Source organism: Ochlerotatus camptorhynchus, unplaced genomic scaffold (assembly GCF_037179485.1).
Source record: "Ochlerotatus camptorhynchus isolate MF236.1 unplaced genomic scaffold, CSIRO-AGI_Acam_v1.1 ptg000086l, whole genome shotgun sequence".
NCBI classification, from domain to species: domain Eukaryota; kingdom Metazoa; phylum Arthropoda; class Insecta; order Diptera; family Culicidae; genus Ochlerotatus; species Ochlerotatus camptorhynchus.
The window spans coordinates 2,192,914-2,337,092 of NW_027040576.1; the positions used below are offsets into that span (position 1 = coordinate 2,192,914).

General features: G+C 40.2%; 1 protein-coding gene and 1 long non-coding RNA gene across 2 annotated transcripts in view; one reads left to right on the top strand and one right to left on the bottom strand.

Moving 5' to 3' along the window:
• Positions 1 to 9,329: 9,329 nt before the first annotated feature.
• Positions 9,330 to 111,889, top strand: LOC135698464 (uncharacterized). The gene is made up of 5 exons (XR_010517489.1): positions 9,330 to 10,113; positions 31,306 to 31,963; positions 58,708 to 58,750; positions 83,581 to 83,611; positions 110,901 to 111,889. It is a non-coding gene; the product is annotated as an uncharacterized LOC135698464 (long non-coding RNA).
• A 31,570-nt stretch (positions 111,890 to 143,459) lies between these two features.
• The window catches only part of LOC135698443 (putative autophagy-related protein 11), a 1,105-nt gene continuing 385 nt past the window's right edge, over positions 143,460 to 144,179 (bottom strand). The window contains exon 2 of the mRNA XM_065218420.1: positions 143,460 to 144,179. This exon is cut by the window's right edge and continues 39 nt beyond it. Coding sequence (XP_065074492.1) covers positions 143,460 to 144,179 — 720 coding nt within the window.

The following is a 144,179-nucleotide window of genomic DNA, read 5'->3' on the forward strand; positions in this document are numbered from 1 at the left end:
GAATAAAATGGCCAAGAAGTCGTTTCTTCAAAAGACGATTGTTTTTTGGGTGGTTTTTAGCGAACACACTTTTTGATGTGTTTTTAGAATTAATTTCACATTGTGGCCAGAATATGGACCCTGGGAATCACAGACTGGTCCTCTGAAAGATCCGGAACATCCGTAAAAGAGGTAAATTAATTAAACTGGCCTATAGCCAAATGATTTTTTGTGCATTCATTTGTGGCCAAAATATGCAGCACATTGATCTTCTTTGAGATCCCGAACATCCGTAAAAGTGGACACGCACATATAAGATTAGTTACAATACCTTGTACAAAAATGATGTTTAACATTGTTTCCTGAGTAATCCTTCAATGAAAACAACAATGAAAGCTTGTCACGCAAATAAAAGGAGCACCGTTGGACACTTTCTGAAATATTTCAATAGTATAATTCCCTTGCAAACCCAAATAAATCTATCTGCGTAAAAAATAAAAATAAAATAAGAGTGATTTGCGGCAAAACCCGCCAGTATTGCACCCAACGTCAGTGCCTAAACGTAAGCGTACTACGACGCGGCTCTCAATCAAAGGAGTAACAAGTGGGATACTATCACTGCTAGACTAGATCTTTGGTTCTCTCATGCAGTGGTTTATCAGAGAGGGGAAGCTTAGTAATCCCCATTGCCTGCCCATGGCGCCATTCTATCGCGGCATGAGCCAGTAACGCCGACCATAAACCCACCGTCTCCAACACTCCACTATAAAGCATGAAATTAAGCCCGCCCACCAACAACAAGGTGCAAAAACTAGCCAAGGGGAGGGAATAAAGGAACTGCTTTTCTTACTTCAATTATTGAATCTTAATTCTAGGATTTATTCAATAACCACCCAATTTCAAAAAAATAATAATAATGAATTGTTGATATAGGAGTTTCTGGACTATCTATTTTGTTATTAAAATTTTAGTGAATGGAGCAACAAAATTAATTTCTATATGGGGGTACACTTTGTGAAAACCGAAAATAGAACATGTAACGAATTAAGAAAGATTTTGAACGTTAATAACTCAGCTGCCCCTGGTCCAATTTCAATAATTTTATCACCAATCGATCAGATATATTTCTATGCATTGGAAGCAATTAAATCATCACCAACTTTGGCAACAAAACGGCTCTTTTCAGGGCCACCAAGCTTATTACAGGAAAGAGTAGGAATAGAATTCATCTGCCTGTTTGTCCATATTCAGAACCAACGAACACACAAAATGCTCATGTAATCAAACTGGAAGCAGGGGTACAATTTATTTTGATCAACCTTGATCAACCTTGATCAACTTTGAATCGTCACGGCCGGATATTTTCGATGGAAGAAGCAACAATCTAGCATCTAATTCGACGAAGACGGCAGGAAAGATTTGTGAAGCCGAGTTATTTACGAAAGAGAGTGTCGATGAAGAGAATCGATCAATGTAGATAGGACCTATTGAAAAGTGACGCGAGATTTGTTTTCCGTACTGAGCTCTAATGCTACCGACGCCAGGGAGGCAGCTCCCACACCTGGACCCTACCAATCGACCCATCAACTCAACCGGGGACCACCGGCTTTACTTCCCATCCGAAGGAAGGCGTAATCAGAGATTTTTTTTCCTTTGGTTTGTTTTTTCCGTCGATCTTGTTTTCCGTGCTGAGCACCAATGCTACCGACGTGCCAGGAAGGCAGCTCCCACACCTGGACCCTACCTATCGACCCATCAACTCATGAACCGGGGACCAACGGCTTTACTTCCCATCCGAAGGAAGGCGTGATCAGAGATGTTATGCCTCAGAACATCCCGGCGGCGCCGACTGGGATTGAACCCAGGCCTGCTGGGGTGAGAGGTAATCACGCTAACCACCGGCGCCGATATCTTTCCAGGTGATATCACGGCGAATGAGAACAACCCAAATTTGAGTTTAGTTATCTCAGAAATAAGAAATAATGTGCAGGAACTCAGCGATGAGTAAATTTGCCTCAGGTTTTCCTAGGTTTTTCCAGGATTTTTCAGGGAAAAATTCCAGAATTTTAGAAAAATAAAGATTGGTTTCACTCAGTCTATTGGTACTTCTTCGAGACTGAATAAAATTTTTCGTCAATTTCCTCATTTTTTGGCAGAATTTTTAGGTTTTCCACAGGAAACCATGAGACAAATTTACTCATCGCTGAGTTCCTGAACTTTTGGCGATTATGAGTGAACTAATCTCAAATTTGGGTCGTTCTCATTCACCGTGTTCGCAAAAGGAAAAGAGCCAGTGTCGCTACTTGATAGCAAACTACTCATAATGGGAGGAGTCTTTGTAGCTTTTATACCACTTGGTTGCACATCATTCTGCTTTAACCTGAAAAGATATAAAAGAGCGCTGCTGTATGGCATTAGCCCGATCATTCTCTGCTTGATCGTCAAGCAGTATAGTTCGGTCTTTGCTCGCTTTGTCGAGTTGTTCGATAAATCTATAGTTTGTTACAAACGTTTGCAGATATACTGCACGTCGCGTCGTCAGTAGTGTCGGTCGCATCGCGTGATGGGAAGACAGCGCTCTCGGAGCCGACTTCGTGAACAAGCGGAGAAGAAGAACAGTGGTGAGGGTAGCTCGGTACCTACCTCAAATAGGTACGCTACTCTGCCCACCGATGTTGGAAATACCAACCCAGTCCCTGTGAAGCGGACGAAAAAGAGGAAGAAGAACCAAGGTCAGTCCGATGGTACGAGCGGACGCGACGATGTTACCGCGACGAACGCCAGCGACATCGGTGATTTCGGCGACGCCGTCGAAACCGAGAATTCTGCCGGCCCGAGTGCGGCGAAAATCAAGCTTCCTCCACTGGTGGTGAAGGTAGTGCCACTCAAGACGCTCATTGGCGATTTCGCATCGCTGGGCATCGCAGCTGAGTACAAGATCAGCAGGATCGGCACTAAGGTGATGCTCCGGACGAAAGCGGAATACGAAATCGCAGTCAAATTCCTGAAGGATTCCAATGCGGAATACTTCACGCACGACATCCCCGGTGAAAAGCCCTTCAAGGTAGTCATCAGGGGTCTACCGGATGTTGATCCCAAGGCGATCGAAGAAGAACTCAAGGACCGGTACAAGCTGGCCCCAATCGCTGTCTTTCGGATGACGAGGCGAGACGAAAACGTGAAGACGTACCCGGATTGTCTTTTCCTGGTGCACTTCCAGAAGGGAACGGTGACGCTGAATGCGCTGCAGGCTATCCGCTCAATCTACTCCATAATCGTACGATGGGAGCCATACCGTGGAGGCCATCGCGATGTGACCCAGTGCCAACGATGTCTAAACTTTGGACACGGCACTCGCAACTGCAACATCAAGCCACGCTGTAGCAACTGCGCTCAAGAACACGCCACTTCCAACTGCCCTGCGGATGGAGCCGTGGCGTTAAAATGCGCCAACTGTGGTGGTGCTCATCAAGGTTCCGACAGACAGTGCTCCAAACGCGAGGACTTCAAACGCATCCGAAAACAGGCGGCAACTAACAACCAACCAGGACGCAAGAAGGACAAAGTCCCGGCATTTCGGACGGAGGATTTCCCGCCCCTTCGTGCTCCTCAGCAAAGGCAAGTGAATTCACGGGTGCATTCCGCTCAAGCAACTTCCGGTGATTCTGCTGGCCAAAGCTCTCCATCCCCCCCTGGATTCTGGAGACAACCAACAGCGCAAAACAACAACCCCGATCTGTTCTCAGCGGATGAACTGATGGAAATCTTCGTCAACATGTCCGGTGCTCTTCGTAAGTGCCGCAATAAGCCCGAACAGATCCAAGTGCTCGGTAAGTTCATCATCCAGTATGGCGTCTAAACCGCTAACTATCGTCACCTGGAATGCTTGCTCTGTAAGAGCAAAAAAGATTGAGCTTGCCGACTTCCTCCGCAAGCACAGCATCGACGTGGGCCTTCTAACCGAGACCCATCTAAAGTCCGGTGACAGCTTCTGGTTGCCTGACCACAACATTATCCGGCTTGATCGCACCAGCTCCAGGGGGGATGGTGTTGCGGTCGTCGTCAAGAAAGGAATAAAATACCACACTCTGTCCCATATCCGCACCACTATCATCGAGGCCCTTGGTGTGGAGGTGGAGTCGTCGACTGGATACGTCCAGTTCATCGCCGTCTACTGCCCTCGACAGTGTGCCGCCAGCAGTGGACTAGCGGCTAAATTCAAGAAGGACCTGTCCACCATCACCCGTACCGGTTCCCGCTTCGTAGTTGGAGGAGATCTGAATGCTCGCCATGAGGCCTGGCGGAACTACCAGCAGAACCAGAACGGTCGTCTCCTGTTCGACCACTCACAGCATGGGCTGTACTCCGTTTGGTTTTCGGATGAGCCAACATTTATCTCACCGGCGGGCAACCCATCGACACTAGACCTGTTCCTGACAAATATCGGCTTGTCCAAGCCGGTAGCCTTCAACGAACTCAGTTCCGACCACCAACCGGTGGTGTCTGAGCTGGGCTGCAACGTGGCTCCTGCTTCAAGCCTGCGCAAGGACTATCATCGCGTAAACTGGGCCCAGTTTGGACGCGTGGTAGACAGGCACATCATCGACAACCCGCCGCTTGACACCGTGGAGGACATCGACCGAGCGTTGGAGGGACTCCACCAAGCCATAACCGTGGCTGACGAGGCGTGCGTCCGACGAGTTCCTGTGAGGGGTAAGTTTATTGCTATTGATTCCCACACCCAACTCTTAATTCGCCTGAGAAATGTTCGTAGACGCCAGTTTCAGAGGACTGGAGATCAAGCGATGAAACGTGAAATGGCCGATCTGAACAAGGAGATTGCTTCCAGAATGGTCTCACTCCGGAACGAAAGCTTCGGGCGGCTTGTACAGAATCTGGACGACCGCTCCAGACCATTCTGGAAAGTTGCCAAGGTCTTAAAGACGCACCCTAAACCCATTCCGCTACTAAAAGATGAAAATGATGACGATCGGCTCATAATCACCCCTCAGGAGAAAGCAAATGCGATTGGTGAGCATATTGCCAAATCGCACATGCTTGGCTCCAACATCCAAAGTCCGCTCGAAGTTCAGGTTGAGCAATGCGTACTCAACTTTGATTCCTCCCCTTGTGCCATCCCTCCGGAGGATAGAATCACAGTTGAACAGATTTGCTCAGCGCTGAAATGCACCAAAAACATGAAGGCCCCCGGGTTTGACGGAATATTCAACCTAGTGTTGAAAAATCTCAGCATGAAGGTTCACTCTCTGCTGGCTGCTGTCTTCAACAGATGCTTGGAACTGCACTACTTTCCAAGCATCTGGAAGACAGCGAAAATCATACCTATCCGCAAACCCGGGAAGGACCCAACGCTAGCTTCAAGCTACAGACCAATCAGCCTCCTTTCAGCGCTGAGCAAATTGTTCGAGAAACTCATTCTCAATCGTTTGCTCAAGTTTGTCGAGGAAAATAACATTCTCCTTCCGGAACAGTTTGGGTTCAGAAAGGGGCACTCCACAAATCACCAGCTAGTGCGGGTGATGAATAACATCCGAAGTAACAAGGCTGTATCCAAGTCTACAGCCATGGCATTGTTAGACGTTGAGAAAGCGTTTGATAATGTCTGGCACAATGGGCTTGTATACAAGCTCTGTAACTTCAACTTTCCATTACATCTGGTTAAAATCACCCGTAGCTACCTCCAGCAAAGGTCGTTTAAGGTATCGTTGAATGGTTGTCTTTCAGACACGTTTTCCATCCCAGCAGGAGTCCCGCAAGGCAGTCTGCTGGGCCCCTTGCTTTACAGCATTTACACTTCCGACATTCCTCCCCTCGGTGACGGTTGCGTGTTTTTCCTGTTCGCAGATGATACCGCAATAGCCGTCAAAGGAAGGATGCCTCGCGAAATAACGAACAAACTTCAACGATGCCTTAACGCCTTTGCTGATTATGCCACCACGTGGAAAATCAAAATCAATGCTTCCAAAACACAAACAATCATGTTCCTCCATCGACAATCACCCAAACTAAAACCGGCTCCCTCTTGTACTGTAATCATGGATGGCACAAGGGTTGAGTGGTCCGCCGAAGTAACCTATCTCGGGATGTTGTTTGACGAAAAGCTTCTATTCCGCTCGCATGTGGAGAAAACCGTAGTCAAGTGTTCCGCCTTGGTTAGGTGTCTGTATCCGCTGATTTGCCGCAGATCCCGCCTCTCAAGGGTGAACAAACTGGCCGTCTACAAACAAATCATAGCACCTGCGATCCTCTACGCAGCTCCGGTGTGGGAATCATGTGCACAGACTCACAGGAACAAAATTCAGGTCGCTCAGAATAGAGTGCTGAGGATGGTTCTTGATCGTCCTTTCGACACTAGAATAACAAATTTACATGAAGAGGTAGGCATTGCCAAAATAGATTCCAAAATTAACGAAATTAAGACTAAATTTGCACAAAAATGTAATTTATCAGAACATGCTTTGATAAGCAATTTGTATATAGTAGGTTAGGTGTACATAGTAGTTGTAGGTTAGTTGTAGTTGTAAATAGTAGTTATAAGTAGTCTCCCTTTTCCAATTCAAATCAAACCAATCCCACCAAGGTGGTCATACTTTAAAATAGGCCTGATAGGACTAGGAACTGTAAATAATAATTAAAATCTCAAATGTACCAAAGTTGAAAAGACGCATCTGTGTCACTTAACAAATTCATACATGTAAACCACACAATCACAAGAAATAAAGATCATTTAAATGGCAAAAAAAATGGCATTAGCTCAATTTGGCTTCGGACAGTAGGAAGGTGGTGGCTAGTCCACTCATTCACACCTAACAAGCAACAATTGACTGGTCGTGGCAAAGGAGGAAAAGGTCTGGTAAGGCCGTGGTGGTGTCAAACGTATCTCCGGTCTGATCCACGAGGTGTCCTGAAGGTGTTCCTGGAAAATGGGGTCCGTGATGCTGTCACCTACACTAAACACGCCAAGCGTAAGTGGCCATGGATGTCCTCCTCAATAAAACGGCCCTTTTCAGGGCCATCAAGCTTACATCAGTAAAGAGTTGAAATAGAATTTATCTGTGCTTGTTTGTCCATATTCAGAACCACAAGCCCCCAACGACCACAGTTGTAATCTTGTAACCAAACTTGGATGCAGGGGTGCAAGTGATTTTGATTTATTCTCTTAATCAGCTCCTAATCAACTCTCTTTGTAAAAGATTACTACAAATTTGGTACGCCTACAATTCAAAAACGAAAAGAGTTGAGATAATAGATAATTGATCAATTAAAACAACTAAATGCTCATGCTTTTCTAGCTTCCGTTTGTGCCCCTAGGCACAGACCCTTCTTATTTATTTTTTTTTTAAATAAAGCTCATGGAAAATGCAATTTTTTTATATTGAAACCATGAATATTTGAAAATAAACAAAAATCATAAAACAAACAGTGTTTTTGTTTTAATTTTAATAAATTAGGCTTTGTTATATAATTTTTTCACAGGAAACAATATTTTAGACATTTTAAACTGTTACCCGCGTAAAAATTGTTTCTAAAAGCGTACTACAAAAAAGTTCAAACATTTTACCAAAAGTTCTTGTTCCACAATTTTGGTAAATCAGCCAAAAGTTTGCATCTTTTTGGATCTGTTACGACAGTTTTACATTTCAAAATTTGGTATGGTTCACCAAATCATAAGTGCATTCAGCAATAATTTCATCTGATTTTCTGAATATTCATTTTAGAGACCTTCGTTGGAATTTAAATATGGGATATTTGACCCTTATTTCGCTATAGCTGGATAAATTTAGCTTTTCAGAACGGAAATGAAATGACTTTACATGACAACATTTTCAAGACTCTGAAACCAACATTATCAAGGTCTGAACATTAATTACAAGATTTTTGTTTTAATAAAATAAATTAATATCTAACATTCTTGATCGACGATAAAACCTTGCAATCTTTTATAGTAGGGCTGTGTTGAACCCAAAATTTATAATCTAACGAAGCAAGGACACAAGTTGGCTTGTACTGCTTGCACATTAGAATTATTTAATTTTCCATAGCAAGAACCTATTCCCACTATAATGTTCACCCTCATTCACTTCATTCTCAAACAAGGACATTAAAAGTACCTCACTGTCTGAGTCAATGTACCCACCTTCAATTTTTTTCCATCACAATTTTAATCACTTTCTTCAAAAGTTGTTTTTTCTCACAGCTGTAAGTAAATCAACTTTTGACGAAAGTGAGTAAAATTTTAATGGGAAAAACAAAAAGTTAGCAAACTTGGCTCAGCCAGTGAGTATCATTTTACGTCCGTGAATATTTCAAATGCAAAATAGTACCAATTCCGTCCGCTATCTCGAACAGCAGCACATTACAGCTGAGAACTCGCTTTCATGGGCTATAAACTACGATCCGCAGTTTTCCTATCATCCACCAGAGCACACAAAAAATCAACCCGTTCCCATCGTTCAGTTTCATTCCTACTCCTCTGCGCATGTTGTTTCCACATTCCCCTCAAATGTAATGCTTCAAGCATAACCCCGCTCACGTCCTCCTTCCACGACATGACACGCTGCTGAACAAGCAGTCGCACATTTTTGTCACCATTGTCGTCGTTGCAATTGCAATAGCATAGCACACGACGGGGTAAAAGTGGGCGTGGTCACTCACACCGTGCACCAAAAGCCCCTTGCTCTTTGCAGAAGATTGGAAAGTGTGCACTCAGAGAAGAGGACACACGTGTGCGTGTGTAGCTATGTTCGCCCGGTGCAGTGTAGTTGTTTGTTGTGCTGTGCTTGACAGTGCGGAACACATGAGGAGCCAAGAAGACCGCCACCGCCGCTCGTTCGTGGAGTTTCAGGTTTCCAAAGCTAGTGAACGTCGTCACCGTAGTGTGGGAAGGGATGGACGGGGGTGAGAGTTTGCCAGCGCTGCCGTGATCACGCGGCTCTTTGCTCGCGGCTGTATTTGTGTGAGTGTATTCTGGTGTGCTGAGTGTGGCACGGTGGTGAGCGCGCGCGGTGTAGTGTGACTAGAAAAATAAGAACGAAGTAGCGTGTCGTGAGTGAGTGCTTGGGTCTGTTCTTTTTTTTATAGCCAGTAATCATGCTGATTCCTGGCAAGATATCGCGCGCCGGGCTTGGTGGAATGGGCATAAAGTGGAAGTGGTTGCAAGAACGACAGGGTAAAAAAAAACTTGGTTACGAAATAACATGCGCGATGCGCGGGCAGTTTCCGGGGGGTGGTGGGGAGAATCCTGCAGCAGCAAGAAGAGACAACGGAATCGGCGGTGAGGGTGGTGTCGGTGGCCGCTGCAACCGCACAGCTAGATGACAAATACAGTGCCAAAGCGGGTGCCAGTTCATCACCAGAAGTCCTTGCGAAACGAATCGTGCGGGAGCTGCCCGCCGGTACCGGGAACGCTGTAAACTGTAGTGGTGCAGGGAGTTCCGCGAGGAAGCGAACGCAAACCGCGAAGGAAGCAAAATTAGTGACAATTATGGCGGCATCTTTTTTCGCCGACTCCGCTGGCAAAAAGTGGCAAATTCCGCGAGGGCCTTGACAGTGGCGCCACTTGTGCCTACACGTCGCCGGAGAAACTGTGCCGCCATCCGGTGGAGAAAGCTGGAAGCTTCTTCGGGAAGAAGGACCGACCTAGTAAAGAACGAGAGGGACAGAGAAAGTGTCTGTTATCTGTTGCGCTGCCAGCAGAACGAGAAGGCCGCGATGTCGGGCTGCTGTGATAACGAGGAACTGTTGTGCCAAGTGAAAGCGAGTCTTTTTAATTGTTGATATGATTCATGACGCTTGTGCCGCCATACTCTCTTTCTCTCTGCCCTCGGCCTCTTCACCCGCGAGGGACGAGGACCAGAGGAAGGCACGTGTGAGTGCGGTTTTCCAGCGAAATGATAAGGGACCCGAGCAGACTGTGCGCTGAGTGGTGGTCAGCATTTGATAACAACGGAACGGTCCGTTCTGACAAGTGAATGACTTGTTGATGTGACAACATAGTGAGTGAGTACAGTTGTTCGGCTGTTGACGGTAGATCGCATTGTTGGTGGACGGCGTCGTTTGACGAGCAGATCAAATAAACATCGGCGGGGGTGCAAGGAGGAGGTGCATGACCAGGTTGGTTGAGATTTTTTTTTTTTTTTTTATGACGAAGATGGTTTTTGTTTACGGTTGAGAAGGTTCTGTTTGGCAGAGTGAGTGTTTGTCGAGCGGGGCGTCCGGATTCGGTTGGGTATCATCGGTATCATTTTTGATAAGGGCGCGAACGCGGAGCATCTCGCAAAGGTCGTTTGAGGTGTCAAGTGAATTGTGGTTTGTGATTAGCCCACTAGATGAGGAGCAATGACAAAATGGACTACACAATCAGCTGATAAGATTTGTTGTTTGATATTCAATTCAAAACAATCATGGTGTCGGTTTGTTTTGTTAAATCGTTGTTTGACAACAGTGGTTTCTAAACTACTCTTGCATTTCTAGCGTTCACAATCATAAGGGCCTAACTGCGATGGTCGATTCTCTTCATCAAAGTTCACTTTTGTTAATAATTCAGCTGGAGTAAAATTTCTAATCCGGTCACTTCACTGTATTGTAATAATTTCGGAAAATTTGTTCACTCAACTGTGGTAATGAGAAGAGAAAATCGATGCTGAGAATCGACCATCGCAGTTAGGTCTTTATGATTCTAAATGCTAGACTTGAATCTTCCTTCACCGAATTTGGTTTTAAAATTTTGAAATGTATAAAAATAAAACAAAACTAATTTCCAACGCATGGGAGCCATCATTTTTTTTTTATCGCCTAGCGAACGTTAGTTGAGCTTGGATCTAACATTGGGATCGATCGACTTGTATATTTTATTTGCTCGCCCGGGTGAACAAGTAAGCACCATGCCCGCTAACTGCCCGATAATCGCCCTTTTTGCGTTATAAAGTTATTACAGGGCTTCCAAACTTTATTTTAGCCGTTCAATCAGCCTTATGGCGATGCAAAAAGGGCGATTAGCGGGCTTGTTGGTTACTCGGATGATGATCCAAAAATTTTGTCCTAAGGCAGAAGAAAGTGTGACAAATATTTGGATTTGAGTGAACACCATCAAGTAATTCATCATACTCTTTGTCTTGTTGTTGTTGTTGTTAAGACCACGTTTCGGATGTGAATAATCAAAGATGTGTTTTCAAACAGACGAACCTGCTGCCTCCTACTTGGTAATACCGTGCCTTTACTGACTAGGCTATCTGAGACCCGTTTCTGATAATAACTAGGTCTCATTAAGGGACAATGTTTTAACGGGTTGTCAATTATGTCACGATTTAAGGGGGAGGGCGTTGTAAAATTCCGTGACAAGCAATTATTTACGGATAGGAAAATGTAGCGAACAGAGGGGGCGTTAATTTTTCCTCAATTTCGCATGACATAATAAATGCATGGCTCCTAATTTTGTCACGTGAAATTAAGGATAAATTTACCGGTACACTGGCCGTCTGAGAATTGAATGTTGGAAAAAAAATGCACACTAAATGAATATCACAAATGATCGTCAAAAAATAAAAAAATAAATCTGTGGAAAGGACATTTTTAGAATTTTAAACTTTTCTTTATTTAAAAGCTTTCTGGGAAATGCTGGATGAAGCTTTGGAGCAGTTCCCAATGATACAAAGCTTCATCCAGCTTTTCCCAGCACTCTTCCAGTTATCACCAGGCAGTGTCTGTCTTCTGATATCCTGCAAGAAGATTCTTCTATCACCTTCTAGTAGTTTCTTCCAACTGCCCCAAAACTTTTCTGGCTTATGCTGGAAGATTCGTTCGAATTTCTACGGAAGCATCCTTCAATATATTTCAGAAGGTTTCTTCCAGTGTCCGTCTTCCTCGGGAAGCTTTTTCAGTTTCCCCGGGAATTTTGTTTTGACTCCTCCCAGAAATAGTTTTCAACTTCCTCTAAAAGTAGCTCCAGACATGCCCGGAAGCGTTTTTCCGAGGTTTTTCTGGCTTCCCCTGTAAATGTCTTCCGACTTCCTGAAAAGCTGCAGCCAGATTTCCCCAAAAGTCTCTTTCCACTTCCCTTGGAAGATTTTTACAGCTTCTTTTGGGACAGTCCTCCAAAACTCCAAATTCTCTTTAAGTGGACTTTAATGGAAATTAATAACCTTTTTTCGCCATTATGAGTATTCCACTGACAACTCAATTTCATAACTTTCAAATTCAGCTGTTTCCATTTAACCGGGAAAACTTAAAGTCTTAAATCCAGTGGCCACCCTGGCAGATTATCTTGGATAGCTTATCAAAATTACCATGGAATTCTTGTCAGGGTTTTTTCCAGGAAACTACCTTGCTATGGACCACTTCATCAAGCAGTTTCTACCTTGCTACCTGAGAGGACACAAAACTGACGACACTAATTACTATTCTACTATGAAACGCACCACTTTTGGTTACTTTTCTCGTGGTTCTAGAGAAAAAATCTCAAAATATTGTTTTATGTCGAAGTTCAAGCGGCAGGAATCGTAATTTTTAACTATTCGAATGAAATGGTTGATTCAGATCAGCATTTCCAAACAAAAATCACTTAAAACTCTCATCAGGAATCCGTTGGATTTCTTTTAAAAATTCCGTCGATATTTTTTCAATATTTGTCAAAAATCTTCCTGCAATTCGATTATAAATTCCGTTGACAATATTGCTTTCCTAAGGGTTATAACGAAGACAACATATCAAGAAGACTGGCAACTCTTCCATTTTTTCAAACGATCGGTATGAGACAGGCACAATTGCGTCATCTGCCGCTCAAAGATAAATGCTCCGAACGATTTCGTACCACCGACGAACCGACGTGACAGCTCATATAAGCTACTTTCAAATTCGTGCCCAAGACGCCATATTTAAAATACGTTAAACACTACCGACATCTACTCATCCGATCGCGTCATACCATGAGCAAAGACACGATCCCACGTATAATTTATATTGCCTTGGTTTGCGTCTCACCTCGTTTGACAGATCTGATCGGCCGTTTGAAAGTTCGAATAGCTCGTTTGACAATTCGAATTGTGGACATACGAAATGCTCCTGTGGCATGTCGGTTCGTCGGTGGCGCTACTGTGTCTGTCGCTCAGATTCAGGCAAAGTTGCCAGTCTTCTTGATATGTTGTCTTCGGTAGTAATCCCAAGTAACAATGATGGTTTTATGAGGGTTCTATAGACCATGAATTAGACTTGTAGAACATTTTAAAACCTTGATAAAACTTGAAATGTTACTTGGGATGTGTCTCAAGTAACACTTTTGTTTAAATCATGCCATTTGTAGACCTGATTAAAAATACTGTGGAACTGTGAAACTTAAAATCAGGATAAAGAGACTTGCGCATTCCGCAATACTAATTTCAAGAAACTACTTTGTATTGAATAAAGAGATGGTTGACTTGCATTGTCAAAATGCAAAATAGCAACGAGCTGCTGGACGGTGCTAGTTGTTCATCGTATTCAGTGTGGTCAACTACGGATTTATCCGTAGATCTAAGGAGTTCTAGATATTCTGCAGATCTACGGACTGACCATAACATTTTACGGATTCTCTAGATTTTTAGTGAACAAGTGAACAAGAAAATCTACGGATTCTCAAAATTACTTTTATAAATCTTAACATTTTGCATGACGGTTTTTTTTTTTTGTAATATGGTCATTAGAGTTAGCAATAATTAATTAAGTAGAATCAAACTTAGCTACCTACGGATCATACTCCAAAAAAGTCTGGCCGAAACATTTTGATATTCGAATCAACTGAATCTGACAAAATTGAACCAATTTAATTTATTTAGTTTTCGTTGCAGCAAAAACGGATAAGAAGTATTGACATTTGAACGCAAATCTAATCGATTTTTTTTCATCAAGCATTTCAAAATAGTTCACAATTTCATTTCATCGATACATTTGCTATAAAGCTGCATAACTTCGCGTAGCTCCGCATTTCAATTAATCATATGATCGAGGAGTCTTTTGACGACCAGATATTTTAAGAAAAGAAGGCAATAAATTTAAGATTGTTTACCCTAATAAACAAATACCAAATACAAATACTTTGTCCTGGATAGGCAAACTATCCCACAAATAGTTTGGATGATACCCAAGAACACGTCGTTAAGCTCTCGTATTATGCTTACTTTTATTCGAGGTTAGAAATAACCTCATAATATTACGCTATGATAAAGTTCGAGTGGTAGGAAACGTCACTTTGAACTGCTCGAATGATGTGATCCATTCCAAAAATAGCGATGGGAAAAACTAAACTCATCAACTACATTCGTTACGAGAGTCACACTTCCTCCCACTCGAACCAACATCAGCGTGGGATAATATTTAGAGATATTCTATTCTAGAACCTCGAAAAAATAAGGTCTTAATAGCTCTTACGAAAATAAATGTTTTACTCATTTTCTTAAAATCTCTGCTCGACTATGAGATTAAATTGAAATCCATCGCATAACAGTGCAGTAATGGTAAATTTAGAGCAGTTATTATACACTGATTTTTACAACTAGGCTACGGGTAAACTGGACTTCCCTAAAGTAACTTCTGTAAAGATCCTGCAATTTCCTTGATCTTAACTAAACCTGCTATGAGAATAGTTGGTCTTTCTTGACGTTCTCAAAACTATACTGAATTTCCCGTCATTCTTCTTAAATTCTTGATACTGTCCTGAAATTAATTGAAATGTCCTTTAATATTTTAACCTCTCTGAAAATCTCTGGACTTCTGTTCAATTACCAACATATGTTTAAAGTTTTCTAGACTTCTCTGAAATTTCTGGAATTTCGTAAAGTTTCTCAAAATGTTTCATGAAGTTCATGGTGCTGTCCTCAATTTATCTAAACTAACCCTCGCACATCTTTAAACTTGCCCAAAAGTACTTACGTTCCTGAAGTTATTAGGACTACCCTTAAGATCTCTGAGCTTTCCTAAAGTTCTTACAACTTCTATAAAGTTCCCACAAGTTCTCTGTATTAGAAATACGTTAAAGTTACCGCAGTATCCCTGAAGCTGGTGGGACCACGTTGAAGCTGAAAAAGCTTCCCAGAAGTACCCAAATTGTTTCAGAAGTTTCCTTATTACCCCAAGGATGTTAATTCCACAAATATAATACTTGTGGAGCGCTATAATCTTTCCTGAATTTATTGCTACTCTTCTGATAATGTTCCAGGGATTGCCCTGAAATTTATAAAAGTGACGTAAACTTCCTGGTGTTTTCTACAGTTCCATGAACTTCTCGGGACATCTGTGATGCTTCTGATATTTTCCTTAAGTTCCTGATGTTCTCTAGAGTTTCTTTAGTTTTGAAAACTTCTTGAAGGATCTCGCTATTTTCCTGAAACTGCTCTGATTTCTCTTCCCTTTAGATCTTTATACTCTACTCAAGTTTTGGCCACTTCAGTAGAGTCCTGCAATTTTTCTGAAGTTAATGAAACTGCCCTGAAGCTCTTTAATCTTCACAAAAGTTCTAGAAAATTTCCTGCAATCTATGGACCTGCCCTGAAGCTATTGGAACACACGCAAAAAGATATTAAAACTTCCATTCAAGGTGTTTTTATGTTACTTCAAACGCGAAGTTAACGATTTTCAGAGTTGGTTGGAAATGCTAACATGAAGCTTTAGTGTGATGATTTATTAGCTAGAGAATGATCTTTAGAAGAGGGTAGGTGGATAGTTCCGTTAGAGTACGGCTTCTAAAGATCATTCTCTAGATATTGAATTGATATTGAATGAAATTTGACGCTCCATTTATGTGCAACACATTGAATATAGATCTACACTGCCTTAACATTTGCATAATTTCCTCTAAATTCTTATCATTTACAAGGAATTCTCAGAATTTTTTGAAAGTTCACATGGAAGAGTCTGGTTTTCGGTGATAACGATTAACAGTTAACCACCGACAAACCGACATGACACTTAATTCTGACTTATGCCCGAAAATCGTAAACGGCCGATTTAAATTTGCAGTGATCCGAACTGTCAAAACCATAGGATTTTTTGATCTAGATAAAAATAATTGGTTCAGAATGGATCAGACACGAACCATTTCATAAATTTTGCATGCGGTTCCATGGCTTAGCTAATTATTTCCCGCGAACATGGAGCCAGATGTCAGTAGTGTGCTTTGGTCAGAAATTTTATTGATTTTGCTATCGTCATTCATGTCGGTTTGTCGGTGGTTAAACCACAGACCAACACTCGGATACTTTTCATCTAATACGAAAATAAAGATCAATTGAAAGTTTTCTGCCAGTGGCGCTCATAGTCATCTGCCTTGGTGCCATTTGTCATCTATGAATCATATGTAGCATGCTCAACAGATGGCGGTAGAGTGTTAGCAACGGTGTTTTTCAGTGATAAATTTCCCATGTGTTACGTTTGTTTTTTTGTGTGGTTAAACGTTCTCTAAAACAGTAGAAAACATGGTTCCCAACATCTTTCCAACATTCGGGATTTCAAGATACGTGTACAAATTTGATCTTCCAACTCAATTTTTTGTAACCAATCTACTGCCGTTATACACAGGATTGCATAGACCATGGGACGTTATACACATAATGGCAGTGAACATCTGTCATCAACACTAACAAAATATAGACAATACACACTGAACTAAATCAACTGAAAAAGAATCAAACATTCAAACTCATAGGGTTTAAATTTAGAGCCCCTTTCTGGTGATGCAATTTTATCGAGGGCACCCTTTTAAGTGGCAGATTTTACTGTGGACCAAGAGGTAGGTCACTCCGCACACCAATTTTGGGTTACCTTTTTTGTCAGTGTGCCGCAAGTGTGCCAATTGTGCCGGGCATAGAGCAAGCTGCGATTGTTTGTAAAATACCCATCCCGGCAACCCGGTATTTCTGACACCTTCAATGTTTTCGTTTGAGATCGCAAGGATAAATCGGATTTAGGATGACGCGGGAAGTGGCGGGTGTGCAAAATGTTGGTGTTTCATGTTCAAAGGATGATAAAAGTCCTGTGTTTTAGGGTTTTATAATGCCCTCAAAGGCAGACCAGAAACCTAGCCTGCCGTGCTGTGAAAAGCAACACTCTATCAGCGGCCGGAAAGAGATGGAACCGGTGGGGAACATTGTTGAAGACCGACTATAGAGGATGCTGAATGGGGTCTGAATAACCGCCTCTTTCTCTTGAGCCCACTCTAGAACTTACATTTCGTATTTAGATCTATAGGTGAACTGCTGGTCTGAGTTCCTCTGGTATATTCCATCAGAGGATGTTCCTGAATATACACTCAAACAGCACGTAATGTTGTGAACAACTTCAATGGCAGTTGTCCAGCAGTGCTCCCATTTTATTTACAACAATCCAATGCCTACGATATTGTGCCGAAGGTGTGCCGATGGATGTGCCCAAGCTGTGCTGAATCTAATTTTAGCACAATGTGCTGAGTGACTTACCCCTTGCTGTGGACGGTGATTTACCCTAACGATTCAGCAAAGTTGTGACCTACGGGAGCGGTAGTTGAAAGTTAGTCTCGTAGCAAAAAGGGCATTTTGACTAAAATCGCCAGTATAAACAAAGTTCTGGCTGTGTTTGCAACCCAACAGCATTATTCGACCTGGTTCTAAAACAACAAACTCAGCAAAAAATGTCGACTTTCTGCCAAGTAGGGAAAATAGTAGCTTCAACAGGCAGTGTCTGTTGTCGGTAACCTAATTAAAATCGTCAAATTTGCACATCGCTGAATGTATTCAAACCAATTCGGGCTGTGTCCAATTGCACGGGAAAAAATCCGATCTCTGAAATAAGAAAAATGACTCATGATTTCATGCACACAGCGTGTTTTCATGTTATGAAAATACACCATGAATAATATTCATGATATCATGAGCAACTTTTCCGTAACGCAGCAAACATTACCAAAATCATGAATCATCCGAGTTGAAATCATGAGCTAAATTCATGGGTTTAACTTTTAACCAAAACATGTAAAAAGAATAAAATAAAGCATCAGACTGGATTTGAACCAAGAACCTTGAGATCATTAAACCCATACTTTGACCACTAGACTATCAGTACTTGAATAAGATAGAAGACAATAGGCGTATAATAGATACCTATGTTTATGAACACGGTTTGCCAAGTATGTGTAACGCGGACGAAATCATGAATCATTTTTACGATTTCATGGGATGGCAAGTTTTTTCATTTCATGATTTTTTATTCATGAAAATAGTATCGGATTTGTTCCCGTGTGGTGAATTGTTAGAGAGGGAAAATTTGGAAATAAGCCTGCAATTCCAGTGTCCCTATAACTGATAGACAAAGAATTAATGTTGATAAACATCTTGTCGAAAATCAGTCGATCACCAACAGAGGGATTTACAAAAATTTTGGAGACATAAAATTTAAGTGAAAATTCACCAAATGAAACACACACTTGAGGTGCAAGGGGACGTCATTAATATTCATAAATTAAAAACCTTTTTTTTCGTTCAAATCAAAATTAAGTTCATGAAAATGTGTTCCTTGAATTCTACTGGCCTACCGGAACACAGTGAACACATTATCCTAAACATTAAATGAAAAAAACTGTTTTAGAATTTTCAAAAATTAATGACGTCCCTGACCCCTTAAATGATTCTTTAGTGTTCAAGCTTCAGTTTGATTCAGTTTTACGATAGACAAGAAAACGAAAAAGTAATGTTTGATGATTAATCCCAAAAGTAAATTTGACAGCTATAAACAGGCGTATTTTGCTAAATGTTGAGATCATAGCGAGGGGCCGTCGAATTTCAATAATTATTGTCAGAAATTAATAAAAAGTAGTGTGTCCTGATCAGGGCTCTACATTTTCAAAGCTCTAAAATTAACTCGACGTTTGTTTCTTTCGTACAACGTGTTCAACGAATCATTTCTATAATGCCTAGGTAGACTATCAGCAGGAAACGAAAATGGAAAAGAAGCGTTGCTTTGCTCCTCGCTTTCAATGAAAGTAACGTCTATTATCGAGTTGAAACAAAACCTCATTTCAATCCCTTTCACCGACACTTTCAATTTGTTTAATATAACGGTTCCGTTTTCGTAAAGTTTTTTTAGAGATAAATATGTTGATGGAAGTTAACTTACACATATTACGTGTGATCATCAAGCGTTTTCACGTAAGAAATGCTTTAAATATACAATTGCATTTTCCGTCATATACGTCATGAAACTTCTGTTGATATCACATCTATGACACAAACGTCATTCTTATATACTTTGTGTGAAGCCGAAAAATCCTGGTTCTCTGGTTCGATTTTACGTCAACATTTGACAGCTGCTGCAAATATTCGCAAGCAAGCTCTGTTCATGCGTGATACGTTGTTAGGAAAGTTTGTCGCGAGCAGGGGGGAAGATTTTTTTTTACTCTTGTGCCGTAGGCGCTGTTTACTGTGTTCAACAAGAATTATCGTTGCCTAAAAAAGAAGTGCATTATAATTGGATGTGATAGCAGCATTACTACATTAGTAAAAACTTTTAAAGCGATATAACCATGCGGTACACATGAATGTAGCTTAAAAACGTGTTATCAACACTAACACCACCACCATCGGTGGCAGCTTCAGCGAGTACTAGTCTTGCCAGGGATGTGGTTGATATGCTTCATGAAAGACGAAACTATCAAAGTCAAGCGCTCTTTCACTCGTCCACTTCACCGCAGCTGGAAAGAAAGACAAATTAAGCGACGGGAGAAAAAGAGACAGGCGATTGGAAATTTGTTTTTAGACGCCGACTGAGGTTCTAGAATGCTGCGAAGCTGTTCGACTTCAACAGAAAAAGAAAGCTAGCAGTCTCTTCGTTACACCATTTTTTTTTTTTTTTTTTTATTGAGGCTGATATTCGGTTTCCCGGGAAAAAGCTATTTTTTTCATAAAGGTCATGCTAAGTATAAATAATATTAAAATATGAACACATCCAATTGGATAACATTTCTGAGAAATTTGCATTATGTTTCTGGATCAAAACAGAAGAAACATTCGGGAGATTTTGCACGTTCAATTAGAACGACTTAGCGACTGAATTAAATTGACTCAGAGTATTTTCTTTCCATACGAAATTTACTCATATTTGGGAAAACCTGCAGGAACTCATAGCTAATGAGTGACTGCAGGTTTTCCCAAAAATGAGTAAATTTCGTATGGAAATAAAATTGAAAATTGATATAAGGCGCTGAGTCGTTCTGATTGGCCGTGTGAGAGTGCGGAACATATAGGAAGAGGAAATCGATAAATCGATTCCCCCTACGTGGGAAGTTGAAATAAACATCATCGGGCCTGACAAATTTAAAAAGGAAAACAGAAGATAATTCTAGCAGTAAGTGAATGCTCTTTTGGAGGAAGTTGGAAGAAATTTCTGGAAAATTTAAAAAAAAATCATAGGAAGTCAGGAGGAAATTCCGAAAACAGTCGGAAAACACTTCCAGAAAGAATTTTTGGGAAATATGGAGGACTGTCCCAGAAGAAGTTGTAGGAATCTTCCGATTGAAGTGGAAAGAGACTACTGAGAAATGTCGGCTAAATCGTCCCGGGAAGCTAGAAGAACCCTGGAAGAAGCTTTTTTTATTTTTTCCTTGATTTGTTTTCCGTCGATTTTGTTTTCCGTGCTGAGCACCTATGCTACCGACGCCAGGGAGGCAGCTTCCACACCTGGAGCCTATCTATCGACTCATCAACTCATGAACCGGGGACCAACGGCTTTACTTCCCGGCCCGACTGGGATTAAACCCAGGCCTGCTGGGGTGAGAGATAATCACGCTTACCACTACACCACCGCTGGAAGAAGCTTCTCCAGTGAAAGATGGGATCTGGAAACTTCCAGAGGAAGTCAAAAACTACTTCTAGGAGTGACTCAAAAATAAATTTCAGATGATGCTCAAAAAGCTTTCTGTCGGAAACTGGAAGTAACCTCCCGAGATATTTTGGAGGAAATTCCGGAACCGATGGTGTAGTGGTAAACGTGACTGCTTTCGCACCCCAATGGGTCTGAGTGAGCCGAGGTCGGTGGGATTTTTCTGAGGCATAACAATCTCTGGTCACGTCTTCCTTCGGTAGGGAAGTAAAGCCGTTGGTCCCGGCCCATGTGTGTTGAATGGGTGCGATATCCTACGCATGATGATTGGCACTAGGTTGCGGAACAGAGACCAACGTTAAATAAAGGAATGAAGAAGATTTTGGAGGAAACTTCTGTAGGAATCCGGAAGAGTATTCCAGCGTAAGCCAGAATTTTTTGGGAACAGTAAGAAGAAATTTTTTTTAGGAAGAGCTATAATATCTATCCGAAAAGTTGTCAGAAGACAGACGCTGTGTGGCGATACTGGAAAGAATTCTGTGAAATGTTGGAAGAAACTTCAGGGAGAAATCGTCCTGAAAAAGTGGGTTGTGAAATTGGGGGAAAGTTAAAAGAAACTACCGAGCTTACCGGGTGAAGTCAAAAAGCATTTAACGAAAGACGAAAAATATTTCTATGAGAAACCATATGGAATTATACGAGGAGTAAAATGAGCAACTGGAAAGGACATTTTTGGAAGCAATTGAAAAAAAAATCTGGAGAAGTTTCCGGAACAATAAGAGAAACTTCCAAGCGATCCGAAAAGAAACTTTCGATGGAAAAAAAAACTCCTAGAAGACGAAAGACAATTCCATGGGAAACCAGAGTTCATCATGCATCGTTTGACAGACATTCTGATACAGCTATATGATCTCAGGATACAATGATTCCAATTCCGGGGATTTCCAGGGAAAAGCCATAAGCTGTTACCCAATTTTCGGATCGCCAAAGAGGGCTAGAAAATGGAAACACAACCCAGAATGATCGGATTCCGATGTTTGTTCAAATGCTGTGTGTTCTAGTTCTAGCCGGGTATGAAGTACCCAAACGAAGAGCATCCACGTTTCACTCGAGTGGACTTTTCTTCACAGTAAATCAACAGAAAAAGTCGAAGTTTTCAGTTCGAAACTAGTTCTTTCTAGCTGATCATTTATTCTAAGGTTGGAACTGTGCTCTTCCGCACCTGGCAAACCTCGAATAAAGTTACTCATCAGAACAACAGTCCCGAATCTTTACTCTTCGAAACCTTTTATCCATGAAATGGTTACTTAAACCCCAAACGAAGTGACAGACGGAGCGGCTCGAAAACTTTGGTGACGCATCTGCTATTGCAATTTTTCAGTGTACCACATGGCAACACTACTAATGGATTGTACCACATGGCAACATTACTAATGGATTGTATCACATGGTAACACTAAATGTAGTAGAATGTTTTGGTTCTATCTCTTTCACTCTAATCAAAATTGAAATGCATAAAAAAAAATGACAAAATGATACACTCTTTGCACACTGTCAAAGATCATATTGCACACAAAATCAACTATGTTCAAATCAAAACAAAAAATACTAGCCCATCTGGTGGCTGATGGTACAAGCTTCTAAGAAAATTCTATTACAGCGAACCACATTATTTCAATTGATTTCTTCGTCAGTTAGTCGTCTGTCACTTCGTTTGTGCTTAAACTCTACACAATAGTTAGTCTCCAGAATGTATAAAGCGTGACAGATAGATTACGATAGTAAATAGGCTTCTCTCATGGAAAGTCGGAGTCTACTTCTTACAAGAATTGATGCTCCCCACGGTAGGCACAATCATGTACGATATTTTGTTTACTGAGAGCTTTCGTGAAGTACCGAATTAAGCAACTGTTTATAAACAACTAACCCTGAAATGTGAGACTTTGTCACTGCTGCTGTTAAGTTGGTCAAGAGTGTATTATATCCCACCGTATGGAGTCTATTACTGGTTAATTTCCTACTCGGATTATTGTTGGAATTTGAGGCCACACGTCTCCGAAGGCATCTGGATCTTGCTCGGAATGGTCATAACGAACAGTGTTTTCCTAGAATTTCCTCTTGCCCACCAATGATCGAGATTTTAAGTAAGATTCTCGGTAAGTTTGATGAATTAAATTGTATCGTTCCACAGATTTAGGCTTCATTCTATTATTGTCCTCCGAGAAATGTCTGGAATGGTCAGAGTTAGAGAGAAAGCTAAAATTTAACCGTTTCTTCAAACTCCATCCTAGCAGATACTTTCCGCTAAACTCTTATTTGCTCCGTGCTATTTCTCTACTTTTCCGCTGTATCAGAAGGCTCCAGTAATTGCTCCAAATTTCGATGACCCCGCAGATTCATGATTGTTTACTTCAGTAGTCTCTCCACAATTTATCTACCATATTCTGTAAGATCCATCCGACTCAACTTGCCAAAGTATGATTTTTCTGTATATTCCAAAGACCTTGGTCAGCATGACGTTCTCTTCATGCCAACCCTAATTTTATCCTCGTTAAAAAAAAACAGCACAATCTCCAAAATTCAGAACGCCTTGCGAAGCAATGTTTTTCTCCCGAATCACTGATCCTTGAAAGACACTCTTCAGGTTTATTAGTCACAAATTAGCGCACCCTTTCGCTTCGCTCCTCCCTTTCCTTTTTTCTTCTTGATTCCATTCTTCGCCCAACAATGCCTGATACAATCACAGCTGTCAAATTGGCACACCAGAGTAGAACAGAACAATAGACAGCTGAAAAAGAAAAATAAAAAGAAAGAATAAAAACATAATCAAAGTAAAACAGCAAAAGGGTTTATCTTCCATTTAATTCCACTTAATTAATTTTTGTATACATGACAGATACGTATTTCGACTACAATGTGCAGTCTTCATCAGTGTCATTCCCACTAAAGAACTTATCAAAATCTAACCCCCTTAAGTACTCATCCCCTAGGTAAAAAAGTCAAGATCATAGGTATAAAAATGAAACTACAATGTGTTGAATCGGAACCTACCTAACTAATAAAAACCAAAGATTTAAGTAAGCTAAAGGAGAAAAATCTATACAAATCTCTAATAAGGAAAATCCCCAAAGGCTTGGTAGCCATCATAATGAAGTAATGAAATTGGGTTGTTAGCGGAATGCTAAATAAAACAGCAAAAGGGTTTATCTTCCATTTAATTCCACTTAATTAATTTTTGTATACATGACAGATACGTATTTCGACTACAATGTGCAGTCTTCATCAGTGTCATTCCCACTAAAGAACTTATCAAAATCTAACCCCCTTAAGTACTCATCCCCTAGGTAAAAAAGTCAAGATCATAGGTATAAAAATGAAACTACAATGTGTTGAATCGGAACCTACCTAACTAATAAAAACCAAAGATTTAAGTAAGCTAAAGGAGAAAAATCTATACAAATCTCTAATAAGGAAAATCCCCAAAGGCTTGGTAGCCATCATAATGAAGTAATGAAATTGGGTTGTTAGCGGAATGCTAAATAAAACAGCAAAAGGGTTTATCTTCCATATCTATTTAGCATTCCGCTAACAACCCAATTTCATTACTTCATTATGATGGCTACCAAGCCTTTGGGGATTTTCCTTATTAGAGATTTGTATAGATTTTTCTCCTTTAGCTTACTTAAATCTTTGGTTTTTATTAGTTAGGTAGGTTCCGATTCAACACATTGTAGTTTCATTTTTATACCTATGATCTTGACTTTTTTACCTAGGGGATGAGTACTTAAGGGGGTTAGATTTTGATAAGTTCTTTAGTGGGAATGACACTGATGAAGACTGCACATTGTAGTCGAAATACGTATCTGTCATGTATACAAAAATTAATTAAGTGGAATTAAATGGAAGATAAACCCTTTTGCTGTTTTATTTAGCATTCCGCTAACAACCCAATTTCATTACTTCATAATCAAAGTAGCCAAAAGGTAAAAGTGTTGCAGGTCAATTCGTTGAACTCCTCGGTGTAATGAATACAAAAGATTCTCCACCCGATCGGTGGTGGTTGAACCGGGCAGTGAAGAGGAGAGTGTTTGGAACTACTTCCTCCTGCTGGTGCTGCTGCTGTGAAGTTTGATTTAGTCCAGCGCGCACGTTACAAGATAATTAAATCTTATTATGATAATGATAATACCCGATGCAAGCGGCGATGGATGGTTTCCAGTTCCAAGTTGTTGTCCGTGTCGCTCAAGTGTGCGTGTGTGTGTGTGCTGGTGAAGTTATTCACGTTTACGGGACAGAGCGAGTGAGAGCGGGAGGAAAAGTGATTTCGTTCGTCAGAAATTCTCGCCAGGAGGTTCTAAGCTTGGTAATAACGTCTATAATTATATGGGAAGCGTGTGCCCTTCTAGGAGAACAACCCGTCCGATGATGATGGACGGTCGGTTATTTTTGGTGGAGCATATGTGTTGAAGGTTTTTCAAAGGTCGATCCCGAAACCGTTGGAACTGAGTCGATCGGGGTCAAAACAAGCCTACTTTTGTGTTCTGAGGGGCCCAAAGATGGTTTTGGCTCGATAAAAGGCAGGAAAATTGATAATAAATTGCTCGCTATAATTGCAGCCAAGCAGGCAGCAGAGAGCATCAGCCTTGTCTATGATCTTTCCTCCGGGCAGACGAAAACACGACTCCGTAGCTGTCTGGGCGTAAACAGCTGAAGCGAATCGAATGCGAAGGTTAATTGAAATAAATGAACCCCGGGGAGGAACCGCGCCGGTTAGCGAAAGCCGATCGGTTTCTCGAGCGGATGGAAATTCCTCAGTGCCGTCGTCGTGGCAAGTCTGCGAGATTTACGGACGGACTCGGTGACACAACGAGTCACCATGGTCGGCCCGTGGATAGTTGGAATAGTTTTGTTTCCTTCTGGAATTCCGCTTCTGCTGAACGTGCAAAAACATTACACGAATTCCCGGTCCAAATACTCGAAAATTTCTGGGCTCTTTTTCCAACTCGTTCGCCGTGTCAACTCACCGAGCTCTCGCACAGCATCCCGCAGTCGTTTATCTCTCTCGGTTCCCGTTTCCGCAGCCGACACAGTGCCTTCCCTTGGACCCTAGTACACACACATATATTTTTTTTTTTTGAAAAATGATAATCACCATTAAAATAAAACAAGCATGAAATCAGCAGAAATAAACTGGTTTCATCAATTCTTTCCGCTCTCTCCTTCTTGCCTCTTTCTCTTTTCGTCCGCCGCGGGATTTCATCTCGAACCGATCGCTCGCGAGTGCTCAACCCCGGGTTCGGAAAGGTTATCTCCGCGGAAAAATGTTTTCGTTTTTTATTCGTCCAGTTCTAACCCAGAACTCCGTGCCGTCGACGTTGTCATCGTCCTTGAATCGGGCCCGAATTATTCATTCTCGGGAATACACACACAAAATTCAATATCTGTCAAACGCCATTTTGCTGCCCCTGTGTTCTGGTCATCACCAAAATCCATCAAAGCAGCGGCGCACTCACCGCTAGGCTAGGGCAGGAAATATATAGATCAATTTTTGGCACGTGGCAGCAGGCCATGGATTTGGGCGAAAAGGGAAATAGGCAAATTCAGCTGCGCGGCGCTAAGCTAATGCAGCTTCGGAGTTCGGGGTGTTCGAAGACCGCGCAGTTGAGGAAGAGCAGAGCGGAGAACCGGTTTGACCGGTTCGCTTGATTTGGATTCATTTTTTTTTTTGCGCCGACTACTACTATGTATAATTTGTACCTTTTTGATGGGAGAGTGGTGATTCGTCAAAATTCGGGGCCGGTGCTGCTGACGGGAACAGGCAGCTGTTGGGAATGGATTGCGGCGGCAGCGGTACGAGGCAAGGGTGTGTTATGTAACCCGGGTGGATCTATTAGGTTCGGCATCGTGACGTCACGAATTAACTGACTGAAATTTCAGTGGTACTGTTTAGGAGCGATCCATTTATTATGTTACGCTAAATTGAGGAAAAATCTTGGGAAAATTGAGAAAAGATTTTCGCTTGGTAACACCAACTGGTGGCAACTAACGATTTTAATTGGGCTCACTACTTGATCAAATTGAGCGCAAAATTTCATCTCTAACGAGGGGGTAGAAAAACCACAAAATTATCTTGCATACGGGGGATATTCATTGGATGAAAGGGACCGTGAAAGAGGACACTAAAATAGAAAGTTTTTCTTCCGACAGTTTCATCTTAGTATTATTCTTTGGTGAAAGCATAGAGGTAACTCTAAGACCAGAAGGTCCCGAAGAAACGTGCTCAACTTTTCGGCTCAGCTCTGGTACTCTCTTCGGTCCCAAGCTAATCGATGCACCCCTCGAAACAAAGGAAAATCCACGAACCCCTCATTTTATCTGCAAACTTTCATAGCGAATCAAAACAAAAATAGTGTAGTACTAGAATATCGGGGTACGTTAAACGATTTGCTTGGGACCAATAGGCTAGTCAAGTAGTGAGCCAATTTAAAATCGTTAAGGCCCAAGCGCAATGACAGCGGAAGCGGAACGGCAGCGGCAGCGGAAAAACCCGATCTGAGTAAGCCTAATTGTCAGATTGACATCGGTTAGGCATCTTGATGTCATTTGTGAAAACTGTCAAACTTTCCGTTTCCGTTCCACTTCCGCCTACATTGCGTTTAGGCCTTTAGTTTCAACCGGGTACCCTTTTGAATTCGCAAAAATGTGGCCGTAGTCTAAAATTTTATCGAGTCAAAAATAAATGTCAAGATAAGAAACTACTAAGGCTGTGTTCCATTTGATGAATTTTCAATTAAACCTGCTATTACACCAGACTTATTTCTGTCAGACAAGGAATCAATTTTGACAAACACTTTTGCGAAAATTGATTGATTGATTTATCTTTATTTAGGAGGCTTTCAGCCTGAGGCTGGTTCGCCTCCAACTTTTGCGAAAATCGGACGATCATCAACAGAGGGATTTTCGAACATAATAATTTATTTGCGAAGTGTCAAATTTAAGTGACAATTCTCCAAATAGAACACACCCTAAAGGCCCAATCGCAATGTGGGCGGAAGCGGAACGGAAACGGAAAGTTTGACGGTTGTCACAAATGACATCAAGATTTCTAACCAAAGTCGATTTGATTCTAACTAGGTTTCAATCCGACAAGTAGGCTTACTCAGATCGGGCTTTTCCGCTGCCGCTCTCATTGCGCTTGGGCATTAAAGGTTCAAGCGCAATGACAGCGGAAGCGGAGCGGCAGTGGCAGCGGAACGGCAGTGGAAGCGGAAAAGCCCGATCTGAGTAAGCCTACTTGTCGGATTGATAACAAGTTAGAACCAAATCGACATCGGTTAGGCTTCTTGATGTAATTTGTGACAACTGTCAAACTTTTCGTTTCCGTTCCGCTTCCGTCCACAATGCGTTCGGGCCTTAAGGCTGTGTTCCATGTGGTGAATTTTCACTTAAATTCGATAGATGGTTTTTTTTTGCTATTTTTGACCAGACTTATTTCTGACCGACCAGGAATAAATTGTGGGCAACACCTTCTCGAAAATCGGCGGATCAGCACAGTGGGATTTTCGAACATCTTAATTTAAGTGAAAATATACCAAAAAGAACACAGCCCAAACGCAAGGTGGGCGGAAGCGGAACGGAAACGGCAAGTTTGACAGTTGTCAAGCCCTAATAAAAAAAATCGAACTTCATGAAAAGCTTACAACACTGCCTGTCGCCCGATTCCTCGGAAAACTTCCTTCCCAAACACACCAACCCCCAGATGTGCCAGTTTTGCATGTTTGCTCGGTCCTTTTCATATATTTAATAAACGCCACTCTCGTTCTATTGCAATTAATTTGAGCTATAATTGCACCGTAATCTCGCTGTCTATGCTGCTTGGCCGATGATGATGCGAAATGTCATCAGAGTCAGTGCTCTCCTCCGTCCGTCGTCCATGTTCCATTCCAACGAAACTAGTCCATCATGTCGTCCGAAACTTTGTTGTAGCCGCAGCCGCCAGCGGCTTTAATCTTCAATTAATTACACGTCCAAAATTATACGATCGCCCGTTTCAAGCGTGCTCTTTAGCGATTTATTTGTTTGTGTATGTGTTTTGGAGCCGCTGCCGCCGCCGCCGCCGTTACTTCTGCTGCTGCTGTCACAGTGCAGCTGCGAAGATGTTGCAATTTTTACGAGAGTAATTTCGGGATGCCGTAAAGGGTTTTAGACGGTACTCGTAAACATTAATTTTGCCCAAAAGCGGCAAAGGTTCTGCGCAATGACAATGACCGCACTTGGCTTTGCAAATTAAACCATCAGCTTGCAGCATGACCAAAAATAGATTATAACAGCTTGGTTGATGGTCGCAACAGATGTCGCTAGTATGCAGAAAACCGAAAAATGTTTATTCATATGAAATTAGAGCCCTTTTCACTTCTTTTTACCGAACTGGCCTACCAAATATGTTTTTTGTGTTCGATTCTAAAATCGACATTTTTGGAAAATGTTCAATTCTCCATACATTTTTATTTAAAAATTTGTTTGCCCATAGGAAGGTGGCGCCATGCTGCCACTAGTGGTGAGGTTGAAACTGACAGCTTACTTTAATCCATTGACAAAAATCTTAAGTGGGTTCAACAACAAAGTATCTCCTTTTTCATATGACATTTACTCACGCATTGTCAGTTGCCAGTTACCATTAAGTTGGGTTTAGACAGAGCAAGTCAATTGTAAACGTGTAAACCATGCAATTCAACTAACTTGATCAACTCACTTGAATTGAAAAAAGTTGAACCAGGTTCAACTTTTCAAGAAAATTGAATTCAACTGAGTTTTTCATTTGACTTGCCTAATCTAAACCCAGCTTTACGCTCCGTCCGATGTCACGAACTATCGTACGACGCTGGTAGAATCTACAGTGCCCTGTAGCTGTAGCAGACACGAAAATTTGATTCTCCCAATTAGTCTACATATTGCATTTGCACTTTTGCAATCACGCGCATAGACGACAAAGAACAACAACTGTCACTTTGACAGGCACTCCCTCCCGCTTATGGCTAATTGATTGACGTTTGCGTGCGACATTCGCCCGTTAATTACGCTAATTTCCCGTTCCGCCTTGGTCTTGATTTTATCCTAAATTTAATTTGACCGCGACCTCGAAAAATGCGAGAACTGTTGCTCCGCGCGCGCGCTGGCAAAGGAAAAACACAATAAAATCAGACAGGTACCTGGCTGAAACAAACAACAACAACAAAAACACAGCAATTAGTCCAGTAATACAGCCTGGAGATTTTTGCGACCGCAAACACACGAAAACCGTCAAATTTCCGTCGTCTGAATGGCGGAATCGAATAGCAAGCGGCTGCGTGCGGAAATATGTCTCTGTGTGCGTGTGTATGTGTGCGTATTTGTGTTTGTCGAGGGGGCAATGAATGCTAATTAACATAATTATCATGATTCGTTTTTTTTTTGGTGTTGTTCAAGTCGGTCGGATTGGAATAAAGTTTCGCGCGCACTTTTGCCGCTGTTTTCTTTGGTGGTGTCGTAAATGCCGGTTTCGATGTCTCGGTGATAGTTTGACCCATTTTTTGGTGAATAATTAAAAAATTATAAATAATTTCGTCTGTTTGACTAGCGAGGGGTGTGTGTGATTGCGCCGAAGGAAGTTGACTCATATAGGAGTATTTTACTGTTCATAATCGAAGAAGAGGGTGATTGAGATTTGATTTCCGAAGAGTTCGGGAATTGACTTCCATCTTTTTCCTGTGGAGTGGGACAAATCTGCAGCGAGATGGTAAAGGGTGAGAACTAGGGGGTGCAATAGCGAGAGAAGGGTCATCCTGATATGTGGAAAAATCCCTCACACACGATTTCTGCCACGACGACGCGCAAATGCGGATGAAGTCATACAAGTTCTACTCTCTGAACGCCTACGGGCTTCGTTTTCTCTCTCTCGCTCTCGTTCTTCGTCTCTTGCTTTCGGTGGTTGTTCGAACATGTGCGAGCCCAACTCATACTTGAATCGTCCGACCCCTCCAACGCGTTCGCCGTGCACTCTTTTGTGTGTACGAACATGGCAACCCCACACCAAGCAAGCCAACGAGCCACCTCGGCAAAGCGCAGGCGCTCCTTCGTGTACACACGATGTGTAGTCACGTACGAACTGTCGCCTATCCGTACACGATGTGTAGCGACACAGCGACAACGGGCACACCAACGCAATCCGAACCCCACAAAAGATCGCCTTCACTTCGCGCGCTGGCAAGTGCTTCGTTCCTTCTCCCTCTTTCGCATTGCCATTCGTATCCGCGTCGACGAGTCGCGCTCACCCACCACCACCGACCGCGACTCCCTCTCTTCGTGTGTACACACTGTGCGCGCTGAGGTTAGTGTATGTGTGTGTGTGCCAGTAGAAACGAATGCGAGTGAGTTGGCGGCGACAGTCGGTGGCCGCCACCGTCGTCACAATACAGCATTTTAACTGAAATTTTCCTTTTCATTCGTTCGCAGACATTCGCGCCGTGTAGACGGTTTCTGGTTGGAGCTTGGATCGCGTGTGCTGGATCACCATATACACTTTGGCGGTTGGTGATGGGCTAGAAAGAGAGCGAGACCCCCGGACCCCTCGGCTCAAGTGTGGAGCCTTTCGTGCAGTCAACGTCGTTTTTGCTCTGGCAGTTGCTCGGTGGAGCGCAGCAAGTGTGGATCGCGGAACAGAACCACCATCAAGAACACTACACAGTGCACCCTGTCTGCACTACAGCAGCCCTACATGACACACGTAACATGTAGAACGTCATCGTCATCATCGCTCTTGCCAAGGGTTGAAAAGTGAAAAATAACGAAAATCAGTGATCGAACAATGAAGGAGACGGAGTAAACGGTTGCATCGGTTGCATTTGCTAAAGATAATCGTGAAATTTGTGAACCCCCTGTCGTTTGGCCTTCGTCAAGCAGCGGGCAAAACTCCGCGAAGCTACTCTCTGTCCAAGACAGCTGTGTGCGCGTGCAAATGACAGTCTATTGTGCGATCAAAGTGTGCCCTTCTGTGCTGTGATAAATTCGGTGTGCACCCCGCCTTCTGGGATTATCCAAAAATGGTTCCAGTCAGTTTGCAACTCAAATCGCCTTCGAGAATATAGTTTCTCAGCAGAGACCTTCCTCCACGGTAAGAAAATGTTCCCCAAAACCGATAAACATTAACTGCAGCCGTACCAAGGCAGGTGACTGCATTTTTCCATATTTGTCAAATCGCCCAAAATGGGCCTGTCACTGAATCAAAAAAAAAATCAACCAAAATTGTGGGATACGTACTTAATTTTCACCTGTCACACACATTCGAAAAGAAGTGAGAAAGGTGTTGGCCGTCATCAAGCGGAGAGGAAGATCAAAATTGACACCTTTTTCTGTCTTGGCCTTCTTTTGTCGGCTCTCCGGCCGGGCGGTGGTGGTGGTGGTGGTGGACAACGAAAGAAGTGAAGCAAAAGCAAGAAACTCCAGTGCGGAAGTTGCCCATTGAGGAGGGCTGCTTGATTTCAGTGTGCCGAAAAGGATCTCTGGCGGTGAACCGAGGAGCTAGAGGTGAAAGTAATTTCGAGTGCGGTTTTGCGCTTCTTTGTCCACCGTCGTCGAGGTGAAAGACTAGTTGAAAGTTGAAATTTTCGACAAGGGGTACCTACCTACTACTGTCGGTCAGGAAACCGGAGAGAGGCGATTGGCAAGTGTGTGCTAACGAAGTGAGGCTAATTGTTGCAGCAGCAGTTGTGGTTTTTTTTTCGGAAGCTTTTTCAAAAGTATTTATTTTTGTTTTTTTTTTAACATGGTGAAGGTACCATTTTTGTGATGAACTGTGAAAAAAGGTGCTAATTGGATAGAAGTTGGTTTTTTTTTGTTCATCTATGTGGGATTGAAAGTGCCGACGGTAGAATCTCGTTGTTCATGTTTCAAGCTGTCCTGGCTTTCGTTTTAGGAACAGTGATGGTCAATGAGTCTTATATCTGTAATTTCGATCAAGTGAGGTTCTGATGTTGTTACTGTTTTGTTAACACTTTATCAATAATGGAAGTTTGCTAACAATACATGCAACAATATCGAGAATAACTTTGGTTAGTATTGAGCAAGATTTCTGCCATTCGTTTGCAATAAAAAAAAATATTTTTCGGTATTATGAAATCATTAGAAGGTATGTTCGCACATGTAAGTTACAAGATGAGGTTGTAAAGTAGATGTCTGACACATAAAAGCTGTCAGTTTTGCTTTCAGAGAGGCACATTTTTATAATCGGTGAATATTCACCCTTCATGAAGAGTGAATACTCACCGACCATTAATGACCGTTGATGCAAAATTGATAGGTTTCATGTGTCAAACACATATTTTAGAACCTCTTTTTGTAACTTACAGGAACAACATATCAACAGCTAATGATTTAATAATTCTGAAAAGCATTCCGCATAGCAAATGGATGTCAGGAAAATTGTAAGACATAGAATTTATTAAATCCAAGATCAGTATTTAACATGTGATAACTTTCATAGTACTGAACAATTACTTTTTTTTTAAGTAAAACTGATCCTAGAGAACGTCACAATCAGCAAACAATATCATCGATGATAATCACGAAATCTGTTGAGCCTATTAAAAATTCAGCTCCCACTGGATGTTGTCACATTCCTGAGCTGAACTGAGATAAAAATCCGTTTCCGTAGACGCTAGACGTTGTTAGTTGTTGCACAATTTAAGCTGCTAATAAGAATGTGCATCTCTTAATAGATGTTAACCCAATTGTGTCTGACAAAATTGAACTTTCGAGTAGATTGTTGCGTCTGCTCGATCCAGCTGTGTCCAACAAAAATCAATCCCTTGAGCGCATTTTGGAGCGTCTTTGAGTAAATTCAAGAATGATTAAGAGTTAAGCTGGGTTTTAGTCAAAGGCAAGTCATTGATCAATTCAGTTGTATTCAATTGGCTTGAAAAGTTGAGTCTAGTTCGACTTTTTTTTTCAATTCGAGTGAGTTGATCAAATCAGTTGAATGGTATGGTTTCAACTGAGTTCATCAATTGACTTGCCTTGTCTTAACTCAGCTTCAAGAGGAGATGATGATTTTTTTTATAAATACTTCAAGTTCTTGTTCCTTTTTGTGATCTTAACAGCTTGATTAGCTCAGAGAACTAACTGAGTCTGAACCATACAAGAATTTAGGATAATGGTCTTGCTTGAGAGGATTGTTTTGATTGCTGGAGTAGCACATCGAATAATGACTCAAATATACGTAGACAAACATTGCTTTGATAGCATTGGGTTCCTTTATTGAGTAATCTAGGTCTTCATTGCTTAGCTCGTAAAATTTGCTTCTCAGTAACATTTTTGTATTTTAATGTTGTTACTATTGCAATTTAAATTGAATTAACTTACAGAATTTTGGAAGTGAAAGCGCTGTTTTAACGATTTCCCACCGGAGGAATTCGCTTTTCGTTATTATTCGTAATATCCGGAATAATTTTCTTGCGAAGCTGGGTCTCAAAATGTGCTCAAGACAAAAACAAATAGAATGGGATTAAAAACAAGTGTTTCACATGTAAAATGCAGAGTGACCAGTGAGCCGGGAAAACCAGAAAAAAACTGCGAATTTGAAATTAGAAAAACTGTTAAGAAAATGTTCGACTTTTTTCCAAAACAAATTTGAGCAGATTTCAGAATTAATTCTAGAGCTTACACCAAGGTATTTCAGAGAATGTTTTCTAGGGAGCTTCAGGAAAACCTCCAAAAGAGTTTTTACTAGAACTCCCTAGAGTAGAGGATTCCAGGATTCTTGAAAAATATCAAAGGAAGCGGATTTGAAGGTACACTTACAAAAAAAATGGTGCGAAGATCTATAAGGAAAGTCCGAGTGTAATTCCAAGCGCATTTCAAGAGAATTTCAATGAAAATTCCATGCAATTTTCAAAAGATTTTAGAGGTCAACTCCAAGATAATTCTGAGCAAAATTTGAAGACACTTCTTGGCGGGAGAATTTCCCCCAACCATATGGTGTTGGCAGGAAAGAGGGATTACAAGTTTTGCTCACAAAAGCTAAAAGGTTCTTTTTAATTGTTACTGGAGAATATAAGGTGAATTGCATGGAATTCTATGGAGAATTTTAGGCAAATTAAAAAAATTAAGCTCCAGTAAATTCTTAGAAAGAGTTTAAATTCGAAGAAGGAGCAAATTTTAAGATTTTTTCGGAGTGTTCTACAGACAGAAATGTTCGAGGTACTTCAAATTTATTGTAGAGAGGATTTCAAATTTATTTTAGAGGAATTCTGAAAAGAACTCTGTGAAAGGAAATCAATCTAAAGGAAATGCGTGAGAGCAATCAAATATAGAAGCCTGTTTTTTGAGCGAAATTTTCTTACAAAAATTGTGAAGACTTCGAACCTGTCGAACCAAATTCATGGTCGAACAAAGGTGCTGCTGTCTTAGAAGAGAAAAACGGGGAAATTGCTAATCGAGATTTGCTGGTCATCATGAAGATGGAGGAGATCTGGATGAATGTATGGTTATTTGAAATTTATTGGACCTTGGACTTGTAAACAGTTAAGATCATGGAATATGGCCCAAAGTGAAAGGATATTTCAAATCAAGAAAAATAAAATCATGGGCTTTGAAATATTGATAAGATTTAGGCATAGCAACATCTCTAACTTGGAGCAATTTCAAAGATTTTCGAACATGTAAAAATTTCATTTATCTTCAATATTCTCCATTTCCCACTTTTGCATGATCCTGGACTTCGATAAAAAATTATGATCCCAGAGGTTCTGGAGTAATATTTTCAAGATTTTAAAGATATTTATAACGTGGTTTTTGATATCTTGAGGTTTTGAAAAATTATCTAAAATATGATAAATTAAGATCCCGGATTTGAAAAAAAAACTGAGCGTGGAAAAATTAAAAATGATCAGCTTTGAAAACCCAACCCAATATTTGACTTGTAGGAGTCGAATACATATGTATCGCGCATATAATTGTGAACGTGTTATTAAAAAATTAAAATAGAAAGAATAGTTTCCTCTATTATAGAACCAAAAATAAGGTACATCCTCATATGGTGCCTATTAATGGATGACGAACTTAAAAATTTACTTTGTAACTAAACCATGAATTTATAAATTTTCCTGCAAAGTCTAGTACCGAAACTGGATGCACGTATTGAACATTAATCAGTATTCTCAATTTATGTATTTACTCCGACCATGTCTGGAATTTTTCAGAAAAAACACCTGGAAAATCAAAGAACTTCTGTTTCATAATTAATTCAGTTTTACAATCAAAACCATTAAAATTGAAGTTTAATATTTACGCATTTATTTACGATAACATTTATTTTAACAGGTCCTAAGATCTCAAAACGTATCAAAGTATTGACTTTTCGAACTCCAAGCCAACAATCTAGAAACTTTTCAAACTGCCAAAATCCCAGAAATAGAATCATGCTATTTGATCAATTTCAAGTTCACAACCGTAAACTTTGGTATTTCAAATATTGTTGCTAGTTTTGGATCTTGAAAACTTCTCACGTTCTCTCATCTTCTCTCTCTCATGCCTTTGAATTGCGCCTGAGCGATGGGAAAACCATTTGGCCAAAACAAGTTCCATGACAAAAACTGTCGCAGGAAGAGAAGTCGGTTCCAAGCTAAATGCGGGAAGCGGATTTATTGCGCCTAATGAATTCCACTATTCGTGCAAAAGTAGAACTAGAACTTCTGAAAATGTAAGCATTGTCAGAATCAGAAGTGGACGAGCAGCTCTTCCTCCTCCTACTTCTGTGAATAAACTTGTTTTAACATCGATTTTTACATGAAATAGAGTATGTTTTTCGTGGTTTTACCATTGATTTATTAGAAGCTATAAGTGAGCAATGAATCAATTATGCTGTTACTCAAACGTTGTTGATTTAAGATAAATTTAAGGGAGATTATTTAGTTTATCAGGTTCTCTCCCTCAAAGCTACATTAAAACATTATTGCTTGTTTTATAATGGTTTTAACAAACAGTCGTACAACAGAGCAATTAGTTTGGATCAAAGTTAGGCTTTGTCATAGACTGGGAAACATAGTGAAATATTCTATAAATCATGAAATGACGAATGGCCAATTGGCTTTTATTGGCTACTTAATAAAACTACATATATGGAATAATGCTTGCCTTCATAAAACTTTAATAAAACTCAAATAAAGCTGTAAGCCACTGAGAATGTTACCTGGGAATTTATATAAAACCACAAATTTTCGTCTGAAAGTAAGTTAAAAAGTTTTGAACAGCCATATCGTTTATAAAGCCATTTGAACGTGTTTGAGTCGGTCTATAAAACGTATTTTTTTTAATAATGCGTTTATTTTTCCAGGTAGCTTTGCGGAGCCGACATTCATTGTTTAGATAACAAAATTACTAAAAACTAACGTTAGTAAAGCGGCTATCTCGAGGTTAGGGGTTACAAAGTGTAACATGTGGATGGTAGGGTAGGGATTGAGAACACAAGGTTTGGAGAGCAATGTGCTCTTGATCTCGAACTAAGCGACATGCTGATGAAAAAGGCAAACATGGGGGTACACCGGATCAAGCATATTTAAAAGCAATAGCTATTTTGTATCAAAAATATGATCCTAATATTGTTTAAACTTAGTATTATCATCCAGCAAATGTCTTCTTGTTCCATTAGTAAACATGGATCTTTTCGAATATTTGTACATTTGAAAAAATATTGCAAAGCAATTAAAAAAAAACATTAGTTTTTGCGGTATATTGAGTTCTTTTATAAGTCCATGAAATTTAACTTTACAAGTCTTGAATCAAAAATTTCCTAGCCAAGATTTTGGAATAAAGTTACGAAAAAAGTTGAAAATCGATCTTTATACAGGCTCTGCCATAGAGCCTAAAACTATATCTACCGATAAATCAAAGCATAGTTGTTGAACCTCTAGCCAAGATTTCAAAATTGTACATTCAGGTGTACGCTCAATTTTGAGATAAACTGTATGTTCAAGATCATGAAATGATTTCTATGTTTCAGAAGCATTTAAATATTTCTTGGACTGTGAACCTTAAGAGTGGCATGTTAGCTTCCTATATTTTAGTCTTGGATGTTTTCTGGTTCGAAGCAAATTAATTTTTCATTAATCGTTGCACTGGTGATATTGAACCTACTACCAATTATTTTGTTTCGAACAGTTAAAGGTTTGCGACTGGAGTGCGGGATGCTTATTATGCCCCTCTCCCCTGTACACTTTGCCACTATTACTCCTACATTACATTGACATTATTCCAGGACGCGCAACATTGTTAGTTTGTTTGTCTTAGACTACCTGAAAAAAACCTGGGAAATCAGGAAATATCAGGGAATTCCATTTTAGTCCTGGAAAACCCTGGATTCTCAGGGAATTTCTTTAAGAATCAGGGAAATGTTTCTTAATCCTCTCTGAAAAGTAATACTGATCTCGCAAGTCTCATACAATTTAATTAATCGGTGTAGTTTGAGGATGCTTGTAAATTACGCAAATCTTTAATAGAATAGTTAGCTAGTTGGTGCTCAAATGAAAGGTTATAATTCATAAATAAAATTTGTGCCAAGTAATTCAGGACCATACTGAAACAGAGAGCATACTCTTAGCCGAACTCCAGACGAATCTAGAGCCACACTTCCGTTCATACTGGCGACATCGCTCTGATGAGACAACAAAACCCTACCCCCATGCTCCTCCCCTTTTACTATCTTTCGACAATGTACCCCTTAACCTCGGGTAAGCCGCGAGTATTCGGCCCAACTCCTACTAGACATAGAATTAAGTGAATTTTGTTACAAACAGAACAATGAATTATCGGCTCCGTAAAGCTAACGTTATTGAGCCTTACAAATAAACAAACTAGATAAAAAAGAGAGCATATGTATAGTTTAAAGCATATTTATAGTATAAAGATTGCACATGTATTACTGTAAGAGCTGTCACAATCTTATGATTAGTATTCGTGAGATTCTGCTTGGAGAACTTAATTTAATTTTGGCCTAAAACCTAGATGATCAAAAACAAAAATCCAACTCTAGGTTGATACGTCCCTGAGTTGCAATGGAAATCAGTATCTGTAAATCCATTTTCACCGTTGAGTAGAATTAGCATCTTTGTATAAATACAAGAATGGTAAAGAGTTCAGAGCTAAGGGTTATATTGCTGAATACTTGTTGTTGTTCCTCATTGTGTGGTTAAGATCCGCATATGTTCAGACATTAAGCTATTCAATGACAATTTAGAATCATGATCCTGATTGGATTACTTGGAATAGCAGGTTATGATTGAATATTGAACTCAAGCTCACATGGACCAACATTTCTAATTTTGTAAAAGCAACACTCTGAACATAACATTTTCCGTTGTGAATGATAGTGGAGGGCAATCCCAAGTAACCAACAAGCCTGCTTAGTAGTAATACGGCTAATAATGTTCCGAAGCCCTATATTAGTCATATGTTAGCATTATATAGCTTAAAAACCAAATTAGTGGGCTTATTGAGTACCTGGGATGTTCAATTCGTGCTTGTAAACGATTTCCCACTGAAGATCTGCTGCGATCTAGCGTTTGGTTAAACGTGTTGCCTAGAACACATTTTCAACGGAGCTGAGATGGGCATTGATGTTTTCACAGGGAATATATTTTATAGCGGAATTAAAGACAAGTGTTTCATATGCGAAAATATCCAGAAACAATCAGAAAAACAACTAACAAGGGTGAGAAATTTGCCATGCCAGGAAATAAAGTAAATTGAGGAAAGAAACGGATCATGAACTTGTTGAAAACTTTCTGGCAATCAAGCGAGCATTCTAGTGATTAAAATGTATGTTTTAGGGACTAACTGGTCGTGTTATGATAACTTTATCTTTAAGTTCTTTAAGTTCTTGCTGATTGATATAAAAATGGTTGCAGTTTCATTTTCGTCATCAGTCAAAGTCACATTCCGGTGTTTTTTTCTTCTGTTCGGGACCTAACACCACTGTGACCAGTAGTTTAATCTATTGTAGTATATCCTTTATTCTTCTTCTTCGCATTTCAAGCTTATTGCATATCGCACATTAGCTTATTGCGTGCTCTCAACTTAGTGTTCTAGATGCACTTCCACAGTTATTAATTGAAAGCTTTCGATGCCTGTACTATTTTTGCATTGGTACAATTGTGTGGCAAGTCCAATCATACTTCTTTGCCCAGGGAAGTCGAGAAATTTTCCAACCCGGAAAATTCCTAGACCGGACCGGGAATTGAACCCAGCCACCTCCAGCATGGTCTTGCTTTGTAGCTGCGCCTTTACCGACTGAGCTAAGGGAGGCCCCAAGTATATCCCGTGTCCTTAGTTTAGTGCATGCACTATTGAGAAATGATGAAGTATTCGGTTTTGATACAGTTGTCATTCTTGCCTTCATCGCAAGGAATCGGATCTAATTGAAAGGTCCCGCTATTTGTACCCTTCGGAGTGTTGGAATACCCTCCAAAATTGAATTCCTTAGCAACAAAATTAAGGAATGACACCGATAATGACCATGCATCAGAACCTTAGTCTAAACCACTTCAAACTAGGGAACAACGAAAAGAAGATTAGGAATCACATAGATGAAGACTAACTAACTCATTTTTTCCTTGTTTCAAGATCATCCTCTGTGGACAAAGCTGAGTCTTGTCACTATCAACAAGGCATAACAAGTAACAAGGACTAAGATGTGTTCCTTGGATTACTGAAAAATTCTGTTCCCCTAGTTTGAAGTAGTCAGGACTAGGAATCGGTGGTAGATCTTACATCTTACAAGGTGATTTACCCACGTTACGGGGCAACATTTCGGTTACTGCTATAACTGATTAACTGGATCATACCATGTCTTACACCTGTGAATTTAGGTAAATGTGGATGGTTTTCAATAGATGGCATTTTTCTAAAAAACGACTGGAAAATTGGGGAGTTTAGTTTTCTTCATTTAGTCTACACACTGGATAAACGAATGTCCAATCGTTGTAAAATTTATTTCAGAATCATACAACTTTTTTCGAAGTTTTAAATCCTAGGCGCAAGTAAAAATTTCAGTGTCTGTGATCTTTCAAATTTGGTGCAAATCTTCGAAAATTTTCCTCGTTCCAGAATAATGAGATTTTTTCTTAGACTGCGATCTAGAAAAGTTGTCTAGGTCCCAGAGTTATGAAAAATGATCTATTTTTGACGTGTTACAGAAGTTTCTATATTAGAGATCATTCAAATTGTTTGTCTTAAAATTGTCGAAGTTTGTTCAAGTTGCACCTCTATTTCCCCTAAATCCAAGATTTCGTAATAAATTTCTACGTTCAAGCTTTCACATCCCAATATTCGTTCTAATAGCGCAATCCGCGTTCTAAATCTAAAATAAGCTTAGTAAAAGTTGAACACGAAAAAAATCGGACACGTAAATTTTGTTGGGGCTTTAAAATGCGTTTTTTTTTTATAGTTCAATGTAACAGCTTTACATTAGTAGGTAATTATGCTTATTGTAAGTCCCTTGTTTCAGTCTTCCTTCTTACCTTAGGCCATTGCTCGAACTTTTCTTCGTACACGGCCCATCATCTTTTGCACGAGTTCTGTTCCCACTTGTTTGTCGGCCAAATTTCATTTCCGCTTGAAATTCTTCTGGTCAATTGTAGTTCCATAATTTTTCTTCAGTATGTGCTTCACAATTAACCAGTATTCCTCAGTCTCAGCCTCATTTTAATTATTTATTAGTTCCGGAGTATTGGCCGGATTCATCTCCTTGGGAACCACTGTGACGCCATTTTCGCTCTACCACTGGAAGTTGAGTAGTGGCAGCTTATCAAGTCCGGGCAGAATAGACAATCCACTTCATGCTGCTCCAGAAAAGACAGTAGCCTCTTCCGTAGGCACTCCTCCTGGGAAATTTGCTGCACAACAAAAAGAAAATTTTAACATTTCATCCAAGAGGAGGCACTTTAATCATGTCGAAAATCTCATGTAATTTTTATGGGCACCAAAATAAACAAATTCAGTAAAAACAGCGTAATGTCGGTTCATGCACTGTATTAATGATAATTTTGTCCTTTTTGGCAAGTCATATTACACTATATTTTCGACACGACTGAAGTGCATCCACCTTGATGTGATATTAAAATTATTTTTTTGCTGTATGGTTCAAGGTTCCATAACTGCAGACTGATTGCCAGGCAACGAACTTTTTGGGGAATTTCGACTTTTTTTTTTTTGATTTTACACTTTCCCGGTCAACCGAGGTATGAAATTCCTGCCCAGGAATTTGATCGAAAACTGCCGTCGAAATGCTCGTTATGATCAGGCTTGCCTAAACTCCTCGACTCAGATTATGCCGGATAGATGCCCATTAGAGTGATGCAACATTTGAAATTTTCGCTCCACAATACTTAAACGATTCCAAGTCGGATCCTGACTAACCTCTCATAATTTGAACCCATTTGGTGAGAAACTGAGATGGCACAAACCATTTAAAGTTTGTATGGGAATTACAATGGTAAAACCAAGATTTTTGTTCATGGCTATCTAATAATTCACCACATCGGTCTGCTTCAAAAGCTTTCAACTGTACTTGTAGGAAATTTTCCCAGCTACAACTTTGCTGAAGACCACTTTTTGATTAAATGCAGGGATCGAATGTTATCAATGGTTCAATGCGCTGATGTCTTATGATCATGCTCAATCAACTGCTCAGCAGGCAACATTGGTGTTTCTGGGGCGTTGAATAGGACACAAAAATCATGGCTACTATGTCACACTGCAAAATACAGTGTTGCCTACAGAGCAGCTGCTTGATCATGTCATAAGTTTACCAATCTCTTAAATAATTAATAACTTTTTCCTGTCTCGTTTTACATAGAAACAATCTTGGGCAAAGTTGTAGCTGAGAAAATTTTCTATAAGAATAGCTATCGAACTGTTTCGCAGCTCAATATGGAAAAAGACTAGAAGGCAATGCTCAAAAAGTTGAGATTTCCCATAGTAATTTACATGTAAACTTCAAATGGCTTGTGCGAAGTCTGTTTCTAACCAAATGAGTTGTAACTTTGGAAGGCTAATCGGGACCCGATTTGAAACCATTTAAGCCCTGTGGAGCGAAAAAGTCAAATTTTGCATCAGTCTAATGCCCATTTATCGTGAGCTATTTCATCCCTCACATATAAAGAGCAATGATGTCAAATCCAAAGAGCGCAAAAGAGCTCGAGCTCAGATTGATGCTCAAGCTGGACTTCCACAAACACGTATCACGATGAGTGATGCGGGGTCGTTCTTGGGTGAGGAATGATTTACATCGGCTCTGCTCACCGAACAACATTTTGAACTTCGGGATGGACTCGGTGAAACGGTGAGTTTCGTAATGCTTGCGGAAAGAGCACGCACGGTTGATTGATGCACGGTTCTTCCATTCAATATTATGATACACAACAACATAACAATACATTCAATGGACTATGGGACCATTCCCAGAGAACGTAACATTTTGAGAGATTGATGTTTTTTTTTAACTTGGGGACCACTTTTTAGGTTACTCAAACTCAGTCACAAAAATCTTTGATCGTTTTTTCCGCTAAGTGCTTTATGAGTGGATAAACGAAATTATATTTCTGACTTAGAATGTACGAGGGAAAAACTAGTGAACTTATGATCAAAATATAAAAAAGTATCCCAGGGTGCACCATTTCCTTAATTTGTTTTAGGGATCTCGAATTTAAGTCCCAGCAAAAAAGTCGTAACATTGAAAAAAATGTCCATGATGTCTAACATTTATCCCGGAATCTAATTTTCTTTTCAAGATCGAGATTTTAAGTTCTATGCAAAATTTTCCTCGTTCCAGTATAATGAGATTTTTCCTTAGTTGCCTCGGTATGAAAGAGTTGTGATTTTTCCTTTCTATTTTTGAGTTGTTTCAGAAGTTTCTATATCCTAGATCTTTGAAATGGATTGTCTTAATATTGTCAAAATTTGTCTAAGTTCGAGACTTTGAACATTTTTCTCCCATTCAAAAATATGTTTCAATTCTCATCAACAATTTTTGTTCAATCAATCTCGCGAATGTAATCTGAAATCAACTTGTTTGTTTTAAAACAATCGAGGTTGAAAAATAAGTACAAAGTGCAGAAATACGGGTTAGAGTTGGACCGCGCTCTTGCTTGTTCAAATAATACTGATTTTTCAAATTCAAGCATGATACATGTTTATGATAGGTTTCAGGGCTGGAAAGCGCTGCAGAAAATTTGCAGAGCAACTTGGCAAAGAGAGTATGGTTCTCCTATTTCACATACACTTTTCCTACTTATCTTCGAGAAAGCAATCCGCACAAAGAGTGGTGGAAAAAAATCACAATCTCTGTGCGGTGGAGAGAGCTAACGAAATACAAAAGACAACTAACGTCTGCTTTGTCGTATTTGCTTACCACAATAGCATTTGTAGGAGGAAATGAAGAAGCAGAGGACCATGAAGAACTTTGACTTTCTGCAGGGTTTCTCTCTGGCAATCCTACACTTAGTGCGCTCTTTGTGTCGGTGCGATGGCTTCACTTTGAGCGTCTCTGTGTGTATGTCTTTCTTCTCTTCTACGCACTAACGCAGTGAGAATGGCCAACAAACTTCGTGTTTGACTGTTTTTAACTTTGTGGCTTCCAACAAATCAGAGCACTGCATGCATTGCGTACAGAAATTTCAGCCCTGGTGTGAGTTTATACAATTTTTCGAAGTGGGTTGCAATCAACGAAAGATTGGAACCTTATCTCTCCGATCAATAAATGTCACTATTGATCACTTTTTCAATATTTTAAAGTCACTATTTCCGTTATTTTAGTCACTAAAGTCACTACCATTGTATCCAATAGTCACTACCAGCCCTGAACTTCCACGACCGTTAGATCAACATTCATGCATAAGTTTACACTCCATTTCGGAAAGTTTCCAGAACCGAAACTAGCTTAATGTCGACAAAAAAAAATCCAATCTTCAAAATAACAACTTCTATCCAAAAGTAGCTTTTCTCGATGACCCTAATCGCACCGCTCATATATTTCTTTATGTTAATTCAACGATAAATTCACCCAAACAGTCAGGAACTCTCTGCGAGCACGTCCAAATGATGCTGCTGCTGTTGCTTCGAAGAAAACAACTATTATGAATTCAACATCTCCACAATTTATATGTAAATTCGCGGTATGCTGACTAATTTATGCAACTCGGCTGTTCCACGCTGGGAGATTTTGAGGCTCGCCATAACTTAGTTCGTTGCCGGAGAAAAGATCTCTCGATCCGTGAACGCGAACACCTTAACGCCAGCGCTAATAACTATCCATTAATAGTTCATTTTCTGTGTGGTGAAAATACCCCCTCGCAACTTGTTGGACTTCACTTAACTTCGATTTCAAGGACACACGTCGCCGGTTGGATGCTTGATCGAACCATGGGAGAGTTTGTTGGGCTCTGCGGTTTTCTCGATGGAAGAAGAAACCCCGGGAAGCGGTAAGGGCAGACACACATTCTAAACATCGAACCACGAGAAACGGCCCCGAGACCTAAGCGTTGATCGTCCTCGTCGTCGATCGGGTTGTGAACTTGAAGGGAACGAGAGGGAACAAAAAAATAACAACGTTCTCGTAACATAACCTCTTTCGAGCCATGCTGCAGCGAGAGCAGGAGTTCTAATCGAAGAGGAGGAACAAGAGCAAGAACATCCACAAGGAGGAAAGATTGCGTCGAAAACAACAACAAGAACCTTAAGAAGTGGATGATGAAAAAATGTAATAAAATCCACTTGGCCGCCCGGTCTCTCGCTCGCGTATGCTTGTGGAGTATTTTTTTTTGTGTGTCTTACCCCTCGCCCTTGTGCGAGGGGTATGCGCTGCGGTAGGAAACGGCTTAAATTTCTTCTCGCCGCGGCCGTCTTCTTCGGGGGCTTCTCAGGCTTTTAAATATCAGATGAAAACCAAAAAAAATCGACCTCTCTCTCTCTCATCTTGATCTTGTTGTGGCGGTTGGTCGGTCGGTGGTGGCATTCCTCCCGCCGAGAATCTGAACTCTCTGTTTATGACGTGCAGTCTGAAGGCGTTTCGATGTTTGTTCCCCGAATCAGCTCGATTCAAGGGAGCGATTTTGACAAATCGCTTGTTAATAGAAACGATCCAGCCGAGCCGCGAGGGGCAGATGTTCGATTTGAGATGAAAATTAATCCTCGCTGTCCGCTTCGGGGGAGCCAGAAGCAGAAGCAAAATAAATATCGCCGGCTGCCACCGCCGCCACCAGCAGGCACGGCCAGACAAGATAGCGCACAAACAGATCCAAACGAATTCATCGCCGCGTAATGCAGCACTCTCCGAATTAAGCTTAATTAAAATTAAATTAAATAATAATAGAACACGCTGAGTTTGAGGCAGGCGATGGCAAAACTGCTCGCCGCCACCGCCGCCGGTATTACTGCGTGGAGTGATTGAGTTCACTATCAACAGCCACCCCGTTTCATACTCCTCCTCGCCGCTACTTATGCTTCTGGCCCGGAACAAGAACAAGGCACCAATTTCTTGGTACAGCAATCAATTTCATTGATATCGCCAGGCGCATAAACACACACACATACAAACACACAGCCTCTCGGTTATCTCGGTCTAGTTTGTGACTGTCTGTCTGGTAATGCCTATCAGTCTCGCTGCCTATCAACCGGCCAGTTTGCCTTGTCGAACCACTTCGCTAACTGGTAAATTATTATGTTACATAGAAAATATTGTTCTTGATAAAAATCAAAATACGATAAATTTAATACCTCCTCCATTGCCTTGGTCGCCGTCGTCGTCGTCGTCGTCGTCGTTTGGTAACGAGTTCCTGCCCTCTTCAGCAATGATGCTGTGAACTTGAAATCTATACCGTTTCCCACTTCCTCTGCCCGGCTGCCGTTGCTCTTCTCCGCCTCCAACGCAGATAATGAAATTAAATAGGAAAATAATTTAATGACTTTTCGTTTCGGCGGCTTGCATACCTCTGCGCCCCGCCGGCACCGCCCGGGCGGAATTCGATCTCGCCGTGTACGTGGTGAATGGTGGTGGTGGTGGTGGTGGCCTCCGACCCCGACCGCGGCCGAAACCCGACGAGCGTCGGATGATGATTAATGCTTCCTCCACGTTGCTATGGAAAGTTGCTTCTTTTTGGCTTGAAGGAACTTTCCACCGGGTGGGTCCTTTCAAATTGCCTTTCCCAGTTCTGATGCGATGTCGAATGCACGACTGCACTACTTCACTACTTCACTTGTTGATGGGTCATTTGAGGGAAAACAAAAGCTCGCAAAAGAAAGATATTATGGCGGCTCAGAGGGCTCGGCTACGACTCCAGTTTTGATAGTGGTTATTTATACAGAGCGGTACGGTTGTTTGCGGATGGAGTTTTGGCCGGTGTTAATTTTTCCGAATTTCTGGCTGTCTGATATTTGGCAGTAAGAATACTGACCGATATGTTTATTACCAAAAAACAGGTATCAGTGAATCCTGAAAAAGGGGTACCTGCTAAAACTCCATCCCCACAAACAACGGTACCTCTTTGTAGTTCTTTATATATGCGTGAGTAATGATGGTCCGAAAGTGTGGATATCAAGCTTCTCACTTGAAAATGTGATGTCGGGGTGTCGACTACCTGCTTGGAAAATCAAGGAATCTCAGGGAATTTTCTATAAGCCCAAGGAAATGTTTCTCAATCCTTATTCATAACTGCATTACAATCTATAATGATATCACCAATCATGTACGAAAGTGAAATACAACAACCCCTCAGTATATGCGGTGTGTATACCGTGCACCCACTGCTGTTTCTCGGATGTCCTTCAACCAATTACGCTGATTTTTGACGTAGGACTACGTCTGTGATTATTATATAGGGGGTACACTTTGTGAAAACCGAAAATGGAACATGTAACAAAATTATGAAAGATTTTAAACGTTAATAACTCAGCTGCCCCTGGGTCAATTTCAATAATTTTATCACCAATCGATCAGAAATATTCCTACGCATCTGTAAAACTAAGATTTCATAATTTTTCGCAATTTCACTATTGAAAATTGCACGAATGTGCAACTGTTGCTTTGATAATTAAAATGATCACCGATTGCCTGCGAAAAGCGATTTCCCTAACACAGATTTCAAAAATTGATTCCGTCCGGTCTCACCAAACGGTGTTTATTCAATCACCGCGTGGTTTGTGGTGGTGTTCTCCAGAACACAACGAAAGGCTGCCTGCAAGCAGTGAGCTGCAGCCTACATGAGCAACCATAGAAGGAGGAAGAGGCCGCACCGCTATTGATCGGAATCAGTAGCTCTATAGTATCTATGTATCTATGTCAAGCGCGTCATGCCTAAGAGTATAAACAGAGAGAACCCCGCTCAAATTCCTATTCGTACACAAAACACAAGCTTCTGCTGCAGTTAACAAATAAGATTTATTTTATAAGATCACGTAGTCCTACGTCACCATTGCGCACAACCCCATAGGGCTGTCCCTTGTAGTTTTTGTATGTGATTAGTGTCAACTATAAACTAGTTACCTACCGAAAATCAGCTCAATGGATGGGAAAGGATGGTCAGAGCGGTAACAATAGCGATGGAGTTAATTAACCTTTCCCGTACGCCTTCGGAAGAAGTATTCCAAACGATACTTTGTGAAGCGGAGTCCAGACCTTTGACTGGAGACAGCGGACCAGGAGGCATTAACTCCGAATCACTTCATTCTCCTGAGCTCGAATGGAGTCAAGCAGCAGGAGAGAGTGCCTACAACAGAAGGTGAGGCTCTACGAAACGGATGGAATCTATGTCGCTATGTTCTGGATCTGTTTTGGACGAGATGGATCCGGGAATATCTGCCGGTGGTGGCTCGACGAACTAAATGGCATGACGAAGCGAAACCCATTGAGGAAGGAGATGTAGTCTTCATCGTAGGTGAAGCCGTCCGGAATAAATGGCCTCGTGGTAAAGTAGTGAAGGTCATCCCGGGAAAAGATGGTCGTATTCGGCAGGCAGACGTCCAGACGATTGCAGGAGTTCTACGGCGTCCCGTGGCGAAGCTCGCCGTGATGGACGTACTTCCGACAGGTAATCCTGCTGGACCGGAGCAGCATTACGGAGAGGGGGATATAGCGGGAGGCGTTACAAGCGTCAGCGTTCCAAACGAAATGTTCTGTAGGGATGCTGAACCAGTTTGATAGATCAGAAATGTCATTAGATGAAAATAACAAGTCAAATGTGTTAGAATGAATGGCATGCCGATGAAAGTTGTTCTGATTAAAAGTGAATTTATTGAGGTTATTACGCTATATTTCCTAACATTTGTGAATCCTTTCCTGTGCTTACAAATGTCTCGTGAGTTTTTCATGCAAAATATTATAGAAAAATACCGGTGAATTACTTATTCTACTTGAATTATACTTATAGGTTAGATTCATGCAAACATTCCACTAAGTGAACTAAAATTTATGATAATCTCAATTCCAATACGGACAGACAGTAAGTAAACGTTAACTCTAATGTTTGACTTATGACTAAGACGATAAACTAATTAAAAACAGGTCATCACAGTTGGCTATCACAGGGAGGTCACTAGGACGCAGGGTATTGCGACTAGAGTCACAGAATTGTGAGTATTCCTAGGGCATAACTATCGGTATTCTGTAAATTACAATCGTGTTATATATTTTAGCTTTAAAGCATTCGCATAATAAACCGTGACTTCTACGTCTGCGTCTCGTGCACCAACAGGATCAATAAAAATGCTGAGGTTTTGACAGAACTATGCTGTGGTTACCACCGTATTTTACATTTCAAGAGCCACATGTGAAAAGGGCATACAAGCTTTTTGTAAACAAACCTTCTTATTTCCATTTCTAACCACCCATATGACACCAACGCAAACCATCAACATTACCAGATAGGGAAAGCTTTCCCCTTCCCGATGATGTTGTTAGTTTGCGTGGGCGACCCTCGGTAGGCGAGAAGAAGACCTATAAACGTTTGTTTACAAAAAGCTTGTATGCTCTTTTCACATGTGGCTCTTGATTTGATCGTCCATATACAGTAGCACCACAAGCATGCTGTGGTCGGTTCAAAACTTGACCATCTAAGTTGATCAATTAGTTAAAGGACAGCGGAGAAAGTGGACGGTACCACCCACCGCATATACGGATGGGTTACTGTTATGATTGTTTTTAGAAGGCATGGACTTGAACTTTTTAAATCAGGGGAAAAGTTCTTGTACTATGAACATGTTGGACTATTTCTTCAAGATTCTGGCACGTAATTCAGTTTGAAGTTTCCGTTCTTAGGACAATTTTGAAGATTGCGGACTTAGATTTCAATTAAAATCCATGGCTTGAAAACCAAGATTCTGGATCATTTGAGTTTCGACGAATTCCGGACTTATAAATATTTTTAATATTCAGAATTTGCAAGGCTTCGTTGTCACTTTTATTATTTTTTATTTTAGTTTTGTTGAAGACCCCAGACCTAAAACAATAACCATGGTCAAGAGTCATTTGAAATTGATCGGATCTCGGACTTGGATTCAGCTTAATTAAGATCATGGAAATGAAATAAAAAATGGAAACCCCAGGGTAAAGCAAACTTTTAAATCAAGATGATGGATTAAAAAAAACAACATCACGGGATTTGAAACATTAAAAAGATCCCAGTCTCAGCAACATCTCGAGTTTCGAGCAATGTAAAAAAAATCGAACTTGTAAACAGTTCAATATCCTAAATGATTCTATGATCCTGGACTACGAAGAAATATAGCGATCCCAGAGGTTCCAGATTAAGAAACGTATTCAAGATTCTAAACTAAAACATTTATGGTGTAAATTTTCGATACCCTTCTTCTTTCTTCTTCGGAGTTCAAGCTCGTTGCTTATAGCATATTAACTTTTGGCGTGCTCTCAACTTGGTGTTATTAATTGAGAGCTTGCATTAATTCAGAGGCGTTGCGTGCTTCATTTGTGTACCTGTGAACCACAAACTTTGTTCGTTATAGCGTACCACCACATATTAGTTTTTGTTTTATTTTTCAATGCTCCATGAAATCGAGGGTCATATTCTCAATTACTATATTCATCACTACCTAATGTAACATTCAGTGGCGTCGCGTAACCTCACTTTTTACCTGTGCACCAACTTTCAAAAACAGATTTAATGCCATATCAAGGGGTAGGTCACTCCGCACACCAATCTTGGGTTATCTTTTTTGTCAGTGTGCCGCAAATATGCCGATTGTGCCGGTCATATTAGAGCAAGCTGCGATTGTTTGTAAAATACCCATCCCGGCAACCCGGTATTTCTGACACCTTGAATGTTTTGGTATGAAATCGCAAGGAAAAATCGAATTGAGGATGACGCGGGAAGTGGCGAGTGTGCGAAATTTCGGAGTTTTGTGATCCATAGGGTAATGAAAGCCCTGTGTTTTAGTGTTTTATAATGCCCTCAAAGGCAGACCAGAAACCTAGACTTTCGGCCGGAACGAGTTGGAACCGGTGGGGAGCATTGTTGGAGACCGACTATAGAGGGTGACGAAAAGACTTCTGTAGTTTGTTTTGTGTGAGTTGCAGCATTATTTGAATTAAGGGTACTAATGAGGTCTGATTAACTGCCTCTTCCTCTTGAGTCCACTCTAGAACCTACTGTTCATAAGTGAACTGCTGGTCTGAGTTCCTCTGGTATATTCAATTGACCACTTTGTCAAGCAGTTTTGGCGTGACTTTCTACCAGTGATTACACAAAACTGGACCAACTAATTTCCATTTTTTTTATGAAACGCACAAATATTAGCTACTTTTCTCGTGGTTCTAGAAGAAAAAGTCTCAAAATAATGTCAAAGTTCAAGTGGTAGTAAACGTCATTTTAACTGCTCGAATGAAGTGGTTATTTAGAAGATGTTCCTGAACATACAGTCAAACAGTACGTAATGCTCTGAACAACTTCAATGACAGTTGTCCAGCAGTGCTCCCATTTTATTTACAACAATCTAATGCCTACGAGATTGTGCCGAAGGTATGTCGAAAATGTGTCGATGGATGTGCCCAAGCTGTGTAGAATATAATTTCGGCACAATGTGCTGAGTGCCTTACCCCTTGTGCCATATTCATACTCGAATCGGTTGAAAAACACACTTAATATTTTAGTTAACTCGATATCTATCCATTGCGAGCAATATTTTGATAATTGTTTATGTTTTGAGAGTTGATGCACAGGTAGATTGAGGTTAAGGCGACGCCACTGGTAACATTTGAAAGGCCTATCATCTTGTGTAAACAAAACTTGTATAGCCATTTTCGCGCTAATCGAAGTAGGTGGAATCAATCATGTTTTGTTGTTTTTGACATCATCCACATCCAGAGGGCCAGTCACTTTTGAATGTATGGGAATGGTAGGAAGCCATTTGGAAATGCATGAAAATTTTTAAGTTTTTATTGTCTTTATGAGCAGTCTTAGATGCACAAAAATTGCACGACTACATTACTATGGTGATAAGGTGAAAACTCGTACATTTGTTTCCTTCTGTGAAAGCATATTTAGTCACAAATCGTGGATTTTATGATATTCTCCATACTGCAAAAATGATTTTCCTACCAATGCACTATGGGTAAAAATGGGTCCAAAATTACCCAAAATTCAATATCTCAACAGCACGCTGAATTCCGGCCATGAAAAACAATTTTTCCGAAGGGAAATCGTCCGTGTACCCCGTATTCCCCTAATATCTCATGAACTGTTGTTTAAAGACATAGTATTCAAAAACCATGCATAAAGTGCTTATGTTTTACGAAAAATAGAGCTGTGAAAAAAACATTTCCTCCAAAAAGTAGGAGAAAATGGGGTAAAATGGTCCAAAACACATACCTAAAAGGCTCTCCGGTCAGCGTGCTGTTGAGATATTGAATTTTGGGTAATTTTGAACCCATATTTGCCCATAGTGCAATAGCTTCTACTCAAATCGTATAATTAATTGCAAAACTTAACCAAATCTCGTTTTTATAACAAGGCTAACTCTTTCGACTGAAGTGTAATAAAGAATATCCGTCAAACACTTCCGAAATCATTTTTTGACACAAAACAGTGTCAAAATCTAGAGAAAATTTATGAAGTCCCCCTGGGTAGCAAACTTGAATTAATCAACTCTTTATTCATCAGAACAACACTATCAGAATGAACCAGGTGAAGCTCATTAGTTTTGACAGGTGCACCAACCATCGGTAACTCTAGATAGAGCTGGAATCAGGGCGTAACAGCTTTTGTAAACAATGACTTCTATCGACGATTTCTAGGAACTCAAGGCACGCCCACGCAAACCAACATAACCGTTGCGTTGACAAGCCTTAACTTTCTAGAAATCATCGAAAGAAGTCATTGTTTACAAAAGCTGTTACGCCATAATTCCAGCTCTATCTAGAATCCAGAGATTTACAACTGACAAGAGAGTGAGTGCGAGCTTTTGCGCTCTCTTTCTCCATTACTGTCTTTGCCTGCAATCAGATATCCAAGTGCACAGCGATAAATGCACGCTTTAGGCACCCATACATCACAAATGTTCTTCTAATTTAAACTCACATTCAAACCGGTATGTAAGTATGATAACGTCCAAAGCGTACCAGACTGCTGTTTCCATGTTGCTTCCGTTTGACACGTGACTGTTGAAAGTTTCAATAAAAACAGTGGTACAAACCGCCATGTATTGTGGAAAATTTGTGGTATGTTTCAAGAGGTGATAGAAGGTCTGCTTGGCATACATCAGGCATTTGACCACTCACAAACCTGCCAATCGCCACCCAAAAAAGTTCGGTTCTAGGTGCACTATTTAACGAGTTTTGTCATGGTAGTGATATCGACCATCCGAACTGAATTTAATCCTTTTTGCAGCAAACCAAGTTCGAAGATTTAATTGAGTGTATTCATGGTCACTTGTGGTCTGCAGTAAAGAAGTACAGCTATAATGTGACCATAAAATCTATAAAAATCGGAACGCATTTTTTTTTTATTATTAACACCTGTGTCGTGCACAGGTTGCACATGTGGACACGACGCCACTGCATTAATTTGTATATTATGTTGCAAGCACAATGATACCAACAATCAATACGAAACTATCGATTTTAAATTGGCTCACTACTTGACTAGCCTATTGGTTCCAAGCAAATCGATTAACATACCCCATTTCTAGTCAAAATTCGAGTACTACACACTGTTTGTTTTGATTCGATATGAAAGTTTGACAGATAAAATGAGGAGTTCGTGGATTTTCCTATGTTTCGAGGGGTGCATCGATTAGCTTGGGACCGAAGAGTGTACCTGAGCTGAGCCTAAAAGTTAAGCACGTTTCTTCGGAACCTTCTAGTCTTAGAGTTACCTCTATGATGATACTCTATGCCCAGTGAAGTCCCTCGACTGGCCTGGGAATCGAAGTCGCCGCCTCCGGCTTGATAATACCGTGCATTTACTGATTGGGCTATGAGGCCCCGTTAATACGCTGGAGTTTTGAAAAATCGAAATCCCGGAATTGAAAAAAAAATCCGGGCAAACTGTTTTTGATCTAGAAGTTGAATTCTCGAATCACTTGATTAATTTACTTTAAAATTTAATCTTGATTGTAGAATTTAGATATCTTCCATTTTGATCAGAGATATTTGAATCCCAATATATTAATTAAATTCACCGTATAGAATCTGTTATTGGTTGTAATATTTAAAACTTTTGTATCAAGAAAATTTTATGGAACTTTTGCTCGAATAATGGTGGATTTTCATATGTATTCGCTTAAAGGTTTCAAACCTTTCTCGGAAACGAATACCACCACTGGGACCAATAATTTGATCTATTGTAGTATATCCCGTGTCCTTAGTTTCGTGCATGTCGTATTACTCCATCACTTCTGAGAAGTGATGAAGTTTTGAAACAGTTGTCATTCTTGACTTCATCGCAAGGATCCGACTCTAATTTAAAGGTCCCGCAATTTATACCCTTCGAAGAGTGAGAACACCCTTGTCAGTCAAAATTGGATTCCTAAGCAACTAAATTTAGCAATAATACCGATAATGACCATGCATCAGAACCCTTGTCTTAACCACTTCTAACTAGAACAACGAATAGAAGATTAGGAATCACATAGATGAAGACTAATTAACTAATTTTTTCCTTGTTTCAAGATCATCCTCGGTGGACAAAGCCGAGTCTTGTCACTATCAAGAAGGCATAAAAAGTAACAAGGACTAAGATGTATTGCTTTGATTACTGGAAAATCCTGTTCCCCGAGTTTGAAGAAGTCAGGACTAGGAATCGGCTGTAGATCTTACATACCACGAAAAGGTGATCTACTGATAGTGTTATTTAAATTGTATAATCCATAGAAAACAATGGTTTCCCGACAAGAAGGGTATAACAATAAAATAACAAGATTCTAACAAGCCTTGTTATGGATAACTGATTATGATGTAATTAAGTTAAGGAAACTTATCACCAAGAAAATAATATAACAAATCTTAAACAAATTTAAATGCATTGATTTTTTTATGATTTTGTAATTGATTCTTAACAAGATTTTATCACAACCAGATATTTTTGACCAAACCCCAATAAAAAATCAAATATATTTCTTCTTGTGTCTTTCAAGCATTATATTTTCTATGAGCTTGATAATGTTTTGTATTTCTGTTAATCAATCTGAGTTTTTGATTTACAAAGTGAAATATATGATTATAACACGATTTGATATAATTTTGTAATAGCACAACATAATTGTGTTGCAAAATTTGTTATGTTTTTGTTATGAAAATAACATAGTGAATTATATTTTTGTTGTATCTAAAGGAAATTTTTGTTACATTTTTTGTTATTTTAACTACATCCGGGATCTTGAGTGTAACAAGCTGTGTTACAAATTATAGTGAAACAAAATAACACAAGCTGTAATAAATGTGTTATTCCCTTATGGTCGGGTTCCTCTATTAAAGGAACCACAATTAGGCACTTCCACAACTGTAAAAGTGGTGCCTATTAGCAGGGTGTCGACTACCTGGAAAATTCTGGAAAATCAGGGAATTCCTTTAAGTCAGGGAATTATTTCTTTATAACAGAAACATATTAATAAGTATGACTGACTTCGCTAGTTTCAAACAACTTAATTACTCGTTGTAGTTTGAGGATGGTTTTCAATTTAATTTGCTCGATCCAGCTGTGCCCAACAAAAATCAATCCCTTGAGCGCATTGGAGCGCTTTTGAGCAAATGCAAGAATGATTAAGAGTTAAGCTGGGCTTAGACAAGGCAAGTCATTGATTGAACTCAGCTGAATTCAATTGGCTTGAAAAGTTGAGCCTGGTTCAACTTTTTTTCAATTCAAGTCAGTTAATTGGCATGGTTTACTCGTTCAAGTCAGTTGAGTTCAACTGAGTTGATCAACTGACTTGCCTTGTCCAAGCCCAGTTTTAAGAGAAGATATTGATTTTTTCTGAATACTGCTAGTTCTTGTTCCTTTTTGTGATCTTAACAGCTTGATTAGCTCAGAGAACTAACTAAATGACAATTTAGGATAATGGTCTTGCTTGGGAGTTTTGTTTTAGATTGCTTGGAGTAGCACATTTCATTTCAAAGATACGTAGACAAGCATTACTTTGACAGCATAGAGCGGATGTATTAAGTATTCTTGGTCTTCATTGTTAACCTGGTTAGCTCGTGAAATTAGATTCACAGTAAAGTTTTAATATGGTAATGTAGCTGCTATTGCAATTTAGATGGAATTAACTAACATAATTTTGGAGATGACAGCGTTGTTTTTACTATTTCCCACCGGAGGAATCCACCCGCGAATTAGCTTTTGGTTAAGCATATTATCCGGAATAATTTCCTTACGGAGCTGGGTCTCAAAATGTGCTCAAGGTAAAACAAATATAATGGGATTAAAAACAAGTGTTTCATATGTGAAATGCAGAGTGACCAGTGAACCGGGAAAACCGGAAAAAGCTGAAATTTTAAGTCACCGGGAAAATTCCATGCATTTAGTTGACACATCTGGAAAATTATACCTCGTCCCCTCTTCGAAAACAATAAGAATTCAAGACCCTTGGACTGGTTGCGATTTTCAGTATAACTACAGTCACTCTGAAGAACTATTAAGAGAATTTTAGAATGTTTTTTTTCCAAAGCAAATTTGAGTAGATTTTAGAATGAATTCCAGAGATAACATCAAGGGGGAGGGAGCTTTAGAAAACCTCCAAAAGAGGTTTTACTAGATCTCCCAAGAGTGAAGAGGATTCCAAGATTCTTGAAAAATTCCAATGGAATCGGATTTTGAGGGTACATTTCCAAAGTAATTCTGCGAAGATCTGTAAGGAAAGTCCGAGTGTAATTCCAAGTGCATTTCAAGAGAATTTTTTAATGAGAATTCCATGCAATTTTCAAAAGATTTTAGAGGCCAACTCCAAGATAATTCTGAGAAAAATGTGAAGACCATTCTCGGCGGGAGAATTTCCCTTGCCAGATGGTGTTGGCGGGGAAGGAGGAATACAAGTTTTGCTCACAAAAGCTAATAGGCCTTTTTCAATTGTTGGTCTGAGGTGAATTCTACGGAGAATTTCATGTCAATTTAAAAACTCAAGCTCTAGTGAATTCTTAGAAAGAGTTCGAAGAAAGGATGAATTTAAAATTTTTGGGAGTGTTCTACAGAGAATTTCTGTACTATTTTAAAAACAATTTCAAGGAATTTCTAGAGAGAATTTCAAATTTATTTTAGAAGAATTCTGGAGAGATCAATGTGAAAGGAAATTAATCTTAAGGAAAGGCTTGAGAATAATCAAATAAAAGCCTTAAAGTTTCGGGCGAAATTTTCATACAAAAAGATACTTCGAACCTGTCGCAGATCCAAATTCAAGATCCAGCAAAGGTCCTGCTGTCTTAGAAATTACCCATTTATCCTTCGGCTTCATCGCTTTCAGTTTTGTGCTTAATTAAAATACCTAAACCGCGATAATTTCTAAAACTCCGGGAGAAAAACGGAAAAATTGCTAATCGAGATTTGCTGGCCACTATGAAGATGATTTGGAGATTTGGATGAATTTATGCCCCTACACCGTTTGAAAAATTCATGCAAATTTCTGCGAGATATAGCACACATAAAATTAACGCTAGATTTGGCATAAATTAACGGGATATTTCGTGTAAATTTAAGCGCAATATCGCATAGATTTGCAATATTGTATGCAAACTTGTAAACGATTTCGCTGTTTATGCCAAGTATAGCTCAAAATTAAACGATCTACGCGATAGTTCCAATTCAGCATTTTTTTCTGTGTAGGGTAGAATGCGGATCCTTCCCGTTTTTGGCAACACGAGATTTCTGTCTTTTTTGCATTCTTCATGGGTTAGAAGTCCGTGTGGTATTTCATGAAAAAAAAATGTCCAAAAAGTACTAATATATTCTGAGGAAAGTGCTGATGGAGTTGTGTTGCCAAAATTGGGTAGGCACTGCACCTGGAATTTATTTGAAAAATACTGGAAAATCAGGGAACATCAGGGAATTTTGTTTTGTTCGTTGAGTCGACACCCTTATTAGTGAATGATGAGCTTAATATTTTACTTTATAACTAAACCATAAAGTAATAATTTTCTTTAGCAGTATGGTACCAACACTGTAGATTCACATATTAAATCTATTAACGCCATTTCAAACTACAAAATTTGCTTTAACTCGTCTAATGCAGGCACTCTTCCCTGATTCAATGCAAAACGAGGGGTCTGCAAAAGGATATTGATCATTGAAACCGAAATTATAAATATTGCCTCCTAAAAACCCTACCCAGTTTACTTCCAAATACTTAATCTATGAATTTCTCCATTATTTTCAGAACCCCATCCAATCGTGTGGACTTCAACGTCGCTCACTGAACGGTAAGTTTGTCTCCATGCTTCAGCTCCTCCTGCCACCTATTTCAACTAAAGCGGCTAAATTGGGTTCCATCGTAAGCTTTCGCACGTCCTCCATTGACTAGTAAACGTTGTTTCTGTCAAAAAAAAAAAAAAAAAAAAAAAATCAAGATTCCATCCACCCATCGCGTTTCACATTTTTCACTGCCCATTTAGGCCCGGTTTCGGTCCCACATGTGACCGAAAGAATGCCGCCGAAGCGAACGTTACGAAACCAAACCAAAAAAAAAAAAACGGCTTAGATAAATTAATTAGATAAGCATTCTTCACCTCCACCTTGAAACCGACGAATGGACGAGCCCATTTCAACAGTCTCTCCAGTCGCGTATGCAAATTAGCGTGCACATTCCTTCGCACTTGGTGCCGGGGATCTTCTTCCAAGCTTGCGGCTTCCAAAGCTCCCCAAAAATGTAAGCGCAGAAAGGGTCAACGTGCCTCGCCTGCTTGGATCTCCCGAGCCACGCCGTGCAACGCATTGAAAAATAATGATTTATGTTCAGGGGGCCTTCCCGTGACTTGCTCCCCGTCTGCGCTATCACGGAACCCCTTCCCGCAAAGAAGCGGTTGACAGTTTAATAGAAAGAAAATATTTTTATTATTCATATTTTGTCATTCCCGCGACATTCGCAACTACGCCGTCGTCGACTTCGCTGGAGAATCAATTTTTGTCGCTTTTGACAGCTTGGTGATGATGGGGACGCCACTCGGGCGGGAAGAAGTGGTCGGACGTGCGCTCGTGCATAGCAAGTGGTCGTAGCAGCTTCAAAAGTGCTAATTTGAAACGGCTGAATAGCCAAAGAATCCCGCGTGAATTGAATACCGATAGAGTGCTTGCGCTATGTGGCTGTCCAATGGTGGAAACTGCCAATTTAGCGCACAATTTATGGAGGGCCTTCGAGCGCGCTGTCAAAAGCAAGCAAGTTTCACGCTTCGGCGAGAATATTTCTAATGCAAACAACACCCCCGGAGCCTCCTGCCGAAAGCGGTGGAGAAAGGCGTGCATTCTGATGTTGTTCCGTCCCGCGACCGAAGAAGAGTACAAACACAATAAGACCTGTTCAGTGGGGGGAGAGACACACTCACGCTGGAAATTTAAAAGTAAATATTTTCTTTTTCCTGTCCGCAAGTCTCCTCTATGGTCGAGCGGAAGGGCACTCGAACGAAGGCACGCACGACGGGAAGAGTCATGCTGTCACTTGTTACCATCATCACCGCGCAGCAGCGCTTTACATGCTTCACGCGATGGACTCGGACGGGAGAGACAGGGGAGAGACACTCGTAAATTAATAAACAAATAAAGGCTTCGATGTTTATTTGCTAGGTGTTTTTTCCTCTTATTGCTCCGCGTCTTCCGAAATCTTCGAGCGATCCGAAGCTTGGCCATGTGTGTGCCCTTCGACCTCTCTTGAAATTCTCAACGCTTTTGTGTTTCTCGTAATCATTTTTGACAGATTGACCATTTGACAGGTTGTTAGTTTGACAGCTGTGTTTTCTCTGGTGGTGCAAAAGTTTTTATCTCAACGCTTCGATCGCACCGGGTCGTTATTTGAGTTCTAATTTTTCAACACTTTTCAAATTTCCCGTAATGTAATCATTAGGGCTCGGAGAGCTTGCTTGATGAACGTTGTTGCTCCGGTAGACTTGTCAGAAGGCGAGAAATTGTATGAAACCCCCCCGAAGGGATTTCGGAAGGAAGCGAGTAGCGAAAAAAAAACGCATAATATGCAGATGTTGTTTTGTTGATTCGTTGGCAGTTTGGCCCGTCTGCCAGCCTGGCAGGAGAAGTCGAAAGAGTTTTCCGTTCCCTTGGTTATTATTTATTGTGAATGCAAACTCGGAATCACCGCCAGATCACGAGGGAAATTGGCAGCATGCAGCGGAATTTTTCGTGCTGCACAGTGACTCACCCGAAAGGCCTAAAGGCCAACAAGCGCGCTCGGTTTTGCTCCACGCTCCGTAGATGTATCGGCGCAAACAACCTATTATTTAGATTTATCTACTCTTAACCTTCGAAGTCGGTACCGGGTAGAGTAGCTTTATTCCCCTTTTACTTTTTTTTTCCGTAACGGAGAGGCATAACACACCTTTTGTTTAGGCATTCGAGTTGCTTCGAAAGTCAACAGGAGCCCATCGAAGGGAGCGACTCACTCGAAGCTCGAGAATGCTATTATTTGCCCCTGATCCTTGCCCCTTACCCGTCGTCGTCGTCGTCGTCGTCATCGGTCTCGGAAACATATACGAAGCAGGCTGCTTCGAATGCTCTTCAATTGCCGAAAAAAGCAATACTCACAGGATAATGATAGCGGCACGACGAAAACATATGTACGCAGTCAAATGGGAGCGCTTTCCTGAGAATAATTGGATTTATTGCTTTCTGTCCTGCGGCAAATTTTTGAGTTCCTTTCAAAATCCACTCCGATTTTTACACAAACTTCGCTTTACAAGTTGAAATGCACTTGCACTTCCAGCGGTAAACGGCAAACTCATCTGTCAAAGTGTCCCTCGCGAAGCGGCATGCACCGAGGGGCTCGACAACAAGCGCGTCGGCAAGTGCGCTCCATTTATGTGTCACTTGTGCCGCAAACCGCGCGACCGGATGTCAGTCAGATTCAGACGGTAGTCGGCTCGTTCCAATCTTATCAGCAGGACGAAATCTTTCCAGCGAGGAGGGGGCGTCGTATAAAATATGAGAAACCCCCGCGCAAAATGTTAATGATCAAAACAATATAATAAATGCGACAACCATGCGCTGTTCGGAAGGTTCTAGCCCGACGACGACAACACGGCGATGGCTAGTTCTTTTTCCCATTTCTGACCGAATAGAAGGAGGATGAAAAGAACCGACGCCGCCGCCGCCACTGCTGCCGTAGTTGGACACGATTATCGGATGCATAAATTACCTCTTCGAATGGTGCCTCAGCGGCGTCGCTTTAGGCTAGCCCCCGCATTTCGGCTCAAAGTAGGCGGAGGGCTTCCTAAAAAAAAAAACGAAGCCACGAAGCTTTGTGGCTCCCCGGGTTCGAGAGGGTTATTCAGCCGTGACGCTCGGAATCCGTGACAGTTACAACCCGGAAAGGTGCAACGTGTCAAAATTCCTGCAGCGTTTTTGTTGTTTTGTTTTGAATGCATCGCTGTTTCCCCCTGGCCCTGGATGAGAATAGATGCATCTAATTTCCCTCCGATTAGCATCACAATAGATTTAGTTTACGGTGGATTTTCAGTTTAGCCCATTCATCTTTTTTTCTATCTGTTTGATTTTTTCGTGTGTTATTTATGAGCACCTTTCCCGGATTCGGTGGGAACTCCGCCGGGCCGAGAAAGTACCCTGAAAAATATTCAAATGAAGCCAGACCAGACACAAAACAAAATAGTTTATTTACGATTCAGCACACATACCGTTGTCGTTGACAGGAATCTACTTAACATATTTACCCCCTTGAGCCTTGTGAGCCAACCACGATCTGTCAAAAGAAACGCCAAGCAACGCAGGAGAGAGCGCACTCTGCCGGTGAGACTTTCCTGCTCCGTATGGATGCGAGCGTTTGTTATTCAAATCAGAGCAAGCCATATGTTGGCAACGGAGGTGACGGAATTTGCTCCCGTTTACTTGGATGGGTCCTAATTTATTCAAAATTCGGGATTGTGTGATTTTTTCCCACGATGAGCTGCACGGCGCGCACCTGGCTCGGCGACGTGAGAATATTTTAATTGATTCAACAGAGACGATTTGACAGTTTACGAGGGGTCCATGGATTGCATTCTTCTGATTCTGAGAACCCCATCAATTGGTAATTTCCCGCATGTCTCTCACTCTCCGTCTCTCATATCACGAGACAAGCATCTTGAAATCATCACACGGTACGGTGACTTCCCAGAACCCGCCCAGTCTGGAATTCTACTCCCGCCGCCAAAGGGAAAGGAAGATTCACGATCCGATGCCGTTGCGATTTCTAGGAAATCGGCACGCACACTTGTCGGGCAGAGTGAGCGCACTCTCTGTCTCTACTCCGGCTACCGCTCATCCGTCAATTTCCGAGGAAACAACAAACACGTTTACGTTCGTTTGGCTGATGGATTCCTTATGCAGCCGCTGGGTTTCTTCGGAAAACATGCCAACAGCGTCGATGCCAGTGAATGCGAACAACAAACAACGGTGCGATTCGTCCGGCTTGGATCTTAATGAGGTCATTAAAACGTTATTAGACTTATTGTCTCTCTCGCTCTCTCAGCGTGTGTGTGTGTGTGTGTTTATTTGCGGATCATCAGCTGGTGACAATTCTAAGAAGCCGATGCAGCTTGCGCTGTCGCGCTATCATTTGTAGGCCAAATATGGTGGCCTTCGTAACGATGACGTTGCCGAGGGGATCACCGATAACGATCTCCCTCGTCGCCATTTGACAGAGAAAAATTAAGACCATTTCGTGTGTGCTATCCTTTTCTAATGAATCGATTGTGCCTACCATTAGCTGCTCCAGGGATCATGACTAGCCAGATATATGCACTCGCACAGGTATCGCTAGCTTGTTTTTCCCCCTTTGAGGAAACGAGGGGTGCACCCCTGATTGCTATCTCTAATCCATTTTCGGAGTCCAGTCACGAAGTTGATCCTTCGCGGTCCGTCCGCTCGCCTGCATCAAGGATAAAAACATGAACACAAACGCGCACCCAAGAGATACATATATTTCTACGCGAGTGTTTTTCGATTGTAGCCTTGGCCGGTTTTTTATTCGTTTGTTCCTGATCTAATCGGAACACCCCCTCCAGACATCGCATCACTCGGCCCAAGGTTTTCATTTTCGTCGTCGTCGTCGTCGGCGGCGGGCCGGGCGAATAATGACAGGCAGAAGGCAGAATTTTCCCTTTTTTGGGGGCTAAAGCCTTTCGGCATTTTTGTACAGAGTGCGCTTCATTGTTGCCACGGTTCGAAATGAGGTCAGTTTCGTTCCGCAGCTTTTCGAGGATTGGTTTTCAGCAGCCACCACCTCGCTTCTTTTTCGAGGTTATTGGACGAGTCGCCGCCGCCGCCGCCGTCATCGATGCGATGGCTTTCCATAAATTTACGTAACGACGTTAATCGCGTACAACTTTTTCGACCGGGTTTAATACGTATATCTATTCGGGTTCTATTATTCCCGGCACGACGGTGTGAGATAGAGGGGAAAGCGGGGGCACAAGTCGCGAACTGAGGCTACGGGCTGAAAATTACGTGGTATGCTTCAATTGCGAGGTAATTCTTTTCCGTTCGTTTCCTTTCAACACCGGTCGATATTATGCATAATCATGCTCTCGGGTTTTCTCCCGGTTCTTGAAAGTCTATACTTCTCAGACACGGCCGGGCCCGGGAAAGGTCAGCCGCAGGGGCGCGAGAGCACGGTGGCGAGGTTACTACTACACTATTTCCTTTCAGGCGGTTCTCCTCTTGCACCGCTATTCTCCGGCAGCGCCGTGTAGCCGGGCTCTATTTTGACGGCAACAACAACGGCTTCCCGAAGCGGCTTATCTCTCAATTCTATTCAATTCAATTGATCGACTTTCCTTTCCTGGGGTTCGGTGGCGTGTTCCGGGGGCATGGCAGAACCCCCCCGCCAACCACTATCTCTCTCTCTTTCTTCTTCGTTCTGTGCTGCTACCAGCTCCCAGATCGGATAACACAGGGAGTCGTTGTGGGGGGTGGGAGGCGGAGGGCGGGTATTATAATAAATTGCATGCTACGAACTCTCTAAATATAAACGTCAAAACTAGTTGTGCCGAACCTGAATGATTATGACGTCATCATACCGCACACACCCACACCCACTTGCAGTGCAGTGGTAGGTACGGGAAGAAGCAACGACGACGGCGACACGCGTAATCAAGGTGCGGTCCGGTCGCTGCTAGTAGCTCCGTATTTTGAATTATAATCATCAGATCCGGACGATATGCGATGCCAGTGTGCCGTGTTGCGGTTTAATCATCGTCATTATCAGCTGGCCGAACGTCTCTCCCTGCGGAGTGGCTGCGCTTGGACTTGGTGGGCGAGGATGTGTTCCGATAACAATCTGCCCATTAGCCACCCGTCCGTAAACAGACGGATGAAAGAGGGTGATTGGCCCCCGTTAGGGATAGGAGACAACCAATTCCTCAAGGCGTTTTCTCAGCATCATAATTTCCAACCGATTCTTTACTATCATGGTTATTTGTACGTCACTTACCGGAGTTGTTTTTCACTATTTTTTTTTTTTTGCTAGAACCACTACATTTCTCACTGCATCCAAACACCAATGTCGCACTGTTTACGATGGAGAACCATTCTCACATTGTCGGATTCAGTCAAAACAACATCAGCTGTCATTTGACGTTCAGTGCGATTACATCGCCGAGGGGCAGGGCAATGCAAATTTCACAAGTTAATACAATCGTTGGATTTTTGCCACGACTCCAGTGTAGTTTCCTTATAAGATTGAGCTTTTATTCAAGAGAAATCGGCAATTGACGTGTTTTTTTACTAAAGCAATTCCGCCTTAATCTCAAATCCCTCCGGATTTGTTAACAGTTCCTTGATGCAACTCATTTATTTTTTTCAATTCTATATATGTAGGAGTAAAATATGTTGAATTTATTACAAAATCAGCGTGATTTAAATGCTCCTATGAGCATTGCCAGGCCTGGTAGTGAGTAACTTTTGAGTGACTTGGTCTCTTTTTTAAAGGCCAAGTCACTAAAGGCACTTTTTCTTGTAATCAGTTACTATTTTCAACATATTTTACGTGAATTTATTTCAAGATAGATTATTCTTCTTGCAGTGTGTATGATCTGATAGTCCAATCGATACCTACATGTTGTTCTAATTTTCGAACAATTTGAAGATGTTGTGCTTTGTGCTTCTATAGAGCTTTTCGACGTTTAATCGTCTTTCTCTAACTACTCATTTAGCAAAATAAAATTCCTTGAGTTTTCCAGGTTTTCCAAAACTTTAACGGATAATTTCCATGTTTATAATAAAAAAGCTATTTTTTTTATACATGACAATTAGTTTTAAAGAAACAGCTTTACAATAAAATTAACTAAATGTTGAATTTTAGTAAGTCTAAGATCGTATTCCATGTACAAGTTCAAGATATTGAAAATTGCAGCAAACTGCGGGAACATAAGAGAAGATTACATTATGACAATATGGGCAACTTTCTGGGAGGTTTAAGAACTTCAAACCGGTTCCATTAGCTTCTGGAAAAATGCAGGATATTTAAAGAAGTTTCAAGAATTTTGGAGAACTACAGAATTTGAGGAAAAGTGTGGAAACTTTAAAGAAGCTCTAGGTACCTTAGAAAAGATAGAACTAGAGATCTTTGGAGAAATTAAGAGATCCTAAGGGCAGCTCCCGTTACTTTAGTGCAGACTTTTGGAGCAGTTTAAATGTCTATTAGCGTGAGTGAAATTCAGGAAGTTCCATGATACGCAAACAATCATCCAATAATTGATGAAGTTATCAATTAGTGTCGATAATGTAAGGGCAGTTTTATGATCTTCAGAAAAATCTTGATAAATACAGTGAAAGCCATAGAACTACAGTAGATATCAAGAAAATTGCAGCAGCTTAAAGCAGAAACAAAAGTGCAGAGGTCTTCAGAAACATTCCAAGGACTTTATTGAAGTCTATGGAACTTAAGGTGAGATCCGAGAACTTATGGAACTTTAGTAAAATGCGGAAGCATTTCAAAGAAGTTTAGTAAGCTCCAAAAATAGGGGGAATTTTGAGAGGAGTTTAGTTTCATGAGTTTCAGAAAATAAGCGGGAAAGTTTAAGAAGTTCAGGATTTCAGAGATGTTATGAAAATTATTGAGGTCTTCATATAAGTGCAGAAGTTCACGGAAGCTTAAACATTTTTAGAATAGTCCAATTAAATTAGAGAAGTTTTGCGAAGTTTTGGATAGAACAGAGAACCTCAGAGCAGTTCCGTTATTATTTAAAAAAAAATGCATAAATTTTAAAGAAGTTGCGAGAACCTTAGCGAATTGTTAAAACTTAAGAGAAGATCCATGGTCGTTAGGAAAATTAGGGAAACTTTGGGAAGGCTGAAAAAGTGCAGGGAAGTTTATAAATATGATGAGAAGTATTGTGAGCATCAAACTAGTTTTAAAACTATAAAAGAGCTTTAAAGATGATTTATTAACTTCAGGAAAGTTTTGAAAAATTTCAAGTAGAAGACATCATTCTATATTCATCTAAGATTTCTAGTGAAAATTCACTTGGAGTTCTCCTCAGCATTTCGATGGAACTATCTTCTTTTAATTTTCCTTGAAGTTCTCCCCAGCAATAAACCCTCTGCAAAGATTATCTGAATTTTTCATTGAATTCAGGCTTCACATGAAATCTAAAATTCTTCAGAATTATTCATCCTCCTTCTATGGATGTTCATGTGGGCTGCAGTTCACTGCTGGTAAGAAGCCTTTCGTTGTGTACTGGAGAACAATGTTCAACACCATGCGCCGAAAGCACTGCTGCTGCTGCAGCTGATGCTGACGACCGGACATCACAACACACGGTGATTAGAACTGAATCCGATCAGCGGTTGAGGCCAGCCTTGGTAGCTAGCTGATTGCGGGGAGCGTTTCGTTATGTACTGGAGAACACCACCACTCACCACGCGGTGATTGAATAAACACCGCTTGGTGAGACCGGATGGAATTCAACATTTTTAATCTTTGTTAGGGAAATCGATTTTCACAGGAAATCGGTGATAATTTTAATTATCAAAGCAACAGTTGCACATTCGTGCAATTTTCAATAGTACAATTTTGAAAAATGATAAAGTCTTAAATTTAACGATGTGTAGAAATATATCGGATCGATTGGTGATAACATTATTGGAATTGGTCCAGGGGCAGCTGAGTTATTAACGTTCAAAATCTTTCATAATTTTGTTCATGTTCCATTTTCGGTTTTCACAAAGTGTACCCCCATATTGAAATCAAAGACTCAGTCGTACGTCAAAAATGTGGAAACTAAATATGCTCACTAATTAGTGACAAAATTGGAACACCTACTCTATCATTTAAATTTTTTCTAGGGTTTCCTTAGGATCATTCTAAAATGTGTTCAGCGTAACTTTCAGAATTCCCCTCAATTATGATCCACTCCGCAATTCTGTGAAAAACACTTAAGGAATTCCCTCCAGCAAACTCTTGAAATTTACTTACTTTACAGTTGTCTTCGTTTTAGTAATAACTCTCATGAGAATTTATTTCAATTCCTCTCCATTATTATCTTTGAAACTCGTTTGGAATATTCTACAGAAATCTCTTGGCCTTTTAAATTTAGAAGATATTCTCACAGGATTTCCTTGGAATTTACTTCAGGAAACATTTCTGAGAATTTCTTTGAAATTCTGCTCAACATTCCTCAAAGATAATCTCTTGGAATTTTTATGGAATTCACTTGAAAATTTATTCAGAATATTCTGGTGCGCTACTCCGAATATCTTTGGAAATATGCTTAAAATTCCCAGTGAATTCAATTAAAGTAATGACCCGATTTTGTCAGCTCCCTTTTTGAAAATATTTTCTAATGTTCTACGAAAAGTATGCGCTTTTTCAATGGCCACCAAAGTAGGGGAATTTACGTATTCTCGTCCATCTAAGCAGCGTCCGCACTTCTATTAGCATTTTGTCAGCGTTACGCACATATATCACGTGTCTGTTTGTTAACATTCATCTGCTGCTTGCTTCTCTATCCATTCCAATCGACAGAATTTTTCAAACAGGTTTGAAAGCGATTTTACAACGCTCCAAACTTCTCAGGTGAGTGTGACTATTGTCGGCAGCCTCTTTTTCTTCGGCAACCTTCCCATTAGAACTGCGTGTTAACCAGCTGTTCTATTATCGGCAACTCGAAATCAGCCCCATTTTTTAGTGCGTATACTTCATTTGAAGAAAAATCTGGCATAATAGGATTGCTCGGTCGTACAAATATAATCAGATTGAAGCTGAAAGACTAAAGAATCGTTTGAATACATTCAGGGAAGTGTGTTGATGGGAAAACATAGTGAAATTATCGTTTAAATTTTGGTTGCCGAAAACAGTCAATGGGTGCCGAAGCCAACATTTACCCTATAACTCAAACATCCATCTTGCAGATAAATAAGAAGGATTTGGAATTACGGTTATGTGAAATTATTGAAAGGTAAAAGTCTCAGAGTTGGTTGGAAATGCCATCTAACATGAAGCTTTAGTGTGATAATTTATTAGCTAGAGAATGGTCTTTAGAAGAGGGTAGGTAGATAGTTCCGTTAGAGTACGGCAGTATGAAAATTTAATAGAAGTTGAAAATGAGCGAAGGGCCATTAATGCGACAGTACAAAGTCAACTAACGGAACTATCTATCTCTTCTACAGACCACTCTCTAGCTAATGAATTATCACACTAAAGCTTCATGTTAGATAGCATTTCCAACCCACTCTGAAAATCGCAAACTTCGCGTATGAAGTAACATAAAAACACTTTGAATGTAACAACTCAAGGCGGGAGTAGCCGTCAACAATGCTGATGGTGGTACAGCACGCAACAACCACCCTACTACTTTCTCTCTGAGATGACCACGTTGGCCATGACGAAAGGAGCAACACAAGGTAAAGAAGAATTGCATTATAACACACCATCGACTGGAAATGTTCTCGGCAACGTGGGGCTTTAAGCTGGGGTTAGACAGGGCAAGTCAATTGTTCAAGTCAGTTGAATTCAACTGACTTGAACGCGAATTGAACGTGTAAACCATGCCATTCAACTGACTTGATGATGATTGCCGGCACCGGTGATGTAGTGGTAAGCGTGACTGCTTTCTAACACCCCAATGGGTCTGGGTTCAATCCCAGCCGAGGTCGGTGGGATTTTTCTGAGGCATAAAAATCTCTGGTCACGTCTTCCTTCGGAAGGGAAGTAAAGCCGTTGGTCCCGGCCCATGTGTGTGTTGAATGGGTGCGATATCCTACGCAGGTGTGGAAGCTGCCTTCCTGCACATTCGATTGCCGTCAATCGATGGCAATCGATGTCCGTCGGTGATTGGCACTACATTGCGGAACAGAGACCGACGTTAAATAAAGGAAAAAGAACTGACTTGACCAACTCACTTGAATGGAAAAAAGTTGAACCAGGCTCAACTTTTCAAGCCAATTGAATTCAACTGAGTTGATCATTTGACTTGCCTAGTCTAAACCCAGCTTTAGGTAGTGATGAAACGTCGCTAGAACTATTTCACAGCCGCAGACAGTAATGAGCAAAGGCGGGCGCACACTTTTTGCCTGTAGATTTGAAGACATACTTCAAATTTCCGCGTACATCGTACGGGTTAGGCAAAAGGTGTGGGTTTGATTTTGTACTGTCGCATTAATGACCCTTCGCTCATTTTCAACTTCTATTCAATGTTCATACTGCCGTACTCTAACGGAACTATCTACATACACTCTTCTAAAGACCCTTCTCTAGTTAATAAATTATCACCAATAAAGCTTCATGTTAGATAGTATTTCCAACCAACTCTGAAAATCGCAAACTTCGCTTATGAAGTAACATAAAAACACATTGAAAGGTTAAAGTCTGACGCGCGGAGGGGCTGACAAAATCGTGCCATTACTGTATTTGAAACCGTCTCGTAAATTATCTTTAATATTTTAAGAATGCGCTTAGGAATTACCTGGAAATAAGCTTGAAATTCTGCAAATATACAGGTGCCTTCAGAATCCTCAGAACTCTTCTCTTGGAAATCTGTAATTGGTCGATTGATTGATTAAAATCAAAAATATTTTCACCTGCAGGTGATCATTTTATGTTTGATGTCAAGATTGTAGTCATATCATCATTAAGTTTGTCGTAGGTTTAGTTGACTTGGGCTGTGTCCATTCGGTGAATTTTCGCTTAAATTTGACAGATGGAAAATTTTCAAACAAACGAGAATACGAAACATGTCCAATCAATTATTCGTGAACTTTCATGTACAAATTGGCTCATTTGAAAGGTTATGACTTTCAGTTTCTGATGTTGCATGAACCCCTCAAACATTACGATTGGAACGTACAACACATCTTAAATTTGAACCGAGTTTATCACGCTTCATTCCAATGTGCCTCCTGTATCTTACCTCAATGCCCTACGACAGTCCATAACAACCCAACCCGACGGCAAATCCAGCAAGTCATCAATAATAAATCAGCGACTTTTTTGTCTGTAGCCAACGCCTCTCTTCGTACAAAACCCAGCTAAAAGCCAAACAGAACAAAGATCGATTAACATAGTGCCGGACGATGGTGGTCGTCCTGGTGGTAAGCGATCGATGACCGATCCTCCCGTCACTTGACCAAAATAAAGAGAAGACGCCAACGATCATTAGGCTCACAATAATTCATATCCCCGCCGCCGCGTGGATCAACCTTGTCGCCCGAGGGCTTTGGGATACGTACATACGTCCGTCGAGGTGTCGGAGCTATAAATCACCCCTCGGTCGTGCGCAGGGGTGTGAAACTTCGCACCCCTGCCCCAGCGCCAAGATTGAGTCATCACAAAAATGGGTGAATTTTTGAATCCGTAAATTTCCACTAACGTGCTGCTATACGGAATTTCGTAACGATCGCACGTAGCACGTTCGGTAGCGAGAAAATTACGAGTTCGGAACGTGCGTGAAACAACGATACGGCTATTTCCAACCGGCAACAGGTCATTCTTTGCCGTAAGACAATAATTTCGCTGCAAATCGCGAGAGATTAAGATTCGCTCGCAAAACTGCAACCGTACAAATCGAGAAATTGCCCGTGTGTAATCGCACTCCGTGACCTGTATTTCTCAACTCAAACCGTCAGATCACGCCGAACTCGCGCTCAGCGCGAAAGCAATCCGTAAAATATTGCTACTGGTTTTCATTTGCCACCATCGCGTGGAATGAGCGGCAAAATGGCCTGTGCTGCAATTTCATGCTGCTTCTGCCTCCGTCCATCCATCCTTCCGTCCGTCCGTCCTGCGGCTCAGAAAAACGTGTCGTTTCTCGTTGGGGTACCGCATTTAAAATATTTAAAATTCATCATCATATTTTGCTCCGCATTTTCGCGTTTGCCAACGTGCGCGCGTGAGAGGCCACTGAACTCGAACTCGCCATTCGGGCACATCTCCACAAGCGATGGCCAACACGTGTAACATGAGCTGAACCTTTGGTCCCTGACCGGATCGAATTTCTGCCTTGTTTGCAGCGACGACGACGACGACGATCCGGGAACATTCCTGCACGCCAATGATGGTTCCGTAATTATAGGGTTGTGGTGCGGTGGGCCAGTTGACAACCGTTGGCCGCAACCGGAGCGGTCTCGCATGGTTAATAAAAATGATAATTTTAGGATCGTCGCAGATGGCCGCGCTTCGAACGGACGTCACTTGCGCGGCTAACTAGATCGTGATGGATTACTTGCACCTCTCGGCGACTCGCTTCAGCAACAATGTGATGACTTTTTTGGCCAAATGCCATTCGGATCGGGGTTCATTTTCGCGGTTGCCAAGTTGCAGTCAGTCGCTGAAAGACAGGCAGAGCTGAACAAATTAAGGTTAGGTGATAGGTGTCAGATGTATATGGTGGAAAAACTGTTTTCTGTCATTCAAAATTGCTCACCGCGATCGATTGGACCTCCAGCCGAAAACGATGAATGTCAATGTCAGAAATGCAGCAGCCCGTCTGTACCACCAGCTGCGCGGATCTTAATTTGTTTACTCTCGTGTTTGGCTTTCAATTGTTTCTGTTTCTACGACCGCGTCGTCGTCGTCCTCATCGTTGTCGGACCCCCAGCTGCAGAGCAGAGTGGTTCGCAGTTTGATTTACGACTTGTGAGTCATCTTCGGTCTGTGCTCGATGCACAGCGAACGAGACCGGGAGGAGAACACGAAGATCCCAGAAATTTGGTTAAACGGCAACAAATGATGATTGAGTTATTTCCGACCCCTCTTCGCTCTGCTTTCTTCGTGTGGGAGCGAAAACAATGGCTTTCAGCTTGAAATGAAAGGATTGTTCCCTCCGAGACCAACATCCCGATGAGAACGGGAATTATCACAAATTAATTAAGACTAATTCCCTGTCGTTTACGAGGCTTGTGACAACCAAGCGGAATGCAAATCAATCAAGCGGAGACCGAAACGCTTTGGGGATGTCATTTATCTTCGCATCCTGCCGGTTCGATGACAGTCTCTTTTTTTTTTTACGTTCGGTCATTCATTTTCATTCGCAGTAAATAATCAAGAAAGCGATTTTTTAAGTGAAATTCACGAAAGTGTTGTCCCCCTTCGATGAGACTTTTTGACATTTTGCAATCTTCGGCTTGCAAGGGGTGATTCGCCATGCTAAAAGTCATGCACGCAAAATTTGAACCTTTGCCAATGAATGCACAAACTGCGCGTGAGGCATGGCGCTCGGGTATTTTTAGTCACCTCCTCACCGACTGACTGCCCTCAAAGCACGCGGTCGTCGTGGCGAGTGATGAATGAAAAACGAAATGAAACTAATGAGCTACTCTCTTCACCGCCGCGTTGCGTTGGTCGTTCGCTCCTCTCAGCGCTCAGCGCTGCTAATGAAAATCGGCTTCTTTATTTTCGCACTCACTCGCTATCTAAAAATCATTAAAGCCATGTAGTTTGCCGCCATTGGGAACCCCTCGCCGCAGCGTGCCGCTGTCCTTCTTCAAAGTTTAATTTAAAATTTATTACAACAAGATTTCCGATTGTTTTTGAAGCATTCGACCGCCCCTCGTGCATAACTGCTGTCAGAAGAAAAAAAAAATGCTTTTCCTTAAGTCGCGAGAGCTGAAGAGAACTCCTCCTCTTTCCATTACGTAGCATTTCGTTTTCCTCAACCAGTGGAACAACGGCAATCGACGATGGAATTCCAAACCAAGACAAAAACAATGGACACCGACGGGGGGGGGGGGGGGCACGGGTGGAAACTTGAAGCCGCCCCAATCTTGAAGCAATCAACTCCACGAGCACGAACTCTTCTCGAAAATCCAACTCCGCGTAGATTTTTAGGAGCTTTCAAAATATTTGCTTTTTCATGGCATCTCCCGGGGACCATCTCGCGCCAGCGGGACCGGCGGGCGGGAGAAAAATTAACTCCAACCGAGGCCCGAAAACTACCTCATAAATTCATAAGATTCGTGCAACACGATTTTTCTTCTCGTCGAACGTGTTTCCTCTCTGCCGCACCGCGAGAGCTGTCCGTTTCCATCCGAGCGCGCATGTTTGAGGCGGATGAAATTAAATCGATTTTGAACTCCTCTCCCGGTGTGGTGGTTCCTGCGCGGGATCGGTGGCCCGGGGACGGGGAGCAAGACGAGGACGACACTGACACTGGCTGGCTTCGCGGGGGGAACCAGTTCTGGGCTTTGGGATGGGTTGAAATTAATTTTTTAGAAGCCCGATATAAGGCAAAGACGGTGATGGTGGTGGTAGTTGTGGACAAACGACCGAACTACCGTGTATGCAGATCGGGTCAGGTTGAAGTCAGAAACCGGTCAGACAAACAGTCTGATTTGAATAAATTAATTAGAGATCATGAGGAGCTGATAAACCACGGTACGGGACGGAACTGTGGGAGGCAGTTAACGTTTTGCGAGAATCACGTTTGTTTTTGGGATTTTGGATGTGGTTATGGAGACAATGCTAATATAGCGTTGGAGGGCCCCTTTGGAGGAAGTAGTGCGCTACCTTGAGCCAAAGCATACTTTCATTGAGATTAGTGACGTTTAACGCACGCTCACTAATGGGCCTCAGGTACTAACCTCAAAATTTATTGAATCAGATCTGTCAAAATCAGTTGTGTTTTCCTCGGATTTTCACTACCACATTCTCACAAAGTTCACAAATACAGCCAAACATGATAATCTCTGAGATCGGATGATGTTTGCCTCACCTATGACCATTAGTTTATGGGGGTCCTGAAGAAACATGCTCAATATTTTGGCTCACGAACCTTTGAACACAAGCTAATTGAAGCATCCCTCGAAACGTAAGAAAATCCACGAACCCCTAATTAAACTCTGTCAAATTTATAAGGCAAATCAAAACAAACATAAACTTTGACAGCTTCTAGTACGAGAATGGGAAACGCTCAAGTGGACCCTACACGATTGCTTGTATAGACAATAATCGTATTGTAAATACATTTAATATTGACGTCAATACATCGGTATTGACAATATTTCTGAATTCACAGCATCAATATTACTGTCAATAATTCCCCTTAGCGTCAATATATTGATACGTGTGGGGTTCGCTTTATAGATTTACTTGGGACCAATGGGCTAGTCAAGTAATGAGCCAATTTAAAATCGTTAGTTTCGTATTATCAGATGATTTTGAGATGCTCGATTTATAGTGAAATGGGTTCAAACTAGTTCAACTGCAAGGATGATTTAAATTCGATTTTAGAAAACTCAAGTTGACGTTAATTAAATAGTAAATCATTGAAAACTCAGATTTTGTATTGCGCATTTTGCACCAAAGTAGACTTCTTAGCGTTAGCGTTGTTACGGTATACTTCGTAGATTGGATACTAGTGACACTCACGTCTCTTTTGACATTCTCAGTCTGACTGATGTCAGGAATAATGCTCGGGAGTAAACATTGCTTCCAATCTAAACATGAATATCAAAAGCATGATTGTCGCTATACCAGACCACGCCCATCTTTACCGTAACTAGGGATATGGAAGGAAATGTTGATGTAGTACTTACTCAACAAGAGGCCACCGAATTAGCAACACCCTCATACGTCACCTTCTCCCGGTTGTAGTACTCAATGGACCACATCGTCAAGCAGTTCTAACGTGACTTTCTACCACCGATTTCACAAAACTGGGCCTACAAATTACTATTAAATGTACCACTTTTGGAAACTTTTCTCGTGGTTCTAGAAGATAAAATGCTCAAAACATTCTTTTATTTCGAAGTTCGAGTGGTAGGATACGTCATTTTTAACTGCTCGAATGAAATGGTTAATTAATCATATTGTCGAACAGCCTTCTACCAGCGATTTTAAGAAAATTAAGCAATGATATTTCTCTCACTCCAAAGGGCCTGGGTTCAATCCCAGTCGGCGCCGCCGGGATGTTCTGTGGCATAACATCTCTGATCACGAAATATTGGTTCCCGGTCCATGAGTTGATGGGTCGGTAGCATTGCTTTTGCTGTAGGCTGCTGTAAGAAAATACATAATATAGTTTAGCAAGTACGGGCACATACTTTTACTTTTTGGTGTACACAATCTTACAGAAATGCAAGTACGGAAACAAACCTATTAGGTACTCAGTAAGGCAAATGAGATCGACCGAAAACAAATCAAAGAAAAAAATTGGTCCACGGCAAAGTACGAGTGGTAGGAAACTGCTCGAATGACATGATGTGATCCATTGAGTTCTTGAGCTGAATGACAACGATGTTCGGACTATGGCTCGGCTCCAGCCCTGCTCCGATTTCCTATCGAAAGTGGACGCTCTTACTGATTTACGTCTAGAAGAGCACATTTATCGTCCAATGGTCAACCGATTGGTGAGAAATGTTGATTGCAGTTTCAGATTGGTCGCGATCTATAGCAAGTACTTCAGATGGACGATCTTCACTGCAGTTAGTCAGGTCATTCTGCCCAATATGAGCTTCTGCAGATAGTACAGCTTCAGGCGCAGGTGAGCTCCCAGGGTCCTGGTGGCCGGTCGGAGTGATCGGGCTGGATATTTTATGATTGGCAGCTCTAGCAATGAGTTCGATGAACTGGTTTGTCCAATGTTCAGGAACTGAACTCCAGTACGGATTACATTATCGATCATGTCTCCGTGGGAGAACAGGAAGTTGTTGGCCAGGGTGACAACAAAATGGACATGACCACACCGCAAAGTTTCAACTCCGGGAACAACTAATCGACGCCGTATCCATGAGATGTCAAGGGAACTGAAATAGACGGAAAAGTTGTCACAACCACCAGAATCATTTATGTCTGTGCATACCGTCTCAATTTTTTTATAATGTGTTTATTTTTCCAGGCTCATTTGCTGTAGCTTTGCGGAGCCAACCATCTCAATTGGATTTTTTTAATTTTGAAAAATATATCGGTTTTTATACATCATCTTGCAGAGCTTCGTTTTCTGAGCACAATGACATTTGTTTCAATCCCATAGGCGTTCATCTCGATTTTTAAATGCGTGGGTGTGATGTTATTCTCGAGAAATTTGCGTTTAAGTTTGGTTCTTCCGCCTATTCCAATCGTTGGTCTAGAAATATTGATCCATTTTTAACATGTAGTCACTCTCTCTGCAGGCAGTGAAAACAACAAAACAAAAATCTCGTGAAACATGAGAAAAGGCCCCATGTGCCAAATGTAAACAATGGCTTTAAATGTCCATTGCTCACGAATCACAACACACCCAAACAAACAAATCTACACCATCTGATAGCGCAAACTTCCTCAAGCAGATGCTGCGGTTGGTTTGACTCAATGAGTATGATCAATCTGGTAACCTCGGGATGGTCCTCCGAAGATTAAGAACATCCATAAAGATGGTCATTTCTTAGAAAAAGTCTTACAGCTGAGCGATTTTTTAAAATCACTTTTTTTGATGCTTCATGTATGAATAAGGATCTAGGACCAGTATATGCAAGCAGGTAGCCATGGAGTATTCACATAGAGGTAACTCTATGACCAGAAGGTCCCGAAGATAAGTGCTCAACTTTTTGGCTCAGCTTTGGTACTATCTTCGGTCCCAAGCTAATCGATGCACCCCTCGAAACATAGGAAAATCCACGAGCCCCTCATTTTATCTGTCAAACTTTCATAGCGAATCAAAACATAGTGTAGTACTAGAATTTCGACTAGAATGGGGTACGTTAATCGGTTTGCTTGGGACCAATAGGCTATCCAAGTAGTGAACCAATTTCAAATCGATAGTTTCATATTGATTGTTGGTATTCATCTGGTAGATCTGGATCATCGTTAAAAATAGTCAATTTGCATGAAAGATCCTAGAGTGATTTTTATCTAAATCATTTGTTGTGAAGGATTCTTTCTATCATCACCACCAGCTATACAGTAATTCAGCATCAGAAGTTCACACAGATCAGATCTAGGATATTTTTCATTAAATGACCACTTTTAAGAATGTTCAGGTTCTTCCGGAGGACTATCCTTGGTCGCTCGGTAATATCACAGTTAGGGTTGTTAATCGTTAACGTCTTCAAAGGGAATTTGCATTGAAGACGTTATCGGATGTTAGCGACATTAACAACCCTGTTAACTACATAGGATTACCAAAAAATAAATTGATTTAAAGAAAATCGCGGAGCTCTAGAATAATTTTTACTAATTGACTACTTGTACGGATGTTCCGAATCTTCCAGAGGTTCGTTCCGTGACCACCAGTGTGCATTCTAGTCCCAGATTATTATTTTTAAATTAATTATTATTTCATGTAGCATCACAAGTGATGTGACCCAAATTTGAGTTTAGGTTTGTCCAGGAAAAACTTCCCGAATATGAGAAAAGTAATGATTGAATTCACTCAGTCTATTGGTACTACTCCTATAAAGCGTAAAGTTTTCGTCATCTATCATCGTCATTCGTCGTCCTCATTTTCCGGAAGATTTTTTAAGTTTTCCACAGCAAACTATGAGGCAAATTTACTCATCGCTGCGCGTACCTGCACTTTTGGCGATTATGAGTGAACTAAACTTAAATTTGGGTCGTTCTCATTCGCCGTGCACTCTTCGCACATTGTCAAAGATCTTTGCACACAAAACAAACTTTCATCAAGTCAAAACAAAAATACTAGCGCATCTGGCGGCTGTTGGCGCGAGCTTCTAAGAAAATTCTTTGACAGTTAGTCGTCTATCACTTTGTGTGTGGTATGATCATGAATCAGAGGTCAGTCGGAGATAGATGTAAAGGTAAATGTGTGATATTTTGGGAAGAAGTTTACTAAAACATATCAAGCTGAACATTGCATTAGGTCCTAAGTAACATTGACCGATTCTCTTCGTCGACTTTCTCTTTCGTTAATAACTTGAGCACATAACCGTTTCTTTTTGTGTTTGTAGTATTAGATGCTAGATAAAACCCGTCTTTTATCGATCTGTGCAGTCTTGTAAGCGGTCACGGTAGTCGCAACATTTTCTGTGATAATCGACTGCCTTTGCCTCCGACACTTGCAAAAGAAGCTATCATAGTACAGTACCAAACTCAAGTGTCATACGACAGGCTCTGTCATACGACACTGTCGCCGAAGACCATCACGAAAGTATGTATTTTAGTTTTTCTCATAATAAGAGCTGCTGATGTTGTACTTGTGTGAATTCGGAAAATAGCAAGCAATGATGTCCTAGGAATAACATTTTTGATCAGAAATGGTTTAATTTACACCAAATTGAGGAAGTAGAACGAAATCACTCATGTCTTATGATAGTTATTTGATAATTTTATTTTTGTCCGAATGTTATTCTACCGGTTGTGTTGTGTGAGAGAGATGACGGTAGATCATGAGTGTATGAATACAAACAGACTGTCGCACACGACAACGAAGCGAGTGTAGTAAAAAACGTCAGCTGTTTCAACCCCTGGATCTGTGTGTAGAAGACACATCGGGAATATCTTTACATGGCCGTGGGGATGCAAAATCGACGAAGAGAATCTGTCAATGTTAATTAGGACCTAATGCAATGTTCAGCTTGATTTGCTCCAATCATGAGACATCTGCTTCAGAAAAAGGGAGATATGCATAATAGCAAATGTACGTGTTAGCCCCGTTCACACTTTGACCGATGAAGTATCCCCAGTAAATAGACTTCTAGACGTTTGTCGTACATTCTGCATTAATATTTACTTGGACTTTAAGAAAAGTCTATTGATTCCACACATTGCACTATGGGTTCAAAATGGGTCCAAAATTGCCGCAATTCTAGATAAACATTTCAAAGGGTCCTATCTGCATTGATCGATTCTCTTCATCGACATTCTCTTTCGACAATTCTACAGTGAACATGCATAAGGGCGAATACGCAATGATCGATTCTCTTCATCAATTTTCTCTTTGCATTGCTACAGCTAAGCAAAACAATTTTCTAGAATTTGTTCAATGCAGAATAGTAACAGGTTGTATTGGCTACACGAAACGAAAATCAATTATTTTATTCATGTGTTTCACTTATATATTTTTGCCAAAACATCAGCCTTATACATTCCATTAGACCAACCACATAGCTCCTATAAGAATGCATAAAAGGTATTTGTGACCGCTTATACATTTCATTTGACACATGAGCTTCATTAACTTTTTGCAAGGCGTCTGCTTATTAGTTGACTTATACATTTTATGAATAATCAGCAATATAAATTTGTCAAAAAGTATAAGGAGATTTCTATCCGTGTATCAAAAGCAACAGCAAACGCACCGAGAAACGTGAAATCTAGCGAGTTATTAACAATAGAGAAAATCGACGAAGAGAATCGATCATCGCGTATAGGCTCTTATGCATGCTCACTGTCGAATTACTCAGCTGCAAAACCTTTCCCTGTTGTACATATTTGACATTTTGGACGCTAGATAAGAAACTCTTTTATCAAACTATGTGGTAGAATTAGCGCGAAATCTGTTTGCATAGCAGTGGTTATGAAAAGAGAAAGTCGATGAAGAGAATAGGACCATGTGAAATGTTCACTTTAACGTTTCTAAACATTCTATAGAACATTTATGCAATATTGTTTGCGAGTTAGCGAGCAAGCTTCTTTTCCGCGAGGAGCCCGAGAGATGTCGTTACTGAGGTCCTATATTTTGAGATAATTTGTTTTCAAGAAAACTTTTCAAAGAGTTACGTCTGTTTGTCTGTGGTATTACCATAGAGGTAACGACCAGAAGGTCCCGAAGAAACGAGCTCAACTTTTTGGCTCAGCTCTGGTACTATCTTCGGTCCCAAGCTAATCGATTCACCCCTTCGAAACATAGGAAAATCCACGAACCCCTCATTTTATCTGTCAAACTTTCATAGCAAATCAAAACAAACATAGTGTAGTCAGGCATGGAAAATCATTTGCATTCATTTCATACATTCATTTACATTCATTTGCCTCTAACTTTTTTCATTAAAAAAAAGCATTCCGCAAAATTATGTTAAGAGCTTTTGTATGTTTTGTTATTAGCTACAATTTTTGCTGATAACTCAAATCTGTATCTCTTATGCATCACGAACTAGAGCGGGCAGAACTTGTTACTGTTTTTCAGTGAATGTAAAATACATTCACTGAAAAACAGTAGTGGCTTCTGTTCGTTAACAAAACCCACTAAAGCTCTTTACATAATTTTGCGGAATGCTGTTGATGAAAAAAGTTAGAGGCAAATGAATGTAAATGAATGTATGAAATGAATGCAGATGATTTTCCATGCCTGAGTGTAGTACTAGAATTTCGACTAGAATGGGATACGTTAATCGATTTGAATGGGACCAATAGGGTAGTCAAGTAGTGAGCCAATTTAAAATCGTTAGTTTCGTATTGATTGTTGGTATTACAGCTGAGCGATTTTGCCTTTATACAACAGTTCATGAAATATTGAGGGATTGCAAAATACAATACATAGATCATTAGGGCACTGTTCGGGAGAAGCTTTCTTACCGGGACGGAAAGGAAACACCTCTCTGATAGCAGGTTATTCAAATGCAGCTTCAAAGCTGAAATTTATATTTGAGTTGGTTTTGGCTCAAATTCATTTGTAGAAAACTTACATTTTGGTGCATTATAGACATTTTCCCACGCTAACTATCTCCCACAATCTCCTTCGTGCAAATCACTGTTATAAACCATAGTTTAATTGTAATAGAAATATTTTCCTTTAACAACTGCAATTACCTTTGTTGACTATAGGAAACTAATGTAGGTTTATTAATTAGACTTGAAATAAAGCAATGGACGAACTAAACTATTCCACTTCTTCGTTATCGCCTTGTCATTGTCTTTCAACATTTCCTTCGCCTGTCAGTTCTCCTCAGCATAAGGTGACCCAAGGGACGTTTCTCAGTGGAACTGACAGCTAGAAATGTAGAGTGTGTGAATGATCTGGTGCTTATGGTGTTGAACATAAACATAAACAAAGCAGAAATTCATATGAGAATAAACTGCCAGTTCTACCAACCGGTGGAAACTAAAGATTGTAAATTGGCTCACTACTTAACAAGCCTATTGGTCCCAAGCAAATTCATTTACGTACCCCATTCCAGCCGAAATTCTAGTACTACACTATGTTTGTTTTGATTCGCTTTGAAAGTTTGACAGATAAAATGATGGGCTCGTGGATTTTCTTATGTTTAGAAGGGTACATCGATTAGCTTGGGACCGAAGAGAGTACCAGAGCTGAGCCAAAAAGTTGAGCACGTTTCTTCGGGACCTTCTAGTCTTAGAATTACCTCTATGGTTCTACTGTGATCGGCCAAACAAACGTCTTTTTGGTTTGAACCAAGAGCAATTTGCCGTGCCCTTTTGAGATACTGAATTTTCGGTAATTTTGGAACAACAGTCCATAACATATGAATTTCATATACCTACATGGAAATCAAATGTAAATGAGAACGCTCCAGCTACTTTCGATATTTTCTTTCATGAAAAATCACTCCTCTACGCTTAATGAGCAAATCGATATTTCAACGAAGTTTTTTTTTTATCGATTTTCAACTCCCATTCCCACTCGGCATAAATTTCCGTCCCGAAATGCAATTCTGCAGAAACCCGTTTCTGGTTCCCAAGCAATCAACCGATTCCAGCCAGCTACTGGCCCATTTTGCGATTTCACTCGCCGATAATTTATCTGACCGCTTCGGGTTGCGCGTCGTTCCTTCTTCGCGATTCCTTTCCTTATCTGCCACGGGAATAAATGAAAAAAAAAAGAAGGAAGGCAAAAAATGTCAAAGACCGAAACAGTCATTATGCACATTGGTATCCGATGGACCACAAAAAAAATATATACGAGGGAAACAAATTTGCTGAAAGCGAGCGAAAAGAAGTAAATACGTGAGGAAGAAAAGAGAAAATGCGAACCAGTAGCCATCAGCGAGAAGAGCACTTGCAGTTTTTTTTTTTTTTGGACGTTGAACAAAACAATCTCGTCCCCAGTTACAGCAGCCGTAGTAGGCCATGCTGCTCCGCTCTGCTGCTAAGATGAAGGAGACTCACTCTGCATCAAAGGAGGCCACGAGGAGACCAAAGATGCAGAAGAAGAAGAAGGAGTAGGAGCGAACCAAATCTTGAACGTTTCGTTTACGCTCAGTTGAATAAATCATAAAAATAAAATCTTTAATAAATTCTGACATAATTTCAGTGCTCTGGTGAGTCGTATTATTTTTTGCTCCTTGCTCTGTGTGTTGTTGTTGTCGTCGAGGTAGGAGAAGTTGAAGTAGAGTGTGTAGGCCGCCGTTGTATGGTTAGCGCAATCGAAAGATTTATTCAGAGGGAGCGAGGAAAAAGGTTGTTTTGCTGTACTTTAAACACATGGTAGATGTTTATCGGGGACGGATGATTGCCCGTTGCGGTTTCCACGTGAGATGGACCTCCCTTGGCGCGATGACGACGACGACGGCGTGGAAGTACGGGGGATGACACATGCATTTTGACAGTTGGGTGAAGAGAAACCGCGCGCGCTTCTTGACTAGGTCAATAATGGGGCTGCCATGGCTGACAGCACTTTAGGCAGGAGTTGACAGATGTTTCTTTCAAAATCAAGCTTAGTTATTTTAACGCACATTTCTAACGTTTCTTTGTCTTTTATCTTTTCAGACTCCCATGCTGGTCGTAAATTGTCAAACAGGTACGAACAAACATCATTGCACAGCTATAACTGTCATTGCAAACAGTAATCGAGTGTCAATAGTCACAAGCTTTGTTTACAGTTCGCTTCCAAGCCCCATCTCCCATAAACAATTTACGACTCTCCGAAACGCACTTGATCCACACGAACAAAGACAAACTTTACCATCTGCTGTTGCTTGCTGCTGCTCCAACCTTCTTTTCTCCGATGATGGAGAAACTTTTCCATTTCTCGACAACAAACTTATTGTTTATTCAAACTCTCACGCATATGTTTTCCGCTGCACGAACGGACATCCACCCACCCACGGCAACAGCGGCCAAACTTTCCAAACATGGGTCTTTCTATTTTAGATGAAGTAAGGCCCTGCTCCATCCCTGGTCCAAGTTTGGCCCGTACCTATTGCCATAAACCTCACGAACTGCCGTACGAATCGACCACATGTATTTATTTTAATTCTTTGATTGTTATTATTACATTTCAGTTTAATTCTACTTTTTTATTATTATTACACAACTGCTTCTCGTTTCCGTCACACTACCACCACCACCACCACCCCGGATCGTAAACGATCGACCGTTTGGAACGAAATAGTTTACCGAAAACTTTTGCTTTTACGACTGTTTGAAGTTTCTTCTTCGTCGTCCTCCTCCACCGGCTATGTTTACACTCGTTTTGGCGTTTTGTTTACGCTGCCAGCGAGCGCAGCGCTCCGGGATTGTTTCAGCTTACAATATCCACTTTTGGGCGATTAGAACCGGGAGATGGAAGAATCAAAAAAAAAAGAGCGCTGTATACGTTTATTAAATGTAAATATCAAATAAGTGCTTCGGCTCACTTCTCGAGAATGTAAATATTTCAAGCTTGCGAGCGCGGGACCGTTCATTGGCCCCAGTTTGTTTTTCTCAGTTGTATAGTTCAGCCCCACTCACACGCTTCGTTTGCCTGGGCGGCCAGTTGCAACTCTGTCAAACGCGAATATCGCTTTGACCAAATTGCTTTACAATTGTCTGGAGCCATTATTGCCTTTTTCGAAGAAGAAACGAAACGAACGGCGTTCAGCCGCGAAAGGAAACAAGACAACAATGGGCCGATTCGATTAATACATTTTAATTTCTTTATGTTTTTATTATCGTTTATTAATAATACCGAACGGGCCCGGATCGTGCACCGACCGATCGGGATCCTGCGGTGAGACCTTCGATCTTTCCTTTGGGTTCTGTGCGCTTCCTGAAGTGTGCCGGGACAGGACAACAATGTCTCCGTTTTCGTTGTCGTCTTTTTGTTTGTTGTGTTCGACCTTTATTGGCAATCGATTCCGAAGAGAGGCGAAACGTAAACAATTGTATCAATGACAGTTTACGGCTGTATGGCGAAAAGGGAATGCAGAAACAGAAAGAAAGGAAGCATGTTTCCCTTTTTACCCCGGGACCATGACGACCCCTGACAGGAGGTCCCACTCTCAATTTGCTCAAGCTGCGTTATTTGTTCTGTTTTCGGGTCCTCCGGGTCATTGCTACTGTTTTGTTTGTTTTTGGGATTTAGTCTTTCTGCGACACGGGGTCATTAACCTGCCCGCAGAGTGGCCTGGGGGAAAACTATAAATCACACATTTCCCCGGGCGGGCAGACGCATGGTTTAAGCGCGCATAAATTTATCGAGTTTTGACCTCGGTTTGGCAGGTAGATGTGATATTTTGCACGACGCAAAAGCATAAATTTTGTGTCCTACGCCCGTGTGTGTCTCGTTTCCATACAGAAACAAGTTCCAATCACGCGCGTCATCGTCATCCCGATCATTGAGGTTAGAATCAGGTTTTGATTTTCTGTTTTGCTGCTGCTGCTGCTGCAAACAGAAACAGGTTTATGATTTGTTGTCTCCGGGAGAATCTCTCGGCCGAACGTAGGCTGATCGGTTGTTTTCTCCTTTTCGCAGACAGAGGAGTGGTTTATTTACATTTTTATTACCGATTGTCACTTACCTCCGGGGTGAGACACGGTGAAGATAATTTCTTGAGGAGAGATCTGGCGAGGTAACAGCTTCGAAGATCTCCGCTCGTTTTAATTGACAGTTGACAGATTGACAGAATCACGTTTCCAGCGAAAATATTGCACTTACCGGCTGCCAATCCAATCCAGGTTCCAGTGCTTTCTATGCGTCAGTAACCAATAAACCCTTCGGTGGTTAACCGAAACAAGGAAGTCCCGAACCCGTACAAATTCCTCCACATAGTCGAAACTTTTCACACATCAATCACTTCTGCTGTCACTGTTATGCGCGTTGACAGCTGGGAAACCTCAAAACAACAACTAATACTCGATCGACGCTTGCTGCGTCTGTTCTACAAATTCCTAGATTCTAGGTCTTCCCACACACAAATCAAGGCTACCAGTTGAGAGTGCGTGAGTGAAGGGTATCGATTTCAATCCGGGCTTCAACGGGAGACTTTGTGCGTTCAAAAATCGGGGGCAGCTGTGTGCGAAAGGATGACTTCCTGGGTTCTGAAGGGAAAGGTGACACCGCACACTTGAGATTCGTGATTGTCGATCTCTCGCTCTCGAAATTTCTACCCATTCTTCTCACGCAGTTGGAAGCAATCTTCCTTACCCTGACCTGCATGATGTGCCCGTGTCGTCGAGAGAGATCATTTACCTTTTATGTTTCGTCGAAACTTCAACCCCAAAAAAAAACCTAACCTCGAAAGAAACCTGTTCAATAAATTTTTATTGCCTTAATCCATTCTCGATTGGTTCCATCTCGCTCTCCCTCTTTTCTGTTCTGTCACTTCGTATTTTCGAAGTTAAGGGTCCATGAACTGCTTTGTGTGTGAGACTCGGTCCCGTATACTAGCAGAGACCCACGGAGCTTTTTTTTCGGGAAAATTTACGAGCTATTTTCAAACTATAAAATATTTAAATTTACCCTCCACACGTCACCCGACTCAGATAAATTGAACGGAACGGCTTACGGAGATCTTTAATCGCTGACTCCTTGGCTAGGCTCACATCATTAAAATTCAATATCACGAACCGCTCCAGGTTGTTTCTTTTAAAAACATTTTTTTTTTACTCTGACGTAGATTAGGGTTCTAGTCATAGAAAATGGGAAAAGGAAACTGATAATCTCTCCTACATGGGGGCTAATTTTTTATAAGAATTTATACGCTTTTCAAGCTGTTTTTCTTTTCTAACACGAGAGAAAGCCTCACACGAAAGCCACGGCCGGAGAAGATATATTGGCTGAGACTAATTTGAATGTAGCTCTCGCTATCTTTCCTCCGCCCGTATTCCAAATTTACCCGCCGCTGCACAATCAATTTTGAACAAATTTTGAATAATAAAAGAAACTTTGTGTTCTTTTGAGCAGCGAGCGAGCCTATCGTCACGCAACCTTTCCGACATCCACAACAAAAACAAAACGAGGGGCTTTCTTTCGATCGACCACTTTCTTCACGTTGAGATAACGACGCGCAGTCATAAATTATGGTCTAACGCTGCTGCTGCCGTTGCCGAGTTCTAATTTATACTCAAACACCCGTTTTTTTTTTTGGTTAAAAGGCTTCCCCTCTGCTGCTTCATTATTCCGGTTGGTTCTCTAATGACTGACCAACAACTGATCCGATGAGCGATGCGTGTCTGTTTCTTGAAACGCGATACCCCTCGGTTTGACAAATCATCCCACAAAGGCAAGCAGAGTCGACGTCGACCGTGGTAATATGACCGTCAAACCGCAAAAGTTCTGATGGGTAAATTTGAAATTTGTCGTCCACGCCGGAGTGTTTACCGAAAAGATTACACAGTAGTCCCGGCCGGTCCGCTTCCGCTTCTCCAGGGATGAGATAGCTAATCCGAATGGAATTGCTTTCGCTTAATATACCTAGTGACTGTCTTCTGTGAGACGAGAGTAGCCTTTGGCCTCGTTACCTTGATACTGGTTTTTATTTTGGGTCGTTTGTTGACGTTTCCGAACGGTTCGACCTTTCACCGACCAGCTGCCGGGATTAGCGGAGCGGACGAAATCGATACCAGCAGCAATATAAAATGGGGCATGGAAAGTTTTTAGGTTAATCGGTCTTTAATTGATTTTGGCCCCTCCAAGTGGTGGGCTTTTAAAGGTGGCTCGGTCGTGTTTTGAAGCTGGAGATTATTTCAAGTGGGGTTGAACTTTGGAAGGCGTGGAAAGAATCATTGGATTCTGGACGAAAGTGTTCCCTGTTAGGACAAGCATCTGAATCATTCATTCAATCCGTGCATACCGGATAAAGGCTATCACTAATTATCAGCCCAACAAACATTGAGCGCTGAATAAGAGCTTAATCAGGCAAAAATATGCTTCTTCAGCTAATTAATAGGTTATTCAGCTTTTAATCAGCTCAAATTGTTTGTTGGGAACATCGTATGCACAATTACACCTCACCAGGTGTCCTAATCAATCAAACCCCCTTTCCTAGAATCACGTTACAAAATTGCGTCCGTTTCACTGCAGCTTTGTGTGGGAGAAAGGAAGAGAAATGGCCCTTCACCCCTTCACTACTTAGGTATCCTTTAGGTTTTCGGGCTGAACACTTCGAAATCGGCTAGGCTATAGGGTTAATTGGCTTTTATTTTAATGTGGCTGTGGGACCCAGACTAGGTGGTGCTAAAAGCCAACATCGATGTAAACAATCGCCAGTAGAAATCGATTTTTGCAGACCACTTTTTCAATGCATCCACCTGATCCTCAGTGACACCACTGCTGAAGAAGCCAGCCTTTAGTAGCGGAACGCTATTGTCGCCGCTTCAATTCCGTTTCTTCACATCCAGTTGGTACATGGCCTAGGCCACCTCGAACCATCCATTCGCGTTGTTGCGATTATGTGCAGGTAGCCATCGTTGATTCGAAGAGTACCAGCGATTTCAACATTAGCAGTAACTTGTCGCAGCGGCTGTTGATTTCAGATGCGTTTCGCTGTTCCCTCTGCTAAGCAGCTGCAGCGGTCGGAGGAACTCGATCGCCTTCTCGGTGGGATCCTCCAGTCGAGCCAGTCCGGTATCAGCTTGTCCAGCTGGAGCTTCAGAACAAAACATTTAAACTGTCAAATTAACCGGGTTGCCAAACATGCCCTTATTGAAATGCAAACACAGTCAGTCCAATGACAGCACTTTTGGCACTGCCGGCACAGCTGCGATACATGCGAGGCACACAAGTCTTTAGAGTGACCATCCCTTGTGCTCAGGATAATTTAAATATTATTGACAGGCATACAAAGCAGTACCGTTGTACTCCTTTAATAGAGTACATCAAAAGGTACAACTTGAGGTATTAGCTTAAAGAAGTACCTCGGTAGTACAACTCCGGTGGAAACTAACGATTTTAAATTGGCTTACTACTTGACTAGCCTATTGATCCTAAGCAAATAGATTAACGTACCCCATTCTAGTCGAAATTCTAGGACTACACAATGTTTGTTTTGATTAGCTATGAAAGTTTGACAGTTAAAATGAGGGGTTCGTGGATTTTCCTATATTTCGAGGGGTGCATCGATTAGCTTGGGACCGAAGATACTACCAGAGTTGAGCCATAAAGTTGAGCACGTTTCTTCGGGATCTTCTGGTCTTAGAGTTACCGCTATGGTACAACCAACAATCAATACGAAACTAAAGATTTTAAATTGGCTCACTACTTGACTAGCCTATTGGTCCCAAGCAAACGATTAACGTACCCCATTCTAGTCGAAATTCTAGGACTACACAATGTTTGTTTTGATTCGCTATGAAAGTTTGACAGATAGAATGAGGGATTAGTGGATTTTCCTATGTTTCGAGGGGTAAATCGATTAGCTTGGGACCGAAGAGAGTACCAGAGCTGAGCCAAAAAGTTGAGCACGTTGCTTCGGGACCTTCTGGTCTTAGAGTAACCTATGTGGTACAACAATGTACTTTGTACGTCTGTTCAAGGTATAAGGGAGCTCTGCGCATAATACCTACACGGCGAATGAGAACGACTCAAATTTGAGTTTAGTTCACTCATAATCGCCAAAAGTGCAGGAACTCAGCGATGAGTAAAATTTGTCTCATGGTTTCCTGTGGAAAACCTAAAAAATCTGCCGGAAAATGAGGAAATTGACGAAAATTTTATTCAGTCTCGGAGTAGTACCAATAGACTGAGTGAATCCAATCTTTACTTTTCTCAAATTCGGGAATTTTTCCCTGGAAAATCCTGGAAAAACCTGGGAAAACATGAGGCAAATTAACTCATCGCTGAGTTCCTGCACTTTTGGCGATTATGAGTGAACTAAACTCAAATTTGAGTCGTTCTCATTCGCCGTGTATCAAGCTGAACATTGCATTAGGTCCTAAGTAACATTGATCGATTCTCTTCGTCGACTTTCTCTTTCGATTATAACTTGAGCACATCCCTAATAAAAATAACCTTAAAAGAGAGCTTAACGTTGGTTCGGGGTATCATCCAAACCATTTGTGGGATAGTTCACCCATCCGGGATACAGTTCGTTTATGGTATTTGTTTATTAGGGATAACCGTTTCTTGATGTGTTTGTCGTATTAGATGCTAGATAAAAGCTTTTTTATCGATCTGTGTGCTGAAAGTACCTGGGAATGTATTTACATGACCGTGGTGATACAAATAGAAAGTCGTCAAAGTCAATGTTACTTAGGACCTAATGCAATGTTCAGCTTGCTATGTAGTTTGGAAAAGAATTCAAGCGAGAAGAGCATCAATTCAATTCTAAAGAGAAGCCCATGGTGAGAGGATAATCCTGAAGGAAATTTGAACGATTTATTTTCTATTTAATGCATTTATTTGTCAAGACCCAATTGCGTTAGCTTTGCGGAGCCGTGATTCAATGTACATTAACAAGATTTCATAAGACTTAAGTTAGTAAATCGGGATCGAAATACTCGCGGCTTACTCGAGGTTAAGGACTACAATATATTTAAAACTTGTCCGTGATTGAACGTGGGAGAAGCACTGCAGTGCTCTGAATAATTGAAAGACTAGTCAACCCTTATGTTCGTGACAAGGACTCAGTGATGGAATTTTCACCAAAATATAATTTTCACGTGCGATACGTTTTTTTTTCTTGATAGCTTCCCGTTGCTAGTTTCACCCTCCAATATTTCCTGAGCGATCTTTCTGGGATGAGAGAAGGAGATATCGCGAAGTTTTTTAACTCGAATCACCAACGCGAGGATACGAAAAATATCAGATCACTTTTTCTCTCTATCTCTTTACACCATATTCGTTCTTGAAAATTGCACTGCACATTTCACAAGGGAAAGATTCTAGACAGAAAGCTATCCCGAGTAAATCAATACACTCTCTGAAGCCTGATAAGTCCGGTAGCTAGCTGTCTACTGGCGCCTGTTGTTGATAGTACGCGTTATCAGGATGACGTAAACAGTTTTTTTTTTTGCAGCTGATTGGTGCATTGGTTTTTGGCAAAAATGTATGAATCAGCACAAGCTTCAACGCGGCATTAACGAGGAAGGAGGGAGGGGAGTGTAAGATTCTGTGACTAGCAATATTTCGACAGTGAGCATGCATAAGGGCGTATACGCGATGATCGATTCTCTTCATGGATTTTCTCTTTGCATTGCTACAGCTAAGTGAAACAATTTTCTAGAATTTGTTCAATGCAGAGTTGTAACAGATTATACTGGCTATCAAAAGCAACAGCAAACGCACCGAGAAACGTTAGTTCTAGCGAGTTATTAACAAAAGAGAACATCGATGAAGAGAATCGATCATCGCGTATACGCCCTTATGCATGCTCACTGTCGATTTATTTGAAACAAAGTGCTGCAGGGAAAGGGAAGGGAGTTGCGGAAGGAGGATATTTCGATGTGTCCTCAATTTCGCTAGATATAGATAATGTATGACTCCTCACAACTAGTGTTCGTAATATCGTTCCTGTAAGGTACCATTTCATAATAATATATGCAAGAGGGGGGACAGTAATCTCAATCTCAAAATACTTTCAACTTGCGAAGTGATGGATTCCCAAGTGAATTAATTTGAAATGGATGATCCATCCCTTTAGTTCCTCCATTATGCGTTCTCTTTCAAGAGCGGCTATCTTATGGATTAACTGCTATTTCACTAGCGCTTATGAGCTAGCTGCTAGCAAAAAAGCTCATCAGCATAATGTACCCAACAAAGAATTTGAGCTGAATAAAAGCTGAATTAGCCATTTTTTAGCTGAAGAAGCATATTGTTGCCTGAATAAGCTCTTATTCCGCTTCCAATGTTTGTTGGGTAAACAGGGAATCAGCGTCTACCAGCATGAGATTTCAGGAGCAACTGAAATTCGTGCTAGTTGACTAGTACACTAGCGCTAGCAAATCCGCACAGATGTAAACACCCTATTAGCAACTAAATCAGCTTCTACAATACGTACCACAATGAAACTGTTACTCCACGTTTGCTGTACTGCAGCATACATAAAGTAGCAATTTCAGGTGAAATGGGGCATTAATTTCTGATATGTGTGTAATTGAAAATTCGAAGTAGAAGTGCATGTATAGCCTACGTGGTGGCCATTTGTGAACTTTACAAGGAATCACCTTAACTGATAACAAACCTTCTCCGGTGATAATACGCGTATGCAAAATGACAGCAAACAAAACTCTTTGCGGAAAATAAGTATCCGAAAAATATCGTGATCTTTGCCTACCTATACTCGCTGGAGAAAGAGCACAGAGCTGAGGGGATATTTGGTTGGTTCGAATCACGAGTACGTGTGAAATGATGTGAGATGGATAGACGAAAGATCTTTCGCGATGTGAAATAAAAATTTATCTCACTCTGCGCTTTCATGAACTTTTTATCTTCTCTCGTTCGCGAAGTTTTTATGAGAAGTTCCTTTGAGATTCATCTCTAAAAATGAACTGCGATGGAACTTTTTTTGAAAATGATTTTTCCAATGCTGGCACAGGGTTCCCAGCTCCCATTTGAATGAAATGGTGTAGAAAATGCAGAAAAATCTTCGCGCACGTTAAGGTTGTCTGGCAATTTAGCCGAAAGCCATTTGGTCAAACGCCATTTGGCCGAATTTTTAAGAAGAATGAGATGATACCTGATTTGAAATATGAAATTGAGGAATCGAGAAATTGGATGATTCCAGATCCCAAGCTCAGTGGAAATTTACGATCTGGGATTAAGAGATTTTTTCTCTCCAGCTCATGGCAGTGGAAATCAGTTATAAGGCATTCTTCTCGGGCATAGACAATTAAAGACACTATTTCATGATACATGTCTTTTCACAGTTCTCAACTTTTACGGGACTTTGGAGAGTGGAGAATGTTCAACATGATGCATTGTTTTATTTGAATGTGATGATCCATAAACTTGGTATTGCTTGTTTCACATTACTGTTTGTTCAATTTGTGATGAAATTTCAAATAAACCAACAGAAGGAAATTTCAAATAAGGCTGTCCACGAGACAGTTGCGATCAGCTGACTTTTTTGTTTACCATGAAATTTTGACAGATCACAGTAGAACTGGCAGTTTATTCTCATATGAATTTCTGCTATGTTTATGTTTGCATTCAGGACCATTAACACCAGATCACTCACACAATCTAAATTTCTAGCTGTCAGTTACACTGAGAAACGTCTCTTGGATCACCTTATTGAAGAAAAGTTCCACTAAGTGCGAACTGAAGAGCACTCCCAAGATGGCAGAATGACAGGTGATGTCGCCAAACATGGAGCACAGCTAATAGTAGAATAACACAATAAGAATATTTCACAGATTTCTTTGAAGTTTTCCCCGAAATCTCTACAGCAAAATTTTCACAGTTTTTCTGTTTTTTTTTTTACAAATATTCTGTGAAAAACTACTGGAAAATTCACCGGAAATCTGTGAAATAATTTCAGTGTAAAGGTTTCCAAAGTATGGTGAGAATTAAAAATTTAATACTTTTAGTAGATTTTACATCTTTTAAACATGAACTACCTTTGGAATTTTACTGTTCTCATTTTTTTTTGCACTGCCAATGACCCTTACATTGAAATTTTAACGTTTTTGATCCACTGTCTCGAAAATTTGGTGAGAAATTAGAATTGAATTAATTTAAGATTTTTTCTTTCTTTTACCAATAAATTCGAAAAAAAAAATCATACTTCACTCATGAGAACCCAAGGAACATTGCAAGTTTTATCAAGGTTTTAAAGCATGCTACAAGTCTAAATCATGGTCTCCAGAACCCTCATAAAACCAAAATTATTACTTGCGAAGTTTAGACAAAATGGATAAGTATTCGGCCAAACGGCGTTCTGATAAATGGCCCTGATCCGTTAAACGATATTTCTCGCGTCACTTATTAAATAGAGCATTTTAAGCCCCACCTTAAGAAAATTAGCGTCAATCATGTTAGGCAGTCCAAATTTCCGAAGTAACAGTCACGCACCCATCATTTCAAACTATACACTGGACAATTTTTGACCTATGATTATTTTAAAGAAATTAAAATAAATGTGAATGGGTGTTTTTTGTATCACTTCCAATAATAGAAGAGCAGTAGTTTGTATAGAGTAACTCGATTTGTTTACATGTGTTACTTAGGACCTTTTGAAAAGTTATGCGGTATTTCTGCATTTCAAAATGACAAGATGAGTCAAATGAACACGAGGAGGAACATTGATGCACTTTATTAGAACAAGGTTCACGGCATCCCTCCACTTTGCGTTTTCACTGGCACTAATGTCGCCATCCAGAAGTCATACAGATCTGAAAGTTTAAAAAAGAAAATTGACACCATTTTCAACCATAGGATGCACAGACTGAGAACACACTTAAAATTAGACAACGAACAACCAGCCAGTAGACCAGTAGGAAAAATTTCGAGTTGCGAAAAGTTCCACTGGCTGGAGCAACAATCGAACCCTGACTTCGTGGCACTTAGAACACGCCTGATCGACGGGTGATGCCACTAACCGCACGACCACGAAGCCCACGCGATGCTGGCTTCTCTGCTGCAAACATGTTAATTCATTTTAAACTCTAATCTAATCTAATTCAAACGCAGCCAGTACGAGAAAGCATCCTGGAAAATGATTAGGTTAGATGAGATCCAATCATTTTTCTTGTCCAATTGATGTTTACAGCATATCTGAGATATGATATAAACATCAATACGACCAGGCCTACTGCGTTGTATTTGCCGCAAAGATGATTATTGAAAATGAATGGGAACATTTCTTGAATCTACAGGGGTGGAAGGATGCGTGGACATACCGTACCAAATGCTTCGAGTTACTATGTGTAGTTGCGTGTAATGTGTAAATATTTGTACAATATTGAAGAATCGTAAAATAATGCAATGGAAGGATCTTACCGAATTTTATCCTATGTACCACAACACATTGCTTGTTGAGCAGAAAAACGAACCACTTTTTGATTCACCGATTTGTTTGCACTTTCCCTTCTATTCTGTGATTCCGTGCGGCAATTTCCTTCCGTAGATCATCCTTGGTCGGTTTTGAACTTTTCTTTAGTAAGTCCTGATTATAGCACTTTTTGCTCGTTTTCACGCTGTTAAAACGACAATAATCAGATGCAGATCCTCCGCATTTCTGGTCTGCCAGATTCTCTCGAACTTCTACCAGTGATTGATGTTGTCTAAAACACCGGAGGGAAAACACGACACCAGAACTATTCTTGAACTTTATCAATTAAGACCACCGCTAAAAATCTTCATTTTTCAAGTATTACACAACCGAAAAAAGAGTTTTTAGATGGAAAACACACAGGCAAGCTAGTAAAAATCGTGACAGGAGCGCAAGAAACTCCATGTTAATTCATTTTAAACTCTGTACATTAACTTGATCGCCAGATGTGGGCCCGGGAAAATACGAAGTGGTAAATCAAATTGTATGGACAAATGATTCCGTAAATCAATCGTCCTTAAATGCATTTGCCATTTGGTATTCCAAGAGAATTTTGGGGAGACTTTGACTCAGACGGGTATTTTGGATTGAAAATTGTGGAATTCCCAGAAATATTGAATTGGAATTGTGAGAGGGATTGCAGGTGCATGTTAAGGAGAATTTTACAAGAATTCTGTTGAGAATTCCCAGGGAGTTCGGACTAGAATTTTAATAGAATTATGAGGAGGATAACTCCAATAGAATTCTAAGGCGTATTTCGAAGGAATTCTATTAAGAATTGTTTTTTTTTAATAACGGTTTTTATATATCATTGGAAAGAGCAACATTTTCTTAGCACAACCATATTTTTTTCGAACTCACAGACTTTCATATAGATTTTTAAATCAAGGTTTAAAACAAACTAATAACTTCACTGTTTTATCACCAAGTCGCACAAAGGGGTAATCATTGCCATTTTTTCATTTAAAATAGTTCCAGTGTATCAAAATTGATGAAATCTTGGATTTCGGTTCCATTTTTTCCGAATATACCTTAACCAATTCCAAAGGAATTCTAAGGAGAGCTTGAAAGGTATTCCATGGAGTATTCCAATGCAATTTTCAATGAGAATTTCGAGGAAACTCATTTCATTTCATTCATTTCATTTTCCATTCAGGAATAATAAAACATGTTTTATTTCCTGAGCAGAATTCAAAAGTAGTTGAGGAAAGAATTCTATTGAAATTTTTGAGAATGTTTAGAAAATTATATTGAACCTTCCAAAAGAATCAGAAGAATTCTGAGGAGAAATTCAAGATAGTTCTGCTAAAATCATTAGAATTTGTGAATAGTATGTGAGTATTATCATCACACTTAGAAATACCTAATCTTACACGTGACGCAATTCATCTTTGACATAAAGGATGAGATGTAAACAAACATGCTATGTAAAATTAAGTGCCCCGAGACTGAAAAGTTCGAAAGTGCGTTTGATTGAGATGAATTTTGCGTCTATTATGACTCAATTTTATGTCAAAATTGACGCTCGTATATGTCAGTCTCAGAGCACCTAAATTTACATGATTTTTTCTAAGTGTAAGAGCAGTGTTGGGAAAATATCGAAACATCAAATCTCAACCAATGCCCAAGATTACGCTTGATTTTCCTATACTAAAATCAACAAGCAAGCAACTGCGAATGATATTTCAAGCTGTGATATTGTAGCTACGAATATCAAGTTAACAAAACTCACCAACTACAATTCTAACCAAACCGTGGTGAGTTTGAGTTTCATGATGTTTGTTTTACATCCGAACAAGACCCGAACCTACCGTCACTGCTAGGAGCAGTAGCTTCGTGTCTGCCATCGGTGAAGAGTAAAGAGAGATAGCAAACTATGCTTTCTCTTTCTAAGAAAACGATGTGCAACGGAATCATTCTTGTGGCGAGTTAACTCTCAGCTTCAGTTTTACATGTTGTGAATAGTCTCGCAATATCAAAGGAACTTGTAAAATCAATATCAAGCATGATATTTTGCTTCAATATCACGCGTGATATTGAGAGCGTATGGTAGTGGAATTTTTTTTTTTTTTTAATTATTGTCACTTTAACACTCTTGGGTCATTCGTGACTTGTCCGGGGGTGAGATTTGAACTCGTGACTTTGGTGTGAGAGGTATGGATGTTAACCACTACGCCGGGGTCGCCCCCATATGGTAGTGGAAAAATATCATTTGATTGATGATTTTTCCAACACTGCCACAGAGAGTCGGAGTCCCAACGGGGATTTTTGCGATGATTTTAAAGACATTCTTGAACAAATCCCAATGAAATCCTGCGAATGGTTCATCCATCTTCGGGATATCCATACAGGATTGAACTTCATTTCTCGCGATGAAAATCAAAATGAAAATTGAAATCATCATCACTACCCCACGAAACGAACCAAGTACATCTGCAGTTCCGCGAAATATCGATTTTTCAATGGCGGATTTTGTCGTTCTGCATATCCCCCTTCTCCTGTTCCACGTTCTATTCATTCATTCATTGGGTTTTTTTTTTCCGTTCTGATGATGACGTACGTTCACGTATTCATCATGCTGCGTCCGTTCCCCGGGCGGGGAATGCAGCCAGGATTTTTTCATATTTTTATATGTACCAATTTTTCTACCCCCACTCTGATGATCGGTGAAGTACATGCAATTCACATGCTTATCCCGGATGGCGAAAAAAAAAACAAGAAGTGGAAAATTGCGGCTGCGGCTGGCTCGCTCAATCGACCCTTTGGTACCCCAAACCGTGCGTGATCAGAGACCGAGAACGCGCCACCAGTTAGCGGTGCGGTGGTTGTTTTCGCTGTTGTTGATGGGCCATAAAACATTTATAGCGTTCCACGCCCTCTGAACCCACACGCAGTGGGCGCTCCAGCCTTTCTGTATTCGTTGTTCTTCTATTGTTCGGGAGAGAGTAGAGGGTAACGGTCAGTTATCGACTTGAATAATTTATTCCACACCGCGGCATTCGCTGGGTACCATGAAAATAGCATTGCCGGTTTCTATTAACTATTCCGACGAAAACGACGACGACGACGATGGGAGACGCAGGACCAACATCGTGTAGAGCGTAGTAAAACTATTATTATCAACATCGGAGTTGGGTGCTTTGAAGTTCAAGCGTTCAAGAAGCAACGTTGTTGTGCGCTAGGTTGGAAGGTAGCAAGGTACGTGCCGTTCGTAGTGCGATGAATCAGCGAGAGTGAATGCGAGGCGTCTGCCTAATTAATTAGCCCCGCGGTGACATTTCGCAGCACAGACACACTAACAAGCACCACCCTGCGCTAAGTAGTTTAGAAGAGGGGAATATGCATTCTCTATAAGCAACGAGGACAGTTGTTGCGCGCCTAGATGAACGAGCGAGATTCGCAAAGTTAGCATGTGCGTAAATGAAGTAATTCACGTGGGATTATCTCGCAGCGAGTGCACATACATGTCACTGGCGGTTGCGGGACGAGGGGTCATAGATGGCCCAAATTAACATTCCAGGGCTCCCACGTGGGTTTGGGCACAGGGGAAAAGGTTGAAAGTGTGTTAAGTCAAGTGTGAGTCATGTGGACGTTCGTACGTGCCTGTCGGCTGTAATGAATTGTGGAAGAACAGTGAGTAACGTCGTCGGTACGGTTACGATCGATGTTACGTAACGGCTTTTGGACGTGGTGCTTTGACAGGGTATCGATAGCGTGTGGCATTCCCGGGGGCTATTAATCATAGCCGCCGGGTTGGCATTAATAGTCAATCGGTGGGTCGAGGTGTGAACACACCGGTGTGAATTAAATAATGTGTGACTTGGGACTTTGAAAAGGGCTATCCGTTGGATGTTGCAGATGTATACAGGTGGACAAAAGAACGCGGCCGCTCAGTTCACACTTTTCTTTTGGTTCCTTCATGGCTGCTGCCCATGTCTCTAGGCATAATCGAACTGTACGTAGTGAATGTGTCTGTTCTCGACCATTGTGATTGTGGGATTTTTTTTCTCCCAGCAGTAATGAGTTAAGAGCCACGCAGAATGTATCCGAATTTGATCCATTGTAGCAAATTGACAGCTAATTAAAGTATCTAACTCAGTCTTCATCAGATTCGGATGCATTGTGTGTAGCTTTTAGAAGCTATGCATTACTTATACGCTAAATTGCAGACAAAATTACTTCATCCATAGCGTTTTGCACTGGGTGTAGTAACCTCTATAAAATGTTCTTGTGAAGGAATTCTGCCCATAAAATTCTACCACTCTTTCCCAATGCTTAATAGTTTTGGCAATTAATAGCTTGAATTTTTCTGTTTAATTTTCTATAAAATTTTCTTAGAATATTCCTCAGAATTCGCTCACAATCCTTTTAAAATATGCATGGAATTATTTTTATAGGGGAAATGGATGTTATGTCGGTCTAAATGTCCCTAATTTGGGCCCATACAAAAATTCAGCAATCGACTAAATTTTCAATTGCAACCAAAAATATCCATTAGTGCCGTCCCAATGACGCGTTCATCTAGATAAAAATTGATAAACAGCTGATTTTTAGCGATGGACCCAATCTTAGAGCCTTAGGCCAACATTAGAGCCATTTTCCCTAATTGACAGGGTTACCACTGATCTGGGAAAACCAAGGAAAACAGGGAAATATCTGAGAATTTGATATAATGTTTTTATATCTATATTAACCGAATTCTGTTAATACATAAAAATAGAATCCCTTCCTAAATAATTCTTAATATTTTCTAAGTCTTTGAAGTGCGATTTTTTTTTATTGATTTTGCAATCTCAACAGTTGTTCCATGCCCGATGTCAGGCATTTTCAGTATTTTTGTTAATTTAAGAACCTTGAAAAAATTCATGTCATAGATTCTATGTCTGTTCCTGTAGCCCTCACCGCTTTCTTAGACCAGGCAGCATAATGGAATTTGTTCTGAATTGAAGTATAAGAATATTGAAAAAATTTCTTTACCCTGGATCTTCGATTTTAGTTTACGGGATCATGACAAATATAGTATGCCTGATTTAACTTAATTATTCCTTCGGAACTTAACTCAAGATGTTTTCAGAGCTATTTTTGGCAACTAAAATTTTTGAATTTCTTTCTCAAGCTGTCAAAAAAAGACAAACATACTTGAAGAAGTTCTGATTTATTGAAATTAAAGATGCATTGTCCATTGTTGAAAAAAAATTAGTGAACATTTGAAAACGGTCCGTAATCGGATGTTCGGCGAAGCTTCCGTTTGATGTCGGAACAAGAGCGTTGTACGGCCTTCATGTCAACTTTACGAATGCATCTCTTGATTCTACCAATCAACTGTTAGCAATTCGTGGCTCTCCAGTTATTTTTGTACACCAAGGAGCTCAAAACCCCGAAGAAATCTTCGATTGGGCGACACTGAGGCAGATTTGTCGGGTTGTGGTTTTTGGGTACAAATGGGATCGAATGGGTATTCAGGAACGATTGTGTTTTTTTTGGCGTAATGCGATGACGCTTTATCCGGCCAAAACACGTATTGTAGAAACAGGGATCAAAATTTTCTTCAAACATTCGTTCTGGTACACATATTGATTGATTGCCAAACCAGAGGGCTTGAACCATGGCTTAGAAATGCCTTTCTCTGTCCTTTTGCGTCCATAATTTTGGCTGGTCTTCCACTACCTTGCTTGCGAGCAGTTGTTGAGGATCTTAGGATATGGTAAACAGTCGAAGCCGCAACATTTTCGCTTTTAAAATGTTGTGCCGTATCCTTTTTTCTGAGATCTCTGTGCAGTTCATAGAACTGTACAACGCGCTCGCGAAATACTTCTTGTTTCGACGGCATTTTGAGCAAAACTGAGCAAGCATAAACAAAACAGAAAATACTAGCAGAAAGAGGAGAGAGAGAGAGCTAACACATACACACTCTTATTTCTCTCTGAGCTCGTTTGTTGTTGAGCATAGAGGCCTCGAAAAAATTCCAAAATTTTAGTTGCCACCCGTTATTCTCCATAACAGTCTTGGATCTATTACAGAAAACTACAGAAATTTCCTCCAGAAATGTCTGGAAATGTATTACACATTTATTTTCTTTTGAATTGCCTTGAAAGTTTCCTCAGAAATCTTTTGATAAATCTGGGCTGATTTGTAATAACATGCTTTGGTAAACAAATAGATCAATCACTGATTTCTAGTGGATATAAAATCTGAATTTCGCAAACAAACTACATCGAATGATAGAGAAACTATTACTCTACCGATTTGTGTTGTTAGTTGCCAAGATTGAGTTTTAATTCGCAATAAATTGGCGATTGAAGTATTTGTTTAAAAAAACATGTACGCCCTTATCACGAATCAGCTCGGATTTCCTTTAGAATGTAGAATGTATTCTAGAAAAACCTTGCATTTTATGCCGGAATTCCATGAGAATTTTCCTCAGATCCTCCGTTGAAATTGTTCTCCAAATGCCCTTGAAACAATTTCTCGGAGTATTTTTAAATTAGTTTTGGAAAGCTCTCGAACTTTTCTTAGAATACAAGCTTACTCTATGAGCTTTTTCCCATCCTAAAGAAAAAGCTTCTAGAGTAAGCTTGTAAATAAGATTCTGAAAGAAGCTTCAAAAAGAAGCATCTTAAGAGATTTTTAAACAAGATTCTAAAAGAAGCTTCTTTCAAGAACCTCGTTTCAGACGCCTTGCCGTCGCTCCGCTCCTCTGACTAAAAAAGAGTACATCTGAGCAGCTAGGCAGTGAAAGGGCATTAGTCAAGGTTTAAGGAGCATTTCATCGTTTTAATAATACATTTGCAGCCTAATAGCGAAGACAACAAATCAAGACGATTGGCAACTCTTCCATTTTCTCGTACTAACGCTCTGAGACAGGTATAATCGAGTCATCTGCCGCTCAAAGGTAAATGCTTCGAAGAAATTTGATATCAAAGATTACATCCTCAGAAGAAAGGTTTGTGTATTTGCTCATTTTTCTATGCGTTGCTTCCACATTCACTCAAGCGCAGCGGTATTGTATCTGTCGCTTGGATTCTGGCAAAGTTGTCAGTCTTCTTGTTATGATGTATTCGCTAATAGCCTAAATATTGCCAAAATATTCTTAAGACCTGCTTCCCCCGAGAGTACGAATTACATGGCGAGAAAAGCACATCGTAAAGATTGTCCAATGTATTTTCAAAAAAAAAAGCTAAATAGGTTTGATTCCCGGTCCGGTTTAGGAATTTTTCGGGATGAACAATTCTCGACTTCCCTGGGCTTTGAGTAGGGTTGAGCACTACTTCGGCATAAGCGCCCATTTCCGTCATATCGAGTGGAAATATCAAATATATCAATGATTTCGACGTGAACGAATTAATCATATGCACTAGAGGGGCCTCCCTTAGCTCAGTCGGTAAAGGCGCAGCTACAAAGCAAGACCATGCTGGAGGGGTGGCTGGGTTAGATTCCCGGTCCGGTCTAGGAATTTTTCGGTTTGGAAAATTTCTCGATTACCCTGGGCATAGAAGTATGATTGGACTTGCCACAAAAGCTCTCAATGAATAACTGTGGAAGTGCATCTAGAACACTAAGTTGAGAGTACGCAATAAGCTAATATTTGATATGCAATAAGCTTGAAATGCGTAGAAGAAGAAGAAGAAGAAGAAGAAGAGGACGCAGCGTGCATTTTAACGGAGCAGGAGGGGGGGGGGGAGCAAACTCGCTCTAGATTATAATTAGACTTGTAGAACCCAAGGCCCAAAACAGCTACAAAAATGACTAACGGGATCAGCATGACAGTTGATGTCCTCCCCTGCTGTGCATGCTAATGGTCATACGTTTGATACGATAGTTTAGTTCAAAAGCTGCAAATCAAATTCTATATGAACACCGCCACAGAAGTTGCTTTCGCTTTTCCTATGTGAAGTTTTCTCAGAATTACCTAAAGTTTACTCGAACTTCTCTGAATTTCACTCTGCATTGCTCTTAAATTTTACGGAACATCCCTGAAATTCCCTTGGAACTTTCATGTAGTTCCCTCGGAACTTGTCAGAAGTTTCCTCAGAAACTTAATTAAAGGAACTTTACTGATGTTTCTTATGATCTTTTCTGAAGTTCCCTGAAAATTTTTCTGACGTTGCCAAAGAACTTCTCCGATGTTGTCTAGGAATTTCTTTGAAGCTCCCTCGGAACTTGTTTGCGGTTCCCTACACGCAAACCAAAAATCTATTACAATGAATGTTAGTTCCGTTTCCTATCATCCTCTGTTCATGAACATCGCCACGAATGTTAGAAATTGACCATGCAGGCGATGTAATGGATTTTTTGTCTTTTTTTATTTCGTGTTCTATCTACGCTTTCGACTATACCAGTAAGCTTGTAGAATGACGCACATTGTAGAACATTGTAGAACGACGCACACACTTGCCTCGAATCTCTCCAGCAGAAAAAAGCATACGAAGTCGAAAATGCGAGAAAATGAGCGCTTCCTTTTTTGCTTTTAGGCTATTCAAATTCAGAAGCAAGGAGAGAGCAGTGGAGAAAGCACAGGTCTGATAATCGCAACGTTCGTGGTTCGAGTTCAGTCGGCAATCTTATTCCTATTTTTTTCGACATAACTAATTTACCTCACTAATACACTCTACATTTTTCGGTCTTCAATTTTCTTGCATTGGACCACAGCTAGATATATCGCATCCTCGGTTCATGCGGTCTCCACTAACATCCTCTGATGATGAATCCCACATCATTGTAAGCAAATCTTACATTCACCGGTTGGATGTAGGAACTTCTCAGAAGTTCCCTTGATACATGCCCAAATAACTGCTCGGAACTTCCCAGTTCTTTCCAATTCTTTCAAATGCTCTTTTAAGTTCTGTCGGAAGTTCCGTAAGCTTTCGAAAATACCTAAAGATTTCTCAGAACATCTCTGAATTTCTCTGAAATTCACTCAGAATTTCCCTGAACCACCCTCAAAAATTCCCCAGAACTTACCTCGAAATGTTTCAAAAGCTTCCAAAAATATTCCAGAAGTTCCATAGAAACATTCAGAAGAAGTTCTCCAAGCATTCCAACAGGACTTTTCTGGAAGTTCTCTTGAGGCTTGCCCGAAGTTCCATCATTGGCGCAGCTAATGGGGGTGCCAAGGGGGCCAGGCTTCCTCCAGAATTATCTAGGCCCCCCTCGCAGAATTTTTGGTGTCTTTTTGTCAAGCTCAAGTTCGATGTTACTTTTTAACAGCGATTAATAAAATTTTACCACAAACAAAACAAATTTTAATGTCCTTTTAGTTGACTACTTTTCGTATGTTCTGGACTAAAAGAAACAGTTTTGAGAAATTAAATTATATCGAAATTTAATTGCTGACATAATAAGACGTCTTCAGGTTCAACATATTGGCCATGAGCCCAGGGTATTTTCTTCAACTTCTGGAACTTCAAAGAAGAAATTGAAGAAACTTAGTAGAAATTCTGGGATCTTCATAGACCTTCAGATAAAATCGTAGAAACAAGAAACATGGAAAAGTTCTGAAAACTGCGTAGAAGTGAAACTTTTATTTTAGTTTGAGGAGCTTCGTAGAAGGTAAGGGAACATTTTTTTCTTTAGGGAAGCTCATTATTGATCGAAAATCTCTCTCTGGGCACTTTTTTGAAGCCTCATGGATTTGGAATAGTTGTGGAAATTACGTACAAATTCAAGAAATTTCATTAATGGAACTTCGCGGAAAATCAACAAGAAACGTAGAAGTGCAGCAAAATTTGTAGATGTTTTGCGAATATTGTAGCATTTTGAAGAGCTGCGTAAAACTTCAGTGGGTAGGAATTTTTAAAAAGTTCAGGGAATTTTGTAGAAGATCTGAAAAGAGTTCAATAAACTTCTGTAGTTTCTCAAAGATCTTACTTCAAAAAAGCTCCATGAACTTCTTGGAGGTTTTGGGAATTACGTAAAATTTCAAGGAACCTTCCAGATGTTCAAGAATATATGTAGATGATAAGTGTATTTCCAAAAGTGCAAAGATGCTCAGAGATCTTCGTAGAATTAAGAGAGATGGAATAAACATGGAAATTGGAATAAACTCAGAGAAATTCGTAGAAGTATGGATACATTTGGAAATCTTAAGAGAGTTTTATAGATGTTCAGGAAACGTTGCATAAGTTACAGGATTTAGAACTATGACAATTGATCTAATTTCGATAACTTTTAATTACCTTTGTATTCCAAGAATTGATGCTTACAATCTGTATCAGAGATATCTATTTTTTGGTGTCAAAATCTTGAAAGCATATGGGTTTGGGATCTCAAAACTATTTTTATTTTAACATTCAGAATGCTAAGAATTGTGCATGGACATACATGCACATTTTCCAAAGTCCTAAATGTATGAAATTAATTCTGCGAGCACATTGCCATGTTACAAACTTCTAGAATTTAATTTTGGTTCCTATGTCTGAGATTTAACTGATGATGAAATATTCAAAATTAAAAAAAAAAACATGTCACAAAATTCATGGATTACCTAACTCTGAGAATTTTCTTAAGTTTGAGATGCTTAGACGCTATGTGATTTCATTAGAAAAAGCATGAACAAACAATCATTGCTTGTTCAAAATCAGTAAGCTTTTAAGCCTCAATGTCATATTATTGGTCACAGAAAAAAAAAACTAAAAATAAATTTAACTGAATAGCATCTTTGCAAGTTTTTATTTACCTGCAGTTTAGTAAAATAAAATAAAATACAACACGACCCCCTAGGCCCCCTCCAGACGAATTTTCTAGCTACGCCAATGAGTTCCATCGCAAATTCGCAGCAGCTCCTTCAGAGATTCTTATCCTGATCCTATGGGGATTGAAATCATGATTTAAGAATTCGTAAGAATTCCACTTAAATTGCAGGGCATCCTGGTCATTGTGATGTGTGTGCTATGAAGAGTTTGGTTCCCATCCCAATCGGTGAAACTTTTCTTAAAATGAAATTTCCTTACTGATCTACTGGGTATTGTATGTTGTCCGTTGTCTAGTGTTAAGTGTTCAGTCTGTGCAGCTTCTGGTTGAAGACGGCGTCAATTGTATTTTCTAAAGTAAACAGATTCATAAGGTTGCGTTGCGTTTGCAGAACTCATTTAAAGAACTGCGGTTAAGTACGTGGAACTGCGAAGAAGTTCACGTAACTTGGTAGAAGTTTATGGAACTTGGGAGGAATTTACGTAATTTATGAGAAATTCACGGTATTTGATTGTTCGGAAAAGATTATAGAAATTGGGAGAAGTGAAAAAACGTGAGATAAGTTTACGAAACTTGGGAGAAGTTTGCGAAACTGCAGAAGTTTACGAAACTTGGCAGAAGTTTACGGTGTAAGTTAGGAAAAGTTTTCAGAACTTGGAAGATGTTACCAAAACTTGGTTGAAGTTCAAAGAATTGCGATAAAGTTCATGAAACATGGAGAATGTTCACGGATCTTGAAATAAGTTTCTAGAGCTCGGGAGAAGTTCACGGAAATTCGGTTAAGTTCACGAATCTTGGCAAAGTTCACGGAAATTGCGCGAAGTTCACCTTGGAATTCCCCATAAGTTCCTTTGGTACTTCCGAAATAACGGAAGTTGAGAGAAGTTCACGGAACGAAGAAGAATTTCATGGAATTGCAGTTAAGTTCACGTTCACGCCACAACCGATTGAACTTCCCAAAAGTTTTCTTGGAACTTCAAACATGTTTCCTTAGAACTTCCGACAGGTTGGATCTTCCCACAAGTTCTTTGCCGTTGTTACTTCAGACAAGTTCGCTCAAATGCTCTTGGAACCTCCCACAAGTTTCCTAGCAGCTGTTCATCCTAACAAAACAGATTTGAACGGAACCGCAAAACGTAAACAGCCCAAGTAACAATTTTGGTTTTATGAGGGTTCTGTAGACCATGATTTAGACTTGTAGAATGCTATAAAACCGCGATAAAACCTGCAATGTTACTTGGGAGAGAAAGTGGTCGGAGCAGCTCACACTCGAGTTCACACTCAAGCAAAATAGCAATCCGGAACCGAATGTTAGTGGGTCGCCAAATTTGCAAGAGCATTATTTTTTTTACTATACGAATATTTAGATCCATTCTTCTTAAAAACAAAAGAAGAGAATTCTTTTTGTCTGCTTTCATCCGTATGCCGTAGCGAATCCAAAGACGTTTCAATGCTTTAGGACGGAATTGAAACTCGTATGATGGAATGGGAATTATTTAAGAAGCAATGTTAGCTTTTTATCAATATCTCAACAATTTGTGACTCTTTTTTAAATCTAAGGTTTGAATGGAATGTATAGAAGTCATCTTTTATAGAAACATTCAATGTTTGTGTTCAAACCAGTTCAAAAAGATCTTAATCGTTTGATTGTACTTGGCAAACGCTAAAATAGTACAGGCTTAAAAAACTCTCAATCGACAACTGTGGAAGTGCTCAAAGAACAGAGCAACCTGAAACCTCATTGGTGGTGGAAGCCAAGAGATGAAGCAGAAGAAACACAACAAGTAGTAGTTTCAAAATAGCACATGCTCCAAAGTTTTATAAAGGGTGGAACCGTCAAAAATTGGTCGACTCAAATTTGCAGATTTTTTTTAATCGTGCATTTAAAAAACTTGAACATCTCTCAGTTTGTATGTCTGTGCGTACGGAATGTTGCCTCTATTTTGTTTTTGCCATTTTCCATTCAGTTTTCAAAATGGCGTCGAAGCAAAAGGAACAGCGTATCAAAATTTTGCTCACGCATAAGCGAAATCCAAATTATTCCCAAGTAGATTGATTGCGTCAGAAATTTGATTGCTTCATAATGAACTATGAAATATAGGTCAAGGCATTGAAATCCGCAGCTCTCATGTAAAGAGTTTATTCGGCTACCGGAAAATGAAAGGTTCAAGATAAATTTAAGCAGAAAAAGTTGTCAAAACTTCTGAAAAAATACCTGGTTTTGCAGGCGATTTGCACCTGTGGGCTCAAAAGCGAAATTTTCGTGACACTGGCATTGTCAACCAAGATATTTATGAAAATAAATGTAAATAAGGCAAAACGACTGTTGCCTTTTTTGAAGAAACCCAGTTGTTCCGTGCCGTTTTGGCCAGACCTCACTTCTTGTCACTACGGGAAAATGGCTCACCGCGGGAACGGTATACCGCCAACAACGTGCAAGTCGTACCCAAGGACAAAATCTTTAAAACTCGTCGGAGCTGCACCCAATTGAAACATATTGAAAACTCAAAAAACAATTGGAAATGATAAACAGTTCAAACCAAATTGACGTTCAGTATCAAATAAGGTTGATACAACAGCGCGCAAAATCTGATGGAAGGTGTGAAACGCAAAGCCCGACAGTTCGACTGAATCATGATTGACCAATTTTTGGAACTAGCGGCGCCGGTGGTGTAGTGGTAAGCGTGATTACCTCTCACCCCAGCAGGCCTGGGTTCAATCCCAGTCGGCGCCGCCGGGATGTTCTGAGGCATAACATCTCTGATCACGCCTTCCTTCGGAAGGGAAGTAAAGCCGTTGGTCCCCGGTTCATGAGTTGATGGGTCGATAGGTAGGGTCCAGGTGTGGGAGCTGCCTTCCTGGCGTCGGTAGCATTGGTGCTCAGCACGGAAAACAAGATCGACGGAAAACAAAACCAAGGAATTTTTGGAACTGCCACCCTTTATTCCAACAGATGGCACTTTTTCAGTGGCAGTGGAAACAAAATTTTGGGTCGAACAATACATTCCGACTAGGAATTTCTATATAGATATCAATATTTCTTCTCGCTGTTCATTAATTTTGCATTGATTTTTGATTAACAATGCAACACATTCCCAGGCAATTTCTTTGATTTTTACTACCATTCTTTCATGAGCCCGGTAGATAGGTAGTATGCGAGGGTGAATTACATGATTGAGATACATACACGGCGAATGAGAACGACCCAAATTTGAGTTTAGTTCATTCATAATCGCCAAAAGTGTAGGAACTCTGCGATGAGTAAATTTGTCTTATAGTTTCCTGTGGAAAACCTAAAAAATCTGCCGGAAAATGAGGAAATTGACGAAAATTTTATTCAGTCTCGGAGTAGTACCAATAGACTGAGTGAATCCAATCTTTACTTTTCTCAAATTCAGGAATTTTTCCCTGGAAAATCCTGGAAAAACCTGGGAAAACATTAGACGAATTTTACTCATCGCTGAGTTCCTGCACTTTTGGCGATTATGAGTAAACTAAACTCAAATTTGGGTCATTCTCATTCGCCGTGTATATAAACAAATGTTACGTAGTGATAAATAGCAGAAACTTCTGCATCAACAATAGAAAAGGGCCCATCAGCATTTGTAAACAAACCGTTCCAAAGCCCTTTACTCACAAAGCGAAGGCCACCCAGGCAAACCAACACCATCATCGGATAGGGGAAACTTCTACCTACACGATGATAGTGTTGGTTTGTGTGGGCGACCTTCGATTTGTGAGGAATGGGCTTTTAAACGGTTTGTTTACAAATGCTGATGGGCTCTTTTCTATTGTTGATCCAGACTTGGTGTTTTGCCAGCTACCAGGAAAATATCATCAGTGAGTACGCTGAAAACGAATCTTACTCAAAGAGTGAGACACTTTTACTCATCCGTATCGATAAATTTCTAAAAGCGTAGGCTACTCTCACGCTTTTAGAAATTTCACCATTAAATTAGTGTAAACGTTACTCATAATTTTGTAACAGTGATTCACTCTCTGAGCTAGTTTCGGTTGCAGTATAAAGGCATCGTCCTATTGGGTTGTAAAACGAGGGGGACGACTCTATCTAAGATGCAGGAAAAATGTTGCTTTGCTGTTGTGAGATGCTCGCACACTTAGTAGATACAAATAAATTTTAAGAAAATTTTGAAGATTTCCTTCCAAAAGGTGGCGAACGATGTGAGTAGATGGATTTAGATGCAAGAGCTGATAAAAGATTTTTCGTAGATTGATTCGCTAGGGTGAGATTTTCTGGCCATCTTAAATTGAGATTATAGCTGTAATCAGTACAGTAAAAATATGACAGCTTGAAATGTAATTTCGTAATTCACCGATAGGAGGCAGTATCATCACTTAAACTATCAGTGAAATAAAATACTCTTTTCTATTTTCATTGGAAATGTTTTGGAAATTTCAAGCAAGGCCTTTGAAAACAATCTGATTTTTTAACGATTGAATTATCACTGGTGTTATCATTTACATATTCACTGAACGTCATCTGAATTGACTTTTTTGCTTCTCAGAAGCTGCCCGGCAAAACGTGCCCCATCAGCAGCGAGCACTTGGCAATTCTAGTCAGCGAAAGCAAAACCGTGGTGTCATCGCACCATAATCGGCCTTATCAGACGCGACTACCTACCTACCAGTAGTGTAGAACAGAAATTTCACGCCCAATGGCCGCATTTGAAATTGAAGCGCAAAAACCTACTTAACCCCCGGGCCCCCCGATCCGGGAATCATCCTTATCGCGCCCCGTAGTGATTGCTTTCCTTGCACCAGAATCGCAATTTTCCGCGCATAACTTGCAGTCTTGTTATTGCTTTCCGCTCGATGTAAATATATTTATTGTTATTGATTTATAAATAATCGCACCCAGCGCGTAATTCAACTCCGACCGCGGTTTTGCTCCCATCGCCATCATCACCATCATCATCATCATCGGCGAGTAGCGATCAGCTAATTTATTGTTATTGCCTGCAAAATGACACCCACCACACGTCTCTCCACTCGCTCGCTCGCGTGCCCTCGGTTCGGTGGTGTAATTCAATTACACCGCACTTGACGCGACGCGCGAAACAGTTTAACGGCGGTGGGTTGTTGTTGTTTTGGATAATGCACATATAATATACAATTAATTTGATATATTTGTTTACGCTCTTTGTGTGCTGCTTCTAATGATGGTTTTCTTTTTCCGTTCTCTTGCAGGTGCAACACGTGTGCTGATCTCATGTTTCGCAAGCTGACATCTGGTGGGTAAGACGACTCGCCCTTTACTTTTCCGCCATTAGCTGCACACACCCGCGCGAGCGCGGTAATTGACTTTGAAAGCCTTCTTCGCCAGCAGGATCGGAGCGGAACTCACTTACTCAAACGTGGAGGGCAGGCGAGTTACAAATTAAGTCATAAAGGGCCATAAAAGCAAAATTTATTATCCTCCACGCTTGCTGGCTGTTCGAACACCCGAAATCGATTCTTGCCGGTTTGCTGGTTACAACAACGACGACGATGGAGTGCCCTTTCCTCTCCGAAAAACCGATCATAAATAAGCGACGATGACGGCGACGGGTCGAACTCTGGCTCACTCTCTATTACCCGATCCAGAAACAGCAAAAAAAAAAAGAATAAGCAATTTATGACCTTAACTTCTATAGATTTGATACCACCTCTCACCCTCTTGATCGCTGATTGCCTACCTATGCCGATCAGAATGGGGAGTGGATTATTACTCGTTGTCCATTTTTGACTTGCCCGCGCTACAAAGTGTGCGAGCGTGCAAAAAGGACGTGTCATAAATTGGTGCAACTTTCCCCACATTCATCACGCGTAATTTGGTTTTCGAGGTGCATGGACGCCATGTTTTTGACCCGGCAGCGAAACGCAGAGCGGATGCTGGACCACGCAAACCACTTTTCGACTGCTAATAACTTCCGACCTTGGCTGGGACTGCGATGCACTCTCTATGTGTAAATATTTACGAGCGCTGTTCTAAACCACAGACTGCTCATCACTCGAACCGGTGCAATCGCTGGAACTACTGCCCGGGGCTCGTCTGTTTGTTGTTGTTGCTTGCCCGTGTGTTTGATTATGATTTGGAAAATAATTGAGTTTAGGTGGTTCGATTTATTTGCTAAACAAATTACCCACTACCATCCGGTTTGAGTCGGTTGGTGTGAGTTTGTGCTGGAAATGTGAGGTTATGCATTCGTGTTGAAGTGATAGGCTGGTTTCGAATTCCGTTAAGGCTCAATTTACTTTGATGCATTTTTTAAAAATTCAAAAGCAGTTTTTTTCGACGCATTATTTTAGATTGCAAAAAGCTCGCGTCATTTTATGTAAACTATCAAAAGGAATCAAATAGTGCGAGCTTTTTGCAATCTGAAATAATGCATCGGAAAAAACTGCTTTTGAAATTTTCCAAAAAGCATCAAAGTAAATTGAACCTTAATCCAAAGTTTGCATTCGGATGGAAATTGATGGGGGATTTCTGTCAATTGCCGCAGAGCTGAGGATCAAGGCTTCAAATCTTAGGAGGGATTGATCCTCTACCAGAATCTCTCCAAACTAAGGTCCTTACTGAATCGTACCGATCAAGATAATATAGATCAACAGCAAATTTGGCTTTGCTGAAATCTGGAATCTATAAATGTCGTAGTACGCCACGTTTTTGGATATTTATGATGCAGTTCGTTTTATTTGTTGTGATTGTGTCGCTAAACGACAATTTGGTAACGCAGCGATAGCACCGTCGAAAACCCTTCGAAATTCAACACAAAACACTCAATGTAATAAGTAATCAGTTCCGCATGATAGCATCATCATAGTCTATTGATTTTAGTACCACAAGTTTGTCAATTTTCTTTAATATAACAATCAACTCCTATATTTACGTTTTGATGTGATCAATTTTCCCCCGAATTACGGTATTCAATTCAGAGCTAGCTTAGCTTCAATGTAGACGTCCAATCTTCTTAAGAAAATTACTGTCGATCAGTGCTGATAAAAATCATTCCTTCTACACTCAACTTAGCTGAAAATGAAGACAACCTTAACAGATAGACCAACTACCTGCATGAACTTGAATTTTGACGTAAAACATTCTCTTCACAGTAAGAAAAAAGTACCCAACGGCCAGTTCACTTTTACCTACTTTTGACTAGTTTGTCTCATTTTCTTCTTCTAATGTTGAGCAAAACCACCCAACAGGGGTAGTTAAGTGTGAGAACCCAACGTTGAGTATAATCATATTTACCTACTGTTGGGTATAACTAACTTACTTTTGGTTAAAAATCTAGTGGAAAATTCCATACGAACTGCGCACAAGTAAATGAAAATTACTTTGACCCGCTTTACCTACTGTTGGGTTCCTGCACTATAGTGCCGAGATGAGTGAAAAGAACTTATTTTTGGTTACTTTTTTCTAACCGTGTTGATCAAGGGAACCTCTGAGTCAGCGTTGCCAGATATACCGATTTATCGGTATTAGATACCGATACCGATGTACAGATAAGGTTCCTCAGAATACCGATTTTTAAGATTTTATACCGATTTATATCGTTTTTTTTAATAATCAAAATTATTATTGCCTGTCCGTGCTCGAATTTTGGAGAATTTTTTTGTGAGAGACTTGTATTTTTTAGAATACCTCATATTTTTGAGCCTTCAAAATTCTAAACAATCATCTCTAAAGATGTCTTACGCTTGATACTCTTCCGACTAATGGTTGCATTTCCTCACCGTTTTTGGCTACCCATCAATCGAGAAATATTCGATGGCTCTTTCCGGTAATTCCTAGGGAATCGAGAACTAATTTTTAAACATTAACTTCCTGAAGTTTTATCAAACTTTCCCTGGAATTTTCTTCTACCTTACCTTGGAAGCTTCTTCAGCCTTCGCTCGAATGAGTCTTTCATCTTCTCCCGCCAGTTTTTTCAACTTTCCCCGAACTTCAAGGATGCTATCAGATTTTTATTGCGGATCCACACTAGCTGCAGGCACAATTAAAAAGTTCTGAAACTTCAGAAAAGTCCACACTTTTGTGTAAGTTTCGCTAAATTCAAGACAGTTTCATTAACTTCTGTTAAAATTCGAAAACCCGGAAATTTCAGAAAAGTCCAGCAAACTCCAGTGAACTTAAGGAAACATCATAAATATTTTGGAAACTTCACAAGTCCAAAGAACTTCAGGGAAATTTAATGGTTTTCATGAACTTAAGTGAAGTTCAGAGAACATCAGGACAGATCAATTAATTAATGAGATTACTGAAATTATAAAGGAGTTCCAAGAAACTCAGGCAATTTCCGAAAACTTCAGCAATGTCCTGAAGGGCTCATGTAAATTTAGGAAACGTTTGGGAAGTTACATGAACATTAGAACATTGTGAGAACATGTTATGGGAAGTTCTATGCTTTTTTAATGGCAGTGTCGATAACTTTTAAAAATTAAAAAAAAAATCGGGAGGATCAGAGAACTTCAATGCTGATGTCACAATATATTAAAAAAAAAAATTGAGAGCGCTTTAGAGATTTCGTAATCTTCAAGAAAATCCAGAGACCTTCAAAGATGATTAGAGATATTCCGGTATTCTCATTATAATCGGGTAAGTTCCGAGCGTTTCGAGAATGACCAGAGAACTCCAAAACAGCCCATAATTTCAAGAAAATTACAAGAACTTTTAAGGAATTTCGAGGAATTGTGGAATATTCCTAAGTGCATTTCAGGAATGTTCCGAAAAATTCAAGGAAATTGCGAAGCCTTCAGGGATGTTTTATGAATATTAGTAAATTTTCTGGATCATTAGAACATTCCCCAGGAATCTCTTTCTTCCGGAATTATGTCCTTGTTTCTTTCGACTGTTCCGTAAGCGCTCTGACTTCCGATTTTCTTCAGATGTTTCTTCCAATCTACATTAAATAGGAAGTTTCTACCAGCGACTCCAGGAAGTTTCTTTCGTCTTCTCCAGGAAGTTCAATTAATTCTCCCAGAAATTTCTTTCGTTTTCTTCTGGAAGTTTGACCATAAGCCAATGGTTTTTTTTTTTCGATCTTCTTCTGGCTTTTCCTAGGTTGGCTACACCATCCATACTCGCGGCCTTCATGTTTTTAGTGCTTCTTACAGCTGCTATCACCTCATCAGCCGATATTCTACTATCATCATGCACTACTACGGAGGTGTCAGCGACTCTAAAGGGTGTCCACGATGAAATCGCCACACACAAAATTGATTCGCAAAATTCGAGTTTTCATCCGATTGCCATCAAATTTTCAGGGATTGAGAAATAACTATTAAACTTTATTTTACCATTTTACTCGTATTTTATTCACAGTCCATACGCAAATGCCCGCACCTTGGCCTTAACCCCGGCCATAAGATTCTGCACAACCTGTGAATCAACCGTTTTTTGCATGTAAACTCATACTTTCTTCAGTTCCTCGACTGTCTTCACTACCTTAGGTCGTTTAAGAAGGTGCTGCTTCATAATCGCCCAGTACTTCTCGATGGGGCGGAGCTCCGGAGTGTTGGGAGGGTTGAACATTTTCGGCACGAAATTGACCTTATTGTCCGCATACCACTTCAGCACGTCCTTGGAGTAGTGGCATGAGGCCAAATCCGGCCAGAAGATTGTTGGGACGTTGTGGGCCTTCAGGAGAGGAAGCAGACGCTTCTGGAGGCACTCTTTTATGTACACCTGTCCGTTCATCGTGTCCTGGGTCACGAAAGGTGCACTCCGCTTCCCGCACGTGCAGATGGCTTGCCAAACCAGGAATTTCTTCGCAAATTTGGACATCTTCCGAGTGCGGACATGCTCCGGAACGCTGAACTTATCCTTGGCCGTGAAAAACAGGTTGCCGGGGATCTGTTTGAAGTCGGCCTTCACATATGTTTCGTCGTCCATGATGCAGCATTCAACTTTCGTCAGCATGTTGAGGTACAACTTCCTGGCACGGGTTTTGGCGGACTTGTTCTGCTTCTCGTCGCGATTAGGGGCCTTTTGTACCTTGAACGTTCGAAGCCCAGCCTTAGTTTTGGCCTTCTGGACAAAACTTCGGCTTAGGTGCAGCTTCTTAGCCACATCCCTAACGGAGGCGTTCGGATTTCGGTTGAAGGCCCCAACTACGCGGTTGTGATTTTTGGTGTTGTACGGAATACTTTTTCCTTCACTTCTGGGCTTCCGATCGGTGGTCAACCGTTCCTCGAACCGCTTAATCACTCGCGACACCGTGGAATTCGCGATTCCCAACGTTTTAGCGATGGAACGATGCGAGAGATCCTTGTTCTCGTGATGAATGCGCAAGATTTTATCACGCACGAGCTGTTCTTTCGACTCCATTTCCGCGAGTTTTGATCACAGGACTTTAAAACTTGCAGGATGTAAATAATGCACTATGAACTAAATCCACCCAAATTTTCATTAAATTCTACCCAACGGTTAAAAAGTTAGAGCAATTTCATAGTGTGGCAATTTCATCGTGGACACCCTTTAGACATTGCCTCCAGTGCGGCAGGCTCATGGTGGCTCACCATGGTTTGGCTAAGATTATGTGAAATCACAAAATGTTGGCCAAGAGCATTCGCCCTTTCAACTGGGGTTATGAGTAGAGATGTGTCCGAGTTCTGGTCAACAGAGGCAAGCGGAGGGATCGGCCTCGACTTATTTTTCAAAATTTTGGTCATCTTAGCCCAATCTGGAAGAGAGCGAATCTTGTTGGAAAAATCGTTATTTCTGAGTTCCACCATCCTGTCCTGGATAATTTTGGTTGGCCTATTGACATTGGTCTTCAAGTGGGGCAGCCCAGAATGCTTGAGCTGCCTACGAATGGTGCTACGGAGCCTGATAAGATCTTTGGTTGGGCTGTCAAGGTTCAGAGTATGACTCACCTGTCTGGATGCTGGTACGTGTTGCTCCTTGGCACATGATCTCGAAATTGTCATGGTCATAGTAGGCGCAAATTTCCTAACGCAAAAAAAAAATCCAGGCTATATATTCTGGCTTTTTTACTTGTTTGATCTTGAAAGTTTCCCAAGCCTAAGATATCAAAAATTGTTGTTATGAAAATGTGTCTATGTTTGAGATGTTACAGAAGTTTCTATATCCTAGATCTTTAAAATTGTCAATATTTGTCTTAATCCGTGACTTTGAACATTTATGCTCTATGTCTCAATTTTTCGTTCTAATCACCAATTCGCGATTTGCTTCTAATATCCACCTAGTAAGTTATTTGTAAATGAGTATAGGCGTGAGGAAAAATACCCCTGAAAATGCATTTATTTCTAAAACGGGAAACATTGAAGTCAAATAAATTGTAGCATCTGGGCTAATTCCATCCGTAGTTGGTTCGTGAGAGGCGGTTGTTCGAGAAAGCATGCGATCGTAGATTACGGCGGCGGGTATTGATGTCGATACTACTCAGCAGTGTAGAACAGTCAATGTTTCCCTGAAGAAGATCACCGACGAAGCTCGCCATTGCTACGTTACGTCTCGCAGCCAAAAGCTCTAAGTTGATAAGCATACAACGGTTTCGTAGCTAGGCAGATTTGTAGGGTCATTCTAGCAAAAATGCCTTAAAGCATATCGGATGAACTTCCCTTGAATAGCTTCAATACGCATGGTTTCATTTTGGTAGTATGGAGACCACACGACCGTCGAATACTCCAAAATAGGTCGCACCAACGAACAGTATAATCTTTTGAGGTAGTATACACCTTTGAATTTTTTGGCGAAGCGGAATATGAACCCAAGCTGTGAGGAAGCTTTGGATACTACGTATGCAACATGATCCTTGAAGCTGAGCTTGGAGTCGATCAGTATTCCCAGATCATTGATAGTCGATTAACGTTTCAAAGTTATGCCCGTCAGGATGTAGTCATTGTGAAGCTTGCGGCCATAAAAAATTACAGATCATTTCGAGACATTCAGTGACATGCGATTAATACGACACCACTCAACGAAGACTTCCAATTGTTGCTGCAAGAAAATGGCATCACTAGGTTCTTTTATTACGAAGTAGAGTTTCAGGTCATCCGCATACGATAGTTTAAGGCATTTCAGGATGGTATTGACGTCATTGATGTACTGAAATGACCCAAGATGGCTACCTTGGAGAACGCCGGATGTCACGGGGAAGGATTAAGAAACATAGTCTCCAATCTTGACAAACTTGTTTCGACCAGTCAGGTAGGAGTAGAGCCAAGTAAGCAGGCCATCGTGAACACCTATCCTGTCGTATTTAGTCAACGCAATGTCATCCCAAGTAACATTTCTGGTTTTATGAGGGTTCTGTAGACAATGATTTAGACTTGTAGAGTGCTTTAAAACCTCGATAAAACTAGCAGTGTTGCTTGGGATGGTTCATTTTGTCAAATACTGCGGAGAGGCCTGCGTAGATGGCATCTACTTGATGGCCACGGTCTACTTCACGAATGATGAACGAAGTGACCGTTACTAAATTGGTCGTCATGGAACGCTTAGACATGAAGCCATGCTGATCCGTCGAGATACATTGTGCAAAACTTTGAACCATTTTTTCGAGTATAATCAACTCAAAAAGTTTGACGAAGCTATTTCACGGTAGTTACTTTTGCAGCCTTTCTTGTGGATTGGGAACACGAAAGACTCTTTCCAGCAAGCTGGGTAAACCCCAGACATCAAGGAGAGATTGAAAACGTTGGCTAAAGGTGTCGCGAGAGCAGTCAGGCAGCGTTTGAGGACTAACGACGGTACGCCATTTGGACCGGAATCCGTTGAAGTTTTTAGCTGCCTCCCGGCTAAAAATAACCATTTTGCTGGTGATGGAAAATGGATAGCTGGAGAAGGTTGAGCGAGAGACGTTACAAGACGCAGCAATTACATCATGAGTGCTGAGTCGTTCGTTGTTGAAAACACTGCTGAATTGTGTGCGAAACTAGTCGGCAATACCCACGGTAGAGTCCACTTCCACTGCACCGTTCGTCATATTTGAGGGTAGTTCGCTTTCCTCACATGGCGCCAAAAGCTCATGTTGATTTGATTTCAGACGACGCTGCAATCCGTGTTCGCTTTAGAATAACATGCTTTCGTGAAATCTGTTCGGTATTTGCTGTGCTTACGAAGAGCCCTTTTCATTTTTTTTTTCAATCGCTTAAGCTCTTAATTCGACCAGGTTCGCGACTGATTTGCTTAGGTACGAATTGATCGATTGCGTACAAATGAATGTTGGATGTCATCGATGCGGCGAGGTTAAAATCTCAGTTACGCAGTGCCTCTTCCCAGTCGACATTTGAGAGAAAATCATTAATTTTGCTGAAGTTGACTTGTGTTGGGTTTGTGAGTTTAGAACATGCTTTGAAGTTGCTGATCGCCATATTTATCCGTTCAATAAGCATTTTTAATGTTTTAACTCACATCCAACTCAATTTTGAGTCGATCTCGTCATCCGTGTGGCAATTCGATTGAAATTCTTTTCGATTTGACTTAACTTCCATTGAAGCTCCGAACCAAACCACACTGAAAATAAAATTTCGTTTATACAACGAAATCGCTCGTTTGTTCTACGAATTTATTCGTTGTTTTCTGCAACGTAATTTATTTGAACATTGTATGAAGCTCTATCTGTACAACGAGATATGGGCTAAAGACAAATAAAAATCAGTCATGGACCGGTAATTTGATTTATTGTGGTAGCCTGCTTATATTGGTCAGACCGATAATATTTCAAGAATAAAGTATACCATCTCCAACACACAATCAGCACTTTAGGAGACAAGAAAAGCAGTTGTTGGCTTGATTGTACGAAGTTGAACAAGTATATCATACGAATAAGGCGTAATATTAGCATTGCGCCAGATGACAGGAAAAACTAATTCATTTTTACGAAACAGGTTTCAGAGAAATAACGAAATTATATTTTCAGTGCTTCTGTCGATATCAATTAAATCAGCCAACTATGAAGAAACACTAATTCCAGACCTCTGTTTATGAAAATAAGAATTAATCTGACCAATCTAGTTTGTCCGAAGGTCTTTTGACTTAACTAGTCCTAAGCGACCTAAGTTTAACGACCCATTGCTGCCTACGAATTGGCACTCCAAAGCTCGGCAGCCTTCAATTAGTACACGCTCACTCAAGCTCCCGGAAAACCGCAAAACTCAAACAACCCGGCCCCGGTTTATGATACCCTTTTTCATGGCTCATTTCGGGGACAATAAAACCGAACACACTACCAGCAACACGGCAAATTAACCAATTCCGCCCCGAAAACAAAACAGTTCATCCGTTTTTGGCATGCGATTCGGAATTTTCATCTCGTTACCCTGATTAATGCCATATTATAATAATTTATTCAATTAAACTCGAGCCGAGACGAGGCATAAATATGTACGAGAAACTTTTCAACCTCAAAACCTAAGAGAACTGAAAAAACGCAAAGGAATTCGTGCGTGATCCCTTCCTTGGCGGAGGAAATCGTTTTGTTGTCGTAAAACGGTTACCGTCACGTGATGGCTCACGATACCAGCCGTCGTCGTCGTTGTTGTTGTTGTTGTTGTTGGCCACCGAAAGCAGTGACATCTTCATGCCACAATGAAGAAAATGAGGAAAATTGCTCGCTTGCATCCACACGTCACTCAATGATTACCAAGGAGGAGTCCCTTGAGGGCAGATCGTTGACCTCTGCCTTTGGGTCGAAGACGAAGACGACAACGACTCCCCATAATTGAGTAATTATTATCTCCTCCCTGTTGCTTTTTGTTTTGTTTGTGAATAAGCTTGAATTGTCTAGTCATGTAAGCAAAATAAAAAAAAAATAAACGGCAAAGAGGGTTATGTGGATGATGACGCCAGGCCTCATCGAGGATCATCTCGCCATGATGTCACTTTGTTTACGTTGAGTAGTAGCTAGTAACGGCGGCCGATGAAAAATTCAACGATGAGATCATTAAATTCATCAGCTCATCAATCTCTTTCGGTTCTCGAGTAGACCGCCGCCGCTCGTTGTCTACTGTTGCGAGGCCAAGGGGGCTGTTTGAGTGTTTGTTTTTCGAGAGTTGAGCCCCTCGCGGAGGCCGCCACCTATCACCAATTAGCTCATCCATAGTTATTTTTTACGACTTACAAAAGAAGCCGGACAGCCAGCCGGTGCGGGTGCGGCGGCACTGAACCGTTCGGCCGGCTTGATTAGAAATCATAAGACCAATGCGAGGCTCCTTTCCACGAGGAGGAGTCTTAAGCATTTTCCCTTGTCCATGGTGGGTTTTTAGCGATTTCAAATGCAGCACATTAGTCTTGGGATTAGCGGTTGGGGCCATCCTCTCCCGTCTCACCGCCGCACTAGCTCAAAATACATCAAGCGACGACAACAGGTGGACTTGAGGAAGGCGGTTTTCACACCTTATTCTTCTCGGTTTTGGAGGTGGAAAACTGATACATTCCACCGGGGAGGAAAGTATAATTAAGCTCAGCCGGACGACGGCAAAGTGCGCTGCCGAGCATGAAAGCTGGGCTTTCGGCATTACACATTTATGAACTAGGGCGGCTTCAGTGGCGGCACACGATTGATGATAGCTGAGCTTTTTTCGATTTAGTGATCGCACTGAATCGGCACTAGAGCTGAAGTGATTACCTCTCGTTGCGGTCGGCTGAAGTTGCTAACGTTCCAGCACAATCCTTTCACCGAACTCTCATCTCCGTTGGTTTAATATGCCGCACTGGTTAACATCCGTACCTCTCACGTCAAAGTCACGAGTTCAAATCTCATCCCCGAACACAAGTCACGAATGACCCAAGTACGTTAAATTGACTATAATAATTAAAAAAAAAAGGCTGTCACACATTCCGGTTAAAATGGACTTGTTTTGCAAATTACAGGAAATGAAAAAAAAATAACATCTATTTCGACGACGACAGCGGCAGACCGTACCGACCCCAACCGACCACAAACCTCGCTACTCGAACCGACTCTCAACTGCCGGCTGGAATGTTTTAATCTCGCGAAGATAATTAAGTTGGCAACGGCGGAATCTCTCGCCCGGGGAAGAGATAAATTAAATCGATCCGATCGATAAGATTCCGCCATTTACCTACTCAAGTGGGTCTGTGTTAGCCATCATCCCACAGCCGATCACCGACGGAGCTGAGAAGCTTCACAATCGATTAGTGTTGACGATACGTTGATGTGGGAGAAAACAAAACGACCAATCCCTTCGCTCCACCCTGCTAATTGCTAGTAATTAATTTTTGAACGTGCTAATACGTCACTCAGGCTCCAACAGGCTAACATTTCACTTCTATTTTCAGCATAAGCGAACAGCTCAAACATGACTCAATTTCGTAGAGGTTATCAGGATCAGAAGCAAGTCTGGGAAGTCGCTCGATACACACACACATACAGTTCGAACCTGAAATACTGGTGATTGCCATCAGCGAGGTATAGAGTTCCTACGTTGCGAGTTGCGAAATTGGTAGGAACTTCATACCGTGCTCTTGGATAGCCTAGAATCATCTTGGAGGCGTTCTCGGTAAAAGTAGTGCAAGTGAAACAGTGGAAAATAACCGTCAAAGTGCGTGATAAATTTGGCGATACAGCCAGCAGTGATGTGAAGTGTTTGTATTCAAATGTATGAAACCAATTAACAAATGTATCAGTGAGATAAATTGTACTACAGACTTAACATTTCTCTTCTATAATTATTACTGAAAGAAAGCATCCATACATTCAAAGAAACCCACAGCTGGACCCTACCTATCGATCCAGTAAGGAAGGCGTAATTAGAGAATTTATGCCCTAGAGATGAACTAGCCTAAGGCTAAAAATCTATTTAATAAAGCCTTAAAAAAAAAAGAATTTATGCTTCAGAAAATCCTGGCGACGCCGACTTGTATTGAACCCAGGCCCATTGGAGTTAGAGGCAGTCATGCTTACCACTACCAATATATATGCTTATAATACCAATAACAAATCTACAAAAAAACATCTGTTATTTTTAAGCTAGTATCATCTTAATTATTTTAACATTAAAGACTGGAATGCGCAAAAATTGGTCGACAAAAAATCGTTTCCGCGCGAAACGTCTATGAATACGCTTTGGAGTACGGCGCGAAGAATGCGTAACCGGTCTACTAACAACGAAAGCGAGGAATACTCGGATCGATGGATTCTTAAATTCGCGCGAAAAGTGTGTCCGGATTCCGTGCCGTCGCAGTTGATTCCTCGCGAAACCGCGAATTCAGTAGACGAAATCAGTCAGCCTTTTTCAATGGTGAAACTTTCACTCGCTCTCCTTTCGTGTGGCAATTCTGCCCCGGGATCTGATAGAATCAAGTTCAACTTGCTGAAAAACCTCTCAGACGTCGCTAAGAGGCGCATGTTGAACTTATACAATTAGTTCAATATTGTTCCCGACGATTGGAAACGAGTGAGGGTGATAGCCATTAAAAAGCCTGATAAACCCGTGTCGGATCATAATTCGTATCGTGTATTCGGAAATTGATGGAGAAAATGATCCTTTTTCGCCTCGACAAATGGGTTGAGACGAAGCATTTTCTTTCAGATACTCAATTTGGTTTGCGTAGGGGTAAGGGAACGAACGACTGTCTCGCGTTGCTTTCCTCGGAAATTCAGTTGGCTTTTGCTAAGAAAGAGCAAATGGCTTCTGTGTTCTTGGATATCAAAGGGGCTTTTGATTCAGTATCCGTTGAAGTCCTTTCAGAGAAACTCATCACTTGTGGATTGTCTCCATTAATGAATTTTTTTTTTGTACAATTTGCTGTTAGAAAAACATATGAGCTTTGCTCATGGAAACTTTACAGCTTTTCGATTTAGCTACATGGGTCTCCCCCAAGGCTCATGTTTAAGCCCCATTTTGTACAATTTCTACGTTAGATAAATTGATGACTGCCTTAGTGACAATTGCACGTTGAGGCAACTTGCAGATGATGGCGTAGTGTCTATCACAGGGCCAAAAGAGGTTGACCTGCACGGACCCTTACAAGATACCTTGGACAATTTGTTTACTTGGGCTATTCAGCTAGGTTTTGAATTCTCCACGGAGAAAACAAAGTTGGTCGTTTTTTCTAGGAAGCATAGCCCAGCACAACCAAAGCTTCAACTTTTGGGTAAACCGATCACTCATTCTATGTCCTTCAAATATCTTGGGGTCTGGTTCGATTCAAAATGTACCTGGAGATCCCACATTGAGTATCTGAGACGAAAATGCCAACTAAGGATCAATTTCCTTCGATAAATTACCGGAACGTGGTGGGGAGCCCATCCACAAGATCTTCTGATGTTGTACCGGACAACGATTTTATCGGTTCTAGAATATGATAGTTTTTGTTTCCAGTCGGCAGCATAAACGAAAATCATCAAGCTGGAACGGATCCAGTATCGTTGTCTTCGTATCGCGTTTGGATACATGCACTCGACTCATACTATGAGTCTCGAAGTGCTGGCGGGCATGTTGCCACTATCCGTCCGTTTTTCAGAGTTATCTCTGAGGCTCCTCACCAGTTGCGAAGTAATGAACCCACTGGTGATCGAAAACTTTGAGAAGCTTCTGGAGCTAAATCCTCAAACATGTTTGATGACTTTGTACTATCTATATTTAACACAGGATGTCAGCCCTTCAAGAAATATTCCCAATCGTGTAGTCTTCTCCGATTTCGGCAATTCAGTGAATTTTGATTTATCTATGACGCAGGAAATCCGCGGAATTCCAGAGCATCATCGTCCTATGATTGCTCCGTCATTATACTCTGCAAAGTTTGGCCATGTTGATTCTGCAAAAACGTTTTTCACAGATGGATCTCTAATAGAGGAGTCCGCTGGTTTTGGTGTATTTAATGAATTTCATAGCGCCTCTCGAAAACTTGACGCTCCTTGTTCTGTGTATGTGGCTGAACTGGCAGCAATTCACTACACTTTGGAAACTATTGCTTCACTTCTTCCAGACCACTACTTTATTTTTACGGATAGTCTCAGTTCTGTCGAGGCTATCCGTTCCATTAGGCCGGTAAAGCACTTCTCGTATTTTTTCTTGAAAATACGAGAGCTGCTTAGTGCTTTATCCTTTCATCATCACCTTCGCGTGGGTCCCTTCGCATTGCTCAATTGTGGGCAATGAGAAGGCGGATTCACTTGCGAAGGTGGGCGCTATGGAAGGCGACATTTATGATCGACAAATCGCTTATGACGGATTTCACGCCAACTCGTCTTCGGAGTTGGCAGCACCCTCTCAGAACCTTATGAAACTTTGTGGGTGTGGAGACTTAGCAATTTTAAGCAACTTTGAGTACTTATTTTTTTCAAAATTTATCTCACCTAACATTTGATAAGGGTCAAAGTTTTTTGTCGATTTTTTTTTCAAATCGATATAGCTTAAAAATGACAAGCCCTACAAAATAGTGATGTATGGCGAACTTTTAGCAAATAATCTGAAATTTTATAAAAAAATTCAAATAAATTAAAAAATTGGTTTCTACACTCTAAAAAAATATATTTAAAAATTAAAAGTCATTTTCCCAAAAATGGTACCCCTCAGATTTGCTTGATATTTTTTCTCATGAAAGGCAATATAATTACCTAACTTTTCTTCATACATCGCAAAGTGGGCGCTTTTAAGGAAAAAAAGTTGTTCGAACAACAACTTTTTCATGTTAATTTTTTTTTAGCGTGTTTCACTCAAAGTCGAATAGTAATACGCGCACAACCTTATTAAAATCCGTTGAAACTTAATGAGCATAAAGATTTTGACCTTTTGATAATCTGGGCGTGCTTAAAACAAAAATCTAGCCTAACATTTGAAAGGGCCTTATACAGAGGATTTTCCTGCATTTCGAATGGTGTTTTAATAAATGAAAACTCTAGTGTTTTTGTTTAGTGCATAATTTATTTTCCTATAATTCTCCATACATAATTTGAGTTTTTCATTGATTATTAGTCTATCGGAAACAGAGTGAAATTTTTCGGAGTTTCCTTTGAATGTGAAAATCGCTTAGTAGAAATTATGTTTTGAGAAATAGGTACAAAACAATGAAATTTTTGTGTACCAGGTATAGTTTTTACATGACTGAACAGCTCCTTGAGTTCATCGGACATCTTTGTGTATTGATCATTTGATATGAAGCAGAAGTTCAATTTTGTTATGCTTGTATCTGTTTGTTTAACTGCCCAGTCATACAGTTCTTGTGGAGTTGTGATTGTGTTTCCATAATCTCGAGCAAGACTTGCTCTCTTTGCCATTCGTTTGAGAGTTCCTCCAATTGCGTCACATGGGCCTTTCCCATGAGACGTTGCGAAGAAGTGCCATTCTGCTTCCAATCCATACTTGGACTTGAAGTTGCACAAACTGGCAAAATTCTTTTTATTTTTGTAATGAGCCGCTGCTCCATCTGACATGAAAGTAATTTTTGTGAAACTAATAGATTGTTCAATGAAATCTAACAATTTTGATATAAATAATTGAACTGCTATTGTATCATGGGTCAATACTTCTGAAATAATAATAAAGCTTAAATTTTCCAACTTGTTTTCTTTTATGTAGTAAATTTCGAAAGGATGTATCGTAGCTTGATTATTGTTCCAATGATACCCCTGTGCTGAGTTTTAAATAATAAATGAATAATTTTCAGAAAAGTCGCAAATCACTAAAATTTCACCGTTTTGAAGAGAATTTTTTTTATTACTTAGGTAAGATGATTGCTCTTTATGAATAAAATCATGGGTTATGAGCTTTTCAACTTTTTCCGTCAAATATTGAACAAACTCATCTGCAGGTTTAATAATAGTTTCCAAATTACAACGGTCGGTAGTCAACCACTGTTGAAATAAAACTTCTTCCATATCATCTGCTTCTAATACTGATGTAAGTTCCCTCACGATACTATCTGTGGAAATGCATTCTTCACATGTACGATAAAAACAATCTATGGTTCTAATAGGACTACTGCAAAGTATTTTGTCTGCAATTTCTTTATATGAATCAAATTTTACACTATTAATAATCAATTTAACATTTTCATGTATAGTACAGACACATACATTATGTGTACCTGTACTATCCAACAGTATGCAATGCTTTGGTCGGAGCTGAGTGAACGAAGTAAATCCGATTTTAACACTTTTGTATTTCTCTTCAAAAATCATAAAAGCCTCTTTAAGAGACATCATCAATAAACGTTTCTGAACATGCCCTTTATATCCATTTCGATATTCAGAAACATAATCATTACTTCCTGGCATAGGCCTACTAATATCATCACTGTCAAAGAAATTTAAAACAATTTGTTTTTCAGTATCATTAAATCCATGACCACTTCTTGCTTTCTTACTACAAAGAATACCTTGTTCTCTGACTAGCCTTTTCATCTGTTTCACTGTATGATGGGGTGCATTAAACTCATTAACTATTTGATTCACTGACCATGATTTAGGGAGCACTGATAACACTTTTAATTTGTCATTTGTACTCGTAGAAGGCAAATTAAATTTCTCCTTTAACTGCATGATCATTTCGTCAAAATCATTTGATTTGTTGACATCGTCTGAATCCATCCCAAATATATTTTTACGCACTGCCTTTGTGATCTCTGCAGATTTTTGAACACGATAATTCATACTTCTCATACTTCTCGATGAAATTGGTGATAACTGTAAGGTTGAAGCTATACAATTGAATTGTTCCACATTATGTGGACCTTGGATCTGATCCGCTGATGGGATTGATTCTAGCTATGGATCTGTATCTGTAAAATTAAAGAAAAGAAAAAAAAAAATATTACCACACATTAATATATAACGCTGTTAAGGTGATAGTACCATGAACGGGGGTGGTTTTGATAATAGGGGTAACTTTGGTAATGCAGCTAAGCCAAAAATTTATGACTTAAGGCACATCGTACGCAATATTTTGGATAGGAAACCGATGTTCCCTTCCAAAATAATGAATACGAAGAGCATTAAGTCATAACTTTTTGGATTAGCTGCATTATCAAAGTTACCTCCATTATCAAAGACATCCCCGTTTACGGTACATCGAAGCCGCATCTGAATTTTCCCCATGTTTGTGGAGCACGAGCTGCATAAACCGCATATCGTACAGTCGTGAAAATTTGATAGATTGTTCACCGAGGTTGGCCTACCAATCGATCAAATTTGTACGATAAGCGGTTCATCCAGCTCGTGCTCTAAAAAAATGTTGAAAATGAAGTTGTATCTTCGATGTACAATCCTTAAACCACACAGTTGAAACAGTTAAAGTTATTATTATTTACCTAGTGTATCATCAAATTCCTGATGTTCTGATTGCTGATGACTTGTTGATGGTTGCGGCTCTTCAAACTTCCGAGCATGGCTTGATTCTTTTCCATCCGATCGCCTCTTTTTCGGGAGAGGTGTCCTATTGTGCACTAAAATTCCACGACACGATTCACAAATACGCATTGTTACATCCAATTGATGATCAAAGCCCCATGAATGTATTTTCTCTATGAGACTTAATGATAAATTACGTAAATTATTGCGGCTGCAATTGGGATTGTTTATGTTGGCACTACATTGCACCCTTTTAATAATCAATTCAGCAGATTTTTCCATTGTTGTATATATAAACACTTTTTCGTTTCAACAACTATGCAGCACTACACTTTCAACAACTATGCACTACAGCAACTATGAGCATTGTTGTGATATCACCAAACTTAAATATTAGATTATGTCGGTAGAAACAGACTGCGGTGCTTTAAGTTTATACCTTATATCTCTCATGTGACTACCTGCGTTTTTATATAACTGCTATATAGCAGGTAACTTAACGATTATTTTAGGCATGCCTTAAATAATCGTTAAGTTACCTGCGCTATTATATGTATTCACTTGAGAGATGAGGTATAAACATATATGCATATTGCTTACTAATGGACACACCTAATACATAAAAATAAATGAATGATTATTTTTCTAATTAAATTAATCACAAATACATGAATTGAAATCTTTTCATGAATAAAACATACTAAGTGATTTTTACTTAGTCTACCTGTTGATTTGGAACAATTTGAGGGTGGTTTTATAGAAGTTGGATAGAGTGTATGCATATATTATAATACAATCCATCACAGGAAAGTGCAAACCATGCTGAGATGACTGTTCCTCATTCAGTCCGCATCGTGCTCTCTTGCCGTGCGGATCTATTTGCTTTTTGCTGAAGGAAGTGTTACTACTACCTAAAGCTACAACAAATTTAAACAGCACTTTTCAGTGCTCAACCTGTAAAAATTTTCTACCTTGTTCAACTCTTATTCCTCTTCGATCCTTGTTTGGACCCTACCCGAGGTAATCCTTCATGGATATCGATTTGGAAAATTCCTCTTCGATCCTTCAGATTCTTATAGTAATCTGCTTGGAAGTCGATTTGGATAAAAATTTACTGCCGCCATGGCGCCTAAACGCAAAAGAAAGGGGCAAACTCTTGACCCCCCTTCTGATGAAATTAATTTGAGTAATCAATTTGATTTGCTCACGGATGATGAGAATGATCCATCATCCAAGAAAAATTCTAGTAAACTTTCCCGGCTTAATGCCAAGAAGGAAAAGATTCCCCCTATTGTGATAACCACTACCGATTTCCATGCTCTTCGCATGGAACTTTTGAATTTCGTGAAAGTTAAGTTTTCACTACAAATTGGACGTCGGGGTGAATGCCGTGTATTGGCTGAAACCTTGGACGGATTTAAATGTCTTCTCAAGTATCTTACTGAGAAGAAGCACAAATTTTTTACTTACGACACCAAAACTGAACGTGTGTTCAAGGTTGTCATGAAAGGACTGCCCAGTGGTGAATCCCTGGATCAGATCAAAGATGAACTGGCAAAATTACTTGGAGTTGTGCCACTCCAAGTAATCAAAATGAAAATGAAATCCCGTCCTGGCGATTCGCGCAACGGGATTTCTAATGATTTTTATTTAGTTCACTTCAAGTCTAGTGAACTAAACAACCTTAAGGCCTTAGAAAAAGCTAGCCTTATGCTCCATGTCCGAGTGAAGTGGGAACACGTCAGGAAGACTGGAGGAAATTTCCAAAACCTCACCCAGTGCCGTAAGTGCCAGGGATGGGGTCACGGAACTAAAAATTGCTACATGCCAGCTAAATGCATGAATTGTGGTGATTTCTCTCACGCAAAGGACGACTGTCCTGTGAAGGAAGATCCTAAGAAATTTAAATGTTCAAATTGTGGTGAAAACCACAAATCCAATTTTTGGGAATGTAAGACTCGCAAAGCGATCCTACAATCTCGTTCTAACCGTCAGGTAGGAAACGCTCCACGTTTCCGACCAGGTACAAATTCCTCTGCTGTTAACAACGGTCAGCGAGGAACAAATTCTACATTCGTACCCGTAGGTACAAATATCTCCCCTGCTTCAAATGTTTCATCTGTACCTACTCCCCTCGCTGCTAACAATGTTCAGCGAGTTAATGGAGCTACCTATGCTGCTATTGCAGCGGGTAGAAATCAAAATACTAACCAACGTTCTAATGGAAATTTTGACAATTTTGACTTAGGAAGCATTACTGCCCCCAAAATGGAATTTTTACAGAATTCATTAATTGACATGATTTCTGATATGCTTAAATCTAACTCCATGTTTGATGCTATTCAAACTGGAGTAAAATTTGCAAATAATATTGTCATGACTTTAAAATTCAGTAATGGATTTTAAAGCATTAAATATTGTAAATTGGAATGCTCGATCTCTTAAAGATAATGAAGACGAGCTATTTAACTTTTTAAGAGTTCATAACGTGCATATTGCCGTTATAACTGAAACGTTCCTTAAACCTGCCCATAAGGTTAAGAAGGACGCAAATTACTTGATTTATAGAAATGATCGTCTTGATGGACCCTGTGGTGGCGTTGCCATCATTATTCATAGACGAATCAAACATAAAATTCTTTCTTCATTTGAAACCAAAGTTTTTGAAACTTTGGGGGTTTCTGTTGAAACAAAATTTGGACAACTTACGTTTATAGCTGCCTATTTGCCATTCCAATGCGTAGGCCAGCAAAAGAATTTTCTCAAGGGTGACCTCCAGAAACTTACCCGTCATAGGTCTAAATTCTTCATTATTGGTGATTTTAATGCAAAACACCGCTCATGGAATAATGCTCAAAGCAATTCCAATGGTAATATTCTGTTTGATGATTGTTCTGCAGGTTATTACACTATTCAATATCCAAACGGCCCAACATGCTTTTCTTCTGCAAGAAATCCCTCAACTATTGATTTGGTCTTAACTGATTCATGTCATCTTTGTAGCCAATTGGTTACCCATGCTGACTTCGGTTCTGATCACCTTCCAGTAACTTTTGAAATATCCCAAGAAATAATTTGTAATCCCAACAGCTCTACTTTCAATTACCATAGAGCTGATTGGGAGCAGTATCGAACATTTATGGAATATAACTTCGATCCAAACATTCCTTTGCAAACCAAAGATGAAATTAATTATGCTCTTGAATCTCTGACTACTTCTATAGTTGAAGCAAGAGCTGCCTCAGTACCAAAATGCGAGGTTAAATTCGATTCAATTATAATAGACGATGATCTTCAGCTCTTGATCCGTCTTAAAAATGTCCGTAGGAGACAATATCAAAGAACACGCGATCCTGCCATGAAAGTTATCTGGCGGGATTTGCAAAAACAAATTAAAAAGCGATTCTCTGCCCTGAGGAACAAAACTTTTGAAAATAATATTTCTAAATTAGACCCGAGTTCCAAACCCTTTTGGAAACTCACAAAAATTTTGAAAAAACCTCAAAAGCCTATTCCAGCGCTTAAAGAAGGTGGTAAAATTTTGATCACAAATTTGGAAAAAGCTCAGAAACTTGCTAAGCAATTCGAGAGTTCCCATAATTTCAGTTTGGGTCTTACTAGTCCTATTGAGAATCAGGTTGCTGGGGATTTTCTGAATATTTTCTCTCGGGAAAATATTTTTGATGATTCCTGGGGGACTGATTTGGACGAAGTAAGGTCTATAACTAAAAATTTTCAAAATATGAAAGCTCCAGGTGATTATGGAATTTTCTATATCCTCATCAAAAAACTCCCAGAGAGTACCTTGTCTTTCTTGGTAAAATTATTTAACAGATGTTTCCATTTGGCATACTTTCCTGATAAATGGAAAAATGCAAAAGTTGTTCCAATTTTGAAGCCGGATAAAAATCCAGCTGAAGCTTCTAGCTACCGTCCAATAAGTTTGCTTTCTTCAATAAGTAAACTTTTTGAAAAGATAATTTTGAATAGAATGATGCTTCACATCAATACGAACTCAATTTTTGCAGATGAGCAGTTTGGATTTCGCCATGGGCATTCAACTACTCATCAACTCTTAAGAGTTAACAATTTAATTCGTTCAATCAAATCTGAAGGCCACTCAACTGGAGTTGCTCTTCTAGACATAGAAAAAGCATTCGACAGTGTTTGGCATGAAGGTTTGATTGCTAAATTGAAAAAGTTTAATTTTCCACTTTATATTATGAAATTAGTTCAAAATTATTTAACTGACAGAACTCTTCAAGTAAATTATCAAAATTCCAAATCTAATCGACTACCTGTTAGGGCAGGAGTTCCTCAGGGTAGCATTCTTGGGCCTATATTGTATAACATTTTCACTTCGGACCTCCCTGATTTGCCTCAGGGTTGCCACAAATCTTTGTTCGCTGATGACACAGGCATTTCCGCTAAAGGAAGAAGTCTTCGTGTTATTTGCAGCAGACTGCAGAAAAGTTTAGATGATTTCTCTTCTTATTTACAAAAATGGAAGATTTCTCCCAACGCTTCCAAAACTCAACTTATAATATTTCCACATAAGCCTAGAGCTTCGTTTTTGAAACCTAGTAGTAGTCACATAGTCACTATGAACGGAGTTCCAATTTCCTGGTCAAACCAAGTGAAATATCTTGGATTAATACTTGACCAAAAATTAACTTTTAAAGATCACATTGAGGGCATTCAAGCCAAATGTAACAAATATATTAAATGTTTGTATCCTCTTATAAACAGGAAATCCAAACTTTGCCTGACGAATAAACTTCTAATATTTAAACAAGTTTTTAGACCGGCCATGCTTTACGCTGTACCAATATGGTCTAGTTGCTGCACTACCAGGAAAAAAGCACTTCAAAGGATTCAGAACAAAATTCTGAAAATGATTTTGAAGTTGCCTCCCTGGTACAGTACAACCGAAGTACATAGAATTTCGAATGTTGAGACTTTAGCACAAATGTCCAACAAAATAATTAATAATTTCAGGCAAAAATCGTTGCAATCCTCAATTGCAACGATTAATTCCCTTTATACTTAGATAAGATTTAGTTTTAGTTTTTAGTTTTAAGATATCAATTGTTATACTGACATGCAGGTTAAAAAACCTGTTTAAAATACTGAATTGCCAAGACATGAACAATGTAAAAACACTTAGATATATATCATAACAATTAAGGCTGGTACGTTACTGCAGTAACTGGAGCACCTAGGTTAAAATGAAATGTAATTTATTTTGAATTTGGAACAAATAAAGAGTTAAAAAAAAAAAAAAAAAAAAAAAAAAAAAAAAAAAAAAAAAAAAACTGTTCCTCATTAGAACGTTTTGTTCTGAACTCTTATTGGACGATTTGCAGGTAACTTCTCTGTACCCTTTTCAAATGTTAGGCTAGATTTCGCCCAGATTATCGAAAAGTATACCCATAAAGTTTAATCGAATTTTAATAAGGTTGTGCGCGTATTACTATTCGACTTTGAGTGAAACACGCTAAAAAAAATTAACATGAAAAAGTTGTTGTTCGAACAACTTTTTTTCCTTAAAAGCGCCCACTGTGCGATGTATGAAGAAAAGTTAGGTAATTATATTGCCTTTCATGAGAAAAAATATCAAGCAAATCTGAGGGGTACCATTTTTGGGAAAATGACTTTTAATTTTTAAATATATTTTTTTAGAGTGTAGAAACCGATTTTTTATTTTATTTAAATTTTTTTATAAAATTTCAGATTATTTGCTAAAAGTTCGCCATACATCACTTTTTTGTAGGGCTTGTCATTTTTAAGCTATATCGATTTGAAAAAAAAATCGACAAAAAACTTTGACCCTTATCAAATGTTAGGCGAGATAAATTTTGAAAAAAATAAGTACGCAAAGTTGCTTAAAATTGCTAAGTCTCCACACCCACAAAGTTCCATAAGGTTCTGAGAGGGTGCTGCCAACCACTGGATGAGTTGGCGTGAAATCCGTCTTATAGTGAATTTTTGTCTATTTATTGTCAGCAGTCGGTCGTTAGCTGGCAACATCAATGGAGTGAAGGGAGCTTGGGACGATGGCTACATTCAATTATCCCTAAGGTGTCGAAGTTTGCATGGTTCAAAGGGTTGGACTTGGGTCGAGACTTCATACGCGTGATGTCTCGTCTCATGTCCAATCACTATTGTCTAAACGCTCACTTGTTCCGTGTGGGGTTGGGAGACAGCAATCTCTGTGAATGTGGACAAGGTTACCAGGACGCTGATCACATCCTTTGGTCTTGTGCGGAGTATCGTGGAGTCAGATCACATTTTTATGATTCCCTTCGGGCTCGAGGTAGACAACCTAATGTTCCAGTTCGGGATATTTTGGCTAGACGCGATCTGGAGTTTATGAAACTCATATATGTTTACTTTAAGGATATTAACCTTAGATTGTAAGTTTGATAAACCTTGTGTTTAGTTTATATTTTGTACGTGTGGGGTTTTTTTTTCAATGTTTGTTTTCAAGATAATTTCATGTTTTAGGATTGATTAAATATTTGTATCGTAAACCATATTTCAAGCCTCCTTCTTCCCATCCAAAAAATTGTAAATCTCAACTAACCTCGAAACAACCGCGGGTACTCGGTCCAGTTCCTTTAACTTTAAATATAAGACAGTAATAATGTATAACGAAAAGGATAGCTCAGCTCTGTAAAGTTTATTCGATTGAGCCTGTACAAATAAAGTGATTATTAAAAAAAATCGTTTCTTTCAGTCAAAATTCATATCACAAAAATCTTCTTATTTTTCTTTTGGTACTTCAATTCATATATTTAAAGGAAAAAAATGTTCGTTTATTCTTTTGGTTTGCCAAATCCGAATTATCGACTACTGTTCGAACAGTCAGAATTGAATGTTTTGAGTTTAGTTGAAACATGGCTCAAACCTTCTGTCACCAACAAATCCGTTGAATTGCAGGGTTATAGAATAATACGATCCGACCGGAAATGTACAAAATGGAATCGTGGAGGCGGCGTTGCTTTCTACTTGAAGAAAAATATCCGGTTCTCAGTTCTTGCCAAGTCTGAAGCTAATAGTGAAATCGAATACTTATTTGTTAAGTTAACAAAGGCTAACTTATTGTGTGGAATTGTTTACAAACCACCCGATGTAAACCTGAACAAAATGAAAATGGTTTTTGAATTCATCTCAGAAACACTGGCTACTGAGCCTAAATTCAAAAACTCAAAAACTACACCCGAAACCTATTTTCATCGCGATTACAATAACATTAACCAATAGTCCTTTATACGGAATTTAGAAGAATTAAATATGGATGCTATCTATTCTTATTGTGATGTAAATGACAAATTGGATTACCTGAATAATGCACTATTGTCACACATAAAACGTTATGCGCCTTTAACCAGAAAACTGGTAAGAGACCCTTCAACTCCATGGCTAAAGAAACATGTCCACAAGATGTTCAAAAATCGTTCAGAAGCATATGACCGTTGGAAACGCAATAAAAATAATGCTAAAAAATGGCACAATTTTTTTAAGCTACGCAACATAACTAACCGTACGGTTAAAAACACTAAACGTGAATACTTTGCTTCCCAACTTAGTGCAGTTCTTCCTGCTAAAAAACTTTGGAATAATATTAAGCGACTTGGGTTAAAAGGTTCAAATATGAATGTTGGTGGCAACGATGTCACTGCTGATTCATTGAATTATTATTTTGTTTCACATTTTGCCCCATCATCGTTTATTGAAACTGAGCAAGTTGATGAACTTTCTGCTAATTTTTTATTCAGAGGTATTACTAAAGGGTGATACGGTCAAAATTTGGTCAATATCAACTTGACGTATTTCTTTCAATTTTGCATTTAAAAAACCTGAACACCCCTCATTTTGAAGGTGTGTGTGTGTAGAATGTTGCTCCTATTTTGATTTTGGAATTCACTCTTCAGTTGTCAAAATGCCGTCCAAGCAAGAAGAGCAGTGTATCAAAATTTTGCTCGCACATCGCGAAAATCCGAGCTACTCGCACGCAAAGTTGGCAAAATCGCTAAAAGTTGCCAAATCAACCGTTACAAATGTAATTAAAGTGTTTGGCGAACGTTTGTCGACAGCCAGGAAGTCTGGATCGGGGGGAAATCGAAAACCGGAAGCCGCTGAGACGACAAAGAGAGTTGCCGGTAGTTTCAAGCGAAACCCTAACCTCTCTCTCCGAGATGCCGCAAATAAGCTGGGTGTATCGTCTACAACCGTGCATCGAGCCAAAAAACGAGCCGGACTATCGACTTACAAGAAGGTAGTGACTCCAAATCGCGATGATAAACAAAATACGACGGCCAAAGCGCGATCCCGGAGGCTGTACACGACGATGCTGACGAAGTTTGACTGCGTGGTAATGGACGACGAAACCTACGTCAAAGCCGACTACACGCAGCTTCCGGGACAGGAGTTTTATACGGCAAAAGGAAGGGGAAAGGTAGCAGATGTTTTCAAGCACATGAAACTGTCAAAGTTCGCAAAGAAATATCTGGTTTGGCAAGCCATCTGTACCTGTGGCTTGAAAAGCAGCATTTTCATAGCTTCCGGGACTGTCAACCAAGAAATTTACGTGAAAGAGTGTTTGAATAAACGTCTGCTGCCTTTCCTGAAGAAACACGGTTGTTCCGTACTGTTTTGGCCGGATTTGGCATCTTGCCATTACGGTAAAAAGGCCATGGAGTGGTACGCCGCCAACAACGTGCAGGTGGTTCCCAAGGACAAGAACCCTCCCAACACACCAGAGCTCCGCCCAATTGAGAAATACTGGGCTATTGTCAAGCGGAACCTAAAGAAGACCAAAAAAACTGCTAAGGGCGAGCAGCAGTTCAAGGCAAACTGGCTTTCTGCGGCGAAGAAGGTGGACAAGGTGGCTGTACAAAATCTGATGGCAGGGGTCAAGCGTAAGGCCCGGCAATTTGGATTTGGAAAAGCGGAAGCCTAACTGAATATTTTTCCGGAATTTTATACTAATTGAACTTGAAAAAGAAATTTAATTTGATTTTTTAAATAAACGATTTCACCGATTTACACGCGTTTTCCCTTGACCAAATTTTGACCGTATCACCCTTTAGTAACGATATTTTGGAAGAAATTGCGTCTGCTTCATGTGATTCTGTGGGTACTGATCTCATTCCTCTAAATATTTTAAAAGAGTCACTCTACCTTACATCACAGACTTACTTAATTTTTGTATAACCACTTCTGAATTTCCATGTTCATGGAAAGTGGCTAAGATTATTGCTATTGGTAAGATTGACAATCCAGCCACAGAAAAGGATTATGTGCTCTGCCGAAAATTTTTGAATCAATTCTATCCAAACAACTAAACGAATATCTTAATAACCATAATCTGCTATGTTCTTTACAATCTGGTTATCGTAAGAACTGCAGCACGATTACAGCTCTTATAACAATTGAAGACGATTTAAGAAATGCTCTTGATAACAAAATGTTAACCGTGATGGCGCTTTTAGATTTCAGCAAAGCGTTTGATTCAATTGATCATGGGAAACTCTGCAATAAACTTGCTAGTTGTTTTAAAATTGGTCATTCCTCAGTGAATTTAATCGAATCATATTTGACTGGCCTATCACAGTACGTTGAATTTAATAACATGCAATCCAATTACGTGCATGTTCTTAGTGGGGTTCCTCAGGGATCCATCCTGGGACCCCTACTTTTTTCTATGTTCATCAATGATATGCCCAACGTTTTATTAAATTGTAAATTTCACTTATATGCAGATGACTGTCAACTATACATCTCTGGCAAATTGAATAATATTTCTGAAACTATATCATTATTAAATAGTGATACAGAAAATATTTTAAAATTGTGTGAATGGTCTTATTTTGGGTCAGGGCTAAAACACAAACTATTATTTTTAGATCAAAATGAACTGGTATTCAGTATATCCCATTAGTTAAAAAGGGTGATGATATCATTATGTATTCTGACACAATTAAAAATCTTGGTATTGTAATGGAATGCAACCTCAACTGGAATGCTCAAGTCAATGCTGTGTGCAGCAAAGTTTGTTGTACGCTTCACTCCCTAGTTTTGTTACGTCACTCCACGCCTCAACATATCAGACTTCAGCTGGCTAGATCCTTGATCGTTCCGTTATTTTTGTACGGGGATATTCTCTTTAGTTTAACTTTTAAGACAAATACAAAGAAATTAAACTTGGTATTTCATGCCCTTACCAGATACGTATAGGACCTGCGGAAAAACGATCACATTTCTAACTTTTCTAATTTATTACTCGGCTACGATTTCGTCAACTACATGAAACTTAGAATGTGTATTAAAACTTTTTAAATTTTAAACGAAAGTCCGATACATCTTCGAAACTTCTTTATTAACTCACAATCTTCTAGGTCAAGTGTTTTAATTATTCCAAGATGCTCGACACATTTTTTAAGGGAATCGATGCGCTATCGTTTGATTCGTTTATGGAATGAACTACCGAGGGAATGCAAGACAGCAAGAAGTTTAACAACATTCAAAAACTTATGCAGCAACTACTTCAGTTAGGTTAATAGGTACATCGGTAGTGTAATAGTAGCATATACTCTGAAAAGCATTAGCATTAGATTACTTGTGCTATTATTCTTGTATTGTATAAAAAAAAATAAAAAAAAAATAAAAGCCGTGCCTTCCGCTTAGCCCCTTCCATTAGATTTTGCACAGTGGTCTTATCGACCTTATTCGCCGCCGAACGCCAGTTAAATTTAAACTGCTGCTCGATTTCCATGGATTTATTAGTTTTTTGAGATTCCATTTGACCAAGGCCCAATACCGTTCAATAGGGCGGAGTTCTGAGCTGTTGGGAGGGTTGTGGTCTTTGGGTACCACAACCACGTTGTTCGCATCGTACCACTCGATTGCCTTTTTTTCCCATAGTGGCAGCTTGCCAAGTCCGGCCAGAACAGCAGAGGTCTAGTATGTTGCTTTAGGCATGGTAGCAGCCGCGCTTCCAGGCACTCCTGGTCGTAGATCTCTTGATTGATGGTTCCCGTAGTAATGGAAATGCCGCTTTTTAGATCACACGTGCATATGGCCTGCCAGACGAGATATTTTTTCGGGAACTTTGATAGTTGGATGGTTTTGAAAATTTCAGCCACCTTCCCTTTTCCTGATGCTGTATAAAACTCCTGTCCCGGAAGCTGCTTGAAATCCGCCTTCACATAAGTTTCGTCGTCCATCACGACACAGTCGAACTTTGTGAGCAGATTCGTATACAGCTTTCGGGACCGCTACTTTGCCGACGTGTTTTATTTGTAATATCGGTTCGCCATCTTCACCTTCCTAAACGTCGACAACCCGGCTCGTTTCTTGGCCCGTTGCACAGTAGTATGGGAGACATTGAGCTTGTCAGCGACGTCCCGGATGGAGAGATTAGGATTCCGCTTATATCTCACCGCCACCTTCTTCGTCGTCGCTGCCACGTCCGGATTACAATTGCCGCCGCTTCCAGGCTTCTTGGCGGTCGACATACGCTCCCCGAACACGCGCTCCAGGTTTTATCTTTTGGGACTATTTTCCTCAATTACATACTTCTAATTAATTATCAATGATTTAAAAAGGATTGTTCAAAAATGATTTATTTGACATGAATACAGTATTCGATCATAACAGTAAAATAATAACATAGAGGTAACTCTAAGACCATAAGGTCCCGAAGAAACGTGCTCAACTTTTTGGCTCAGCTCTGGTACTATCTTCGGTCCCAAGCTAATCGTTGCCCCCTCGAAACATAAGGAAACCCATGAACCCCTCATTTTATCTGTCATACTTTCATAGCGAATCAAAACAAACATAGTGTAGTACTAGAATTTTGACTAGAATGGGGTACGTTAATCGATTTGCTTGGGACCAATAGGCTAGTCAAGTAGTGAGCCAATTTAAAATCGTTAGTTTCGAATTGATTGTTGATAATAACATGTCTACTTTGTAACTTGGAAAACTGGGAATCTGCATGTTAGTTTATTTTTCCTGAAAAACCAGGAATGCTCAGGGAATATTCAAATTCTCCTACCTACTTTGACAATTTATAATACAATAAATTTATTTTTCACGTTGTTTTATTTAATTCATTGAACTTCATAAATCCAGACCAGATTTATCTACAGAATCAAATAAATTTTAAAAATCAGGGGCTCAATTTTTTGACGAAGGACTTTGTCTTTGTGGACTATAGTAACGAAATAGTGATAGGTTTTAAACGCTTATATCTCAGCCATTAATTGATGGAATTAAATTCTTGTTAAACCTTTCGATTCAGAATTGATGTAAGATTCGTTTGGTTTAAATATTATAGTAATATTGATTAAACGTTTAGGCCTAAAGTCACTTTTTCACTATTAAAAGAGAGAAATTTAAAAATATCAACAAAATGTTTAAATTGGGTACTTGGCACTAAGAAAGTCTACAGTAGTTTCAACAAAGTATACATATCTGTTAAAAAAATAAAAATTTTAACCAAGGTGACAAGTGATCCGCAAAACTTTGGAACACACTATTGGGAAATGCCTTCAATTTCGATTAAAACTCGGGGAAAATATACCTCCTTTCCCAGAAAATAAATTTTAAACCTTGGAAACTCTCCAAAGGTATTTGTCTGTGATAGATTTTCAAACATCTTTCAAGGATGATTGAGAACTTTAAAAAACCCAAAGTAGATTTAAGAGAATTTTAAAGGATTCTAGGGATGACACCAAGATATATATCAGAGAAGAATACCAAAGTACGTACTACGAAGTCTTATGTAAAATGAAGTGCTCTGAGGACCAATTTCTTTTAATATCTTAAGCCAGGTTTACCTGCATAGTTAAACTTGGCTTAACAAATACGAGCGTCGCTTTTGATTATTGTTTAAATTATAAGAGACAAAATTCAGCTCCGATACAATTTTGGAAATAATTCCAATAAAATTGAGAGTGAATTTTAACTAGAGTTCTAAGAAGAATAGTTCGATGAGGATTCTAGGTCCAATTCTAATAATAATTCAAAATAAGTTCTGGAATTTTGCTTGAGGGAGCTTTGATGAAAATCCCGTGAACTCCAAAGATGGTCTCTGCGGATAGTTCTAGAAGAAATCTTGGGTGATTTCTGAAGATACTTCCAAGAGAATTCTTAAGAGTTCGAAATAAATTCCGAGAAGAATTCCAATGAAATCTAATTTTGAGGGTTCAATCTCAAAGGAATTCTGAGAAGATTTTCAAAGTTATCCTGTGATGGATTTTTGTTTTGAGAATTCTGAGGAACTACGTTGGGATATCTAAGGAGAATACGAATTGAATTCCCAATTGAATGCAGGGGAGCAGTCCAAGATCATTCTTAGCAGAAATTCATGAAAATTCTGAGGTCAATTGCATGGAAATTCTAAGGAGAATTCAAATAAATTTAAAATGGATTTATGTAAGGAGCCTTCAGGGAGTTACTAGAAGAATCAATAAAAAAAAAACGAAAATACTCTACTTTAACTAATCATGTGTTATTACTTCATGCGTGAATTTAACGACTCAAAGTGGAGATTTTATACGATAGATGAAGAGATTTAATTATAGAGTTGATAGTTCCGTTATAGTACGGCAGTGTGAAAATTGTATATACAAAGTAGAAAGCGAGCAAAGGACAATTTTGAGGAAGGTACGAATCGGGTAGTTGTTTACATCAGATGGTGACTTGAGAGTAAAACAATCGATAGAACTGTTTCCGCACATCGGAGATACATGAGCTAATCGGCGATCATCCCTTTTGCCAGTGGGGCAGGGGGAAACACCCCTTATCATCCCTCATTAACGGATGAGCTTGGTAAAGGAGATGCTCTACCCGATTCGTACCTTCCTCAAACTTGTCCTTTGTTCGCTTTCTACCTTCTGTATACAATTTTCACACTGCCGTACTATAACGGAACTATCAACTCTTTACTTTCATCTCCTCATCTATCGTATAAAATGTCCACTTTAATTCTGATATTTGATGTTGAGCATTTCCAATTACGAATATAATCTATTTCCAAGAATTTCGTTGATTGTTCTGCAGATAATTTCCAAAATGGAATGTAACGTTTGTAAAAGCTTAAGAGTTTAAGAGAAGGGGAATTATTCTAAAAAAGTTCTTGAGATCATTTGGAAGAAATTCTGTGAAAAGTTCTTAGTGAATTATCAAAGTTATCTACCTAGATATGTATATCAAAATTCTAAAGATTTCGAACACAGAATCAAATTTAAGATCATAAAAAAATGGGAATTACTATTTACTAGTCATCATGTACAACGTAAGCAAAAGTAAATAATTCAAATCACTTCAAACGCACTTCACAGGAGATTCCGTTGTGAAATTCGATTAAATTAGAGAAATTTATGGAATTTTATTCCATGACATAAAATGTTTTATTTCAATATCAAACCATACTTGAATTTTTAAGTTACCATATAAATGGTTACTTATTCAGCATTTACAAGTCACTATTTGGTCACTATATCCGTAATTCTAGTCACTAAAGTCACATCTATTATATCGCATCAGCACTACCAGCCCTGCTATAATAAAAAAAAAAAATCAGCTGCACTCTAGACATTTTAGAAAACCTAATAAACCAAACCCATTGTATCACAGGGCTTCACGAAGGTCTACTCATTCTATCATTAAGTCAAATCATCGTATGCCTTGTTGAGTCTGCAGAATTTCCGGATAAGACATCGGGGATGACTTGGATAGTCCAACAATGTTATTTTTAATCTCAATTAAACATTTTAAATTATGTTATGAATCTCAGTGATGCACAAAATGCTCAAAAATTCTGAGTGGGCATCGAACAAGATTTCGATTAACCTGTAAAATATCTCCAGGAAAATTTGAAGTATGATAAGTATTTTGGTTACATATCTTGGTATTCCACAAAATGTTGCAAGGTTTATAGAGATACAAGATCTAAACTCCAGCAAGGTTTGAATAACTTTTGATACTGCGTTTCTCCTGCTCAGGTTTCTTGTATTGATATATGCTTTTTCCGACATACCAAAACAACATTTAGGGGCTTATTACGGATGTCACATCACGGTGAAAAGTTGTCACTTGTCGTCACGGTGAAGTGATTCCCATTTGATTTGTACGCTAATCACGGCTCTTATTCTGAGTATCACTTGCCTATCACCGTGTAGTGACACCCGTAATAAGGCCCTTAGGCTCATTTTTTGCAGTGAGACTCTTTGTTTTTATACGAATTATTGATTCCAAGAGATTTTAGAGATCTAGATCATCGACATGTTAATGTAAATCTCATTTCATATTTTTGCACAAGGTAGACGTATTTTAGAGCAATTCTGCTCAACAAATTATATGATTATTATTCCTTTAATTATTTCTGCATTAAAGTTTTTAAGCAATTTTTTTATTCATTAGGAAAAAAAACGTCAAAATTGCGTGCAGAAATTGTTTGTTTCCCTTGTCTTCATTTCTTCTTCTGACTTCTTTTCTTGCCCTTTTTGCCTTTTCTGCCCTTTTTCCGACTTTTGCGTTTCTCTAGAACCTTACGCCATGCTCTCTGCAGTACCCGAGCTGCATGCGCAATCCGGAACTGGTCAACCTGGGCCATCATTTGCTCGGATTTCATCAACTCAACTCCGACCATCAACTGTTTCAACTTGTCCTTCTGTGGATGGTAGACCGCGTTCTTCCATTCTGCAAATCGTTTTGTTTCTTCTTCGATAGGCTTTAGTTCCTTCATCGGATCCCCTACAAACTTGTCGTACTGTTTGATCCACTGCTGCAGCTGAACGGTTAGTTTGATGATCCTTCGGCGTTTTTGATCGCGTTCCCTCAACAAATCACGGTACTCTTCGATTTGCTCCAGACCGAGAACTTTTTTAGATGCTTCCTCTTGAAGTTCCGCAAACCGTTCGTCTTCGGATTGCTTGACAGCAGACAGCTTCAGTTCGGACTTTTCAGTGATGTCTTCTATTTCCCGGGAGCTTCGGTCCTTCAACGTAAACAGCTCCAATTTAGTTTCGTCAATTTCGCTCTGCATTGCATGAATTTTCTTTGTCAGATTGCGAATCCTTGCCCTGCTGGCCAGAATATCCGTAATCCATTGTAGTGACTCATCCATAGTTTTCTTGCGTTTGTTGAGCTGTAGAGCTTGTTTTCCATTTGGCAGCATGCCCCGGATATT